The sequence below is a fragment of the Glycine soja genome, chromosome 18 (genome assembly GCF_004193775.1).
Source record: "Glycine soja cultivar W05 chromosome 18, ASM419377v2, whole genome shotgun sequence".
Taxonomy (NCBI): Eukaryota; Viridiplantae; Streptophyta; class Magnoliopsida; order Fabales; family Fabaceae; genus Glycine; species Glycine soja.
In genome coordinates this window covers 2,698,349-2,818,114 of record NC_041019.1, presented here as the reverse complement: position 1 = coordinate 2,818,114, position 119,766 = coordinate 2,698,349, and the positions used below count along the sequence as shown (strand labels likewise).

At 33.2% G+C, this 119,766-nt stretch overlaps 9 protein-coding genes and 1 pseudogene across 22 annotated transcripts; 5 read left to right on the top strand and 5 right to left on the bottom strand.

Moving 5' to 3' along the window:
• The first annotated feature begins 13,251 nt into the window (after positions 1–13,251).
• On the top strand, positions 13,252–15,231 carry LOC114396600 (protein phosphatase 2C 37-like). Its single transcript, XM_028358665.1, has 4 exons — positions 13,252–13,772; positions 13,867–14,181; positions 14,281–14,386; positions 14,507–15,231. Exons 1-4 carry the CDS (start codon positions 13,335–13,337, stop codon positions 14,848–14,850), a joined length of 1,203 nt encoding a protein of 400 aa, XP_028214466.1. The 5' UTR covers positions 13,252–13,334; the 3' UTR covers positions 14,851–15,231.
• A 10,023-nt stretch (positions 15,232–25,254) lies between these two features.
• On the bottom strand, positions 25,255–33,280 carry LOC114397631 (protein HESO1-like). 5 transcript variants are annotated; one of them, XM_028359767.1, is made up of 9 exons: positions 33,062–33,277; positions 30,279–30,561; positions 28,999–29,163; positions 27,882–28,060; positions 27,712–27,807; positions 27,364–27,433; positions 26,646–26,776; positions 26,211–26,321; positions 25,255–26,023 (listed from the first exon to the last, which is right to left on the bottom strand). In XM_028359767.1, the coding sequence occupies exons 2-9, from the start codon at positions 30,415–30,417 to the stop codon at positions 25,667–25,669; spliced, it is 1,248 nt and encodes a 415-aa protein (XP_028215568.1). In that variant the 5' UTR covers positions 30,418–30,561; positions 33,062–33,277; the 3' UTR covers positions 25,255–25,666. The 5 variants fall into 5 exon arrangements, with proteins under 5 accessions (XP_028215568.1, XP_028215570.1, XP_028215569.1 ...); XM_028359769.1 differs by having other exon boundaries at positions 30,279–30,435; XM_028359768.1 differs by having other exon boundaries at positions 33,124–33,276.
• A 2,705-nt stretch (positions 33,281–35,985) lies between these two features.
• On the bottom strand, positions 35,986–41,709 carry LOC114396503 (probable methyltransferase PMT11). Its single transcript, XM_028358514.1, has 9 exons — positions 40,825–41,709; positions 39,952–40,101; positions 39,577–39,847; positions 39,272–39,382; positions 38,617–38,776; positions 37,629–37,886; positions 37,411–37,533; positions 37,178–37,255; positions 35,986–36,497 (listed from the first exon to the last, which is right to left on the bottom strand). Exons 1-9 carry the CDS (start codon positions 41,455–41,457, stop codon positions 36,290–36,292), a joined length of 1,992 nt encoding a protein of 663 aa, XP_028214315.1. The 5' UTR covers positions 41,458–41,709; the 3' UTR covers positions 35,986–36,289.
• Positions 41,710–46,988: 5,279 nt separating this feature from the next.
• LOC114396006 (BTB/POZ and MATH domain-containing protein 3-like) lies at positions 46,989–52,842 on the top strand. Of its 6 annotated transcripts, none has more exons than XR_003663183.1 (6): positions 46,994–47,794; positions 48,939–49,284; positions 49,847–50,123; positions 51,649–51,938; positions 52,362–52,431; positions 52,543–52,842. XR_003663183.1 is itself a non-coding variant. In XM_028357900.1 (5 exons), the coding sequence occupies exons 1-4, from the start codon at positions 47,388–47,390 to the stop codon at positions 51,393–51,395; spliced, it is 1,035 nt and encodes a 344-aa protein (XP_028213701.1). In that variant the 5' UTR covers positions 46,989–47,387; the 3' UTR covers positions 51,396–51,433; positions 51,649–51,782. The 6 variants fall into 6 exon arrangements, 2 of the variants coding, with proteins under 2 accessions (XP_028213701.1, XP_028213699.1); XR_003663184.1 differs by having other exon boundaries at positions 52,540–52,842; XM_028357900.1 differs by lacking the exons at positions 52,362–52,431; positions 52,543–52,842 and adding an exon at positions 51,391–51,433 and having other exon boundaries at positions 46,989–47,794; positions 51,649–51,782.
• Positions 52,843–59,294: 6,452 nt separating this feature from the next.
• LOC114394657 (ultraviolet-B receptor UVR8-like) lies at positions 59,295–65,574 on the top strand. 2 transcript variants are annotated; one of them, XM_028356325.1, is made up of 11 exons: positions 59,295–59,683; positions 60,810–60,883; positions 60,973–61,057; positions 61,285–61,416; positions 61,652–61,876; positions 62,044–62,271; positions 62,702–62,745; positions 63,483–63,665; positions 63,872–63,965; positions 64,740–64,783; positions 64,962–65,574. In XM_028356325.1, the coding sequence occupies exons 1-11, from the start codon at positions 59,494–59,496 to the stop codon at positions 65,082–65,084; spliced, it is 1,422 nt and encodes a 473-aa protein (XP_028212126.1). In that variant the 5' UTR covers positions 59,295–59,493; the 3' UTR covers positions 65,085–65,574. The 2 variants fall into 2 exon arrangements, with proteins under 2 accessions (XP_028212126.1, XP_028212127.1); XM_028356326.1 differs by having other exon boundaries at positions 59,306–59,683; positions 63,875–63,965.
• A 187-nt stretch (positions 65,575–65,761) lies between these two features.
• Positions 65,762–74,365, top strand: LOC114396216 (annotated as a pseudogene).
• A 745-nt stretch (positions 74,366–75,110) lies between these two features.
• LOC114394843 (stellacyanin-like) lies at positions 75,111–76,121 on the bottom strand. Its single transcript, XM_028356516.1, has 2 exons — positions 75,881–76,121; positions 75,111–75,611 (listed from the first exon to the last, which is right to left on the bottom strand). Exons 1-2 carry the CDS (start codon positions 76,044–76,046, stop codon positions 75,307–75,309), a joined length of 471 nt encoding a protein of 156 aa, XP_028212317.1. The 5' UTR covers positions 76,047–76,121; the 3' UTR covers positions 75,111–75,306.
• A 12,731-nt stretch (positions 76,122–88,852) lies between these two features.
• On the top strand, positions 88,853–92,786 carry LOC114396551 (mannose-1-phosphate guanylyltransferase 1). Its single transcript, XM_028358583.1, has 6 exons — positions 88,853–89,192; positions 90,641–90,749; positions 90,920–91,055; positions 91,332–91,394; positions 91,504–91,743; positions 91,849–92,786. The coding sequence occupies exons 3-6, from the start codon at positions 90,945–90,947 to the stop codon at positions 92,518–92,520; spliced, it is 1,086 nt and encodes a 361-aa protein (XP_028214384.1). The 5' UTR covers positions 88,853–89,192; positions 90,641–90,749; positions 90,920–90,944; the 3' UTR covers positions 92,521–92,786.
• A 1,695-nt stretch (positions 92,787–94,481) lies between these two features.
• Positions 94,482–100,358, bottom strand: LOC114394645 (delta-1-pyrroline-5-carboxylate synthase-like). The gene is made up of 20 exons (XM_028356310.1): positions 100,200–100,358; positions 99,990–100,061; positions 99,780–99,883; positions 99,565–99,667; positions 99,218–99,379; positions 98,786–99,063; positions 98,107–98,257; positions 97,849–98,013; positions 97,662–97,739; positions 97,232–97,321; positions 96,797–96,883; positions 96,593–96,679; positions 96,394–96,490; positions 96,187–96,290; positions 96,036–96,111; positions 95,733–95,883; positions 95,540–95,608; positions 95,257–95,323; positions 95,095–95,165; positions 94,482–94,860 (listed from the first exon to the last, which is right to left on the bottom strand). Exons 1-20 carry the CDS (start codon positions 100,257–100,259, stop codon positions 94,785–94,787), a joined length of 2,148 nt encoding a protein of 715 aa, XP_028212111.1. The 5' UTR covers positions 100,260–100,358; the 3' UTR covers positions 94,482–94,784.
• A 4,090-nt stretch (positions 100,359–104,448) lies between these two features.
• Positions 104,449–112,154, bottom strand: LOC114396683 (folylpolyglutamate synthase-like). Of its 4 annotated transcripts, none has more exons than XM_028358782.1 (16): positions 111,997–112,154; positions 111,714–111,856; positions 111,540–111,605; positions 110,931–111,040; positions 110,182–110,242; positions 109,052–109,135; positions 108,888–108,944; positions 108,699–108,759; positions 108,546–108,592; positions 108,090–108,167; positions 107,299–107,463; positions 106,904–107,194; positions 106,462–106,540; positions 106,079–106,231; positions 105,476–105,624; positions 104,449–104,792 (listed from the first exon to the last, which is right to left on the bottom strand). In XM_028358782.1, exons 1-16 carry the CDS (start codon positions 112,004–112,006, stop codon positions 104,733–104,735), a joined length of 1,614 nt encoding a protein of 537 aa, XP_028214583.1. In that variant the 5' UTR covers positions 112,007–112,154; the 3' UTR covers positions 104,449–104,732. The 4 variants fall into 4 exon arrangements, with proteins under 4 accessions (XP_028214583.1, XP_028214581.1, XP_028214582.1 ...); XM_028358780.1 differs by having other exon boundaries at positions 104,452–104,792; positions 105,476–105,636; XM_028358781.1 differs by having other exon boundaries at positions 104,452–104,792; positions 105,476–105,636; positions 111,714–111,853; positions 111,997–112,152.
• Positions 112,155–119,766: the final 7,612 nt, after the last annotated feature.

Genomic DNA, 119,766 nt, shown 5'->3' with positions numbered 1-119,766 from the left:
ACAGAGCACAAACAGATAAGGGGAGAGATGATTCCCTTGTCTAAGACCCCGCTGTCCTTTGAAGTGATCATAAATGGATTCATTGACTGCCACACTAAAGGAAGTGGAAGAAACACATTCCATGATCCAAGTACAGAACTGGGCTAGGAAGTCAATGGACTTAAGCATCCAATCCAAGAATTTCCAGAAAATAGAATCATAACGGTAGCGTGGTACACGTTACAGAGTGTTGTGGGTTAAAACAAGTTTATATTTATTTTTTGGGATTATAGTATTAGATACAAAGTATTGACAAAAGGAAGCGCAAACATATTAAAGATGTGTATTTATTTTATATTTAGACTAAGATTTAAATCTTGGCCTATTTAATTAAGAGATACAAATTATTGTCACTTGTGTCAACTAATGTTAGTAGAACAAATTTATATTTGTTTCTATTTTACCAAGTCTTTTTTTAGGATCTTTTTTTTAAATTTGAATATGATTCTATTAAAATTTAAATACAGGGAATAATATATATTAAGGTTGGGGGATAACCTACCAACAAAAAAAAAAATTGATTTGTAATTAACTAGTATCTTAATTTTAAACTCATCCTATTAATAGTTTTTAACTGCGCTATTCTATCTCACTCCTCAGATTATTTTGTTTCAAATATTAACAATAATATATAACACAAAATTATGAGAGAGACACATATATGTTCATTAATTGTTTTCGACTGAAAATATTATTTTAAATACAATATCATTTTCATACTGAAATAAAATGAAAATTAAGTCAAAATCCTACATTATTTTTTACCTAATCTTTTTAGAAGAAAAAAAAATACTGAGCTAGGCCACGCACCTTGCAAGTTCATTTTATAACAAACAATTAACAAATAACTTTAATTAAACAAGAGTTAAGTTTCAAGGTGCGCTGCGTGTCAGAGAACCATGCATGTATATATGTGCATATATATAAATCTGGACACCAAATCGATCAATTCAAAATATATATTAACTCGGTTTTTATTTATAAGATGTAACTTTTGAAACTTATTAATTATTTTATATAAAACTCAATCTAGTATTATGTATTAATTATTTCTAAATTAAAAATATTTTTAATTAAATAAAAAGCTTATATTAGCATACATTTTTAAAAAATAAGCATTAATGATAATAATATTTTTGAAAAAATATCTAAATTTAAGATAAATTTATTATTATCAACTAAATTAATTAATTATTTTTTTAATCTTAATGAATTAGATTAATTATTTTTCTTAATCTTAATGAATTAGATAACCAGTGGTTTTATAAACAGCAACGAGGAGGAGATTGTATGGTTTGTTGAGCGATCGAAAACTATAGTACTGTGGAAGATGGCAGAGTCACAACAAAGTAGCAATAGTAAGAGAGGAGCAAGATAGTCTCTCAATGGAATGACGACTCTTGTCATTGGTGGCACTCGTGGAATCGGGTTTTCATCATTTTCTCATTCTCAATCCATTTTATATAATTGTTATTCATTTTGCTTTACTATGATTCTTCTTTCATTTCAAACTGTGTTATGTTATAGGCACGCCATAGTGAATGACTTGGCCGCATTTGGCATTGCAGTGCACACTTGTTCCAGGAACCAAACAGAGCTCAACAAGTGCTTACAAGAATGACAAAGTCAAGGCTTTCGGGTAACAGGGTCGATGCGTCCTCACCTCCTAAAAGAAGAAGACCATGATCCTAACCTAATCACAACATAATACAATATTTATCACATAATGCAACACCTATTTCTTTTGTGTTATACCTTAGGATATATGAGTTGTAAATAGTACAATAGTGCAAGAATATGCTTTCTCATTTTCTGTTATTCCTTCCTATCCTCTAGGTCATTCTTTGTATTCTTTTTCCTATATAAGTTGTAATCATTGTTCTGTCAATACACAGAAATATATACGAATCTTTTCCTCTTTATTCTTTTTGTTGATTTCTCTGTTATGGTATCAAGAGCCTTTTAAGGTTCCATGTCTATCAACTCTGACTCTGATCACGAGGAGACCCCTCCTCCTTTTATCGACCCCAGCCAGCAACCTTCTAGCCCATTTCACATCCATCCCAGTGAAAGTCGTACCTCTATTATTGTTACCCCACCACTTACAGGGAACAACTACCAATCATGGTCTAGATCCATTCGGATGGCCTTGATATCCAAAAACAAAATGAGCTTCCTCACTGGAACAATTTCCATGCCGACTAGCACTGACCCTCTATTTCCTCGTTGGGAGCGTTGCAATACGCTTCTTATGTCTTGGTTGATTCACTCTGTTTCTCCCTTTATCGCCCAGAGCATCATTTTCTTCGAAAATGCTGCTGCCATCTGGATTGATCTTCGCAAAAGGTTCTCTCAAGGCGATTTGTTGTGTGTTGCCAAGTTACAAGAAGAGATTTACTCTCTCAAGCAAGGTTCTGCTTCTGTCATCGACTACTACACTACTCTCAAATCTTTGTGGGAGGAATTAGACAATTTCCGTCCTTTGACTCCTTGCACTTGCTCAATCAAAGATTTTCATTATCAGGATTTCATTATCCGATTTCTCAAAGGACTCGATGAGCGCTTCACCATGGTCCGATCAAAGATTCTACTTCTTGATCCCCTACCTTCTGCCAACAAGGTTTTCTCCATGATTATTTAGCATGAATGACAACATTTCACCAATATCTCACCGTCGCTCAATGTTAACCCTTTTGCCAACGTCATCTATAGTAGAAGTCGCGGCATTCCACAGTCAGGGGGAGGCAAATCGAACTTTTTCAATTGCAAATATGACCACTGTGGTCGCCTTGGCCACACCAGCGATGTCTGCTATCAGAAACAAGGAAATACCATTCCTAAATGTGAACATTGCACGCGATACGGTCACACCATGGATATATGCTACACCAAATTTGGATATCCACCTGGCCACTCAAAATACCCGGGCCGACCTCGCCTTCCCAACAAGACTGGAGCTTCTGAAGGTGGCGCCGCTGGTGGTGCCGCTGTCAACAATACTACAAGAGAAGGAAACCGAACCCTACATGGAGAAGAAAATAAGGATGGGTCAACTACAATACCCGATCCCAACATCACACAGGCCTAATTCCAACAACTGATGGCTCTACTCCAGAAGACTCAAGTTGGTGGTGCGAATACAAGTGACGTACCCATTAGAGCAAACCTTATTCACCACAGCCCAAACTCTGTTTCTGATCTGTGTGGTACCTCATTTATTTTTTCTATCAACACCACCCACACACTTAACACAATTAACACACCCTGGATATAGATTCAGGGGCCACGGACCATATCGCTTGTTGCTTGCATTACTTTCACACTTATTCTAAAATAATACCAATAAAAATTAATCTACCCAATGGACAATTTGTTGAAGCCCACATTACTGGAACAATTTATTTTTCATCAAGTTTTGCCATTCATGATGTCTTGTATGTTCCTGGTTTTTCTTTTAATCTTTTGTCCATCTCTAAATTACTTTTCAATCTTAACTACTCCATAATCTTCTCCAATATGTCTTGTAAAATACAGGAAATGAACACGTTGAAGATGATTGGTTCAGCTAAATTAAAGAAAGGGTTGTATCACTTGGAAATCGGAGATAGAGGATCACCCTCACACTCACCTTCCATCATCAACAATGCAAACATCAACCATACCAATGACTCTACTCTTTGGCATTTTAGATTAGGACATTTATCTGGAAATCGTCTTAACATTTTACATCAAGAATACCCTTTCATTTCTAGCAATTTCAATGAAATTTGTGATGTTTTCCATTTAGCAAAACAAAGAAAGTTACCCTATTCTCTTAGTACTAAACGTAGTTTTAAAATTTTTGAATTAATTCATATGGACATTTGGGGTCTTTTTTCCAAACATTTTATTCACGGTCACAAATATTTTTTAGCTATCCTTGATGACTACAGTCCTTACACTTGGGTGGTTTTGTTAAAAACAAAAGTTGAAGTTAAAACACATATAGAAAATTTTGTTGCTTTGGTTGAAAACCAATTTGAAACAACCATCAAGTGCATACGCTCTAATAATGGACCGGAATTTTTGCTAAGAAATTTTTTTTCTTCAAAAGGCATACTTCATCAAACACGTTGCGTTTACACACCACAACAAAATGGGAGAGTTGAACGCAAACATCAACACATTCTTAATGTTGCTAGGACCCTCATGTTTCAATCCAAAATTCCTGATAATCTCTGGTCTTATGCTGTTAAACATGTTATCTTCTTAATTAATCGCATTCCTTCTCCTGTCATTTTAAACAAGACACCTTTTGAGCTTTTGTATAAACAAAAACTTGATTTTTCTATGCTCAAGGTTTTTGGTTGTTTATGTTTTGCTTCAAAACACACTCCACAACACAAATTTGATGCTAGATCTCGAAAGGGAGCCTTTTTGGGTTACGAAAATGGAACAAAAGGGTATGTTGTTCTTGATACAAGCAACAAAGAAATATTTATTTCCAGAAATGTTCTATTTCATGAAATGCAATTTCCTTTTCTCAAAGACAGCCCACACAATATAACTATAAGCCCACAAATAGATACCCTAACTGCACCATTCATGCTATAAAAGTATATTCATACTTTCAATTAATATTTTAGTTAGGTTTTTTTTTTGTGAGAGTAAAGCAGTTAGGTTAATATTTTTTCTATTCTTTAAATGTTATAAATGAGATATATAGTCTATAAAGAAAATTTTGTTAAATTATGTTGATAAATTATAATATTTAATATTTCTTTAATCATAATCTTAAGAAAAAAATTGACATTTAAAATGGTTAATTTCGATTAAAAAACAATATTTTAAAATATATTTTACAGTGAGTTGTTTATGATAAATATAAATTTGTTAGAAAAAAATAATTTTTTTATTTTTTCAAATTATAATTTAAATAAATATGTGCAACTGCATCTAGTTGTTGGTTGGATTTCTACACTCAAAGAACATGCCTACGTAGTTCTTAAAAGAAATTATATACTATTTTGATATGTTATAATGTGATTTTACTTTAATATATTAATTTGATCATCAAAGAGGTTTAACTAATTGAGCATTTTAATATCGGAATTCTTCCATTTTTTTTTAAAGAAAAAGTATATTAATTTGATCGAAACCAACGTTTAAAGGACACTTCACTTCGATTTTGGGCAAGGCCTTAAGCCTCGTATGTGTGCAAGTTCTATTCATTACCATGTTCATCAAGCAATGATCTAAAAGCAGTTTTTACGTAAATAATAAAAAGATAGAGCAATTTCTTACCTGAAAACATTTTCACATACACTTGGCTACGCCAAGTTACACATGACTTTAACATACTTACTTGGTATGCAAAACTTTCTTTTAAAGACTGTGACACGATGAATATATATGAAATTGCATTCAAACCCTACTTTTAATTCAAACCCTATTTTTAACTAGTAGTGCTCATGACTCAATTTGTTATCTCTCACCTAAAAGTTATCAAATCAACTGTAATAAAAAATATAGTTTGGTCTAGTTTAATTTTCATTTAAAATAAAATTCAAACCAATATTTTACAATTTTGTTCGATTTGATTTTTACGATTTTTATTAAAATATTATTTCATTAAAATTTATACACCTTCTTTTCAATTTTTAAATTAAATTACATTAAAAAAGTTATTAATAATAATTAACAAAATTTATTAATATCTTAAACCTTCTATAATAAAAATCTATTAAATCTTCGTTAATTTTAAACCAAACATAAATTATATGAAAAAGAAAGTAATATATATTATATAAATTTATATATATAATACTATAAAACTCAAATAATATAAAATAATATATTAATATAAGTGTTACGATTTGATTTAATTTCAAAAAATAACAAACAACAAATGAGGAATCGAACTAAGATTGAGAAAAAATCACCCAAAACCCCTATTTTTAACACCATAAGGCTATGTTAGGTCAACTAATTAAAAAACATACTTTGAAAACTTGTTGGATATTTTTTTTTGAAAACTTTATTAAATCAAATATGACACCGCTTAGATGAGATATGCTGCATTAAGGGCAACTTTGAAACTAGAGCCAATTGAATGACCTAACTGACACGATATCATAGATCCTAGGAAACAACATATGTTGTGTTCATCCCCTACAAAACTCTTGGCCTAGAAGACCTGGTTTTAGTAATTGTTGTAAGCTGTTTTACATGAGTGTCAACACTCTATGACTGCAGCGCAAATCCATCCAACTTTACAGAACAGAATGAGGAGGTGCCATTTGTTGAAGGAGTAGCTAATTCATGGTGCGGTTGTTGAATTCATATAAGGTATGGCGTCCTCGTGTCATGCATTGTTGAATTCTATGATAGCACTAGTGTTAACACAACACACCACATATTTTTTTGTCTTTATTTAATATTTTATGTCTTATTTGTATGTATTTAAATTGGTTTAACGAAACACTTTTGTTGCAAGTTGCAGCAACAATAACTATCTTTTCATTTCATTGCCTTTGCCTCGTGAGTCAAGTTTACTAGTCAGACACAAGTTTCAATCAACTGTGATAATGATATCCATATATATCTTTTTTTTTCTTTTTTTCTTTTCTTTTCTTGTAAGATGTTCAAGTTATATTTTATCTTTTCATGAAAAATAAATGTGCTTTTTTTTTCATTTGTTCTTATATAAATTAATAAGATCTTATCTAGGTAAGCCATTACTATATAATTGAGTCAGTCCAGAATATTTTATTTTATTTTTTTCTGAGTAAATCTCAAGTAGTGTTGTCAATATTTTAAAACACAACTACTTTTTGTATTGTTTTATTTTTTCTTAAATTAAACAACTCTATTTTTATTTTATTTTTCTCATATTTTCATTCATTTTATTTTTCTCTTCTTATTTTTATGCATTGTAGAAAAAAATTATCCATTTATAATTATACAAATTTAACCTTTTAGTTCTTATACTTAAATGTTTCATCTTGTTTGGTTTCTTTATAATCATTTTTAATCCTTTTTGTCTTTATTATTGAACAAATTTTACCTTTTAATCTTTGTGATTTTGTAACAATAAGGATTAAAAAAGATATAAAAGTATTTGTCTAGGGAATGATTTTTAAGTATATAGAATTAAAAAATAAAGCTTGTATAATTATAAAAATTAAATGAGTAATTTTTCTTTATTTTATATCTTGTTTATACCAAACACGTTATTAAAAACTAAATAAAATTACTAACAAATTATTGATCTAAGCGGGATTAAACTTAATTTTTTTAAGTAAAATATTAAATTTGAGTCTTGTAGATTAAAAATATAAATGAGAGAATTTTTTTACTAAAAATAACAAATATTAATTATTCATAAAGTTAATTATACTTTACACCAATGCCACAATAAAAAAAGTAAGTAAAATCAAAAGATTTACTAAAAGACGAAAATTATATTTTAGTTTTAGTTATATTTAAATTGGATTATATTTTTTAGATTAAATACAAAATCTTTAATCTCTAAATTTTGCAATGTTGAATTAGTTCTTAAAAATATAATTTATTATTAAATTAATCATTAAATATTATAATTTAATAATAAAATAATCTTATAAATTTAACTTAAAACCAATTTATCATTATATTTTTACATTCCAAAGCAAAATTTATATTTTTTGTTTAAAAAAATTAATTTATTGACGCATCAATTTGATTATTTATTGAAAGAGAACATTCCAAGGATAGCAAAACACTAAACATTAAACATTAGCTGGTAACAACCATGATGATAAATTTATAGTAATAAGCAAAACTTCACTGAAATTAGTAGATAAGGAATCAGCGTGACTTTTTAGTGAAAGACTGAAAAGGTCAGGTTCAGATGCAGATGCTGACTGAACCTCTCTGTGCCTCTGACAATGTTAATCACGTGGCACGTTTTTGTTCACGTCACCTGCAAACCTCAATTGCAGAGTTTGAGAAGTAGTAAATAAAGTGCTTCCGTGCATCATATTCACCTGCACCTTCCCTCACTCTATAATTCACCCTCTTCCCTACGCCTGTATCTCTTCTTGTTCTGCCAACATCAAACATTCAAACGGATCATTCAATACAAATTAATCAATTTTCCTATAAGCAACCTAGTTTCTTTTCTTTTTCTTCCATTTTCCTCTTTTATTGCACGTATTTTATAAAAACCCCTGCATGCATAAGATCAGAAAAATCAAAAGTGAAATTATTTGTGTACTCTTCCAAATTAATTCTTCACGTAATAGTGAAATTGATTAGGAATTGAAACTAAAAAAATCACTTCAATTTAACGTAATTAATCCTAGATTATGAGTCGATTTTTCCATTATTACTATACGCGTTATTGATTTGATGAGAAGAAAAGGATACTTGTGATTTGTGAGTTTTAGTTCGTTAAAAGCTTGAAAGTTTTATCAATCAAATTCAGTAGTGTAAGTAATTTCAATACGGTAAGCTTCATAGTCATGATAAATGTTGTATAACTAATTAATGCTTTAATTTATGAGAGAGAGAAAATTGTATACATCAAGTTTAAGGATTTTTTATACTACTATTATTCAATTAGACATAGTCATATGTAAGAGTAAATTATACAAATTTTTTTCTCGAATTTTTTGTTATTATATTCAATACATCCCCATTTTTAAATCCTTTTTTTTTATAGCTTTGGTTATATCAATTTCATTCTTACTTCTGAGTTGTAAATTGTTATAGTAGGTGTAAAAAGTGTTACACAAGTTCCTTTAGAAGACTCAAAATAATATAAAAAAAGAGAGTATCAGGTGTAATAAGAATAAATTTCAAGAATTTGTATAATTTACTTTATATTGACAATAATCGTACCTACTATATATCTATTAAATTGTTAATTTATTTGACAATGTCAAAAAAATAAATTATTATAAAGTAGTGTAAGTTCAACTCGTTTACGCCAGTAATCCATCTTCCATAACTGATTGTTATTCGATTGTAGTAGTAGCCCTACCCGATATCCGTTACGCCATATTTTAATTTCCCCTTCAACAACAATTGTACACATTGCAAGCAAGTGTGATTGTATTGCATCTTCCACATGTTGTGTTTCTGCACGTTGTTAGTGCTATCCTCATGCGTGTCTCTGTTTAATACTCAAATGACTTGTTACGTGTTACGCTAAATAGTTCTAGTTCAAGACGAGGAAAACAATACCAATACAATAATAAATAACTAAAAAACAAGCCAATAATAATATTAATTAGTAACTCATAACAAAATAATTTTACCTTTGATTACTACAACTAAGCAGAAAGAGAGAGACCAGTCAAAAAGAGATATCAAGCGAAATCATTCAAATTGGATAATACTTTTTTTCCACACCCAGATTAATGGAAGAATATAATATATATAAGTTTCTTTTGGTTTGAATTTAGACCTACCTCAAAAATGAACTTATAAGATAAAGATTATTGACTTATTCTATATTTTGGTTATATCATTAATTAACTTGAGGAATAATCATTTTGAATATGGAATTTGCAGAGAATTAGACATAGACCAATTAATAATATGTCGATAGTGGGCAATCTAATAGATCTAATAATATTAGTGCATGTTTGAGTAGTTGTTTTTGATGAAATTTGTATCATTTTGAAGCAAAAAAATCCAAGAGGAGCGCAAGTTTGTTATTTCTTTGTTTTATTCATTGAATTTCATGTGATAGTATTTACAACGAAACAAACATGTTCTTTGAATCTGATCGAGTTTGTACCAAACTCATTTCCAAAAAATCTGCTTATAAATTTACTATTTAAAATGGTACGTTTTTGATTTTATTGAAAAAAACAAACGAATTTCCGCTGGCATGAAGGACTAACTATGCATGCACAACAGATGTATGTAGTAGAGGTACATTGGAATTGAGTGTACAGGTGTAAAGGATATTAAGATAAGAATAAATGGTAAGCAACCTATTAAGACTAAGCATAAGTAAATAGAGAAAGATGAAAGATGTGTGTATCCAACAAACATGAGGAATGGGAAACTAAGTAGCTAGGAGGGGTGACAAGTGTGGTTTGTGAAAGGGATATAGCTAGCTTGGTGGTTTTGAATTGAAAAAGAAGGGTGACTTGGGGGCAGTTTAGGGATGGATGGATCCACGCGTCACACATTCAATAATGAGAACCTGAGATATTCTGCAAGCGTCAATCGCCTTTGACATGCGGTCCCACACGTGTCCAAATATCGCTTGTTACGTAGATCGCTTTCATTCCACAACTGGAATCGATCGCCACCATAAAGTGAACCTTCTCCCCACTCCAACAACCCTACTCCTCCCTCCATTCCACGCTCTCTTTTTCTATCTTCTCATTACTAATAAGTCAAATCTATGTACTCCTAAAAAAAGTGTTTTAATATATAATCATTTAAGTGTGTGTTTCTATAGATTCTATATTTATGATAAATCTTGCTGAGGTTAATTAATCTTAATTTTCACCAAATTTTATATCTTTAGATTGTTTTCTAAATTATGTTAGAATCATTTATCGTCCATAAAAATTATGATAGAATTGAAATAAGTAGGAGTAATTTATACTTTTACCAAAATTAATTCTATAATAATTATTTTTATAAAATTAATTTCATTTAAAATTAATTTTATCACCGTAAATTCAAACACGCACTTGCCTAGTATTGTGTGGTTCTTTTTTCTTATCTTTTGTACCCAAAGCATGGCTACTTTTTATGTTTTATTAATATTTTTCGAAAAAAATAAAGTATAAATGCTTATATATTTTAAAATTTAAATAAAAGTATAAATTGATAAAGAGACATATTAATTTTTTAACTATTTGCTTATTATAAATTTAAATAAAACGAAAAGGATACGTAAAGAATTAGATAAGAAGAAATTTAATTTTTTTAATGTTAAAGAAACTTTTTTTGCTACTAACATTAGATAAAAAAAATATTTTTTTATATTGATAAGAATATTTTATTTATTAATAATTCTTATTTAGTAGTTTAAAAGTAAATTAAAATGGAATATGATGCAGAGATTAAAAAAATAGTTGAAGCAAAGCATTTTTACTTTTCATAATTGTGGGTGGTCACACTCAAAGAAAAACAATAATAATAATAATAAACTAATTGTGAGTTAAAGATCATATGTTTAATATAGTTGATGATGTTAAAATAGTTGAAAAATGTTAATGTCTTATTAGATTCTTTGATGATTTGATGAGTTAATGAGTTGTTAATATTATTTAAGGATTGTATTTATATGTGTTGCATTGTTTTAGTGACGACATAACATATCGCTTCATAGATAATCCCTAATGACATCTTTAACATTGTATCTCATGTAAGTTAAAGTTAAGATTTGTTACTTAACAAATATTATTATTTCTCATATAAGTATCTTGCTTGTGCAAGATACATTGCTTAACTATTTTTATCAATAAGGTACTTTACAGATAAAGAATCAGTAAAAAAAATAATGAAGGAAACTAACGAAGTAACGATTAATAGTTTGCAACCATTGGTCACATAATCAAGCTTAGAGAGATCATTTTAGGACCACCATTGTCCAACCATAAAATTAAAATATATATATATATATTCAAACTCAAATCACTTTTAGGCACACAATACAACTCATAACTGAAAACAAAATCACGAAAACAATTCACACTTAAACTCGAACGCGTTGAGGAGAGTCATTCTGTTCCAAATAGCCCAGATCTATGTTGGAAAAGATGATATGTGTTAAAGAGACTTGGACGTGTTGCACCAAAGATCGTTCCGAGCCTGAGAGCATGAAATCATCATGGTAAAAATAAACAATAAGAAGAGAGAGGACTTGACAAACTGAAAAGGAGAATCGATATTTCTATTTTAATAAAATAAAAATTAAATTAAATTTCAATTTTCTTATTTGGTTGATCAACCATTTTAATTACCTATTTTGTCAAATACCTATTTCAATTTTAATTACCTTTTTGTAATACTTTAAATGAATATATTAGATGTATTATTCATTTGAATTAAAATAAAAAAATAAAACATAAACAAAACAAAAAATTTGGCTAAATTTATGAATTCAACAAAACAAGAAAGATTAAAATTATATTTAAACTTAATAAAGCAAGTGTCGCAAACACCAGTTGATAGATCAATGGTTTATATAGATAATGAGAAAAAAATATAAATAATAATATATTATTCCTTATTTAATTAAAATAAATAAAATAATTTTAAAACATAATTTTTTTATCTCAATTTTTTAGTGAGTTTGAATTTAAATTATTTTTAACGAAGGCGCGTGTTGGGTACATGGAGTGGAGCGATCGTGAATAGCAGAATCAAACAGAAATCTCGTATTCTACGATGAAGCCACGTGGTGACATCCCCTGGCCGAGTGTCATAGGAGACCGAAAAGTGGAATATAAAAGAAAAAAAGTGAAGGAAAAAAATACTAGAGTAAAAAGAACGCAATTAAGTTTTACATCCGTCTAACATACATAATTAAATATTACAAATACTCAACAATTGTCTTAATTTCTTATATGAAACTTACATATAGATAAAATATTTATATATTTAATGAGGTTAAGACAGCATATTGATTTGGAAAGATAATTTTCTGTTTCTAATTATAAGACTAGTTTTATAAGTCTGTATAATTTTTAAATATAATAATAATTTTTTTATATATCTTTATTTAGTTATTATTTTTTCTATATATTAATAAAAGATAATTAGGTGAATAAAAAATTAAGAAAATAATAATTTAAAAATTATAATATAAATAATTAAATCAATATTTTTTTAAGAAACATAAATGAGTTGAAAGAGTGTTAGGACATAAAAAGGAAGAGAGTAATAAATTTTTGCGGGTGAAAGGGAAAGCAAATGAGAGAAAAGAAGAGGTTTGAAATTGGAATGGAAGGTAGTAAGAGAGAGAGAGAGGACCACATGCGTGTCTGAAAAGGAAGAAGGGTTGGACCTAGCGTGGATGGAAATGATTGGTGCCACGTAGTCCTATGGAAAAGAGGATGCGCCACGTGTTGGGAAGGCAAAGCAGAGAGCGATGCGATGAAGGGTGGAGATAGCATACGGTGCCTCTGACGGTGACGGGCAGGCTGCCCGTGTGGCCCCCAGGCTGAACAATTCCCCTCACTCTCACTCTCACCGCCTAGAAAAGAAAACCTTTTCCCCCACCCCACCCCATTTCAATGGCTCCTTTCCCTCTCTAATAAGGGTTCCTCTTTCCTTCTCTAGCACAATTTACAATCTCAATGGCTGGAATTTGCTGTGGTGTTGTTGGAGAAGGTGACACTCCGGCTCCACTCGAGCCCACTCCTCGCCCCTCCAGGCGCCGGAGTTTGGACATCTTACCTTTAAAATATATCGCCGACATGCCCATGCCGCCGCCGGAGGGTTTACGGAAGCGTCCCAAGCTCAACCTCAGGGACTGCGATAACGCAATTGAAAATTGCGACGAATCCACTGGACACAAGGTGACGAAGAAGGAATCCAAAGTAGACTACGCCGACGACGTCGTTTCGGAAACTAAGAACGTAACTGTTTCGGAAGTTGAAGAAGAATCTCCCAAGTTCGGCGTGACGTCCGTTTGCGGCAGGAGAAGAGACATGGAAGATTCCGTCTCGGTGCGGCCTTGCTTCACCCAAGGCTTCCACTACTTCGGCGTCTTCGACGGTCACGGTTGCTCTCATGTTCGTATTCTCAAACTATTCCTCTGCTTAAATAGTAATGGATCTGGTTGTGGTTGTGATTCTTAGAGAAGTTGTATCGTTTTCGTTTCCACAGGTTGCGACTATGTGTAAGGAGCGGCTACACGAGATCGTGAATGAAGAAATTGAAAGCGCGCGCGAGAATTTGGAGTGGAAACTGACGATGGAGAACGGATTCGCTCGCATGGACGACGAGGTTCATCGCCGGAGCCAGAGCAACCAGACCTTCACCTGCAGGTGTGAGCTCCAGACTCCTCACTGCGACGCCGTCGGATCCACCGCCGTCGTCGCCGTCGTCACACCGGACAAAATCGTCGTCTCTAACTGCGGCGACTCCCGCGCCGTCCTCTGCCGCAACGGCGTCGCCATCCCTCTCTCCTCCGATCACAAGGTCATTCTCCTTTCCAATTCCAATTTTCCTTCATTTCATTTCCTGAGGAAAAAAAAAACGTTTTCCTAACGTAACCGTTTTTGGATCCGTTTTATGCAGCCGGATCGACCCGACGAATTACTCCGAGTCCAATCCAAGGGAGGGCGCGTGATTTACTGGGACGGTCCGAGAGTGCTTGGTGTGTTAGCAATGTCTCGAGCCATAGGTAAGTGAATGAAACAGAGCGCACGATAGCAGTTTTTGTTCGGGCATTTTAGCAAAGGCGGTTAATTTTTTTATTTATTTTTTTAAATTAACGGTTGTGTGTTACTTCCGTTTGTGTCAGGTGACAATTATCTGAAGCCGTACGTGATTTCAGAACCGGAGGTGATGGTGACGGAGAGGACGGAGGAGGACGAGTGTTTGATACTGGCGAGTGATGGGTTGTGGGATGTGGTGTCGAATGAGACCGCATGTGGGGTGGTGAGGATGTGCCTCAAGGCGCAGAAGCCGCCGGGGTCTCCGGGGAGTGACGTGGCGGCTGACGGTTCCGACCGTGCTTGCTCCGATGCGTCGATTCTGTTGACCAAGTTGGCGCTGGCAAGGCATAGTTCGGATAATGTGAGCGTGGTGGTGGTTGATTTGAGGAGGGATCAACGACAATCATCAAACTACAACGACGTTAATTAATTGATTGATTAACGGAGACGAGAAACCAAACCAAACTAAGGAATCACAAATGAATGAGATCGCCCTTTTAACCATAATGGGCACACCCTTTGTTTTCAGGACTTCGTTAAGGACGGGAAGACCAAATCAGAGGGAGGAGGGGCGTGTGGCTTTTGCTTAATCAAATGTTGATTGTAATGTAATGGGATTTTAGGTTTAAAAAAAAAAAAAAGAAAGAGGAAGGACATTGTTAACTTTGGAAAATGAAAAAAAAAATATAGGAAAATTTTACTGTAGGGAAAATTTGTGTCGACAAAGGTATCAATCGGCCGGTCGACACCCCTTTTCTTTTTGTCCATAATCGAATCTATAAATTGGATTTTCCTTTGGTTCGTGTCTCTACCAATTTCTATTTTAAGTTTATTCTTGGAAATATTGGATCAAAGTTCATCATTCAATTTGCAAGGGCTTTTGTCCAACTCTCCCAAGATTATTCCAGTTCGATAAATTTTTATATTTTTTGTTCTGTAGTTTTGCTTGCAGTACAACATTGGATATGGACAACATTAGTCATCTGCAGTTTTACCAGACGAGCAATGGAAAGCTTTGCTATTGTTACAAAATTTCAAAACCAACCATTGCATTAACTCATTCAAGAGCTGGCTCTTCTTTTATTCCTCCGAGCGGAGAAAAGTTTCCGCACACTAATTTTGCTTAGATGTTGAGTAAGTTAACAAACAATTGTCCTTTCCCCAACTCTTGTGTATCTAAATAAAGAATATGACAATTATCTAAAACAAAGCCATTATCACACCTAGTTTCATCCTTCACTCTCAAGTCTCAAGTATGCTTCTTACAATACGAGAGAAAAACTTTTTAATATTAAATAAATTACAGTTATTAACATTAATTTTTATATTCCCTAAAAAAACGTTAATCTTTATTAATGATATTTAGATGAAATTTTTTAATACGGGTAAAGAGATGCACTTTAGTACCTTCTCAGGAAGCTTGAATAAGCAAGTGTCATATGATTTTAAGTTGTTCGTCGATTTTTTTAATTTTTTTTTCATCAAAGTGTACTAACTGGACATCACAATAATAATATCAAGAAGGAACCGAGATTGAACAAGGCACTGAGCAAGTTGAGACATCAGAAAAATTATCAGAATATTAATCTGTAGCTAGAACCATTTACGACAATGATTAGTCTCATAGCAATAACAATGACAATGCTTTAGTCAAAATTAAAAAGGTGGCACTAACAAATGCATCTGTATCCCTCCAAATACATGCCTCCAATGATTTCGTATCTTTCTGAGGATTGAGCTGCATCATTATTTTAATAGCTAATTTAAGGAATGCTCTAATATTCATGTTTTTATTTATTTATTATAAATTGGTTAATGATGTGGATCCAGAACTCTTGCATCATGAAAAAGATAATGGGAAATTTTCATGTTTGGATAACCATTCTAATACTTTTGAGTGATAAATGTTTTTTTAGAGAAAGATAAAGCATGTTTGTTTGGATTCAAATTCGCAAACATATATAAGCTTGTATCAAATGTATATTGTAAACTCAAGTTTAGTAAAAGAATAAGTTTAATACAATATACACCAATGTAACACCCTAAATCGGACTATGTATATACACATAAGAACTTTCTTTGCTTATAAAATATTTCAATTAATTAAATTTAAAAAGAGTCTCGTAAATAAAATAAGTTATATCAACATTTGATGACAATTAATTTTTTTTAAAACAAATAGTTAAACTCCAATTTAACTTATTAAAACTCAATTATGCTTTTTAAAACATAACCTTATGTCTTATCTCACAAAAGCCATTTTCAAATGGAATATGTTTATAAAAGTGCTTTAAAAGAATAAGTTTACTTTAATATAATTTATATTTGGACATTTTTTTTTGTTTAAAAGCATATTAATAAAATGAATTTTATTTGAATAATTATATTAATTAAAAGTACTTTTAATTGATGCTGCTAGCACTCCTCATTGAATAAATACTATCAAATGAAAATGAACTTTCAAAAGCAACGTCACTAAAGTAAGTAGAAAAAAAAATACTTTTAGAGGCAATCAAACATAATAACAATTTTTTTATTAAAAAATATTATTTTAATAGAAAAATAATCAAACATACAATCTTTCTTAATTTCCTTCCATTCTCTCTTAATCATCTAACCCCACCTTATATTTTCACATAATAGCAAACTGTATTGAGTGAGACAAGAGTAGGTTTGAGCTCTCCAAATAGCTATCCAAACACAGCTTTTGTATTTTTTATTTATTTATTCTGACAGTACTTTTGAAAGGAGTGTAATGGTAATTCAAACATGGATAATTTGTTTGAAAAGAGTGTAATGATAATTAGTTTGCTCTCCAAATGTATATCAATTAATTTGTTTGATTTAATAAATTGCTATATATATTTTGTGGTAAACATGTAAGATAAATGGATATAGGCGTCGTTTTTTTAATGTAATGTTAACTGTTAAGGATAACAGGATTGTCTTTCTTTACAAATGATTCCCTACAAGCTCAAATACTTGATATTATAGAAGTCCTGTAATCACTAAATTGATTTTTTCAAAAAATAAATTTAATTTAATTTTGGTAAGATTTTAAAACGTATTTAATTTTACTTTATTTTAAAAAAAAATTGACATGATATTTTTTATTAATTTTAAAAATGTCAATTTTTAAAAAAATTATTAAGAAAGTCTAATTCAATTGATGAATATATGTGAGTTGTAAATCTTTAATTACTTGATTTCAATTCATATAAATAAAAAAAAGTAAAATATTATTCGACACTTATGATTTGTATTTTTTTGTATGGTATTAATTATTAAATAATTATCATTCTTCATAGCTTACTTTTTCATTTAGCTTATGCATATCTCTCTCTTTCTAGTTGCATTATTTATTAAGTTTCACTTTTATTTTTATTGTATCTCTTTTCTCTCAAATTTAAATACAGTTCTTCGATTGAGTGAAAAATATATTTTAGTTTAATTTTCATGCCCTGCTAGTGTAAATATTTTTACACTAAATCCATATTTTTGTTTTTAAAAAAAACTATCCTTACTTATTATTTGTTTAGTCTAATATTTTTATTAATATTAAAAAAAACTTTTGAATATAACCTCCATTATCATTTATCTCTTATTTATGATAAATATATAGAATATTTTAAGATTAAATGAAAATAAAGATATAAGTAAAATCATCTTAAGCTTTTACAAAATAGATCGATAAGAAATTTTGAACACTTGAAAAAAGAAAGATAATGTTATCAAATGTTTATTATTTATTATTTTAAAAATATTGAATTAATATTATTATTCCATCAAATGTTATGATGATGATGAAGCTGTGCTGGGTAGCAATAACTTCCACACGACACAGGAGTCACATATGAAACTCGACAATAGATGTAATTTGATGACAGTGCCCTTTATTTGGGACCCCATTTGTCGACTCGAGGATGGATAAAATGTTGTTCCTCTGCATAGTTATATTCCTGTAGTTCTTTTCCGTACACGGCTTAGGCAATTAAAGAAACAAATCAATAAATCAAAACTTTAAATCATTTTAAAAAGACATACTTTAATTGTACGTACGTATTTTATTCTTAAAAAAATGTGTATATAAGTAATTTCCAACTTTATAATTTTTTTGATATCTTTTCTTTTTACATATTTTTGTGATATGTTTTCTTCTAACCCAAAATTGAACAAATTTCAAAATAAATTTACGATCAATTCAATAAATTTTTAAAAAATAAATTGTCATGAAATTAATAATTTTGAAAACTAAATTATGTATTAAGTTGTCATTAATTCGATATATTTAGAGATTAGATTATACATACAGACAATTTTGAGATTCAAAGTAACATTAATTGTTGCTGAGAACGAAATTATATCAACTCATTTTATAATTAAATACTTTAATGATGATCTTATAGTTGTTGGTAGTATTTTTCTATTAAAAGGAAACACAATTCTTAAACAGAATGAAAGGAAAAAGATATTTGGGTTTTGGTTGTTAGCACATTACACCATTTTTCATGCAAATTTCACAGATAAACTAAACACGTGGGATCACTTACATACTTAATCAAAGATGGACACGTAGCATTTGATCCTTTTGTTGTGTCACCATCTCTTAGCTGGATGAGATTTGCTTGGATTTGATGCTGATCGCTTGCGTTCAAGCCTATCAGTTGGGCCATGGACTAGTTACATCTAAGAATCAATTTTCTTCTTCTTCACTAATTATTTCTGGAAAAACCATTGAATTTGATCTTAAACTAGTATATAGTCATTAGTCTTCTTTAAAAACGATTAGTTTACCTAATTTGGAAATTAGCTTAAGTGTTATGAAACCTTCTTGATATGGTCAAGGCTATTGGGCTTTCTTGATGCTATGCAATAATGTGCATTTTGACAAATTATTACATAGTACATATGACTATGAGGCTGCAACTACTACGGTAATAATGTGGGTGCGAGGGGTAAATTTTTTTGAAACACTATTAGAGGCTAGCAAAGAACAAAATCAGAGTTGGTTTTAGTAGGTTGCCACCCAAAATGTTACAATGAGATATTTTCAAACTCCTTGAAGGAGTGATCATCTATTTCATAACATAAACTATTTGCCAAGCTTCAACACTTCTGTAGGGTTTCAGGGCTTTCCATCAGCTCTGATAAATCTGCCATATACTCAGTCGGTATTAGGCCTCATGAGCTTTCTCATATTCAGCAGCTTACTGGATTTAGCTTGGGTGACTTCCCTTTCAGATACTTGGATGTTCCCCTTTTATCATCTAGATTAAATGTATGTCATTATGCTCCCTTGCTTTCCAAGATTACTGGCCTGATTCAGGGATGGAGCAAAAAGTCTTTATCTTATGCAGGTAAGTTAGAGTTGATCAGAGCAGTTATTCAAGGAATTGTGAATTTCTGGATGGGGATTTTTCCTTTGCTGCAAATTGTTCTGGACCGGATCAATGCTTCGTGCAGTAATTTTCTATGGGGCAAAGCGGATATCGGCAAAAACAAGCCCTTGGTTGCTTGGTCAGTAGTTTGTTCTCCGAAAAAAGAAGGGGGTTTAGGCTTTTTTAATCTCAAGGACTGGAACTTTGCGCTTCTTTCCCGTATCCTGTGGGACTTTCATTGTAAGAAAGATTCTCTATGGGTTCGGTGGCTTCACCATTACTATTTCAGAGGGAGCGATGTGTGGAATTACAATACTTCTTCATCAGATTCAGTTTTGATAAAGAAAATCATTCAAATAAGAGACTTTATTATCTCTAAAGAGCTAAGTACGGAAGAGGCCAAAAAGAGGATTCAATCTTGGAGCACCAATGAACAATTGCTTGTTGGCAAAGTCTATGAATACATTAGAGGTGTCAAGCCTACTGTTAGTTGGTGTTCTGTTATATGGAACCCAGCAATTCCCCCTAAGATGTCTTTCATTTTGTGGTTTGTTAAAAGGAATCGATTGCTTACTTTTGACAAAGTTGCTTTTTTGAACAAGGGTTCCCTCTGCCCTTTATGTTCAAATGAGTCTGAGTCAAATGCTCATTTGTTCTTTTCTTGCAGGAAATCTCTCCAAGTTTTGGCTCACATTCGTGATTTGGCTCCTTTCCGCAAGTGTTTCACTTCTTTACAGCGGATTACTGACTCTTTAATTAGGGGCATATCCACATCAGGTGTTCAAGGAAAATTTCGTTGTCTGACTATAGCAATTACAGTGTACTGCATTTGGCTGTCTAGGAACAAGCTGATTTTTGAAGATTATCAATTTCCTGTAATAGAAGTTATTAGCAAGATTAAGTTTCTTATGTATAGACAAGCGCACCTGTTGCATTTGTTTTAGCATCTTGATATAGGTCTTTTTGTATTAGGGAGACTTTTGATTTTCTTTAACTGCGGAGTATGTCCCGTTTATTATTGTATCATTTTGGATTTAATATAATTTACATTTTTCCAAAAAAAAAAAAAAAACTCAAGGATATTCAATGTAGAACTTCTATTAGTCATAAATGGGAGAGAATTTACTTACAAGGACTCATGATGTTCTATCCATCAAAATCTCATGTGTTGTATCCAAGGTTTAAATTGCTCCATTAACTTTCTTTTAAAGTTGTTTTGAATTTGCTATGAATATGATTTATTTATTTTCAAATGTTCAAAGATAATAATAAGTCTTATTTGATGGATAAATATGTTTTTATTAATTTATTAATAAAAGGAATTTCAACTCATAATTTTTCTTTTCTCCTTTCAATCACCAAGTCATCCCTATAAATTATAATTTTAATAACAAGTGGTCATTTGGTTTAAATGATTAGTTGGTATCATAAATGAGAAATAGATCTCCTCAATTTGTAAAAAACCGTCTAATTTCAATTTAAACAAATAATAATTAATGAATTAAAATTAATGATTAAGATGAGTTTTAATAAAATTCATTATTTAGTTTTAGAGTTTTACTTCAAATATTTTTTAATTTCCATGGAACATTTCTATCTCTGTTTTCTCGTGTCTCTCTCTTTCCACTTTCATCTCTACTGCCTCACCTGATGTTGCGCCTCAATCCCCCAGAAACAACACCTCATACCCATTTCATGCTTTTCCATTTTCGTCACTTCTTCTCTCTCTTCTTTTGTCCACGCTCATGAATATGGTCGCTGCTGGTCGAAGGTGTTTTGTTTTTTCTTTCTGTTGTTGTTTGGTCTGGTGGTGTTATTGAAAGGGCTATTTTCTGCTGCACAGATTTTGGCCTCTTGGACATCATCAGCTTCACTTGTTTTCCATTCTTTGCTGATGCGGATGCTTTCCTTTCAGCTCAAAGTGTTGGATTTGGCGTTTTGATTTGTGCAGCCACATGGATTCCAATGCTGGGGGTTTAGTCCTATTTGTTTGAGATTTGGTGTGACTTGAATCCTTCCATACTAAGTTGTTGAATTTGGAGAGCTTCTGCTGTGTGGAAGTTGGAGTTAGAAAGGACACTACCTTAATGCAGCAGAGATAAAAGTTGAAAGAGAGAAACCAAAAAACAGAGGCAGAAATATTCATGAGATACTTTTAACCGTGAGTTAAAAAATGTAAAGTAAAATTATAAAAGTAAAATAATAAATTTTGTTAAAATTTATCTTAATTATTAATTTTTATCCCACAATTATTATTTATTTAAATTAAGATTGTCTAATTTTTTTTTATAAATTGAGGAGATACATTCCCTCTAAATGTCCCATATCCCATTCATGGTAAAGGTACCGATACTAAGTTCACATAGGTACATAATTCGTCACTTTTTACGCCATTATTACAGGACTTCTTTTAAAGAAAATCCCAACATGCGTTAAGTGGTACAGTGAATTCGATATATAGTATAGAGGGTTGATATTGTCGTGTGCTTAATGTTAAGAGGCATGGTTGATGATTGGATCAACCTGCAACACAACTTACTTTTCGAAAAGCTAACATGGTTTGGAATTATGTGATTCTTATCAATCTCTATATAACATGTAAGCATATTTTTCAGTTTACAAACAAAAATATCAAATAGAGATTGGTTGTGATCACATTGTTCTAGACTATTTAATGATTTCTCTTACTTTCAAAATTTCTCTATTTTTAAAGATATTATTGTGTTCCCCGTATTCACAGTTGAAATCCTGTTTTTGAATTTGATCCAGTCCAATTTCTACGATGACAATGTAGAAAATATAAGATTAGCAGAGAAGATAAAAATCATATAATATTTTATGACTTAAATCTATATTAATTTTTTTGAAGAATTTCAGTAAGTGATTCCGCTCCAATTAAAATGGAGCCATTGTGCGTATCTGACTGCAATATTGTGCAAACAACATTATATGTCGTTTAAAACTTGAGCCAATAGAATATGAAATTCGCCCACTAGATACTATAAATCCATCTTATATTGTTTTTCAAGTGACTCGAGCACTTTTCTACAAGAATCAAGACCCCCTTGTCCTGACTTAGAACCCAAATAATCACCAAACTCATTTATCGTTCTGTGCTAGTTTCACCTAGCAGTTTTAGTTCCATGTCTCCTAATATGATAAGGTAGAAAAGGAGAACACAGGGGTAAGCATAGGGCATGTAGAAACCATAACATTTTCATTTTGCATTTGGCCTAGAATCGGATAAGATGTAACCTACAATAAGTCAATAATGTTATCCTATTTCGAACTTTGGCATATCATCAATTAATTATAATGCTTAATAATTTTCTTCAGCAGTTTACTACTGCCATATTTCCCAATCAACCTATCAAAATGGAAATTTAAATGTAAAAAAAAAGTAACATAATTCGTGGGTGTGGAAATTAACAAGAATCTGATACTATTTTGTAAGAAAAATATTTTTTTAAAAAAAATGCAGCGTCCACATGTTCTTCCTAGAAGAAACATGTACACGACTTCACACATTGTTAAGATTCAAAAGAAATAAATTTGGCAGAATCAGTGGACAAATTTTTATTCCCCGAACCAAAGCATGGCGTTACAAATTCAACCACTAATCTAAACATATGTGTGTGTGTGTGCTGCGCGCTGAGGTTGACTGTGAATGCTCCACTTTTGAGATTTCCTGAATATAATATCCACAACGAATAATGTCATAAGCATTACAAGTGTGAGGAATAACACTTGAGGCTTGAAAAAACATCCATCCATCCAAATTTATATAATAAACAAAAAAAATTTGGCGACCCATATTTGGTCACAAAACAAGTATGGAAGGTATCATATTCTGGTAGGAAGCATGTCAAAGACAAAGTGGAGGCCGTTTGCTGATTAATCGCTTCACTGACAAATTCTAGTGATTATTTGATTCTATTACATGTTTTTTTTTTGGGGGGTCAAGTGTTGTACGTAATGCTAATCAAATTGTCTTTCTCCTTTCTAAAGATTCAATTATAGTTACTTTCACTAACTGCAAAAATATAAAGGAATTGAAACTTTCAAGTTTATTAATGCTATTTTACATATATAAAAGATAGGATTAATTGACGCAAGTAGAAAATTTATATTCTAAATAATTTTTTATTTTTGTAAATGTAATTTTATCAATTCAATAATTGTAACATGATACTTATCTATTGATTATGTTTTCTTTTTGTTTACAGGCCACAATAGCTTTCACAAGAGACAATATGTTATAATTGGATAGGATAATTATAAGTAGTAAAATTCATCATTTAAATATTTAATACAATTACATATTTAAGATTTAAACTCAATATCACTAGTTAAATTAGAATAATTTTGTATCAATTGAGCTACATATTCAATTTATCTACACAGAATTTTAAATAATTTAGACATCTGTGGATAGTTAATCGAGTAGAGATTCTCTCGATTGAAAATTAACATGCATGAGAGTATCCATTGCATGCTTCTCATCCATTCAAGATTTTTAAACATCATGTTATAGTATTGTTAATAATAGATAATTTCAATGGCTAAGATCTCATCCAGTGAATGCGGGTGAGGATCTTAACCCTAAGTAATCTAATCTAATAACATAAAATTAGCTTATTTTAAAGATCATTATATGTTAAAACGAAATGGAATGATAAAGTATTAATTGTATAAAATTTTGTATACGCCATCTATTTCATGAAAATTTTCAATTCAATGATTGAATTGATATATTTAACATTTATAAAAAAGATGTCAAAAGTGTAAGTTTGTCACTGGAGAGCTGCCAGCCAGTCATGAACTCGTGGTTTCAGAGCATTTAATTGAGGCTTGCAAGCATGAGACAATAGCCCAAAGAAAAAGTGAGAATTTTGAGGCCATTGACTCCTGCACTTCCCAGTTGCTTCCTGTACTTCCTTTTTGTCTTCCAGAATGTAAAATTACATTCCGAGATACACTCCCTTTTTTGGCTTCTGGAATGACAAATTTGAAAGGTCAAAAAATATTCCAAAAAGAGTGCAGGAAGCAACAGCTGGATTTTGAGTGGGCGTACTTGAGATTTACGTTAGTTTTGTATGGCACTGTTGGGCCACTCGTGCTGGAGTCTTATGTGCACTTTGTCTCTATTTGAAGATAAAAAGAAAAAAGTACATTTAATCTTGAAAGTTGCTGGGCACGGCTTAATGTTTATTGATCCACACTTTTCATCATTTAATCTATGTTTAATATCTCATTGCTAGTGGGGAAATTGATCACCAATCCAATCCAAAATGTAGTTATGTAATTAGTTTATTTTATCTTAAAAAGAAGAATATTAAAAACACTTGACTCACTCCTCATAACACCATAACTAAATCACTTACACGTAGGTCTCAGTGTGCCCAGATTAAGTGAAGCTCCCATTATTTCACCTAATAAAAAATGAATGAAAAGTCTGTCAAAAGTGCGTTACGACATTTATAAGTCTCTATTACAACAACAACAACAACAACAACGCCTTATCTCTATTACCCTTATTAAATCTTTGTCGGTTACCAATACCACTATAATGCGACTTGGTAAAAGAGCAAAATAATTTGTGGTTCATATGCAAAGTTGCACATTTTAAACTCTTGCATGCTCCGAATATTACCACAAGTACATAAGAGTTGTAAAAACGTCAATATAATGCCCCACCAAAACCTCATGTAATATACACGGTTGATCACTTTTTGATCCACAAGGGCACAAAAAAAATCAAAATCCCATTCTTTCAATCACTTGTGTTAACAAGTAAACTGAAAGGCAATAGTAAAAACCTGTTCAAAGCTAAAACCATGGCATTTTCGGAGTAATAGAGATCCCCTTTTAACTCTTTGGCCTCCATATCTGTTGGCCTCTATGCACCAATGTATGTCCTTTTGAAGATGAACTGTTGGAGCTTGTTCCTTGACTGACATTTTGAAAATGACGTTGCGACTGCAGTTGTGGGCGTATGGCCCTCTGCACTTGTGGCTGAGTTGGGTGAAAGTAACCTCCACCATAAGGCCTTGTGATACATCTTATAACATGCGCAGGTGCCATGTTGGACAAAAGTGAAATTTGATTCTGATTTGTTGAGGTAAGCAAGTCATGCGTCCTTGCAAATGCCTCAGTTATCTTCTTCAGTTGTCCTGCGCTAACGGATCTTGCAGTATTTTGTGGCTGCTCAAAAGGATCCTCAACCTAACCAATCAAAAGTCAGATATAAATATCATTAGCAGAGCAAGAGAAAATATCTATGATAGAATCTAGCATTTGCCACTACGGCGTTGGAATCAAGCACTGTTCTCGCAATAACCAAACGTAGCTTATCCCCGAAACAAAACCATAATGTCACCAAAAAGTAAGAAGTACATAAGCAGGGTGTTACAAATATTGCATAAGTCTTGGGTAACCAAATCATATTGTCCTCTATTTGTTCCCATTTTCCAGAATAGGGGCAAATTCCCATCTTCACGGCCATTGAATCCATCTTAGCAAACTGCAGGAACATACAACATGCTGTAATCATTATTATATGTAAATAATGCCTAGAGGGAAGTCCTATAGATTGAGCAAATTCATTGCCAGAGAGCCTCAAGAACAGATACGCATAAAATGTTGTTATCTTTTCAATAAAAATACATGACATCCATCATCATGACATTCTCACTGGTATTACCAAGGGAAAAAAGGACAGTTTTAAAAATTATCATCTTTAAACTGTATGATCAAGCGCACAGAAAAATACCAGGTATTAAACACAGCATACAAACATCTTTTACCAATACCAATTGAAAGTCTAATCAACAAAATAACGATTTACCTTTCCTATGAATTCAACAAAAAGCTCAGCCACAGATTTTCTGTTAATTGACCTTGCCCTGTTTGATATGAACCGGTTTATGTTAGCATCACATGTTTGTGCAATAAGATTCTCTGCATCAGATCTAACGCCTGCATAAATTACATCAACATAAAGGTTACAAAATCCTGTATGCAAGTAAATTGACAACACATAAAGCATTTTGAACATTCCAAACTCATAATATTCAAAGCCCCCCCTCCCTAAATCCCGTTCTTCGAAGCCCTAAAAGTTTAAAAAGGAGAACAGAACAAAAAGCAATTAACAGCACTATACATGAGCCTGAAGCCCATCAATCTGTCATCTAGAGTTGATTGTTTGTCAACCCCAAACCTTCTAGCCACTATCCTTTTAGAAAATATTATCCAAAGGCCTCTGAAACTAAAATCAATCCCATCAAACTATGATACTGATCATGCCTTTCAAAAAGAGGATTAATTCTTCAAATGTAAAAAAGAAAACTACACAAGGAAAGTAATGCAGGGAGTAAAAGAAATAGCAAGGTGAATATGTTTGAAGTCTTGGCATTGAAATAGATTATAGGCATTTACAGAATTCTTAACAATGAAGCATGCACTCAACCTGAACAGAAAAAGAGCGAATATTTTAGCTTTCTATGAACGGGTTCAGAATGTTAGAATAAGGATATTTCATGCTCAAAATGAAAGACAAAATGTACCTATAAGATCATCAACCATGTTGCCAGGGTATATATCTTTAAGCGGTGGAAAAATTGCAGGAATACATGTCTGAAAAAGAAGGGAAACATTGGATGCATCAGAGGACGAAGATCCATCTATTATTTTCAGAGAGAAGACTACTAACAGTTAAAACATATTACAGAGGATGGCTGGAGGCACCCACTATTTTAGGGCCCGTTTGGTTTGAGAGAACATTTTTTGTTACTATTTCATGTTTTAAAATATAATTATAAAATTGTCACCTTACTTTCACTGTGTTTCCTCTTTTCAAATATTTATATAAGAAATTACTTGGGGAAAAAAGGTATATGAAAAAGGAGAAATACCTGAAAATAAAATATCACAAGCAAACTTAGTGAATAGGAGTTGAAAGTTCCAGCTTTCGAGTTATTGATTTTATGTGCTTTGGCCCATTCCTTGACCTACACAAACCAAAAAGAATTAATCAAACTTCAATTCCAATCACAGCAAACTTTCTTTAGACTCAAGAATGTACCAGTAAAACCATATGATGAAAACGGCCATCTATCTTGTTGATCCAAAGCAAAATCTTGGATTTCATTTGACCAGGCAGGTTATTAATTGAAATGTCACAAGATACACCCTGCCGGTAGCTTTTAAATTTTAAAATGGGCACTCGTGCATTGGAGATGAACTGCAAGTTGCTCCCTCCACCTGCAAATTAATGTTATTACTGAATGTATTAGGACATACTAAAGAAACTCACAAATTTCTTAAGTTTTGAAGGCAAAGAAAGCTATGAAAAGCTTAATAACCACTGCTAATGAAACTCTAAAATCTAAAGGAAAAATTTAGTCAAATAAAATAAACCTCTTATAATCAGGACCAAAAATTGACATGGGAGCAATAAAAAAATTAAAAATCATTATTAGATTGATTGGTTCAACAAGTAATTACATGATTTTATAGCGTATATGAAATTATCACGCAGTCTAGCATGACTCAATCTTAAATTTAAAATGGATATTAAATTATAGAGCAACTCAACCATATAAGATCATTCACCCTGTTTTTTTCCAGTCACTGAAGCGTAATTTTTGTCCAGATTTAAAGAAAATCAATAGAAAAGACCTATCTTTGACATCAATCCAGTCAAAATTTTGAAGGGAAGTCATCTCCCCATATCCTAATCTTCAACAGTAGTCATGTCAATACATTATCCAACCAATTTCAATTTTATTTGTAAAGTTACATGCAAATAACAATTTCAAGTGATATAAAATAAAAGTTGTACCCTGTACAAGCCACTAATAAGTGCTCCATAAAATAACCAAATAATATATTTACAGTAACCCAGTTGGTACTTATCCTAGTTGCATTAGTTTAGGAGAGTACACATTAATAATCATATGACAAATATACAGTGATTTGCACCCCTCACTACAATTTCTTGCATGGATATTTATTACACCTAATTGCACTTCAATGGGAAAAAAACAACTAAGCTTTACATCCTATTGCTTCAACTGTGTGAAGATAAAGAGAGAAAAATTGTCAAATTGGAAGAAAAATGAATCAGCTACTTGATTAACAAATACACAGATTTTATACTAACTTCCAAATCACAGAAGCTTCAAGTATAAGAATTTTACCTTTCATTCTCAAAGCTTTTAAAACATCCCCCAAGAAAGTTTGTTTTTGTTTTTTCCCAGCAGATGAAATATGCAAACCATTTGATAGCTCAATTGAAATATCCAAGTCACCCCATCGCGTGAAGAGATTAGATACAAATGATCCAAATGGCTCAACAGTTGCTCCTGTTCCAAAAGTGAAGTACAACTTTAAATACTTAAATTTCTTAACTAATGAACTAAAATTTGCTTATATCTATAAGATATAGGAGCCTAAATCATCTTATGACATGACTTCATATAGAGCGGAAAACTTCATGGTAAGTCAGTTGAATCCATCTGTTTCTACATCTGTGGTACTCAAGGTAAACAACAAAAATTAAATGCTGGAGAAGTTGTTATGCATAAAGCATAATAAAATTCATCTTAATTTCCATTATTTATTGGAGAAACCATCAAGTTAGTCTGAAAGCTTGCCCCACAAGTTGGCATCTTTTACTTTTCCCTTCTTTGGATGAGGAGAAAAAAACAACTTAGTACAACCATGTAATTGTAATAGTGATAAAACTGTAAGATAGTTTGAAACATGATTAAATACTTGAGTACTATAACATATAACGTAATAACAACAAAGATGAATGATATAACAATAAAATCTCCCTTAACAGAAAATTTCAGTTTATTTTTAACATTAATAAATGAATAAAAGACTAATGACTCAATCCATTTAAATTTGAAAAACTTTTCTCCATAAGATGTAGCACACAATATTTTGGCACACTAATCAAGAAAGATATGGAATTAAATTACTGGAGGGATACATATAATTGATTAAGGGGGCATTTAAGAAAAAACGAAACTTGTGGATTGGGCACATTATATATACAAAAACAAAAATAAAAACTTCAAAACTTTGGGAGGCCTGTGGCATTCCCTACAACATACTGAGATATGTCCACTCTGATGCTGGTTCATAGCAGTGTAAAGTAATTAATGAATCTGGTGTATTCTTCAATCATAAGCATAAAAAAACTATTCAATTATATGTATAGGAAGAACTAATGCTAATAAAAACAATTAGAAGAATGTAATTAGCCCCTTCTTGGATCTTCCTTCGTCATATACACTCATACCTTTAGATGGTCTACAACAAGCAACATTAGGTTCAGTGATATCCACTTCAAGCCAGCAAATATGATCATGCGTAGAAATTGTAAATAAATAAAGGAGAACCCTTATCAACACTAGCAATAAAAGGGGGAGGGGATAGAGAACATAAACAAAATTTCTAAAAAGTTCACCTCTCAGGCTTTCCACAGATTCAACAATACTTCGTAAATCATTAATAATTGCAAATCGTATCTCCCAATCTTCTTGTACTGGTGTGACCACTCGAAGTATATCATTTACAACAATATCCAACGTACTATGTGTACTCATTTTTGCCCCTCAATAACTCTGAGTAGCAGTCAATGTATCAATGAGACAGCTGCAATAATGTTTTGCAACACTAAATGGAAAAGATGAAGGCAAGAGGTTCACAATCTAAGAGCATATTGAAAGCCTTGGTGCAATATCCCTGACCTGATATAATTGTTCATAATGTTAGAGATTGCATTATGCGGATCTATCCCATTCAACTAATTAAACATAGACACGAGTCCTACCACACGTATATGTAAAGTGATAACCTAAGTCTGGAATCTGGATACATAATACAATAAAGATACAGGGATATGGAAAATTATAAAAAAAAAAAATCAAGATAGGATACGGCCAAGATACGTTAACAGGAACCAACTTTGAGCACAACTTGAAAGACACAAAACTAGCAGAGTAGTAAGAACCAATAGCAACTCTAGCGACTGCAGCAGATGGCTGCTCATTGGGGATTGTTCAGAGATTTGGTGGCAAGGCACAATGGTTTGTGGGTGGCTATGGTGGATGGTTAGAGGGACAAGAGAATTTAAAGGAAGATGCACTTTGTATTGGGCCCATCATTTGCAAGCCCTAGTGCTAGCAGTGGCAGCGGCTCCTTTTTGTGGTGCAATTTGGAACAAATTACACTATATAATGTGAATCATGTAGGTTTCAGGTTTTTGATGATGCTGAAAAAGATTTGCTTGATGATTATTCTCATCATCAAAAAGGGAGAGAATGTGAATAATGCAAGTTTTGATGATGTTGAGAAGAATTCACTTGCTAATGATTGTCATCATCAAAAAGGGAGAGATTGTGAATGTATGAATACATGATTTTGATAATGTCAAAGAATAATTAAACAAGGTTGCTTTCAAGATTACTTCAACAAACATTCTAAGGTTAAACATTGATTCAAGATTAATACAAGGTTGTTTCAACAAACAAGCATTGCTTCAAGATTCATTCAAGATCAGTTTTTGTCTCAAAACACATTGATTCCAATATATCAGAAGACAAGTTTGCAAATCAGCTTCTTAAAAGGATTTTAAATTTGAATTTTGAAAGTTGTAATCGATTACCATTGATGTGTAATCAATTACATTAACGTAACTCTTGAAATTCAATTTAAAAAGTGATGACCCTTTAAAATATAACTATGTAATCGATTACCAGAACCTGTAATCGATTACCAGTGAAGAATTTCAGAATTTTTTTTTTTGAAAAGACATATCTTCAAACCATTTTGAAAAGACACGAAAGACATATACATATATATATATGTGTGTGCGTCTGATTTCGAAAAGTAAGAGAGAGATATTCTAAGAGAACTTTATTGTCAAATGTTCTCTCAACAACTCTTGGACAAACACTGACAGTTCATCCAGGAACATCAAATTGTATTATCCACTCTAAAGGAGAGAAATCTTTCTGTTCATCTCAGAAAGTAAGTTGTAATCAAGAGACTGATTGTCTCTTGAATTGTGAGTTTCCTGAACACAAGGGAAAGAGATTCATTGGGTGTTCTTGTAAAAAGGTTTTTTACAAATTTAGTGAAAATCTCAAGTGGATTGCTTGAGGATTGGATGTAGGCACGGGAAGTGACTGAACCAGTATAAATCGAGTTTGCATTTCTCTCTTCCCTTATCTCATTTATGTTATTGCAATCAGTTTTGCATGTTTAAAAAAACATTGTTAAATTGATTGTTTCTTTTTCTTTTCCATTCTAAGTGTATCATTTACAAGGGGGTTAAAGTTTGTTAGTGAAAAAATTTTGAAACTTAATTCACCCCATCTTAAGTTATTGAGGTCATTTGTCCAACATATAAAAGACTAATAGGGTAAAGGTAAAAGAAACTTAACAATAATCCACTAGGATCGACCCAATGGTAGGGAGTTTGGGTAATTTGCATGAGGTCTTAGTTCTAATCTCATTGCCGCCATTGTATGCATCTATTTGAAATGGAGCCGTGTCTGGTAATTCTAAAAATCAGGTAAGTTTAAAAACAAATTAATTTCATACCTTTTAGATATGTGTCGCCGTATTGAATGATATCAATATTGGATACATGTTGGACACTAATTCTTTTACATTTTTGGAGTATCCAGGTGTGGTAACAATTACATTGTAAACATGGTAACATACCAGTCCTTCAGCTTATAAAGACTGATGATTAGATTGATGAGAAATTAAAATCATTTTTCTCAATTGATAGTTCATAAATTTCATTCAAGATCAAATCTTGTTGGTTTCCTCTCACGATTCTAACACCAAAAGGTATCCAAAATAGGATGTTCAAGAGACAAACAATTCAAATTCATAAGTTGGTTTGGCCTTGTTTAGTGCCAATTCACATTCATCAGAAACAAGCACAACTAGCTATCCATAAAAAATAAATAAAAAAATTGACAAACACGGTTACCATGCCTAACTTATCCAACACAACGCCACAGAAGCTCCATCTAACTCAAATCCACACCAAGCAGAAAAGAATGCACAGAAATTCCAAAAAAATTAATTCACATATTTCCCTTGTCCAATTCAACAACTACCCAATAGAAAGCAGCAATAGTGAAAAACAATAAATGAATACCCAGATAATAAAAATAGAAATTAAACAGCGAGGAAAGTAGAAAGAGACAAAGATGAATTAAAAAAACGCACCATCAAGAGAAACCATTCGGATTTGAGGGGGAAATAAATGAAGGCTGATTGCTGAAACTTACGTTGGCATTGCTTATATGTGAGAAAGGAGGAAACTTGGGAGTGAGTTGAAGCAGCAGTGCCAGTGAGCTAACTTACGAAGAGGGGTTTTCTACTTTGAAATATGGAAAACCTTTTTAAGATAATGAACTTTTATGAGGTGAAATGTCTCTCAGACTGAATATAAATCATTTTCATATCATTATTATTAGTTGAAAGCTATGAAGTAGAGATACTTACTCCTTTGTCGTATTTGGTGAATATCGACACAACATCGATGTCCGTGTCCAGATTTGATGTGTTTGATAGGTGTGTATGTGTTGTTAGTGTGGATGCTTCATAGATTAAAAATGTCTCTATCTATAATATAAAAAATAAAAAATAAAAACACTTTAAAAAAGTAGTAACAATAATTAATTTTAAAGATTTATGAATAAAATAAAAATAATTACATTTAAAGGATAATTTAATAATAAAAAATATATATGCCAAAATGAATAATTATCTTTATTAATGATTATAAATATATTATTATTATCAATTAATAGTTAAATTAAGTCACACATAATTAATTTAACTACGTGACAAACACTGATTAAATTAATTCTCACATTATTTATTTCTCTTCCCCTTTAAAATAAACAAAATAAAATATAAAATTATCATGAATTAAAATTACAATCGCATTTAATAAAAATCCATTAAAATCAATCAATCAAACAATATCATTATTATATTAGTACATTCACAATCTTTATTATTATATATTTTCGTAATTTTAAAAAAGGAAATACATATTTTAGTTCATAATATATTTTAGGTACGTGACTAAAAGAAAAAATATTTTCGAGACTAAAACAGGAAATATAATATTCTACAAAAGGAAATATATATTGCATGTGCTAATTTTAGTTCATTTGTTGACATAGTATTGATTTTAGATTAAGAAATTTGATTGATTGATGTTAGATTAGGAAATTTGAACACGTAAATATTGATATTGGATTAATTTGAGCTTAACAGTATATATCACAATAGATAATGATGTTTCTTTTTTATCTTTGTCCAAGAATTGCAATTGAGAATTTGTAGCACGGGATTCCAACGACCCTAAACTTGGTGGCACGATGATTGCTTCCGGTGAGACATGGTGGTTTACCGTAACTCTGCCTTCTTCTCTCCTTCAAAAAAAACCTTCTCTTTGATAACCCTAAACCTTAAAGTTTTTTTTTATTATTTAAGGTTTAAATTGCAGATGATTAATCCAAAGGACTCATTCATAGAAAAAGGTATGAATTCTTCTTATACAATTATGGCAGGCAGTATTTTTTTTTTATACTTTTCTAGAAAATTATTTCTTATATCATTGAGTGTATTCCTTTATTTTTTTTTATACTTTTCTAAAAAGCTTTGTTTCTACTTTTTATATATTTCTTTGAAAAAATTGGTTCTATATCATTGAGACTGTGAGACGATTCCTATTTTTTTTTTCATATTCATATTCTTTTTACTCCTATCATCTTTATATTTCTCTGAAAAAAATTGTCTCTAATTAAAATGATTGAGTGCATCCCTATAATCTTCAAATTCTCTAAAAAAAAACTTTCCTTCGTATATAAAAAAGTGGAACTCTTCTCGAATTCTCATACTATATTGTTTTAATTTATTGTCTGATAGGTTATTCTGTTATTATTCATTCATGTAACATATGAATTTGTGTCCAACTATTGTGTCTACAGGGTTTTGCGACAGAATGGTGAAAGTGAGAGTATAAATCCAAAAGTGACATGACGGTTGATGACAAGGCTAATGCGATTTATGACTAGACGAGGAGGGGCTTGGTGCTTAACTGCTTGGGTTGCAAGGTTTCAACGACTAAAAAAGTTTGTGGATATGGTAAATTAAGGATGTTCAAATCGATCTAAACCATTCTAAAATCACTAAAAAAAGTGATCAAATTAAAAAAAAATCATTTTTCTCATTTGATGTAAATCGGTTTGCAAATTTATTTTATAGACCCAATTGAACTACATCCTTGATATTATTATATTTTTATTGTTTTGTTCCCAAGTAAAAACTAAATAACTATAACTTGAATTAAGGAAGTTTAACTTAATTGATTCAATAAAATATTTGAGTTATTATAAACTAATTTTCTGACACCGTATTATTTAGATATTAAAAAAATCGAATCTCACCATTATTATCTATAACAAGCAACCTCCGGTTCTTAAAATCAACTATATTCATATATCTAGAGTAAACATCATTGAATAATATAACATACCCTTGACGTAGAGCTAATTATACTTAGTCTTTATAAGTATTATAGGATTTGCGCATCTATTTTTTTAAAATAAAAATTAAATAAACGAGGGAGAGAGAGAGGATAGAAATTAAATTAAATAGGAAACAAGAGTGTACAGTTGCTTTGAAATAGAATTTTAGATGTAGTTCAAGCGGTGATTTTTTTTACATGCAGTTAAAACATAATGATGTGATTTGGAGCGAATTTATTTAAACTTATTTGTTAAAATAAGTGTTTATTTTAATAAAATAAACAATTTTCTGCTTAAAAATATAAGTTATTTCCTTATTTTAAGAAATAAATCTTATTTGTTTCTTAAAAAAATACTTATATGAAAAACGCTTATTTTAAAGTTATTTTTTTAAAAGTTTAAACAAATTCACCATTAAAGAATTCATTAAGAGACAAAATACTGAAAATAGTCCAAAAATATAGAAACAAAAAGTGGATATCATCGTTACTGAAAATAGTTACTTATAGCTAGTTATAGATTTTGGTTCCTATATTTATTTATTTTTTCTGGTTGATTTGTATCCAGCTTGCTTGGTTCCAAAAGGAGCTTCTAAGAGATACAAACTGACCCAAAAAAATTATAAAGATCAACACTGAATGTGCTTATATTCATGGAAACAATATATTTAAGGCACGTAGCGCTTTGGAATATACAAATAAATTGAATTTTACAAATAGGTTTGATGATGCACCTGATCTATCCGGCTTTAGGGATAGTGGTATCGATGAATAAATGCTGAGCACCTCCTCACGTTTGTAAGGAAGTGCACTTCTCAAATGCCTAGTAGTACTTGCACTTGCATCTTCCTACACTTCTAAAATGACATGCAAGGTCATAGAAAATATCATGCAATATACCCCATTTAGCTTTAAGAGCGTAGCAAGTGCTTATCACAAACCAATACCCTATAACTTGCATGAGGCCCCTCCTCCGTGTCTCGCAACATCACGTACCAGCCTATTGCTTTTGCAATCTCTTGAAGTTCATCCATGATATCAAGAGAATCGCGGATGTATACACGTCCACCGGGTCGTAGTATCCGATCCATCTCAAGCATAATGGATGAGACATTGCATCTGATAGAGAGAAATGCAACAGATAGTACAGAATAGACATCATACAACATGTTTCTAATTTGCAATACGCGGTTATGAACTGATTGAATCATAATACATTGAATAATGAAATATTAATATAGTAACAAGTTTGTCCTTAATTTTTGTATCAATTATTTCCTAATTAATGCCTTGATTTGATATTGTAATAATCTGTTCAAAATCAAATTTGAATAAAATCTGAATTATGATCAGATCATAGGTGATAGGATATTTATTGCTTCCTTATTTTTTTCCTGATTGCGGCAGATTTGAATAATACAACACCTATGATCTGATAATACATGCTGTGAATGAAATATTTTCTTCTCTGTTCTAATAATACATGCTGTGAATGAACGATGAAATATGAAATTGCAAATATGAGTTGTTTCACTATGCATGAATATTGAGATGTAGTGCATATGCTTGTTAGTGACAGCATTAAAATTTAGAAACATTAATATATGCTTATTTAAAGTAGTATATAAGGCTAAGAAGGACAATAGATTGGATATCCAAAAACAAATCACTTTGCTAGAGAGACATGAAAGGCTAATATCTAAACCACAATGCAATACTCATTTTTATTTTTATAGGCACAAATATGATAATAATTGACAAGAAAGACATAAAATGCTGATAAGTGGAGAAAATAGTACCTTTTTTTCTCAACAGAAAGTAGGTTTGCAGCATGCAGTAAATCATAGGTTCTTGGGTAGGTGTCAAATGCCTCACACCTATATTATAAATCATGAAATTGTTACTACATGCTGACAAGTTGACAGTAATTTAGAGGGTTTGGTAAAGAGGAATTGTTCAGCATGTGGAATTAAGAAACCACACCAAAAAATCGAGAACACTTGTATTATCTTAACTAAGCTTAGTGAAATACCAGTCATGCATAACTCCAATCAATCCACGGTCATATATAACAGGCAAGGTGTTTGGGCCACTAACAGGAACCACATTCATAACCCAGCTGTCAAGATTCTGATTAATCAATGCTGCTGCAAATCTGCAAAACTCAATATATTGAAGATTGAAGATTCTCATAGGAAAATTCCTAAATGCAAATTTATAACAAGAAAGTAAATAAGACAAAAACAATACCCTCCAAAACCTGCTCGCATGTCCATAACATTTCTTAATCTGATTTCTTTCCAGTGTAAAACACGAACATAGCTTGCTATTATTTCATTCCAGTATTTTGATTCTGCCCTAAAAAGCTCTGATCTGGATGTGAAAGCATCAAGCTTTATGCTTTGAAGCCTATCAGGGGGGGTTTGCAAACGTGCAGGCCATTCAGTAACATTTGCTCCATATCCGTTCTTAGGCAATTCAGAGATGCATGCTTTTAGATCAACATACCTAGATTAATCAAGTAATTAACAAAATCACCAATAATGAGCCATTAAATTTTAATAATAACACTAAGATGTGTGAAAAGCTATCATGAGGCTTCACCCAAATTTATTTATACAACTCGCTCGTAGTTTTCTTTTTTATAAGCAGTATAGGTTTTAAGTGTGTAACCAGAAAAGACATTCTACAACATTGCAGATAGAAATCCAAAATAGACACATAAAAACTAGGGGGCAGCACAGCCAATTCTTTTGCTTCCTTAGTCTTTACGGAATTCCACATTTTATTAAGAAATAATATAATACAATATAATATTTAACAAATGGAAAATCATATTTACAGTGAAATAACCATTTTTTCATTGTTATAGACCACCATGTAATTTTCTTTTCATTTTTCTTCTTATGTTGTTTCTGTATCTTTCCCCAAGGAGGGTTGAGTGGAGAAGGATTAAGTTGTTTGTAACTTGGCATATGCTTCAGTAATCTGCCTAAAAAACATTATGTTTCACTTTCTTTTTGATGGAAAACATAGTTTAACATTTCAACAATATGAAGGAACAAACCTATATATTGACAAATTGCACCTGTTTTCTAGTCTCTGATTTTATCCGGGAAAGGTCTATCGTATACAAGAAGAACAACAGTAATTTTAAGCATCACTTTTGGCAGTAATCATCTGGATTGATGAAAATGTATATGATATCAACGTATAAGGAAAGGCCTGAACACAATACCAAACATTGTCTGGGTCATCACTTGGGTCACACATTGGAGGTTTAGTTCCTGCCTCGCGGTCTCGATAGCAACTATTGTCAGAAGGTTTCTGCCATACTGCAATGTACCCATCTTTTTTCAAAAAATTCCAGCAGAGACGAGTGGTAAGATTAAGCATCTCTGGAGATAACAAAATCAAATGTTACATTCGTCATAGGTTTAGACGGCATTGTTAGCAATAACAAGTTAGACAAACCCTAATAATATTGACTGTCCAATGAAAATCGCAGAATCAGTAACTTACGGATGAAAACAGTTTAAAATGATTCTCCTTGAGCATATTTTAAGTCATACTGTCATAGCATATAAGACAGAAATTGACAGATGAAATATAAAGTAACATTAGAAGGAAATGTGGAAAAGATCAAACTTTTGCTTTGAATAACAAACAAATCGTTAAGAGAGGTCTAGGTCAGAGTTTGATGATTAACTGGTTGAATGTTAATTGTGTGTCATCTGGAGACACTGACGGAAACCATTGTAAGAAACAATTTGGTATGTATAGCATTTCATACAATGCTAGTATTAATATTTAATACATGAAGGTACAAAATAGATCTATCCTTAAATACACTAACTCCATAGCTAAAAAGGGTTCAAAAAGTTTAATTATACCTTCCCATTGTTCTTCTAAAACTTCTTCATGCTTATAAACTGGCTGGGCAGCCCAGACAAAGTACCCTCCTGCTCTTAGCATCCTATTAACTTCAAGAAGCAGTATCCCATCTTCATCACAAGTAAGTTTAAGCATCAAAACACAAAAAAAATGATGTATACAAATCACTAGCAAAAAAAGTGGCAGTTCCAACATGCATTCTCGTTTCTATTGTTGATTAGCTGTTATAGACCTCTGCATATAATTTTTCTCCTCATTGTTACCAAGAACAATTGCACATCAAACAAGAGAGAAAAACGCATACCATCTCTAGTCCAATTAATTCTACATCGTGAACAATGTACCAAGTCAAAAGCTTGACTTGGATATAACAAGCGTCTAGTCGCAAATGCTGCAGCCATTGCTGGTACACCACGCTCAAGAGCAAACTGAATCTGATTTTCATGAACATCCTTGGGAGCAACAGACATGGTGACGACATTCCGTGACAGTAAGTACGCACCAAAACTAGCAACACCACAGCCAACATCAAGAACCACCCTTATATGCTTACCAAAAGTAATATCAGGAATCATCTACAATCACAAATGTCCAACATCAGATTCCTATAAGATGCACCTACATTCTCCTAACAAAAAGGTGAAACCAAAACCAAAGCATACAAAAACACCATAACAACCTTAGAAATATGGTCCAAGTATTCATTTGCCCCATGTATAAACTGCGTACCACCTCCCGGGAATTTAAACTTATCCTTGTCTCTAGAAATCCAGTTTTGGCCTCCTTTATCTTCAACAAGACGTGTATGAGGAACATTATTGTACCATACCTACACAAGAAACAAAAAACAAACCTCATGCTTATGAAATAACAACAACAAAGTCTTGTCCCACTGAAGTCGGCTATATAGATCACACCACGTCATTCAGTACCTGTTAGTTGTACTTATGAAAAACTTAAAAAGGAAAAATGAAGTTGTATAGGTGCTTTAGTATTGTTCCTTAATCAAAATTGAATATCACCTAGGTATTCTGCGTTGACATTTAATGAAAACCTTATCGAGTAGATTACTGAGGTGGAACTCTTTCCCATGGGGGAACAACACCAAAGCATCTATCAACTGCATCTAAGTTTTGTCTAATAAATAAAAGCTGATTCGAAATCCTCCAAATTGAAACAAGAAACACCCATTCGGAGTTATAAGGTTCGCTTGGTAGTTGGAGGAAGAAGGGAAAGGGAGAGATTGTGGATTCGAATCTCCCACTAACAAAAATCTGCCACTAACTAAAAAACTAACAAACTAACAACCTATGAAGCACAGACACTCCAACTCCTTGTTGTGTCCGGTGTCCGACACGCGTCGCTGACACCGACACGACACCCGTACTACGTTCTATATTTTGGACATTATAGGTTTCCACGTATCCGTGTCCGTGTCGTGTCCGGTGTCAGTATTAGTGCTTCTTAGATAACAACTAATATTTGCCAAATTAAAAAAAAAACACCTATTTGGCTAAATTGGAAGAGAGAGTCATAAAGGCAACATTTTGACCTCATCTCGGCTTCTGGGCCATGGAATAGGGGTACGGTACCCATTGGGTGCAGGAACCAAGCAATTCAAGCCTCGACCTTGCTCAGGGCAATGCCGCTCGAACCTCTCCCCTTTCTCCGTCGAAGGCAGCTTCCGAATCTCGTCCTCGTTATCCAAACACGGTATATACTCGCTCATCTCGCGGGGGCACAACCCGAACTTCTTGATCCCAAATCCCACATCAGAAGAAGAACCCTCGCTCTCATCAACCTGAGTCTCGTTCACCCACTGATCCACCATTCCCGGATCGAAATCCCCCACCTCGAACTTATCGGACATCGTGCCATTCTCGTTCACCACCCCAAGTTTCTCGATCGACCCCTCCTCCGGCGCTGGCGGCGGAGGGGCATTTTCCGGCGGTGCCGGTTGTGTGTTGTTCTCAATTAGGGCGGAGACGTTGAAGGACTTGGCGTTATTCGGGGACGTGGAAACAAACGGGTTCGAGTTCGAATCCGGGTCGGATCGCTGGGTGAAGAAGACGAGCTGCTGGTAGCCATCGGACCAGTGCTTGCCGAAGTAGAAGAAGGTGACTGCGATGAAGAAGAAAGCAGCGATCTTGAGTGTGAGGGGTGTCCGGAGAAAATGGCCGGTCATTGAAGATTTCGTTATTCAATCAATTTATGGATCCAAAAATAAAGGGTGGAGTCAAAATGCACTGCGTGTGCTTCACTAGTAGCCACTTCTGAGACTGTGTGTGTATCTGGGTACTGGTACAGGCTTTTATTGTTGTGGGGCAACAACACAGAAAACGGCATTTCTTATTTAATAATGGATGATGAACAACAATTTATTTATACAAGAGTTAACATATACATTGGGGGTGAGGTTAAGGTGGCAGAGCTATTCATCTTTTCCACTATTAGGATTAGGATTAGGATATCTGTGTATTAGGTTGAATCGGTTTTGAAAGAAAAAAATAATCTGATCTAATTATTTTGATTTTTTTATTCATCGTTTAACAGTTTTGTTTGAAACTTTAGTTCAATCTGATTTGATCTAATTTAAAATAATTTGAATTAGATCAATTTTTTATTTTAATCATATTTTTAATTTTTTGAAAAATATTAAATAAATGATAAAATATAATATATATATATATAATAAAAAAAATTAAAATATCAATTTTTTTTGTTTGATAACAATATCAAATATTTTATTCATATAGCATTGTATAATTAAAAATAGTATACTTTTAAATATATATTATATAAAAAATAAATTTATACAACTTAATAATAAATATATTTATGCATTAGTTAAAAATTATTTTTAAATAAAAATATTTTTATAAATAGGTATAATTTATGTGATAATTTTATAAATACACAAAGAAATAAAAATATAAACACGAAATGATATTATCACGCAAAAAAGAACTTGAAAGGACCTACATATGATGTAACTTGTTTTAAAAGAGGTAATTGATGTTGGAAGTTAAAATAAAACGTTGTGCTGATTATTTTCTTTATTATAATTATAGATGAATATGCATAAAAAAATCTGATTTTTTCAATTTTTTTAATCTATTTGCTTTTCAATCTTCATTTGATTAGATGGATTTATCAACACCCTTTCATGCCAACCAACTTTGGCATTGTTAGATTTATTCACTTTTAAATAAGTGGTCTTAGAAAATAGAAGAAGGGAGTAAGGGGAATCATTTACGGCGGCGACATATGGTGGTCTGCGGCGATGTTTCTAGCTCAAAGGAATTGTTGCTTCGACAGGGATAAGTAAGGGTATACTGGAAAAAAAAAAAAAGGTTGAAAAAAATTGAAAATCTAATGGTGCTAAAGGTGTTTTCCATGGTGGGAGACATGATAGGTTTCCCAATTTAGCCTCCACCAAATAGTAATTGATAAATTTATTATTAGTGGTATATGTGCCGAGAAAGAAGTGATAAAATGGTTCGTCTGGTTGGTTCAACGTACCAAGGTATGAAAAGTGAATTGAGATTTTAGACTAATTTAAATTTTTACGGGGTATAAATTTGTTGGTTTGACAACATTGACTTTCTTTTTTGTTTGAATTTGTGTGTGTATTACAATTTTTTAAAAAATAAATATCTAATTTCCAAACCTTATCCGATCAAATTCATCGAGTAAGATTAAGTTGACTCAGATTTTTTCGAACCTAAAAATTAAAGGTTTGGTCTAGCCTTATTTGCGAGTTGGTTAGATTAGGCTTATTTTGTAACCTTTAATTGAATAAAAGTTTCTTATGTGATGAAATTTTAGAGTGTGTTTATTTCACAAATTAAAAATGCATTTTCAAAAATATAAACATGTGAATGTAACATTTTTGTTACAAGTTTTGAAAAGTTTTATTTTTTCTTTAAAAAAATATATTTTTGGGTATTATTAGATGGACAAACTTCCATAAACATATGAAAATATAATTTTATCGAATACAATTTTGCATTCTCCTTAGTCTTTTATATTTTAAAATTATCGTTTTGGTCGTCATTTATGTTTTTAAAGTGAATTATTTTAGTTCTTTTCAGCAAGTGTCATTAACAAACTTTGAAAATGATGAGTTATTTGTTGAAATAATTAATTTTAACATAATAACAGTTACTGACCACCACAATCTTTTTTGTTAGATTTTTCAAAAACACAAACCTAGAATCTTCATTCAAACATTAATATTTTTTTTGTTATTCTCTTTTTAGGCATTGCTCTCTTTTCAAAAAAGTATATCTTGTTTTATTATTATCTTCTTCATGTCTTTTGTGACAGGGATCTGTATGAACCTGATTCAAATCTACAATTTATAATGGTTTGGATTAGATTTTTTATAGAACTAATGCTCGGAGGCTCAAATCTATGGTACAGAGGTGTGCGTTTCATGTCTGTCTTGTTTTTTGTGTGAAAATTGAGGTGTGCCATAACGTAAGGAGGTGTGCTTTGCACTTTTTTAAACAAATGTCAGAGAAAAAGCTTTCATCATCATTAGCTTAAGCACCTTTAAAGAAACTTTCCATATTACTTGCAATAATTGCAACTCTACTATATACACTCCTCCTTACGTTTGTTATTCTACTGCATTAATTGAAGCACACTTGCATTTAGTCACAAGTAGTTTTTTTTGTGTGTGTGTGTGAATATTTTAGTCACAAATAGTACTGTCGTGGGTTTGAAAAACCGTGGCGTTGATCATAGAGCATGGAACCACCTGCAGCTTTCATTGCTGTGCGCACATAAAGATGACATGTTATGGCACAGGTGGTGATAAAGCTTCATTTGGTACCAAAGTACCAATGTCCCTCCTTTAATTGATGGAGATTTATTCTTGCTTGTTGTTTCATGGAGTTTGGGGGTTTTGAATTTTTAGAATTGGGATTTGAAGATCGCGAGGATGAAGGTTCATTCGTGGCTTTTAAAAATAAAATTGAGGTTTTTAATCGCCAGTATATTTAAATTAATGATTTTAATTATAATAATTAATCAAAACATTGTGACAATTTTTAATCACAATTATATTAAAATTATTTAATTTAAAATAAGAGTTTAATGTTTATGCACTGTAAAATAATTTTATATCGTTATTTGATCATAATTTATAATTTATATTACTTTAAAATAAATATTTTAAAAATTAATGAGCATATCATTACATTATGGGTTGTGATTAAATGTTTATACCTATATAAAAAAAATTACTTTATCACTAAGTAACCTTTTTTCTCTTAAAATAAAGATGAATCATTTTTGAGTAACTTTGCAAACTTAAATGACTAAATTAAAAATTTTAAAATATAAAAGACCAAAATGAAAAAAAAAATAATGAAAAAAAATGATATTTTAGCCTAATATTAAGGTTTATTTTGTGAATGTGATTAAAAATTCTTGATTTCTAATCATACAATGAAATGCAAGAACATGAAACAAACTTGAGAATTATCATTTTTGTGTGTGTAATTATTCATAAATTTGAAAATGACAAAGCTTGCATGCAACATTATTATATAGACAAACTTTCATAAACATCTCAAACTAAACATTCTTTCAGAATATTAAAATACAGTAACATCAGAAGTTGTATTGAACATAAATATGATCAAAAGATAGTGAACAAAATATTATCAAAGGATAGAAAAATTAGAAGCCACGTGTGATTACAAATTGTATTAAAAGATGCAAACAAAATAAGGAATACATAAAAAACACAAGCAATGTTCCAATAGTAACATACTTACTACATATAAAGAGACACTAAAAAACAAGAAGTTAACTTTAATGATCGAGTACTAATGCAAACGAAGTAGCAAAATCAAAAGAAAACTAATATACATGTACTGTGAATATTCAGAAACATGCGGTCAGAATTTTGCATATTTTTATTTTTTCATAAGCTAGAATTATGACAGATCCCAAAAGTTGTCAAAGAATATTTTACTAGAAAAATTAAGCTCAAAACAACTTCAAAATTAAAAATTAACATTTTAAATTAAAAGAAATTATTATCTCGTTTAAATAGTTTTACAAGCCGTGGAAACAAACAAAAAGGACAATTAAGCACATTTGTAATGGAAGTGACATATCATACAACTTCTGAACAACTTTGTTTGGGTTTGAAACAATTATGAAGTACTGGTTTGGAGAGAAAAAAACACCTCATATAAAGGCCATTATTTGAATGGAATTTGATGAAATAAAGCAAAATAATAAGTTTAGGGATGAAATTGCGAAATATGTTATTTTGAAGACAGATTTTTAGCTTTTGGTATAAATATCTTATAGAAAGACTCTAGTTCTATTCTTTAGGTTTTATGTAGTACATTTTTTGTGTGACAAAAAGGGGTTAGGCCCCACTGAGAAAAGATGTAGAAGCAACACTACCCCTTTCTCCAAAGGAAATAAAGCAAGACCCAAAATAAAAAAAAAATATATATTTATGATTATCAAATTAACTCTTAACTCACTAGTTCTTGCGAGTTTATGAGGCTATTTACTCTATGTGAATTGACTCACAATCATCTTTCTTGTTAGTATACTCTATACAAATTTAGTAGGCTCTCTAATTTATTATCGAGTCAAAGAGTCAACAAATTAAATAAATTAGACAAAAACTCAAGTAATTTTGTGTTGTTTCTATACGTTTAGGGTTTAACATACCTCAATTTGACATGTTATTCTTATATCAAAGAACCCTCATTTCTAATAACATTAAATCCTCAATGAAAATATATACTCTACCACTATTATTATATCCACAAGTTATCATTTTGATGTATATTAAATTTGATTATTTAACTATTATGAAATTTATAGTTTATTATTTTGGTTTATTATGTTATTAAAATGTTTAATTGATATGTTATTTATATATGTTATTATTTTTATATGGAATGTATTTTTACGGGTTAAGTTTATAGATTCCCATGAGTTTACAAATTTGAAAACCTTGGTTATACTGATTATTCATGGATATAGCATGCTTCGCCATAGCATCTGCCATCTGATTTGATTCGTGTAATACATGCATCCAAGTTACGCTCCCTTCATCCTTGCAAATATTATGAATTGCTAGCACTAAAGCATAACAGGGATGAGTCCCAACACAACCCTTGGAAATCAAGTTAACAATCAACCATAGAATCAGAATACACCCTAGTTCTATCATTTAGGCTCTATGTAACGCATTATATCCACAATTTGAGCATTAAAAATAGAAAAAGTTAGAGTCAACTCCTTTCAAAGAAGCTAAAGACACTTTAATAGTTAACCAGCTGAATTAATGTCACTAAAGAGTTGGAACCAACATAATTGGGTTGATTGGTTGGGTAACAACTGATGAGCTATGGCTAAGCCCACGGAGGATTAGGAAACTAATGGTAGTTATTAGATTATGTGTTTCTACACCCGACAAAGTCCAATAAGTAATAAATAACAGAGTTTCTTAAATATATTATCAGAAATTTAATTCTTAATCATGTAAATGAAGAAAATTTTTGTAAGGAGTGATAAAATATATATTTTGGTGCTCGATAGAAATTACTAATATCTTACTAGTATTAATAAGAAGATATCCTTAATAAAAGAAAACTGGTGAGTCCCTTCTACTCCTCAGTTTGACTATTTACCCCTTTTTTTTAACAGGAGGCCAAGGCAAGTGAAGCACGGTGTGGTGTGAAAAGGAAAGTGAGGTGAGGTAGCGTGTTACAAGGTTTTACCGGTGGCTGGCAGTAGTAGAATCCTATAAATACGACAACGGGGTTTTGTTTCGTTATGTTGCCTTGTTGTGTTATGAAATAATGTTACCTCCCTCTCTCTAACCTCACTTTAACTCCTTCATTTCTTCTTTCTTTTCTAAAACCTCAAACCGCAACACAACACAACACAATACAAGTTTCGTATTCGTAACGTAACTTGTCTCTCCCTTCTTCCTCTCCTCTCTCCGTTTCCCGAATTCTGCCCTCACTTCACCCAATTCCAATTCCCCACACCCCCAGCTAGGGGAATTAGGGTTTCGCCGCCCCATTCATCGATGCGCCACCACCACCGTCGCTAGGGTTTGCTGCGATGGCGGAATTGGAAGAGGAGCGGATGGGGGATTTCAAGCCCTTCTCGGAAGGTTCTTCGTGCTCGCGTTCGATCAGCGAAACCGTGAACGGCTCGCACCAATTCACGATAAAGGGTTACTCTTTGGCCAAAGGGATGGGTGCTGGAAAGTACATCATGAGCGACACTTTCACCGTTGGTGGTTACGATTGGGCTATTTACTTCTACCCCGATGGGAAGAACCCTGAGGACAATTCCATGTACGTTTCGGTCTTTATTGCGCTCGCTAGCGACGGAACCGATGTTAGGGCTTTGTTCAAGTTGACGCTGGTGGATCAGAGTGAGAAGGGGAATGATAAAGTTCATAGCCATTTCGATCGCCCTCTCGAGAGTGGACCTTATACCTTGAAGTATAAAGGCAGCATGTGGTTGGTACCATCGATTCCCTCAATTCTGAAATTTGGAATAACGGGTTGGCTGTGGGGAATGGTGATATAGAGAAATTCTGGGGTTTAGGGTTTTCTGAATTGAGTGATGTTGGCATGTGAACTGATGATCAGAGTTTAATAACTTTATAATTTGTTGGGTATATATGTGCATTACTATATTTAATTAATTCTCTAAATTGTGGTTGCGACCATTGTGATCGCTGCGACGTGAAATTATTTTATATTTGCATTCAATGTAATTTTTTTTGTAATTGTTCTAACTATTGCTATATCTTTTATTTATAAGGTAGTACAACTTTTCATTCATTTTAAGATTTGATATCCCTCAACATCCTATATGGCCACACGCAGTTGACCATTGGCACTTAGAAGTTAGAATATAAGATTGAAATCTGAATATTTGTCTTTTTAAACAAAAAAGTGGAATAAAATGATGTTGAAGTTCCCTTGTGGCTCCATTCTGCTTCCATTGTGGCTGCATAGTGGCATTTTGTGTGATTGAAATTCACACCGCAATTGTGGGCTGCTGCGATTGTGGGCAGCTCCGCAACCGCAATATTATTGCTGTTGCGGACCGCAATTTAGAACCATGATTTTAAATGCACTTTATCATCTAAAGTTCCCTGCTCACTTCAAAGGAGTCAAATCCTGAGACAGGGCAACTTAGTCTCTTAATTTGTTTATGATTTTGGTTGTATTTCGCCTTTTTTTTTGGGCTGGCGGGCAGAAGGTTTTTATCTCTGGTCTTGGTGGTTCTTGTTATTAACATTTTGATCACCTTCTTAAGAATGGTCCTTGCATGTTGAAGTATACTGGCAGCTTGTGGTACCTTGAATTTTTTCAACATTTTTTTTTTGGTGGGCATTTTTTCATCATTCTTTGCTTATTTTTTTGTTATTGTCATTGACTTGATTGTAAATTTGGAATAATGGCTTATTTGGGGTTTAGGGTTTGAATTGTGTGCTATATGTATATAAAGTTAGAGAGGAGCAATGCATTTAAAAATAGTTATTGTAATTTTATTTATCTATATTTGACTTAATTTTTTGGGGATGGTGGACAGAATGCGGTTGTATCTGGTCTTGGGTGTTTCCTGCAATTAACTTTTCTTTGCTCATTGCAGGGGTTACAAACGCTTCTTCAGAAGAACACAACTGGAAACCTCAGAGTATCTAAAAAATGATTGCCTTGTCATGCATTGCACTGTTGGTGTTGTTAAAACTCGTTTTGAGGGATCTAAACAGGGTGTTATTGTGCCACAGTCAGACATGGGCCGGGATTTTAAGGACTTGTTGGAATCTGAGGTTGGTTGTGACATACTTTTCAAGGTCAAAAGTGAAAGCTTCAAAGCTCATAAGTTGATACTTGCAGCCCGATCTCCTGTGTTTAGAGCCCAGTTTTTTGGGCTTGTTGGGGATCCTACCTTAGAGGAAGTAGTGGTAGAGGATATTGAGCCCTTTATCTTCAAGGTAGCTTTCAACTCTTATTAACTCCCATTTGTAATATCTGAACTGTGAAATAATTGAGCTTGTTCTTACATCATGATAAATAGCCATCTTACTCTATTTGTGACATATGAACTGTGAAACTTTAATTATTTCTTTATTCTTAGTTTCAGAGTCTGACCTATTTGTGTTTGCTTTTGTTTCTGAAGCAGTCGGTTGGAACTAGGTGTATCTTGCCGAAATAGTTTTTTGTGGTGGAACAAAATAAGTTGTTTAATTAACAACTTCGCTTGTTAAATTGCAATCATTTAGTATGGAGAATGTTGTATGTGAAATAAATGGCTAAGCATGAGTATTTTGTTGAGTGATGACTAATGAGATCTGTTTATGTCAATTGTAATCTCATTCCATTCCAATACTCAGAAAATTGTGTTTGGTTTTTTAAGACATAGTCAGTTCCTGCAGCTGTAGTAGTATTCATCATGTTATATGCTTGCTGACAATTTCTAACTGAATTAATTATTCTTTCATATTATCTTGTTAATCAGATTGATTAAGTGAAAATCCTTTCATCTGTTTTTTCCAGGCAATGCTTCTCTTTGTTTACTCTGACAAACTTCCTGGCATATATGAGGTTATGGACTCAATGCCCTTGTGCTCATACACCGTCATGGTGCAGCATCTCTTGGCTGCTGCTGATCTCTATAATCTTGATCGGCTCAAACTGCTTTGCGAATCAAAATTGTGTGAAGAAATCAATACTGACAATGTGGCCACAACACTTGCGCTGGCAGAGCAACATCACTGTCCACAGCTTAAGGCAATCTGTTTAAAATATATTGCAAATCCTGCAAACTTGGGAGGTGCGTATCGTTTTAGAATATGAACGTAAAAATTCGTGGTTGTTTCAACTTAAGATTCTTTTGGAAATTAGCATAATGTGTATTGCAGTCTTGATGTTTCCTGACACTTTCCAAATTAAGTACATTTTCTTGTTTCTCTTAGTCTCTTTAAGTTGATAGGATAGATGTTTGATATGCTATATGGTCAAATAACATTATGAGCGACGGTATTCTGTTAAAACTTTTAAGTGGGTTATGGTTTAGGTTTCTAATAATAATTCGAGGAGTTTGTTACTGTGTTTTGGTAGTATAATGTGAATTTTCTACTTTCATTATTCATAATATATACAATGTCATTCAAAATAAATTATAACTTGAAATTCTTTTGAATCCCATTCCTTCCTTCTGTAAGCTTGGTTTTAAATTTCATTTTTATTTCTGTTCATTGTTTAGTAGATTTCTTCCCACATGCTCCCTAGTTATCTTTGTTTAAGAGGGAAAATGAAAAGATATTGATTTAAGGGAACAATAGAAGTAAACTTAAGTATCTACTTTGTGAGAAGGATGTGGTTCTCTATGTGTCTGTGTGCACCCACATGTGCATGCACATAAAATGCAACATTTATATAGGTTTCGTGCATGAATAATTTTATCCCTTGTTTTGTGAATAAGCTAACACTAATTATTGATGTGTTGAGCTTGCTTGAGCTAAAAATGTGTTTGGCTTAGATATATGTTGTCATCCAGTGTGGCATAAAGCCATAAACTTGTAACTTGACATAACAATCATCCAGAGATCTAGTTCTGTTATGCTTATGATGTTGCCATACGAGGCCCTTTTCTATGCTGTGTTAGTTACAAGATTACTGCATTGCTCATTCAAATAACAAGTTCTTCATCATCTATTCAGTTAGTAGGGTGTGTATAACTTTAATGTTCAAAGTTCAAGCGAAATTTTCTTACCCTTTGGTGCTCCCTTGTACTCTGTAGTTTGAGAAAGTAAGTTTGTTTATTTGTTGGAACCTGTTATTTTTGCAGCTTCTGTCAATTTACTTTTTACACTTAATTTAAACTTGTACCCCTCCTCCCTCTACATACAGAGGGATAATTTTATTTCTGTACCATGTCATTTATTCAACTGATGGTAGTTTTTTTTATAATTTTAATTTATATGACTTGTAACTTTTTTAACCACTTTTGTTATCTGTACTTTTTTTATATGGTATCCTATTCCTATCAACGACTAATGTCCTTACGTTTTTCTTCTTTATTAATTAATTGGTGTTAGGATAAAAGGAAATGGTGGTGTGTCAATTATCCAGATTTTAACAGTGAGTTACTGGCTTTATGTCTGTGGGTCTCTAGAAATAAATGTTTCGTGTATTGTTTTCAAAAACTCAAATACTTTCAGGTTTTTGTGTCTTGTCGCTTAAATTTGGCTCACTTCATACTCTTGGGGAGTTTATTTCCTTACTGTTAGTGCCTTTTGGGCCCCTTGAATTTCAAACTTTGAGTTTTCAGTGATATATTGTTACACCTTGTGCAGCTGTAATGCAGTCAGAAGCTTTTGTGCATTTGAAAGAGAGCTGCCCCTCAATGCTGTTGGAATTGCTGGAGACATTTGCATCAGTGGATGATAACTCAGGCCAGACATTGAGCAGAAAGAGAAGTGGCAGTAGCATATATGGGCAAGATTTAGCAGACGGGGCAGCTGCTGAATCAGTTAATCCAAATGGCAGGCGAGTAAGGAGGCGGACATAAGCATAGTTTACAATCTGAATCTGCAACCTTTAAAACTTAAAAGTGTGATATAGTTAACCCCCTAGTCCTGTCAATGTAAGTGATTCACCATTTTCATTTCCACCTGATCCCTGAGATTTTATATGTCAAGTTTTCTGGCCTTCGCACCTTGTCTCAAGGGGCTACTTTGGACAGCATTTTCAATGGTAGTTTGACATTAGAGCAGTTCTAATGTAGGGTATATCATGTTTGATGACGTTAATAAAAAGTAAATAGCTGATATATTTGTTTTTTATAATGTCGCCTTGGAAGAAAACACTCTTGTTAAGTGAAAAAATAGATGAATGATAGAACTTGTTTATCCTCGAGTGTCAGGATTTCCAGTGAAGGTTCCAATTTCCAAACTTGAACCACTGGGTTTATGATTCAATCTGTCGGTACTTCCTGCCATATAAAAAATTTTCAAATCCATCTCACCATTTTCTGATAAACAGCCTTGTCTATCTGTATCTGATTCAGAGACAAAGTAGCTGAAAAGTTTAAATAGAGGAGGGAGAAAAAATGACCAAGGATATGATGTGATTTCATGGTATATCCTACCTAGAACTCTTGAGTAACGTTATTATGCGTTAATTACTAATGGTAGTAATTTTAAATTACAACTATTTCTTGTTGTGTACTAATGTATTGCTTTCAGCAGTGAACGCAGTTGAGAGGGAACTTAGGCCGAAGACAAGGAACCGATAATGCAAACACTCGTATGCTTGCTAGGCATAGCTATCAAATTCGGCTTGGTCCATTGGCCTATTCTTTATATATTTTTTTCCTCTGATTTTCTCTAGTTTTTTTATTTTTATCAACGAATGTTAACTTGTTAATTTTGTTAGAAATGTAGGAGGATTTGAATCCGTGACTTCTCTTTTCCTTCTTTTTTCCTTCTTTCTTCATCTTTTTTTAACTACTGGGTCAATCTTATATATCCAACCACTGATTTTTATCAGTAATGTCATTGTTCGCGACAAAAAGCACTATTATTAACATTCTCCATTTTTTCCACATTTATTGGTAGGGAAGTTTATCTTAGTTACACACTTACTTCAAACATTTAGCAGGGAAGTCCATAATGGAGAACGTGATCGCTCGGCCAACGAATAACATGTAGGAAAATTTACAGAAAGAGCACTGGAACGTTCACCCTAAAATGATGAATGAAAAGAGAATAATACAGAGTGAGAGATAGATAGATAGATAGATAATGGATGGATAAATGTTTTATATTTTTCTCAGAGAAAACTTCAGACACTATGCATGTGGTGAATAATTTTAAATCTCATTTTTTTTCTTCTAATTTTCATACTTGTTAAATTTAGGATAAAATGTTTTGTGTTTTCAAAATGCTATATATATTATTTTTTATTTAATACTTTATAAAATATTATGAAAATTTCCATTAACATTTTCTTTGAGGAGTGTTCAAAGATTGATTTGGATCGATTTTAAATTAAAAAACTATTCGATTTTAAGATAAGAAATGCCAATTGCTAAAACCATAGAGAAATCTTAGTACTGATGAAAATATTAGACTATTTGATGCTTATAATAGTATAAATCTTTAAATATAAACCGTTAAAGAATAAATTTACATAACTAGATAATTACATTTATTAATTACATTTATACACATTTATTCAAATAGTTGTAAAAATAATTTTAATTAAATATATTTTTATAAATAAATATAAGTTATGTGATAATTTTATAAATATATAATAATAATATATATACATATGTATATGTATAAGTTCAGTTTGGATTCAATTGAATTGGCTTTTAAAATTAAATTTGAAATTTGATCAAATCCAATAATTTTTTTTAGTTTTCAAATTGTTTGGTTTTTCGTTCTTTTTATCAATTATTTAAATTTTTGTTGGAAAGGGTTGGTTTATGAACGCTTCTAGTTTTTTTTTTTATATAAAAATCTTTAAGAGTAACTCTACATCTTTCTACAGCACTATTTTAATAATATTCATACTTATTAAATAAAAAAGTATTAGTAAGATATTAACTATATAATTTATTGAATATTTTCTTTATAAATTTTAAAAAATTATAAAAATATTGCATTACTTTTGCTAAGATGCTTTGTCAGTGTCAGTTTGTCACACATGACACCAAAAGTCTAAAACCCTTCGTGAAATTGAAGTTAAATAATGGATCTCTATTCGTTGGCTACTTTCGCACATGAACCTTTAATCCTTGGTCCCAAACCCAATTAGAAGCCACTTTATAATGCTGAATGAAATGGACCTTTGAAACTCAATATACACCCGAAAGTCAATGATTAAGATAACTTGGTAAAGGAACACCAATTAAAAGTTATCAAGAATCTTTATTTCTTTTACAAATGCTATTGTGGAGTCAATTTTTTTATATTCATATAGTACTTTTTTATTTATTATTATGGAGTCAATGTAATTAAAATAAAATGTTTCGAATACATTTTTTCTCTTCTGTTAAAAGCAATTTAATGATTTCACATAACAAAAAATCACAAATCACATGTAATTTTGGTGTCATCAGGAGAAATACCTGAGACTCTTATGGAAGATTTAACTAATTTTTCTCTCATTAGATCGACCCATCTTGAAGTAAAATAATATTTCTAATTACGATATATCCAAATTACAAATTAAATTTTAAACTTTGATTGAGGGATTAATTGTCGAATATTTATACAAATGACTTCTAGTTTAAAGTTATAAAATTAAGTTTAATAAAGTTAGTTTTATAATATTTAATGTAGTTGAGATGCATGTCCAAATTAATTTTAATCACATATTTTACATTGAAATAAATTGATTCTTCAAGTTATCTAAAGAGAGACACATGCAGGTGGGGATAAATTATATTATGTTGGATCTTTGTATTAGAAATTTGAGTTTAATATTGTTGCATTGATGGTATAAAATAATTTTATATTATTATCTAATCATAAATTATTATTGGTATAACTTTTAAGATAATTTTATAAAAATCAACAAACTTATCATTGATTTGTGATTGAATGATAATATAAATTTTTTTTTACACAGTCAATTTATAACTTTTTTTTCTCTTGAATTTATTTTCTTAATAATAATAATAACAAGTTGAACCTCATCAAATTGTAATATTTATTAAGAATAAGATAAACATAGAATTTTCACATCATAAAATTATATAAAAACCTAACATACAAAAATCCATATAGAAAAAAATGTAACAATTATGTAAATGTTACTCTCATTATAAAATTCTTATTGCATATTTTGGTTAAAAGAGGAATACTAGTGACACTCTCTCCTTATTACACTCTTCACTATGATTGGTTAGAATTTATTAGAAATCATCAATTTTGATAGATTTTACTTCTCATTTAATATAAATTATGAGATAAAATTATTAAATGAGAAGTTAAACCTATAAGAAATAATCATTTTCAATCAATTCTAACCAATCATTAAGAGAGTCTTAAAAAGAGAATATCATTAATGTTTGTCTTGGTTGTAATAGTGTGTGGAAACTAAATTCCAAATAACATGTTTGAAAATATCACGTCTAAATTATATGAAAAAAAAATAGGCACCCAATTTTAGAAATCAAACCAAAATTTGAAAATATCATGGCTAAATTACATGCATATAAACACATAGGTTCCATGATTATTTTATTTAAAAGTCAGACATAGAATCTACCCACAATAAGTCACTGAATCATATACATTAGGGTTTCAGCTGTTATCTCTCATACTAATATCATGGGTCAACCCAAGCTTGGGTAGAATATATTGCTTAAACACCATTCATTCCGAGCTTGAGCTCCTCTAAAGGCTTACCACTGAAAATTAAGTCTGAACACAATAGCTTGATTAGAAGGGTTCGATGAGGAAGTGACATTTGGATCGTACATTGAAACATATGCGCACACACATAGTAAAAGAAAAAACCGGTGGAAGAGTAAAAGAAAATGGTGGTGCAGAATAGAGCAATGAAATATAGGAACCCAAAGAATACAAGCCATTTTGTAAAATTCATATATTATTTTTTGTTCATTATCATGTAGTCAAATTAATTAAAATACAATGTTTCGTATAGATTTTCTATCTTATGTTAAAAGCAATATAATGATTTCATATAAAATAATCATAAATCACATGTAACTTAAGTTTTGTGTGTAATTAGGAGATACCATAGGCTTATATTTCACATTTAACTAATCCTCTTCTCGTTAGATTGATCCTTCTTGAAATAAAATGACATCCCTAGTTGTGACTCTCCATACTTAATTGAATCTCATATTGAATTTCAACCTTAATTGAAAGATCTAAGTGTCGAATCACTTGTGCAAATGACTTTTGGTTTAAAGTTATGAAATTAAGTTTAATAAAGTTAGTTTTAGATTATTTAATATAATTGAAATGCATGTCCAAATTAATTTTAATCACATAATTTAACATTAAAATAAATTGATTCTTCAAGTTATCTAGAGAGGCACACATGCAGGTAGGGATAAATTATATTATGTTGGGTCTTTGCATTTGAAAATTGATTTTAATGGCAAGTTATTACACTATAAAATAATTTTACATTATGATTCAATCAGAAATTTTCGGAAATTTTCGTAGGTACAACTTTTAAGATAATTTTATAAAAGTCATCAAATTTATTATTGGTTTTTGATTGAATGATAATATAAAATAATTTTACGCTAATTAGTTTATAGCCTTTTTTTTCTCTTGAAAATTTTGTATTTTTTCTTAATAACAATAATAAGTTGAACCACATCAAAATTTGTAAATATTTATTAAGAATGAGATAAATATAGAATTTTCACATTATAAAATTATATAAAAATCTAACATAAGAAAATCTAAATAATAAAAAATGTAACAGTTATGTTACTCTCACTGTACAAAGTTCTTATTGCATGTTTTTGGTTGTAATAGTGTTTGGAACTAAATTCCAAATGCAAATATCATGTCTAAATTGCATGCATATAAACAGACACGCAATTTTATAATTTAAACCAAAATTTTGAAAATATCATGGATAAATTACATGCATAAAAACATTTCAAATTTTGATAAATAATTCCTAAAGAACGTTTTCTCGTCAAAAATAATTATTCTAATTTGTATATTATATTTAGGTCGAGTTCTTCTATATTATACTCAGTTGAGAGCATGTACAAAAAAAAAATGACTTTGAGAGTTTCCTCTCAAATTCGATGGCCATGATTTTTCAGGTAAGGATAAAGACTAGGACAATCAAAATAATTGATAACCAACAACCTATCATAAGATAACACCAACCTCTAATGATTGTCAATACAAACATCCAACGGTTCTATATAACTTTTTGTCTGTATAACTTGATTAACGATTAAGAAGCACTTGCCTATCACCTTACCCTGGGCCCAGCCACATTCAATTATTACCTATTTCTCAACCTAAGAACCCAGTCCGTACGGTTATTGGCGATGGCTTCGTAGCCACATAGATGAAAGAGGGCCCAAATTTACAAACTGTTATTGGGCATGGTGTTTTCTAATCGAGGTGGCTTGTTAATGCCCATGTGTTGAAATTAGTGTGAGAAGTGTTACAGTGCCACAAAACAAATTAGTGGAGAAGGAGCAGTGTGTGTGATTGAAGGTATCCAATAGAAAACCCTGTGGCTATGGGGTTCTGTGTATTTGCTTTTTACACTTTCCAATTCCATTGAACGCGTTTCTTCTTCTTGTCCTACTACTTCAGACTTTGGACGTGACTAATAAACGTTTGTTGAAGTTGATGTAAATGGAATGCTCAGGTGGGTCTAGGTCTAGACTTTTCGTTGCAAGCAGATGACGAATATGCCAAAAGTTTTGAAAATGGTGATTACTTAATTTCGTATTTTACCATTGTTACATTGGTTTGAATGAAATTAGACTCATCTAAAAGAGAAAATAAAAGCTCATGTAATACTTAAATTTACATCTAATATTTTTATACCATATTCACATTAGTATGCAATAAAAATCCCTGCTGTTTAATGCAATATATATATATATATATATTCACACGCACTAGCACGTTGACAATGATACCATATAGCATTGGAAAGTCTTTTCCAAAACCTTCGAAACATGCATGATGCTTTTCTTTTTGGTGTTGTTAACTCTCACATAGAAGCCCGAAATTGAAAATCACAGTCAGCCCCACCACTCACCAGTATTTAATTATATGCACATTAAAGTTGTAAGTGGTCGTAGTGCCGTGGTGGAGCACCAAAAACAAAAATAGAGGGGGGAGTAAGAAAACTAAGCATATGCTGAAAATAGCTCAATGCGTTTACAAGGGGAAAACGCCAAGAACAAAAAGAATGGCTTCTGCTGTTGTTATTAGGAAAATATTTTGTGTAAAATGAAAGCGAGGCAATTTTTTTTTCTTTAATCATAAACAATTGTTTTTGACATATATAATGTATAATTATAAAGGATATTAAATATAATACTGTTGGCTAGTGACAAATATTAAAACATAATGTATAACTATAATAATAGAACTTAGAAAAGCAAGAAAATATGAAACTAGTAGTTGAACAAAACTCGTATACGTAAAGTCCAATTTTCAAAATCAAATTTGTCGGACGAGTGACCTACGTAAGCTACACACCAATCAAATTAGCACAGTTGTTTTCTCCGTTAACAACTTGTCAATTTCGCTCCCCCCAAAAAATAAACAAAAGTCACGAGACTTTGGTCACGCAACATCGATTAGATTAGCACAAACACACACATTCATGTACTATTATAGTATATGATCCAAAATGGCGAAGGGAAGTTTATAATTAGAACAAGATTTATATAAAACTAATCTTAATGGTTCATAATCAAACACCACATGATTTCTTTTCCATAAAAAGAATATAACTGATAACTTAGAGCGATCATCCTCATAGTTGCTGTCTCCCCCAAGAAACCTAATACTAATATAGCTTTAGCCTTTAAGTAGCTAAACACACGGTGACACATCCAAGTTTTCAGGTGGGTATCGCTGATTCATATTTTTAGGTATTAATTAAGGAATTAAAAAAAATAATAAATAATATAATTTTAAGCATTCTAATAATTTTTTAATCAATAACTTAAAAATAATAGTTAGCGTTTTCTTTTGAGAATAATAGAAACGAGGAATCCATGGGCTGAAATGACGCTACCACATCACGTCACATCACAGCGTCACAACCATCGCTGACGTGTCGCACGGAGAGGTCGAAACGTGGCGATATGCAATCATTGGAGGGTACGGAGGGAGCAACACGTGGCGCGAGGAGGGAGCGAACACGGTAGCCGGTAACCCACACGGCCTCGGGGGGCGTTAGGAGAGAGGCTGAGAGACCTCCCAGAAAGTTGCGCCCAAAATAATGGCCAGAAATCGACGCAAGATATAGCGGCCAGAAAGGCGACACGTGGCAGAGGAACCACGTGAGCATCCGACGTGGCACCCGCCCTACGCCGAAAATGATACGCCCACCAGCACTGAAAAGGATTGGGGGCACTTTCCGCATTTTTTTAAAACGGAAACAACTGAAAATAAGGGGAAGAAGAGATTTTACTATTGGTGGGAATCGGCATGAATGGCGAGGGGAGTGAAGCAATGCAAGTGGAGAAGGAGAGCTTGGTGTACATGTGGGGTTACCTGCCCGGAGCTCTGCCGCAGAGGACGCCTCTGTTGACGCCGCTTCTTGTTAGGGTTCCGCCCTCTGGTTACTTTTGGAAGGATGTCTGCGGCGGTGGTTGTGGATTCGCCATGGCTATCTCTGGTACCTAACTCTTTTTAATTTCCATTTTTCTTTTTTAATTTGAGATTTTGGGGGAAAAATGTTTCTTCTTCTTCTTTTTTTTTTTTTTTGCTGTGGTAATGGAAGTGATTGCTTCTCCGTTATATCTGTGTTGTTTTGTTTCTTTATATGTTGTTGAGAAGCTTGAAATGAGAACTTGGGATTTTGCATCTGTTGTCTCTTTCCATTTTAATGGAGTGAGAATCTAACCTCACTGGACTCCGTTCAGTAGCCGGAGCTGCATACTGATGTTGTTCTCGGAATAGTCCTTTTTGGTGTGTGTATGGTTTTGTTTGGACAAAATCCTTTTCCTTTTTCGATGAAACTGTGTGTCTCTCTGTGGGCCTAAACAATTTCCCGTATATTTTGAAGTTAGGTAACATCGGTACTGCTAAAGTTAATTTTGAATGTAACCAGCAATAATGCACTGAATTCCCTCATAATTAAGTGTGTTCAAGCGACAGTAGTATTAGGATTGATAGGGAAGTTCTCGTATGGTGCCTCTTTTAAAAATGAATAATTTTTTTTGCACCATAAGATGCGTCCAAATTAATTTAAACCATAGGTTTTACTTTGGAACTTGTGCAACAGCGGGAAGAACTGATTCTAGTGTTTTGCCTAATAGCCACTTAGTTTTTTGTTTGATTAAATTATTCTGTTTGAGCTTTTGTTGTTAAATGCTCATCTCCACCACAGGCTATTCTTATTCTTTTTTTTGTTAAGTTGGTTAAATATAAGAAGATGGGAGAAATTCGAACCAACAACCTCTGGCGCTCCCCTTCTCCTTTTAACCACCAAGTCAACCTTATAACACTTGAAGTGGTTTTACTTATTTTCGTCAATCTTTTACACTCTCACTTTGTTGGAACTTCTTATTGTATGTTCTTCTAATATGCTGGTATTTATGTTTATTGTTTAATGTCTTCAGTATGAGTGTAATTCTTTTATTTATTTATTAAATGTTATTGTATTAGTAATTAAGGTCAGCCTTGTTCTTTTTTATTTTGTTTTCTTTTGAAGGGAGTTATCCCAATGCATATCTCTCTGTTCTTCCCTTTTCTTATAACGTAAAGGAATCATCATTACTTATACTTTCTTCCTTGATCAGAGCCTGGAAAGCTCATAACATGGGGTTCAACAGATGATTTAGGCCAAAGCTATGTTACATCTGGCAAACATGGGGTAATGCATATTGCATAACCATTTAGAGTGGTACTGTTTTCTCTCGTTTCTTTTTCACTCAACTAACATTTTATAATTTATTTGTAAAGGAAACTCCAGAGCCTTTCCCTCTTCCAACTGAAGTGACTATTGTTAAAGCTGCAGCTGGATGGGCACATTGTGTTTCTGTGACGGGTAAGGTTTATTTACTTATCTTGCCTTGCAACGAAGGAACATAATGTGATTGAAAGGGGAAGGGATAAAGTCTAATTGAATTGGTAGTATTGTCCTGCTGGATAAATTATCCAAATACTTGCAAAATTTCACAATTAATTAATCCAAAATGGATTCTGGAGATTGTATGTCCATCATGTTTTCTTACTTCTGCCATCCTACATACCTGTTTTGTTGTTCCTATGCAGATTGTGGAGAAGTTTACACATGGGGATGGAGGGAATGTGTACCCTCTGGGAAGGTGTTTGGTGAATCATTAACTGGGGTAAGCCCTGAAAAGGATGTACCCAGAAGGCAAAGTTCATTCTTGACGGAGCAAGGTATGTTTGACCTCTTTGTAATGACCATTTGTCTACAGCTACCTCTCCCTCCCAGGAGGTGATCTAAGGTAGCCAAAGTGTACTAAAAGGAGCAAGAGGGGAACTGTTATGATATTGGATAGGGTGTTTGAGAACCTAAAAGGAAAAAGAAGAGTTTTTCCCCTTTATGATGAATGATAAAAAAAAGATACTTAGCCTTTATCTATCTAACTGATGTGGAGTGGTTTTGTAACAGTGAGCCCTCGTTCTCAAGGTTCAAAATCTACTGGAGGAACTGCCTCTGGTACCAGTGGAGAAGAAAGTTCAAAGAGAAGAAGAGTATCTTCAGCAAAGCAAACAGCTGAAACCTCATCATCTAGTGATGATACTCAGACTGCATTGCCATGTCTTGTCACACTAAATCCTGGTGTAAGGATAGCAAGTGTAGCTGCTGGTGGTCGCCATACCTTAGCATTGTCAGGTATTGACTTTATTATGAACTATTTGTCAACCTAGGTCTAAAATTTTATCTGTTATTTTCGTATATGATGTGATAATCTTTTGGTTGAAGCAGAACTTTTTGTGTTATGGAAGATCAGTTATGCAATCTAAGACATGTCATTGATTGTAATTTTCTGTGAGTTTCAGATATAGGACAGGTGTGGGGTTGGGGCTATGGTGGTGAAGGGCAGCTTGGTTTGGGTTCTAGAATACGAATGGTGTCCTCTCCTCATCTAGTTCCTTGTATTAATTCCTCTTCTTATGGTAAAGATATGGCTCGAGTAAGCATAAGTTCAGATGGGCAAAATTTCAGAGTTCCTGGAAGTTATATTAAGGGAATTGCCTGCGGAGGTCGACACAGTGCAGTAATCACAGGTAAATGTGTATCATGTATTCTATTCTGTATCTCAAGTTAATATCTTTCTGGACAGTCTGCATTAGTTTCTTTCTGGAACCAAAAGTCAGAATATCCACGTTCATTCGTAATGCTATTTTCCTAACTGGTATTGGTGTTTAGAAAGAGAAAAATAGTTCTACATTAGATGGTACAATTAGATCAGGAATTGTATGATTTGATGATGAAAGGGAGAAACTATATCCTAATAAATATGTGAAATATCTATGAACACTGAGTCTTTTTAGATGCTAGATTAAGAGTTGAGTAGTTAAAAAATTTACAATATAGAAATTTGGTCACAACTTCCATAATTGCTTATTATTTCCTAAAATTCTGCTCATCTAGTTGTGGTGAATTTTACAATTCATAATATACTGATATCCCAATGTGTTCCTCTTGAACTGACAGATGCTGGAGCTGTTCTTACATTTGGTTGGGGACTTTATGGACAGGTAATTTAAGGTGAACTTGGGATATCTTTGGATCTTTTTCTCTTCTCAAATTACATATCCTATTTGGCGTGTAAACTTTGTCTAGTTACCACCCACTTATTCCCTTTTCTTTTGTGGCTACCTAACTACATATATTGTTAACAACACTACACATGTAGAGCTTTTCCTTCCCTCAAAATTTCATCAGTGTTACCTGTAAATAATTTCCTCTCTGATGTGTTCTAATCTGTGCTAGTTTGCTTGGGCCTTCATTAGAAAAGCATATTCTGCGCTGATGAATCATTCTAGAGGCAGACCATTAAGTTCCTTTTAGGTGTAAACTATTGCTTAAGTTTGCACATCACCACATGTTTATTCTTGCTAGCTAATACTTCCCTGGTACTGTGAATTAGTAAAATGCAGCTGATCAAAATTGTGACTCTGTGAGCTGATTAGCCTAAGATTGCTTGAGGCTTCATTGCATTAGAATTAACTAAATTATACTTAAGAGTTTGGTCAGTTGAAATATATTCACCTTCTATATCATCAACTGTTAACCATTGTTTAGGATCAACATGTAGGTAAAGTAGAATATGGTGGGCAAAAGCAATGTAGATGTTGAAGATGAGGTTCACTCTAACAAGGGATAATATCTATTCTGTTACTTTACAATATTTATATTTCTATTCGCTCTCTTTGTTGTTGCATGCTAATGCTTGTTAATTATTCTAAATTAATGTCATCTTGTGTTGGAAAAGTGTGGGCAAGGAAGTACAGATGATGAACTGAGCCCGAGTTGCGTATCTTCCTTATTGGGTATTCAAATAGAGGGAGTTGCTGCAGGACTGTGGCATACTGTGTGTACATCTGTGGATGGTGATGTATATGCATTTGGTGGAAACCAGTTTGGACAGCTGGGAACTGGTGGTGATCAAGCTGAGGTATGCCCTTGCCATCCCTTAGATTTTCCTCTCTTGTCATTAACTTAAAAAAATCAAACATAATGATGTGATTATATTATTCACCAGTGCACTGTAACTACCAATATCATTATTGTTGTCACCTAAAGCTCCATAATGCATGTCATGTTCTTAGGTAGTTGAATTGAAGCATTCTGTGATGTTAATTTTTATCTTGAATTTTGAAGCAGACTATACCGAGGCTCTTGGATTGTCCGAGCTTGGAAAATGTGAATGTAAAGAGGATATCTTGTGGGGCTCGTCACACTGCTCTAATAGCAGGTATACTTTAACACACCGAACTGCTTATGGCATTTGCATAACCATGTAGGGAAATCTATCCTTCCAAGACTAAAGTCACTTTAATGCATAGCTAAATACTGCTAGACTTGAATACCTGCTTGATTTCTCAACTTCATCTCTTTTCTATAATAGAATCTGGAAGGTTTTATTGTTCAAATATTGACGGTGAACACTTAACATTATCCTTTTTCTTTCATAATTTATTCTTTAGCGCCTTTGCCCAAAAGTTTTGAGATTGCTATTTGTCCTTTAGTTGCATTACCTTTTGCCAATATAACTGATTGGAACGATAGAAAATAATAGAACAGGTAGTCTTTTTTTCTCTTTAAAAAATGTTGGGTGATGATGCTACTGTGAAATGGTGGTTAATTGGTGAAACATTCTTTAATCTTGTGAAGTCCACAGTGACATAGGTGGAAACATTGAAACGGAATAATCTTTGGGGAGGATTGACTGCAAATTGTTAGTTAGATGTAGTCTCTATAATTTACTAAGCCCACCCAATGAAAATATTTCTACCATAATGTAACTGAATAAAATGGCAAAGCAGGACTTCAAATTCAGACTGTGCATTACTGTTTTCTGCTTTCACAAGTCACAAACGATCTTCTTTTTGGCATTAGTCTTGGATACTTACGAGGCTAGTTACTAATCATGTTGAGCTCATCGATGCTGTATTTTGTTAGATGGAAATTTGCGTGTCTATTATTAATAGATTCTTATTAGCTCTCCCTTTTTTTTTCCCTTTTCAAGATAATGGAAAAGTCTTCTGCTGGGGATGGAACAAGTATGGACAGGTGCTTATATTGCATTACCATTTTTATGTGTCTCCTTTTAATTTCATATTTTAAACAATCAATATTGTTGAAATTTCTATCTGACCATTGCATATTTTAGCTGATACTTGTTTTTTGAATTGTTGGCATTCTTGGTACTGAACATACTATTCTAAGTTTTAATTTCTGAATGTGACAGCTTGGCCTTGGGGACGTGATAGACCGTAACATCCCTTCTGAAGTTACCATCGAAGGTTGTGTAGCTAAAAACGTTGCATGCGGCTGGTGGCATACTCTTCTTCTGGCGGAATCACCCACTTGATGTCATGTGGCTTTTCTCGAGACTCATGACCCAATTTTGTTAGTTAGCTGTTCTTTTGTTTGGTAAAAATCATATGAAAGTCCATATGCATATGTATATGTACATACATTAGTGGTATACATATGACATATGTATATATGCTTGTATTCTTTCATGGTGTGAATCATCATGACTGGCTCTAGCATTTAAACAACATCCAATAGAGATTTCTGGTTTGCATGGGAAGGAAAGTATTGGGTCCTTTTCATTCATGTAACATTATTCATCATAGTGTATATTTTCTTTTAATTGTATTAACTAACCAGTGTAATTAGATACCCTACAAGTTAGGTACTGTCCCCTGGCATGTAGTTGTATTTTAGGGGGTATTATGGGGTGGTTCTTTAGCTTTAGTATATATATCCATGCAAGTTCGTCTTTGAGGTCCATTTTAAATATGTATGGGCATTGATAAAAAAATTTCAAATGCAAACTCCAGTGTTTTTCTCAATTCTTCTATTCTGTTTTCGACCGACAATAGAAACTCAGCATAATATTATGATTTCAGGTAAGAAAAATGTTACATGAACATCCAATGCTGTTTAATACCTAGAGAGAGGGAGAAAAAAGAGAGAAAAGAGTAAGTATAATAGGATTTATGATGTAATAGGTAGTGGCGGATCCAAGACCTTAAGTCAATGGGTATAAATTATAAAAAATAAAATCAGCGGGTTCAATTATATAAATATAAATAAAATAAAATATAAAAATATAAGATTTTATTTACAAATTTAGTGAATTTAAAAAAATGAGGGGGTACAAGTGCACACCTTCACAACCATGTAGGTCTGCCACCGGTAATAGGAAGAGATAGATGGAGAAAAATGAGAGATGTTTTAGATGTATTTAAATTGATGAGATGATTGTGTATTCTTCTTCTTTTTCTAGGAGATATGAAATGTTCATCTATGACGCAAAGTTTGAAAATGAATTACCCACCGTCCACAGATTTGAAACACTATTTTTTCCTAATTATATATAAACTAGTAGTTATCCATGCATATGCATGGGTCGTTCCACTATTTTTTTGTCTTTAATATTGAAATTGTGCTTAAATTAAAAAGTAAAATACTTCAAAAAGTATGAAAATGGTAAGAAAAAGTATAAAAAACCATTTGTATTTTTTTTGAAATTATTTTTTGTTGAATAAAAAGAGTTGGATTCTTTCCGTTACTTAAAAAAATAGATATATCCATCTTTACTATCCTTCACATAACACGCGATACTACAAATTAAAGGCTAAGATCTTTTTCTCACTTGTTGGCTGTTACGCGTATACATCCCGTCCCATATGTATTTCTCAAAATTCTTATTTTGTCCTTATTTAAACGAGGTGTCAATCATATAGGATGTTCATTTTGGACTTTTTGATGGCTTATTTTACAAAATTTCCATTTTGCTCTTGTTCAAGCGACGTGCAATAATATAAATAGATATAGATTACCCATGCGTATGAACGGGTTGCTTGATTTTTAACATTCAATAATAATTTTTTCAAAATTTTCATTTTGCCTTTGTTTAAGCACGCATCAACAATATAAGATGTTTATTTTGAACTTTTTGACGGTCTATTTCACAAAATTCTCATTTTGTTCCTGTTCACGCGACGTGTCAACAATATAGAATGTTCATTTTAAACTTTCAAACGATCTATTCTTTTATATAGTTTTATATAGATATAGATATAGATTACTCATGCATACACATGGGTCATTCCGCTTAGATTAAAAAGTATAAAAATTGTAAAAAAAAGTATAAAAATCATTTGTATTTTTTTTTTCAAACTACTTTTTGGTGAATAAAAGGAGTTAGATCCTCTCTATTACTAAAAAAAGATAGACATCTCCATCTTTACTCTCATTCTTATAACACGTGGCATTATAAATCAAAGGCTAAGATCCTTCCATCACCTATGACTGCTACGCGGACACGGTAAGCCCTGCCCTATGTAAAAGTCATGTTTGATACAAAGTGTTCTCTTTCTCCCGCCGTTCTCTTTCTCTTTCCAGTTTTTGCAAAAATCCCATTTTACCCCTACTTATACTTATACCAAGAGTCAACAATATAGAATGTCCATTTTAGATTTTTTATTTAATTTTGAATGCTTCCATTTTATATATTGTTATGATTATTTTACACTAAATTATTATTATTATTATTATTATTATTATTATTATTATTATATTGATACAAAGTATTTATTGTAGGAAGTAGTGACTAATCTTTATTGATAATTATAAATACACAAGCTGAATATTTATTTTTAACATGATTCATTCCTTGTGGTAGCATAGTCCCAACGAAGATTAATTATTGCTTGCGGAGGGATAATTTCTTATTAATATCATTGTGAGAAAAAAATGTAATAATAAGTTAATAACCATTATAGGCCTAATATCGATGAATTTGGATGATTTATAGTTTATACCGGTCTTAATTCAAATTATTTATTTGTTGCCAAAAATAAATTCAAATTATTTATTGTTTTCGTCCTATGTTAAAAAAAGAGGCAAATGTTAATGAATTTGTTAAGGATACTATCCGGTATAAATTATTTTTAATATAGGCTTACATCAATAATTATTATTATTATTATTATTATTATTATTTCACAATAAATGGCCATTACTATGACAGTTTATTTGAAATTAAAAATGTCCATAAATGACATTTATTTAGACAATAAAAAGTCACATCCTCATCTCAGCTCAAAGTTAACGTTAACGAATTATTTCAACTGGATCCAGTGTTTAATAGTATTTTTTAAGAGTCACATCACATGAAGTGTTGATCAAGATTACTTGACTTCCTATTAATGATTCGTATAACTGGCCAGCATTTTATTCTCTTCCAAATTACACATAATGATCAAAACACCCTCATTCTCTCCAGGTGTAAGATATTACAATGTTCAATTTTATCTTTTCGACGGATATAGATGTGAAGTGATAGAGATATACTAGTATTTCTTTTGTAATCCTTGCGTTATCTATGGAGTCTAAGTCAAATAACAGAAGCTGCTTTCCGAGGGTTTTAGGCATCGCCATGCCTGTCATCCAAGTAATATATTCTCTCGTGACGGCGTAGGGAGGTGGACTAGCATTGAAACTTAAATACAGGTCAAAGGAATCATCTACCTACCCAAGCCTTGAGTTAATTATAAGAGATAGAGTTTTAATTTATATAAAAAGAACTTAATAAATGTGCACATTTTTATGTGAACTTGGAGTTGATAAATTGCTCATATATTTCATCCATTGAGGAAAAAAAAAAGTCTTCTCAATAACCTTGTTGAATGAAAATTGGATGGCTATTCTGAACACTGGTTTCTTGTGGCTTCTTTTATTTTTTTAAACTTTGATGGCAACAATGTGCAGGTTCAGTATGTGGGGCTGGAGCTGCACTCATCCTTGCCATCATTGCCTTTCTACTCTACAAACGCCACAGGCGCATCAAAGAAGCACAAGCACGGATAGCCAAAGAGCGTGAAGGGATTCTGAATGCCAGTAATGGGGACAGAGCAGCTAAACTTTTCAATGGCAAAGAGATAAAGAAAGCCACAAACGACTTCTCCTGTGATCGGCTTCTCGGTGTTGGAGGCTATGGTGAAGTCTACAAGGGGATTCTTCAAGATGGCACTGTTGTGGCTGTCAAGTGTGCCAAGCTTGGCAACCCCAAAGGCACTGACCAAGTCCTCAATGAGGTTGGCATATTATGCCAAGTTAACCACCGCAACCTTGTTGGTCTACTTGGTTGCTGCGTGGAACTAGAACAGCCTATTATGGTTTATGAGTTCACAGAAAATGGGACCCTTCTTGATCACTTGCAAGGTCAAATGCCTAAGGGCCGTGACTGGCTTACATGGACTCATCGCCTTCAAGTTGCACGACACCGCTGAGGGTCTCGCTTACCTTCACTTCATGGCTGTGCCTCCTATCTACCATAGAGATGTGAAGTCCAGCAACATCCTGCTAGATATCAAGCTGAATGCCAAGGTTTCAGATTTTGGTTTGTCTAGGTTGGCTCGGACAAATATGAGTCATATCTCTACTTGTGCTCAGGGGACCCTTGGGTACCTTGATCTTGAGTATTATAGGAACTACCAATTGATTGATAAGAGTGATGTTTACAGTTTTGGAGTGGTGCTACTTGAGGTTTTGACAGCTCAGAAGGCACTAGATTTTAATAGGGCTGTTGATGATGTGAACTTGGCGGTTTACGTGCATCGGATGGTGACCAAGGAAAAGTTGTTGGATGTCATTGATCCAGTGTTGAAGATGTTGGAGAAAAGGAGAGACAACACGAAATCACACACACTCAAAATGATGAGATGAATATTATTGAAAAAAAACTGAATTACACATTAGACCATTTATATAGTCTAAGTACAAATTTCTTAACACGTCAACTAATAGACTTAACAAACTCACACATATATTATATCTAATATATTCTGAATTACAATTATCACACCCCCTTTATTCAGAATCTCTATGGATGACACTCAAAGCTTGTCTCTCAATACTATGAATCTCTTCACTTTCAAGCCTTTTGTGAGAATATCAGCAAGTTGCATTTCAGTATTGCAGTACTTCAAGTCAAGTTGTTTTTTGCTCACCTTTTCACAAATAAAGTGAAATCTTGTCTCTATGTGTTTTGATCTTTCGTGTGCTACTGGATTCATGGCCAAGCTGATAGTGGATTTGTTGTCCACATACAATTCGACTGACCTCTAAATTTCTATCTTCAATTCTTCAAGTAAAGAGTCTAGCCATAGTGTTTGGCATGCAACATAGCATGCTGCAATGTACTCAGCCTGGTAGGAAGATAATGCCACTATAGGTTGTTTCTTTGAACACCAACTTATTGGTGCACCTAGGAACTTGAAGAGATATCCCGTAGTGCTCTTCCTTTCCACCTTGTCTCTACACCAGTTTGAGTCTGAGAAACCCATCAACATAGTTATAGATTCTAAAATTTCAACCAAGCCTGTGAGAGCAATTTGATCAGAATCCTTAGAAAATAGAACACCATAACTGAGTGTTCCTCTTAGATATCTCATAATTCTCTTAGCAACAACCCAATGAGAGGCTTTAGGATTATCCATAAACCTACTAATTAAACCAACTGCAAAAGAAATGTCTGGTCTTGTGTTGCAGAGGTATCTTAATGACCCTACGACCTGCTTGAATAGGGTACTATCCACCGACTTTTCTGACTCATCTTTCACTAATCCCAAGCCTGGATCAACTGGAGTGGATGCTAGGTTGCAGCTCATCATCTTAAATCTCTTCAACAAGTTTGTTGCATACTTCTGTTAGTGCATAATCAGAAGTCCTTTGACTTCCTTGAAATCAATTCCAAGGAAATAAGACAATATCCCCAGGTCTGTCATCTCAAAATCAAATTTCAAACTCCTCTTGAATCTCTCTATATGAATTTGATTACTCCTTGTGATCAATAGATCATCAACATACAAGCACAAGATTATCAGATCATCTTTGCCATTCTTCTTTACATAAACTCCATATTCCTTCTCACACTTATGGAAACCTTGTTTGACAAGAAAGGAATCTATTCTCTTGTTCCAGGCCCTTGGAGCCTATACTTTAGGCCATACAAAGCCTTGTATAACCTGAACACCTTGTCTTCTTCACCCTTGATCTCAAACCCAGGAGGTTGTTTCACAAAGACCTCTTCTTCCAAAGTACCATTGAGGAATGTCGACTTTACATCAAGCTGGTATAGGGGCAATCTCTACTGTGGGCTAGAGCTATCACCAACCTTATGGTTTCTAGCCTAGCTATTGGAGCAAACACTTCTGAATAATCCAAACCAGCTCTTTGGAGGAATCCTCTTGCAATTAGCCTTGCTTTATGCTTGGCAACAATTCCATAAGGCTTTAATTTCACCTTAAACACCCACTTCACATCTATTGAAGACTTGTTTGGAGGCAAGTCAACAAGTTTCCAGATCTGATTTCTTTCAATTGCTCTCAATTCCTCTTCCATTGCAGCTTTCCAATGATCTTGTTGTAGTGCATCTTTGTGATCAATTGGTTCAGTGTCTGCCAAAAAGGCAAAATGCACAAACTCACTTGTTTTCCTCTTTGCTTCTTCCTTCTCTTCTTCATCTGCCACTACAGCATGCCCAAGAATGTTAGGCATATCAACATGATAATCTTTATACTTCAAAGGCAGGTGCTTGTCTCTTTGTGGTCTCTGATGCACATCAGCAGGTTTCTCATGATCAGCTCCTATTTCTTCTACTTCACTGAGTCTAGTCTCATTGTTCTCATCTCCAAACAAGGTGCTGATAGTGCACTTCCTCTTCCAATCCCAAGAGCCATCTTCATCAATCACAACATCTATGCTGATGAAGATCTTGTGAGTTAACGGATCATACAACCTATAGGCATCAGTTGGATGATATCCAACCAGTATCATAGGTACACTCTTGTCCTGAAGCTTTTTCCTCCTTTCATCAGGCATATGCTTGAAACATAGTGACCCAAACACTCTCAAATGCTTCATTGTAGGCTTCCTTCGTGTCCATGCTTCTTCAGGAACTCTATTTTTTATCTTCTTTGTGGGACACTTATTCAAAATACATGTTGTAGTGGACACTGCTTCTCCCCATAAAGTTGATGGAAAATGCTTCTCTTTCAACATACACCTTGCCATGTTCATCATTGTCCTGTTCCTCCTCTCAGCCAAACCATTATGCTGAGGAGTATAGGAAGCAGTGATCTCGTGCATTATACCATGATTAGTACAGAAAGATTCAAAATCATTAGATGTGTACTCTCCTCCACCATCAGTTCTAATGATTTTGATTGACTTTCCACTGTGATTTTCATTCAACACTTTGAACTCTTTGAAAACAAAGGGCACTTCACTTTTGGCTTTAATTAGGTATACCACATCATTCTACTAAACTCATCAAAAAAGGTTACAAAATATTTGTTACCTCCCATTGAAAACACTTCCAGTGGGCCATACACATTAGAGTGAACAACTCCTAGCACTTCAGTTGCTCTTGCATGTGATTCTGATTTGTAAAAGTTCCTGGGTTGCTTGCTTGTCAAGCATCTCTCACAAATCTTATTAGAAACTATGATCCTGGGCAAGCCCTCAACTAACTTTTGTTATTGAAGTTTATTCAGTCCCTTGAAATTCAAATGCCCAAGTCTTGAATGCCAAAGCCAGCTCTCATCTTCATTGACGGTTGATGCCAGACATTGCACATCAGCATTATTCATGTTCACTTGAAAAGTTCTATTTCTGGACAATGGGACTTTAAACACTCTCACATCACTTAGATCTAGCAAATCTAGAAACTTGTTTTTCAAGGATGCTGAAAATTCTTTCTCAAGAAGCTGGCCGTAGCTCATCAGCTTACACCCCATATCTGGCACATACATCACCTCTTCTATTACTACAAGGCTTTCATTACTCCTTCTGAAAGCAACATTCCCAATTCCCACACTTCTTATAGTATTTTGACCTGCAAACTTTATAGTGCATTTGTTACTATCATCAAGACTCACTAGCCAACTCAAATTACAAGTCATGTGATTTGAGAAACTAGTGTCCAAATACCATGTTTCTGAATCTCCATTACTGGTAAAGTTGCAGGTGGTTGTCATTAATACAACTGCTTCTTCGTCTGAATCACTTTCACTATCATCATGTTGCTTTGCTTGTGCCATATGAGCCTCATTTTTACTGTATTTCTCCTTCTTCTCTTTTACATCTGCACTTCCACATTCATTTGCAAAGTGTCCCCAGCCTTGACAATTGTAGCATCTGATCTTACTCTTGTCAAACTTTCCTTTTCCACCCTTATTACTTGATCCTGGTTCCCTTTTTCTCCCATATGATTCTGATTGATCCTGATCAGAATCAGTATGATCATGTTTTCCTTGAAATGAAAAGCTCTTTCCTTCCTGCTTATTGCTCTGCCTCTTAAAATTTCCTTTCCACTTCTTGTTCTTTCCTCCTTGCTTCTGTTTTGAAGCATATAAAGCCTGATCTTGAAATTTTACTGGGCTTCTCTCATTCATTTTCAACTTATGTGCCTCTAGTAGGCTTGCAACTCTTTAATTTTCATCTCAGATAAGTCCCTGGCCTCCTCAATTGCAACAACTCTCCCATCAAATCTTGATCTTTGAATTTTTCACCACATTCTTGCATTTTGTTCACAATTCTAAACAATCTTGTGAAATAATCACAGACCCTCTCATTGTCTTCCATTTGAAGGAGCTCATATTGTCTCTTCAAGGTGTTTTACTTCACCTTCTTTAACTTGTCATCACCGGAACAAGCCTTTGCAAGAATGTTCCATGCTTCTTTCAAAGTTGTGGCAGTAGCGATCTTCTCAAAATGTGCGGAATCAATGCATTGATGCAAGAAAAAAAGTGCCTTACAATCCTTTTTCTTCAAATCCTTCAACGCTTGTCTTTAAGCATCTGATGTGGTGGCTGTAGGTTCTTCAACTCTATTCTGAATAACCTTATACACATCCTAAAATCCAAATAGGGCCCTCATTTGCACGTTCCATTTGGACCAATTTTTCCCATCAAGAACTGGTAAGTTTCCAGGTATATGACCATTCATGATGCTGTCTCATCAATCTTCACAAAAACTCTTCAAGAATTTGCCAAGAATCTCGCACAGGATCTGAAATCACGTGAATCTTGAAAATTAACACTCAACAAGATCACTTCACTCACAATCTCACAACCCTCAACAGTTTATACTTGAAGGATCCTCACAGTGTTTGAATCTCACAATTCTCTCACACTGATTACAGTCACACTCAGATAAGAACCCACTTCTCTCGTCCCTCTTGGTCCCTAGAACATGGAGCTCGCGATACCATTTCTATTGGAGAAAGGAGAGAAATCAGGGAATCACACACACTCAAAATGGTGAGATGAATATTATTGAAAAAAACTGAATTACACATTAGACCATTTATATAGTCTAAGTACGGATTCCTTGACATGTCAACTAATAGATTTAACAAACTCACACTTATATTATATCTAATATATTCTGAATTACAACTATCAGAAGAATGGAGCTACCACTACAGAGATCTAGACGATGAAGGCAGTGGCATTTTTGGCATTGGGTTGCTTGGAGGAAAAAAGACAGAATCGACCTTCAATGAAAGAGGTAGCCGAGGAGATTGAGTATATCATTAATATTGCCTCGGCAAAGGTAGTGGAGAACTAGTTTCTTTTGATGTGAATGATGTTGTCGAGTTGTCTGATGTTTTTTTTTTTGGATTTTGTAACTTATGCTTGTGTTTGTTGTTGCCAGGCTAAATTTTGAGTTCCAGACTTTAGGCTCCTGTTTTGCACATGTATTATGTATATGTAAAATGTTTTATTACCTTCGCTGAATAAAAAGAAGTTCTGCTGTAAAACACAATTTACGAAAGCTGTTTTAAATCCTTGCCTTGCTAAGCTGAAGCATCAAATATTCAAGGTTTTGTAATTGCTTTTATTAAATACACACAAGTACCAATTTTTGATTGCATAACTGCAATGAGACTGAAGTTCAATACATTGTCCGAAATCCTATCTTGGAGGATTTGTGTCTTCAAGTTTTCTTGGGTTTGGCTTTTTATATGGATTAACAAGTCCATGAGTCCATAACAAAAGGTAGTTTCAATCTGTGAGAAATAAATTCAAGTTTATTTGGCCTAGTAGGTTCTGTTAGCTTGTAATTCTTGAACTGAACAGACAGATATACGTTATGGATCATTGACTTTTTCAATATGAGCCTCCTCGATCGTCCAGCCTACTAGGAGAATGTAACGAGAGCGATTTTCCTCTATCTAGTTTCCTTTTTTTCACAGAAATACAAAAAATAACAAAAGTAAGTTGATAAAATCCTAGAGACTGTTAAAATGGATAAAATTATAATGAAAACTACAAGAGTGATGATCTCAAGGAATAGGAAGATTAGAGAAGAATCAAATGTAAATTTGCAATTTTATTTAAATGGTAGATGGAATGAGCTAGTAAGCACAATCACAAACTTCCAATTTGAACTTTGAAATAGAAACAATAATTTATTCTGAGGACTAATATCACTCTCTCAAAAGCAGATAAAAGTATAAAACTTAAAAATATCACTCTCAAAACATAGGTTAAACCAACAAATGACGTTTAATGAAAAATATTAGGCACCCATCGACCAAAATGAGGACGATGTTGACGAGGCGAAGGTGCAGGAGTAGGTGATGGTGGTAGAGTTGGAGGCAGTGTTTGGGGTTGAACTGTGATAACAAGCTTTTGGCCAGCACTGCAGTGATCTTCAACACCACATATGTACCATTTTCTGCCAGGAATTGCCAATACAATACGGTCATTTCCAGTAGACAATGCTTCACTTGCTGGAGGAATCGTGCAGCTCTGGAATGCAGTTCCATTCACTTTGAACACATTGTGTTCTCCAACAGCATAATTGAATACTACAAATTACAAAACGAATCGGGTTTTATTATGAAGCACTTTACTCTATTATCAATAATATGACATAAGAGTTTAAATTTAATCGAACCATTGAAGGTAAGAGTTTAATTTGGATATATTATCAGTATAAAAATTTAATCAATAATATTATAATACATGATCATTTATGATTAGATGCATGAAACTATTTAAAACTTTACATTTAAATTCTTGAACGAAATTAGCAGAAGCGAGCAAACTATAAAATAATTTGATGAGTTGAACTTACCAAGTACATCCCCAACTTGGAAGGTCTTATCTGCAGCCCAAGCTGCATAATCAAAGCCTATTGTCCATCCATGACCATCACCAACTACGAATTCCTTGGCCACAGCAACGGATGGGAGGAAGATGGTGGCAATGACCACAAGCATGCTGAGTGGTGAAAGAGCCATTAAAGACAACTTAACTTCTCTGTTATGACTGTGTTGTTAATAAATCTCTATGTTACTCGTGTCTGGTGGCAGTGTGTATGTTTGAACTCGTATATATAGAGCTTGGAAGAAGAGAATTCCAATGCTGTGATGTGAGTGATTCTATGTTGGAGACTGCAGACACGGACGGCTATGGACGGCATGCAGAAAAAAGAATTAACTTGATTAGCAAACTGTCGTGTGTGTTGAATGTCAATACTCCAAAAAGTGCTATGTTATATATATATATATATATATATATATATATATATATATATATATATATATATATATATATATATATATATATAAAAGCGGTTGAAAAAACCATGTTAACTGTTTTTGAAATTGAATTATCCTCAAACCTAAATTTAAAGATGGTGTTTGAATCTACTATTTTATATTAACTGGTCCTCAAATGCAAGACTATTTTAATTAATTTACATCATTTGAAAAAGTTAATTATTTTAATTGATAATATTAAATTTGTTAACAATTTATATTATTTTTAAAATTATTGGGATTTATCATCTTATTTTTCCATTTAATTAATTTTTACCTAAATAATTAATGTGTGTTTGTTATCATCTCCCATTCTCATTGGAGAGAGAATGAATTTATCTTATTAATTTTAGTATCTATTGTAAAGTAATTAAGATGTTTTGGTAGGAAAAAAATTAATATAAGAGAAAATTCAAAAATAGTCTTATAAACCAATATAAGGGACAAACAAATTTGAATAAAAGATTTTATATTAAAGAGCCAAAGGTAGTATTTTTTATTGGGTCACTTATCTTTTGAATTATCCACTGCTTATCAAGCCTATTGAGTGTGAGAAGACATACCGAGGAAAAGTGAAAAACTTAAGTGGTGCATTAATTAGATGTAAAATATTTGGAGTTGAATAAGTCTAAGGAAGCCTTATAGAAATTACTAACTAATTTGGTAATTCATTTATTTTTCTGTTCACTTAATTAATTAATAAGACTTCTTCTATTATCCCATCCTAATAAGTGAGAGTGTAACTAAACATATTTAATCATTATAAACATTAGAAGAATTAATAATATTATAATCATTACTTTTTTTTATCTCCTAAACAAATATTCTTTTCACTTAGTTCTTAGTTAAATAATGATATGAAATTCTTTCTTTATTCCTTTGGGAGACAACTTGAATGATAATTCAATTACTACATCATGATAGGATTACACTTGATCTATAAGTTGAATCTAACGTAAAATAAAATATTAACACACATGTAAGGTTTCTTAATAATATGTAATTGTCTCACTTTTTGGGTTGCATGGATCTAGACTTTTCATTACGGACTGAGCAACCTACTTCTCTTAAAGATACAAGTTCCTTTAGAGAATGGAAGTACTTTGAGAAATGAGATCACTCAAATCGAATGAGTCTAATCATCATTAAGCATGACATTCCAGAAGTCTTTAGGGGTGTAGTGCTAAAAACACACACAGTTTAAGTTTCAAAAACATCATAATTGAACCAAATGGCATAGTCAATTAAGGCATTTCCTTCTTTTCAACACTTACAGGGAGAAACCACAAATCACCGAACCATGATGCAATTTCTTGTCATCGTCAGCTTTAGGTTGTGTATAGTACCAAATACAATGATAGAAGAATTAAGCATCATATCTATCCATGAGTTGAAAATGACTTAACAAAACAAAATACTTAACACGATCATATCTATCCATGAATTGAAAATGATTTAACAAAACAAAATACTTAACACAAGTATTTGAAGAAGAAGAATTCCATGAATCTTCCAAGACTGTAGCAGAAAAAGATAAACTAGATTATGATAAAAATCATACATGAACTTTTATGTTAAATTGTCAAGAATATAAAAAACAAGACTCTAGCATAAGCATATAAGTATTCATGGATAATTATAAGAGAAAGAAACAATTGGACCCAATGATCTTTCAAGTTTCTATGCACAATCCATCTTGATTTTCTTTAGAGATGAGATGTTAGAAAAGAAAATTGATACGTCTGACTTGGGAATCATAACCTTTTTTATAATAATTAAGTAGTCTTTTAATATTATATGTAGATTCACATATTAAAAATATCTAGCCATTACCTAATATAAAATCTTATCACAATAAAAAAATTTCTACGAAAATCATATTCTTATCTTCTAAAAATTATCCTGAAATATGAGAATTCAAAGAAAGACCATAATATCTTATGACTTATGTTTTCCTTAAAATTTTAGTTTTAGTCTTCAAAAAATAGAAAAAATAGCTAATAATTAGTAAATATAAAAGTTTAATAAAATTAATTATGTAATATACATAATATAAACTAAGGGTAATTTAGGAGTTATATTATTGGGTACGGTATGGATAGGTATATACGGATATCCGTCCCCGTCCTCGTTTTAAAAAAATTGGATATTACCCATACCTGCGCTTGATCAAAGTGCAGATTTCCCATCAAAGTCAAAGTGGATGCCCCGATATACTCGGATATAGGAGTTTGTTTATCATGTCTAAGTTGAGTCACTCGCATTGCTGGCCCCTTGACTCTTGCCAAGGATCTTTTGTTAGATGGTTCTTAGGGACCTTTTTTCATTCTAAATGCAGATATCATTTGATACTATCCACTGAAAGAGACTTTCATATAGAACGTGGTTGAGAGGCTTTTATGTTGGTGACTATATATATATATATATATGCATGTTAGATTTTTCTTTTTCATCTACTTCATAAGGCTGTTGAACCTTCTAAATACGACGTAGCTGTTATGAACCATATCACTGGACTGGTTCAGAGTTTTCAAGAGAAACCGTAACAATTGTTGGTAACAAAGTGGAGTTGATAACAGTAACCAGGAAGATACCAAGATTGAGCCCACAACTACAAAGACAAAGCCCAAACGTACCACATCAAGACCCTGCTACTTGAATGACTACGAGACATGACTCAAGGAAGAAGGCTCAAACAATTAGTTACCAAAGTAGTTAGGGTAGTTACCAAATTAGTTAAGACCGTTATTCGGTTGAAAAGGCATCATGTAACCACCCTCGCAGTGTATAAATACTTGAATAAATAATAAAGAAGGCATGCAAAAGGTTTACGTAACTCTCTCTCTCTCTCTCTATATTTTCTTTAGGAGGCTGCCTTCCCTCGAAGTAGGGCCCATTCTCTTCCCTTCCCCGTCTTCCCACTCCCCTCTGCTCTTATCACTGGTCCGACCTGCCGTTACGTTTGCCATGGCCGACCACGCGACTAGGAAAACCACTACCGATAGGCTCGAGGAGGCCATTAATCGTCTCTCCAACAGCCAAGCCACTCTTCTAGATAAACATGCCGACCTCTTTGATAAATACTCAGAACTCTCCGGCAAGGTTGACACGCTCCTCGATCATCTCCACCTACGGTCTCCAGCAAGGGAACACCATGGGTCTTCCTCTCATTTCCACCAGCGCAACTCTGTCAAGCTGGACGTTCCTAGGTTCGATGGCCGGGATCCTATGGGGTGGATCTTCAAGATCTCTCAGCTTTTCGAGTACCAAAACACTCCAGAAGAAGAACGAATAACAGTTGCCTTCTTTTACCTTGATGGTGCCGCGTTGAGCTGGTACCAATGGATGTTCCGGAATGGTTTTATTACTTCATGGTCCGGCTTCCTACAGGCCCTCGAGTCCAGGTTCGCACCCTCCTATTATGATGACCCAAAAGGAGCCTTATTCAAGCTTACGCAACGAGGCACAGTCAATGAATACTTAACGGAGTTTGAACGGTTAGCTAACCGTGTTATTGGCTTACCACCACCTTTCCTGTTAAGTTGTTTTGTTTCAGGCTTAACACAGGATATACGGAGAGAGGTTCTGGCTCTCCAACCCATTTCACTCCCACAAGCAATGGCTTTAGCCAAATTGCAGGAAGATAAGATCCGTGATCGCCGCCAAGCTCCACCACGAAACCACAATACTCCGTCAGCATCATACGCTCCTCCTACCCGAAAACCACACTCTACGTATGTTCAGAGAACCCCAGATGAAATGGCTCTCCGTCGGGAAAAGGGTCTCTGTTACAATTGTGAGGAAAAATGGAGCTCCACCCACAGATGTAAAGGACGTGTCCTTCTGTTCATCGCCGATAACCCTTCTCCGACATCAGATGAACCCATATCTGAACCCCCCTTACTCCCACTCCCAGAACCAACACCAGCATGTCCCCCTGACCTTGACTCAACCTCAGAATTAACTTCTCCTCACGTGAGCCTTCACGCCCTCTCCGGCCTTCCCTCTTCCGAGACTTTTCGGCTTGTCGGAATCATCAACCACTCTCCCCTCACCATTCTCATAGATAGCGGAAGTACTCATAACTTCCTTCAGCCCCGACTTGCCCAGTTCCTTCGACTAAAGACTCAACCAACAAACCCACTAAATGTCCTAGTAGGTAATGGATCGGTCCTCAAGTGTGACCAAGTTTGCCATGATATTTCACTCCTCTTACAGGACCATCACTTTCTGGTCACGTTCCATTTGCTGCCTATCAGTGGGGCCGATGCCGTATTGGGCATAGAGTGGTTAAAGCAGTTTGGGCCTATCATTACTGATTACACCGCGTTTTCCATGAAGTTCACCCATATGGGCCAGCCCATTGAGTTACACGCTGATGTCTCTACTGGGCCAACACCAATCTCGGCCCCTCAAGTAAAACGGTTACTACAAACCGGAGCAGCTTCAGCACTCTTTCATTTAAAGGTGATACCCAACCCACAACCCGACCCACTACTTCATCTTCCCCACCCGATACCAGCAGTCCAGGCTCTTCTCACCCAGTTCCATACCCTTTTCCAGCAACCCTCCTCCCTCCCTCCCCCGCGATCAATCGTCCACCGCATAACACTTCTCCCTAACACCGCCCCAATCAATGTACGGCCCTATCGTTACCCACAGTTCCAGAAATCGGAGATCGAAAAGCAAGTCTCGGAGCTCCTCGAATCCGGCTTAATCCAACCCAGCATGAGTCCCTACTCCTCACCGGTACTACTAGTTAAAAAAAAAGACGGAACCTGGAGAATGTGTGTCGATTACCGAGCTTTAAACGCAGCTACAGTTCGTGATCGTTTTCCGTTTCCCACGATCGACGAGCTTCTAGACGAGTTAGGAAGTGCGAATTGGTTTTCTAAACTCGACCTCCGGCAAGGGTTTCATCAAATACTTATGCATGGTCCAGATGTGGAAAAAACTGCGTTCCGGACACACCAAGGGCACTACGAATATCGTGTGATGCCCTTTGGATTGTGTAATGCACCGTCCACCTTTCAGGCAGCAATGAATACCTTACTAAAGCCATTTTTGCGAAAATTTGCAGCTGTATTTTTTGATGATATATTAATATATAGCAGAACGTTAGCCTTACATCTACACCATCTCGAGCTCATCTTCCGAACGCTGCTACAGGGCCAGTATTACCTCAAAAAGACGAAATGCCTCTTTGCTCAAAAGCACATAGAGTATCTAGGGCACATCGTATCGGGCCAAGGAGTCAAGCCGGAACCGTCCAAAGTCCAAACCATGGTGCAGTGGCCTACACCGTCATCAGCCAAGGAACTCCGGTCCTTCCTAGGACTTACAGGTTTTTATAGAAAATTCATTCAAAACTATGCTATGATCGCGGCCCCTCTCACTTCTCTCTTCACCAAAGATGTTTTCGAATGGTCTCTGGACGCTCAATCGGCATTTGAGAAACTGAAGACAGCAATGACATCTGCCCCCGTCCTCGCATTACCCGATTTCGATGAACCATTTACGATAGAAACCGACGCTTCCGGTACCGGCATGGGGGCAGTTCTAATGCAGAAGGGCCATCCTCTTGCATTCTTCAGTAAACAATTTGGTCCACGAATGATTCATGCCTCCGCTTACGTCAGAGAACTTCATGCGATAGTGGCAGCAGTCCGCAAATGGCGCCAGTACCTTCTGGGCCATCCCTTCACCATTTTTACCGATCATCAGAGCCTCCGCGAGCTCATGTCTCAGGTGATCCAAACACCTGAGCAACACTACTATCTTTCTAAGCTCCTAGGCTTCGACTACACGATACAGTACAAGAAAGGATCTTCAAACGCAGTCGCGGATGCCCTATCCCGGTCATCTCCCTCCGGCCAGTTCCTCCTATTATCAGTCCCTCACCTTGACTTCATGTATGACTTACGCAACACTCTCCTTTCCAGCAACGCATTCCAGGAACTGCTCACTAAGATCCGGGACACACCTCATGACTATCCTGACTATCGTATTCACCAGGGACTCATCCTCTTCAAGAATCGCATTTGGCTCAATAATGATCACCCATCAATACCCAACCTCATGCTCGAGTTTCACTCTACTCCGTTAGGCGGACATCTTGGGGTGACTAAAACCACTCACCGATTAGAGTCCAACTTCTTCTGGCCCTCACTACGAAAGGATGTTAAGCGCTTCGTTAAGGAATGCACTATTTGTCAACAAACAAAGCCCACCACACAACGCCCCGCCGGACTTCTTCAACCTCTTCCACCACCCACCGGAGTCTGGGAAGACATCTCGATGGATTTCATAACCCAACTACCCTCCTCTCATGGTTATACTGTTATTCTGGTTGTTGTAGACAGATATTCGAAGGGGGTCCACCTTGGTGCTCTCCCGACAAACCATTCTGCCTTCAAGGTTGCTTCCTTGTTCATAGATATCGTCTGTAAGCACCACGGGTTCCCAAAGAGTATTGTTTCCGATAGGGACCCGATCTTCCTCAGCTCCTTCTGGCGTGAGCTTTTTCGACTCAGTGGAACACGACTCCGCATGAGTACGGCTTACCATCCCCAATCCGATGGTCAAACCGAGGTAATGAATCGAGTTCTTGAGCAATACCTGAGGTCATTCGTTCACAATCAACCCGCTACCTGGTATCGCTACCTAACAATGGCGGAATGGTGTTATAACACCTCCATTCACTCCAGCTCCGGAATGACACCATTCGAGGTCATATACGGGAAACCACCCACCACACTTCCTCAGTACCTTCCAGGAGCTTCTACCAACGACGCTGTCGACTCCATGCTCCACTCACGACAAGAAATCCACCGAAAGCTGCAACACCGTCTTCAGAAAGCACAGGATTCCATGAAGAAGGCGGCAGACAAACACCGCCGTGACGTCAACTACAATGTCGGCCAATGGGTCTATGTTAAATTACGGCCCCTCAGGCAGCGTTCCGTCGCAGGTCCCATACACCCAAAACTATCTAAGAGGTACTTTGGGCCATTTCAGATAATTGAACGCGTAGGGCACGTCTCGTATAAGCTGGAATTACCTGAGGCGGCAAGGATCCACCCCGTCTTCCACTGTTCGTTACTACGCGAGCATCACGGCCCTCCACCACCCCGACAAGATACTTGGCCATTGGAATTCATAACCCATCAGCCTGTCCCACGTCCCTTGTGTATTCTGGACTCTAAACTCGACCTCTCATCATCTCCGCCAAACAAACTCGTCCTCGTACAGTGGACGGGCCAACCCCCTGAGGATACTACCTGGGAGCCATGGTCAGAAATACGTGACCTTTACCACCTCGAGGACGAGGTGGTCCTCGCGGGCGACGGTATTGATAACAGTAACCAGGAAGATACCAAGATTGAGCCCACAACTACAAAGACAAAGCCCAAACGTACCACATCAAGACCCTGCTACTTGAATGACTACGAGACATGACTCAAGGAAGAAGGCTCAAACAATTAGTTACCAAAGTAGTTAGGGTAGTTACCAAATTAGTTAAGACCGTTATTCGGTTGAAAAGGCATCATGTAACCACCCTCGCAGTGTATAAATACTTGAATAAATAATAAAGAAGGCATGCAAAAGGTTTACGTAACTCTCTCTCTCTCTCTCTATATTTTCTTTAGGAGGCTGCCTTCCCTCGAAGTAGGGCCCATTCTCTTCCCTTCCCCGTCTTTCCACTCCCCTCTGCTCTTATCAGGAGTCTACTTGATGAACCCCTCGGTATTGGATAGAATTGAGTTGACACCCACTTCTTTGAAGACAGAGGTGTTTCCAAATATTGTTTCTGATAGAAAGCTGTATGCAATGGTCTTTCCACAGGAAGGATTTTAGATGGAAATTGGACAAAGGGACTATATTTCTGGAATGAGACTCTACCTGAACTGGCTGAGGAATAATTCTCTTAGTGAACTGGCCAATGACCCTCATACATACTGTGGGAAATGTGGTTGTGCATGAGACTGCCAAATTGGTGATGCATGTCAAATTGGTCCATCCTGGATGTATCATTGAGAAAGGAGTTGGGCTCAAATCTTACACTGTTATGTGAAGCACTCGTGTTAAAAAGCATTTTGTTATATCTGACAATGTGATTTGTGTTTGATTCTTGTCTACTCTTTGTTATTTGCATTGTTGATCAGATAGACTCGCTCTCTAGATTTTCTCTCAGGCGAGTTTAGATTCTTGATTTTGGTTTTATCTTTTTCTTTGGTATTCTCAAGTTCTACACGGATTGCGTAAGTTATCTGAGACAATGTGATTTGCGTCTAATTCTTGTTTACTCTTTGTTGGATGCATTGTTGATCCCATGGCATATCAAACACTTTCTTTTTGTATGTTCCAAACGCGCGCACCACCTTTTTTTTTCTTTCTTTATAGCGAATGTATAAATATTTATATATTCCATTTATTGTTTCCATAAAAATTAACCAAATAATAATGAAAAAGGGTTTAGGATCCTATGGAGTTTTAAAAAAAGAATTGCAACCACATGCAGTATTAATCCAATTTCCTGTTTGAAGCTTACGCTTTTTTGTTTCCGCTTTATATGAGTTTTATGTGTTGTTCTTTAATCTGGTTCAGGGTTAAATTGTCTACAATGAAGGCAATTCACAATGAAGGCATTGATTCTGAGTGGAGAGCGTCAAACACCCTTTAATATATTGATATATATGCAAGCTTCCCAGGTGTCTTCTTGATTTTGCTTACATCAATAAATTAGGGATGAATTTTGTTTTTGAATGCATGCGTTAGTGAAGTACCACTTCAAATTCATGTTTATGATTCTCGTAATTTCACCAATCTTAATTTGTAGAGACCTTATAAGTTCTAGCTTGTAGGTACCCATTTCACATTTTGCCTTCAGAACAATTTTGTCTTGTTTGTTTTCTTTTTTAAAGTACTAGCTTTGTTTCAAAATAATTATTGTCTATTTTATACCTATAAAAAATTAATAAATAAATAAAAAAGTGATAATTTTACAATTTAACCTTATATCATGATTAATTCATGATTTAATTATATAATTGATCTTTTATTAAAAATTTAATTGAGTCTCTTAATTATTGAAAAGTTTAATTAAATCATCAATTATTAAAAAAAATCAACCATATCCTTTATTGTTTAAAACATTATAATTATGCTCTTTCAACCAACTCTGTTAGTTTAATTGATAGAAGTTTTGTAAATAGATATTTTTACATAATATAAATAATCTTTTTACATATATTGCAGCCAATGTAAAATATTATCTTTTTACATTCATTGCTTTTGATGTAAAAAATTATTGTTTTACATATGTTGTATTGACAATAAATATAAAAATATTTATTTTTGTCAATTAGATTAATGAAACTGATGATGAAAAAGATATAATTATAATATTTTTAATAATTAGAGAATTTGATTGAACTTTTTAATAATTAAAAAATTAAATGAATTTTTAATTATAATTAAAGGATTAATTATATATATAAGCTTTAATGTATTTATAATTTTTGGTGTCCATCATTAATATTATAAAGGATGTAAGTAAAAAATAATAATTAATATTACATAAACAAAATAAAATGACAAATATTATTTAGGTGATATTATTATTAATATTTTAACAAATTTGCGGCGGAGTTAAACTAAGCTGTCCAATGGCCAGATTTATAATGACTTGCTTGCTATTCTACAAAAGGATAAAACCAAAAGTCAACGTCTAGTTTGGTTAATTACATGAACCTCCTGATGGCTTTGACTGCAATTTAAAGAAAACAGAAAAGAAACTTGTCTATATGACCACCATTTCTTATTTTCACACAGCATTGGTATTTTTTATGTCTAAATCCACAAACTTTTGTTTAGTTTGTGCAGTAAATCCAGACATAAATAAAATACAACTTACTTTTAGTTATTTATGTGAATTTCTGAATTAAGGTCATTATACCCCGGATATTAAGTCAAACTTTAATGGTTCGGTGCATGTTTGTTTGTAAAAGTTAGTTTCAGCTTATAGGGATATTCTCATATGTAAGGGATGAATGTGAACAATAGCTGGAATCTAAACGGACTTTATACCATGGATGCTTGCTACCTTTTAGGGATCTTTCGGTTGAAGCAAAATTGAAGTCTTTTGCTCATTTTTATCAAATTCTTTAATGAAAAGTTAATTACATAAAATATTTTAGTAGAAGCAATTTTACACAGTTATTATTTAAAAAAATTACACAGTTATTCAATAACAAATTACAATATATTATAAGGTTATAATAAATATTTTAAAATTCATATAAAAGATGACTTATTAATAAGTTGATAATGTAAATTTTTTACACTATTAAACTCATTTTACGTAATCTTAGCGACAACATACTATTTTTTTCATGAAATTTACAAAAAGCTTTCAAAAATAAAATTATTAGTTGTACCCCCAAAATATAAAATTATTAGCTATGTTAAAAATTTGTGAATTTCATAAAAGAAAAAAATATTACAGTATTATATATTAAAATTAAATCTCACAATAAAAACACGTAAAGTAATCGTTTTGAATTATTAGTTAAAGTTCCTTCGTCTCGTATTTTTCTCAACTCTACCGACAGCATAAACAGGTTGTCTTCTTTCTTAATAACAGTCGTGGCTTGGAATCAAGAAATCGTTTTTTTAAGAGGAATCCAGAAATCGTTATTTGACTGTAGCGTTTTTAAAAAGACCTATCCAAATAAATCTATCTTTTAATAAACACATGAATTTACTCAAATTCGTACACAAACGGTTTTTTTGTTGCGTAATTATAAAAAAAAGGTAAAATTTAAATAAAATAGCAATTGGTTTTGCATTTAAACCAAGAAAAAAAACATCTAGTTTTTCATCCTCACACAAATGTTTTAAATTTATCCTTTTTCATCTTCAAAATAATTAAAATATATTATTTTTTGACTCAAAATAAATTATATTTATGACTTTTTTACATTAATTATATATATAATTGTCACATTTGATATCAGTTATAGGTATCATTGATATAAAAAACTTGATGTTTATATCAGTTATATGTATAACCGATATAAAATGTCATATTAGGTTCAAATTTATTTAAACTTTTGAACAAAAAAAAATGATACATTTCAATTTTGTGAGAAGGAAAGATGCTTTGAAAAAAAAATTAGGAACGAATTTTAAATATTTTCATATTTATGAGGACAAAAAATATATTTTAGGAAAAAAAATTATAAATAGCTAGACTCGTCTTTGAAAATGTGAAACGTTAATAAGTTAGTATTGAAGGATGAAAAATTAAATTTAATTCCTGAATATACAAAAAATATGATAAATTAGTCCTACAAATAATTTAATAATAAATAAGTCCCTAAATTTTGCAACTTATATAAAAAATTGATCCTCGAAAAAATTTATTGTCAAATTAGTCATTGAATGTTACAATTTGATGATAAAATTGTTTCACAAATTTAATGGTAAGCCTAATTTATCATAATTTTTGTAAACTTAGAGACTAAATTTATATTTTTCATTTTTGAAAACCAATTTGTTATCCCGTCATATTTTAAATGATAAATTTAACTATTTACTAAAAAAATTATTAAAATAACGATAATACATGATGACTTATTTTCTAGTATCTTTCCCTAATTTAACTTTGGATAAATTATCAAAGTTATCTTTGAAAGTGTGATTCAATTTAGTAAAAATACAAATTTAATTATTAAATATGTAAAAAAATACAACAAATTAGTCTTGTTCTTAAATTTGTGAAATTATTTTCATTAAATTATAATATTTAAGAACCAATTTGAAAATACATTTTATTTTTTGAGATTCAATTTAATATTAAGTTACAAATTTTAGAGATTAATTAATTATTAAATTATCTATAAGACTAATTTATCATATTTTCTATCCATTAAAAAATTAAATTTAAATTTTTTATCTTTTAAAAACAATTGGTTAACTTCTCACACTTTGAACAAATTTAGTTATTTACCATTTAATAGAGAATCTTAACTGACTAAAGTAATTTATCAGAGAATTTAAATTTTTGTAATTTGGAATTCATTGTTTGGATGCTTTTTATGAAGAATTTAAAATTTTAGAATTTTAAAACAGAATTTTAAACAACTAAAAATCTAGAATTTTAATTTTCTTCTAAAAATTATGAAATTGAAATTTTTTTCTTACCGTCTTCCGGCTCCTAAAGTATGGATCTGGTGTGAGTAGAGGAACATAAACACGTATAACTAGCACATCAACCATATTTTTTTATTCATTTTTTTCATTCTCATAATTTTAATTTTTTTTTATCCAAACACAAAATTTTAAAAATAAAAGAATTTCAATTAAAATATTTAAAATTTTTAAAATTTAAAATTTCTTGAAATTTTAAATTTTCCCATCCAAACATATTTTGTGCATAAAAAGAAGAAAGAGTTAAGGAAGAAAATGAAACATGAACCCGTAAAACAAAATCAAAGCTGAAGAGGGAAAGCTAAACTGCCATTAGTGGGCGAAATCGCAAAAGCCGTACCCACCGACGCTTTCACCAAACAAGGCCTAAGGTTCCTTGACAGACTGAAAAGGGAATCCAATTAATTATGAATTAATTATAATAATTAGAAAAAAAAGCGTGCATGGTTATAGAATGTATAGTTGGCGCGTATATAAACAAGGATGATGACGAGCGGTGGCCAACACCATCGTAACACCTCACGTACTGGACCGTTGGGTTGTTCTTCGAGACCCTCTCTGACTCGCCGGGTTGACTCGCTCGAGTTTGGGGGTTTCTGATTCACCCGGGGACGGATCTCAATTTTGTCTCAGGTGAATTCTGCTCTCTTCATCTTTGGATTATTTTTATTTTTTATTTTTTATTTTTATGTTAGCATTCTGCATGAATTAAGTTGAGGTGAATGAGTTATCAGACAATGTAATTTGCGTATGTTATGATTTCGAATTCACCGTTTCTGTTTGAATTCGTGTTTACTCTGTTTTGTTGTTTCTTCACATGGTGTTTGTATAATTGTATTGTGCTTTAGTCTCATTCTATGTTAAATTATATGAAAACAATTTTGTATGTATCAGATCTGTTCTGGTATTAATGCTTCATTTATGTACCTTTCTTTATGTGTTTTATTTTTGGTTTATATGCTATGTAATTTGATTTCCATTTTCATGGATTTGTGTCCTTCCCTGCTTTGCTTCAATTCAAGCTTTTGTGGTGTATTGTATGCAAATTATTAAAAATATAAATAAAACTGAACTTTCTGATGCCGTGCACGAGATAAGAGTAAATTGTATAGGGTTCTCATATGCAATGCAAAATTGGGCTGGCTTTATTGAACTTGGGTCCAATGGATCTAGGAGATCCATACAGCACAAGTTACTTGTAAAAGTTAGCTTCAGCTAGATAGAGACCAACAAGAAAGCTTCAGCTAGATAAATAATCCCCTCCTGTATTTTCTCCAAGATGTGCTCTTTTTGAGAAATTTATTCCTGATAATAATACAAAGAAGGAGCTTTTTATCCGTGTTGATGTAAACTCAATTCTATTTGCTCTAATGCTATACTCAATCTTTTGCTTGATGTATATATATAATTATATACAGGAGGCGAGTAAGTGTGAGAGGAAGCCTGAAAAGAACTAATTTTGACAATATAACTATACACAAATAGTCAACATTGATTATCCTTAAATCCAATATCAACCATCTATATATGGTTATATGGTGAGGATTAACTGCTTTATGAGAGTACGCTCAATGTTATACACCATTTTGTGCATTTTCTTTTAGCTCAATTCTTTGACAGAGCAAGCAATGTAGCAAAAGATGACTGTTTGTAATTAATAATATATCAATGTTTCACATATCCGTATCTGTAGAATATTTGTTTCTCTAAGCAATGCACTTTACTCTGAAGGCTTCTTATGTGAAGATCTTTTTATCCAAAAGTTAAGCAGGAAATCTTCTTAATTTGAAAGAAGGAAACAGCCTCGTTATGAAATTATCAGCAGAATGCAAAAGTTTACAATGTACCACAATTCTGGTTTATACATAGCACCGCTTATGGATAAACCTTTTGCTGGATTGAACCGTTTTTGTCGTTCTCATTAAAAGCTAGTGCCATTGTATAGCTGGATTTTGTCTTTGTTTTCACATCACGCTAAACCTTACGTGTCATTTTACTTTCCTTTGTAGATCTATGATTCTTGTAATGACACATAATCTGATCTTCTTGTTTCTTCTTTTGGAATTTGGACGAGTGTAAAGTTAACAGGGTCTTACATCTTAAGCTTCTTTGACAGACTGTTCTTTCTAATTTAAGTTACCATCTTTAGCTGCATTCGTGTCACGCTCCTTTGAATGCCCGTCACCTCAGGTGCAAATTCTTTGCCAGTTGTTTAATTTTTACAAATGTCAGTGACGAGTTCCATGCAAGTTCTTTCCTGGAATGCATATTTATAATAGAGCAGAGTGAAATTTATTTCTCATATTTGAGTTTGTGTTCTCTGTTACTCCTTGATCTGGTTCTAAAGTTATAATTTACAGGAAAAGCAAAGGGCATCATATTACTATGAAGGCACTAATTCTTGTTGGAGGGTTTGGAACAAGGTTGAGGCCATTGACACTCAGTGTTCCCAAGCCTCTTGTTGATTTTGCTAACAAGCCCATGATTCTGCATCAGGTAAGGCATTTTTTATGTCTCTTTTCTTGAAGTCTTACATCTGTGTGTTACATGAGTAAATTAGAGATGAGCTTTTAGGGAAATTCTACATAGCCAGAATTATTTTTGCTAGAATTTTCTACTTGTTTTGTATTTGTTCTCCTTGCCATCCTATTGATGTCTGTGTATGCACAGATGCATACTTGAATATGTGTGTGCCTTATATGTATATTTGTCATAAGTATTTCTTAGTATACCACCCTGCTGATTTATCTTTTAATTATACTTGATTTACAGATAGAAGCTCTCAAGGCCATTGGCGTCAATGAAGTGGTACTAGCTATCAATTACCAACCAGAGGTAAGGATTTCATATCCCCTCACCACGCTATGCTGTTTTTTTTTTCTTTACACGAGATTAATGTAAATAAAGTTTCTTTATTTGACTTTTGCAAAATTTCCTCTTGCAGGTCATGTTGAATTTCTTGAAGGAGTTTGAGGCAAAACTTGGTATCAAAATCACTTGTTCTCAAGAAACTGAACCGCTAGGTACTGCAGGCCCCTTGGCTCTTGCGAGGGATAAGCTAATAGATGACTCTGGAGAGCCATTTTTTGTTCTCAACAGTGATGTTATCAGTGAGTACCCACTTAAAGAAATGATTGAATTCCACAAAACCCATGGAGGAGAGGCTACCATAATGGTGACAAAGGTAACAAAATTGAAATGAATATATATATATATATAGTGCATATTATATATTATATATAGTACAGATTGGAGCTTTCAATATTTATTTTTTCATTTATTTACACAGGTCGATGAGCCATCAAAATATGGTGTGGTTGTGATGGAGGAGACTACCGGGCAGGTTGAGAGATTTGTAGAGAAACCAAAGTTGTTTGTTGGCAACAAAATCAATGCTGGAATCTACCTATTGAACCCCTCAGTTTTGGATCGAATTGAACTGAGGCCCACTTCTATCGAGAAAGAGGTGTTTCCAAAGATTGCAGCAGAGAAAAAGCTATATGCAATGGTCCTGCCAGGATTCTGGATGGACATTGGACAACCAAAGGACTATATTTCTGGCCTGACACTTTACCTGGACTCGCTGAGGAAAAAGTCTCCTTCTAAACTGGCCAGTGGTCCTCACTTTGTGGGGAATGTCATTGTGCATGAAACTGCCACTATTGGCGAGGGATGTCTCGTTGGACCTGATGTTGCAATCGGTCCTGGCTGTGTTGTTGAGTCAGGTGTCAGGCTTTCACGCTGCACAGTTATGCGAGGAGTTCGGATTAAAAAGCATACTTGCATATCCAACAGTATCATTGGGTGGCATTCCACTGTTGGGCAATGGGCCCGTGTGGAGAATATGACTATCCTTGGAGAAGATGTCCATGTTTGTGATGAAGTTTATAGCAATGGTGGTGTAGTTTTGCCCCACAAGGAGATCAAGTCAAACATTCTAAAGCCAGAGATTGTCATGTGAGGTTACTGTCTTAAATTCATAGCATGTGATTAGGAAGATCTAAGTTTGTGTCTGAAATGTGTTTGTTTGTTTCATTTGTTTTTCCTTTTTTTCCGCATCCCAATCCGTTTCTCTTTGTTACGTATTGTACAAGTCAATTTCGTTTAGTTTAGAATGAGTGATGCCATAATTTACAATGTTGAAAGGTCTGTGTCTTTGTAAAGGGTATAAAGTTGGTTTACTGTTCCTAAGTTGTGTAATATATTCAGTGTTGTTTATCTCTTTTTTTTTTGCCAAGATTTCTCTGTAATTATTTGAGATTAATTCCGCCAACAACCAGATAATGGTGGGCCTTTGTCATGAAACAGAATTTTCCTAGTCTTAGGTATATTTCCATATTACGGATCCTGATGGGTGTGCATATGTGTTCTGCACTTTGCATTCTGTGTTGGATCCACCCGGGACCATGAGAGACCCAATTTGGATCTTATTCAGCAAATTTCTTTCAAGCCTTTCTTGAGTCAAAATTCTAATCTTATATTTACAATCCAAAAGTCTACATAAATAAAACTAATAGGATTAAAAAAAAAAACTAATAAAGCAATATATGATTAATCTAGTTCTTGCAGTAATATGATTGTGAAATTAGTAATTCACGGGACGAACGTGACATTAGTTAATGATAACCATGGTTAAATTTTCAGATATGACAATCATTTAGCACATCTAGAATGTACGGATCATAACCTTTTGTGCCGGTGAGGAGGCAACACCAGTATCTGCCATTAGAAAGCTCATGAAAAATTATCTACCTAAAAAGCATTTGAGAGTATATTAGGCAACAGGAGATTCGAATTTTCACCTTTTCCATGGGTGCGGTGCGGATTTGAATCTCCTATTGTCACTTTTCTCGCTTAGTAAACAATCAGGAAGCTTTTTTAACCGAATACTAAATGTAAATTGATTGATGTCTATGTCCTAGAATACGTTATTGGTAGGAAACATGGCTACTGAGCATCTTTCCAGTCGTCTAATACCCCTTGTTCTTCTTGTTGGTGGTAATTTCCACCTATTTTAGATTTTTCAGTGTTGTATAATGTATATTCCTATTTTACTTAAACTTTAATTGAAGCTGTAGTATTTTTTTATTTTTTTTACTTACACCTGTCATATAGGTGTAACTCCTATTTTGTTGTTGTCTAACGATTTTACCATTATCCTGAGAGCACTAGATGATGACTAAGTCGGGTGTATTAGATTTGTTGACATTAAGTAATAGTTAGACCCTTGAAACCAATTTTGACTTTCAACATGTTATAATTTTTTTTGTTGAATGAAAATAGTAGAACGGGAAGACACTCCCAATACTATGGAGAGCGCCAATAACATGTTGGGACGGCTAGCAAAGGTTCACCTAAAAGAATTATGCTCGAATTACAAGTAGTTCCACCCAATTGCTGCTACTCAATTAGTCCTTCAACATTAAGGGTAAAATTGTCAAAATTAATATTTAATTATTAAAATTATATATATAAATAATATTAATGTCAACAACTTAATTCTTCACTAAATACAGTTAAAAACATTAGATTCATTTGAATCCAACAAATATTATAAAGTTAAATGATCGATCTAACGATTAGAAAAAATTGAAGTGAAATTTATTTTTATATATATGCACTCGAGAGAAATATAACAATGAATAATCATGAATTCCTTTTTTCACTCAAATATTCAATCAATTTGTTGTTTCCAAAAATAGGTCTTACCCAAGTCATCCAAAGGATATTTCAAATTTTTTTTTTTGAAGAAATTTGCTTCAAAAGTTCATTTTGCAACGTCTGCTGAAAAAGAAATGACACAATATGCCTACTTAGCCAAAAAAAAAAATCCTCGTATCCTTTGCATTTCTCTATATTCTTAATTGCATTGTATTTTAAAATTTAATATTGATATTATTTATTTATGAATAACTACAATTCTAACGTTGGGGAGAAAAAACATTCATACTGATTTTATAATAAATATTTATACTGACGTTTAAATTTATAGCAAAAAAAAAAAACTCACACAATGAACATCAATTTTCTAACGTTGGGGAGAATAGCAATTCCCTTGTATAACATCTTGAACGTAAAAGCAGCAGCACCAGATAGCATAAATATCCCTCCTCCACTGAATTGTACAACTTTAGCCCCACTCTAGAGAAAATAAAGCACAGCCTAGCAACCCTCCTTTTCTCCCATCCCTCCAATCCATGAATTTTTACTTGCAACAATCATGAATCATATAGAAAGGTCTCTGTGAGTGTAGTTAACTGCTTTGTCACCATCCACTATTTGTCCACTTCCTTTGAGAATCCTGCACACAAGGAAATGAATGGTTGTAGTGTCAGTTATTATCCTTTTATAAGCCTATTGGTATGTTAGTTTGTATATGATATAACTATTCACATATCTTTTGTACCTTGTGTGATTCTAATAGATCATGTCAACTAAATAAGAGACAGAATGAAATGGCTAGTTGTACAGGAAACTAAAATGTTTGTACTGTTTCTAAAGTATTATAATGAATTAATGACCATCAAGCTCATACCATCTGGTTGTTAACAATCCATCAACTCCTACTGGACCCCGAGCATGAATCCTGCTTGTACTTATTCCAACCTATAAAAGCCAATGACATGAGAATTATGAATTAAATCAATGACTTTAGCATAAGAGAATGATTATTAAAAGAATGTAAAGAATATCATACCTCTGCACCTAGTCCAAATCGTGCCCCATCACTGAATCTTGTACTAGCATTGTGGAAAACAGCAGCACTGCCAATACAGCAAACATTATTTGCATAGCTATCATTGTACAATGTGCTGATATCTCAAAAAGGGTTGATTGCTTACAAGAAAAAGGGTTGTTGTGTTTATTAAATACATAACTCAGTCATAAAAGGCAATTAAATTACACAATAATGAAATGCTGCAAAGTAGATAATGTGATTAGTAACACAAGATAATAAGACATTATATTTCAAATATTACCTGTCTACTTGGCGTAGAAACACATTGGCTACTTCATGATCTTCTGCAACAACGGAATCAGTATGTGCACTGCCACAAAGGAGAAAATGTGAAAAATTTCAATCTAAGCCTACAGCACGGCTACAGATCTAATTAGATGGATGAAAGGAAAATATGCTTCCAACACATTATCAAGAAATAAAGAGTGGCATGCCTTCCATAAAGATTTATATGATCAATAGCTGCATAAACATCATCCACAATTTCAACTGTGCATGCCAACGAATTGTACTCATGATGTAACATACGAGCCATTGGAATATTTAACAAAGGACTTGCCTTGGGTCCTCCATACAATGTAACACCTGCATAAATTTTAAACCATTTCAGCATTCCAGAAACCTTACAAACTACACTTAACAGTGTATTTGACTTCAAGAAACCATTCTTCAATCAGGGAAAAGATGTCAGTCAGATAATTCACCAGTCTAATAGAAATGTTAGCCAGAAGTCATACCTTCTGTCCGTAGGTCAATAATAATACTATTGAGCCAACCTTTCTCTACCAAGTCCTTGTGAACAAGAAGAGTTTCCTAAAAATTGAAATTTGAAGAGTAAGAAAAAATAGCCAGCAAACAAAGCACTGCCATCCAGTACATAGAAATTACCATGGCATTGCAGCCTGCTGGATAGTCTATTTTTGCATCTAGTACAATCCGCCTTGCCATCTCCAGATCAGCAGATTTATCAACATAGACATGACAAATTCCATCTGGTTGGACAATAATGTGGCCTTGTTATGGCAAATTCTTTTGACAAAAGGATTTACCATATCACATTAAGCATTTCTTGCATGTTAAGCAGAAAGGTCTTACCTGCATGACCCAGGACAGGAATTTTAGTGGAACTCTTGATCTGAGAGACAAGTTTGTTGCTGCCTCTTGGAATCACTAGATCAATTACATCATCCAACTGAAAGAAAAGTAGAATGCAAACTCTAGCTTTTGTTAAAGGTACCAATGTTCAAAGTGAGCAGGACTATAAATCATAAATGAATATCTACTTTGTATTCACCTTAAGTAGCTCAGGAATTTCAGCTCTTGATGTCACAAGTCCAATAAGTTTTGAGCCAACAATATCTGGTATGGCTTCAGTAATTACCTGATATTCCAGCAATGACAAATTGCCCAGAAAAATGTTTATTAATGAGCCTGCAAAAATCAAATCTAATTTAAAAAGAAAAAGGTTCACAAATTATCATTTAATTTGAAACTATACTTTGTGCAAAATTGCATTTGATCGCTTAGCCTCCTTGCCTCCTTTCAAGAGAAGCCCATTCCCACTTCGGATTGCCAAAGAAGCTATCTGTTCAGATTACATGAAGCTACTGGCTTAGGATGCAGATAAACATAAAATTAAAAGATATTCAATCTAGACTTTTAGTTTTCTGAACTGCAACTTAGACATCTTTTTTAATCTAAAAAAAAAGATTAATCTTTTTATGTGATATGAGAAGAATGCATATTATTATTTTAAAGTAAGGCCTGATCCACGGCATAGTAGGTAATATAAGTTGTCCAAGCATGTCATCTAGACAGCAAATTGAAAAAGAATCATAAATAAAGGCAAGAGGAAAGGTAAAAGCGAGAAATTGAGAATAATTAACCAGGTATTAACAGAAGGTGAAAAAGAAAAATGAAAATGTTAATTTACCTGTACTAGTGCATCAGGGCGAGACTCAAAAACAATTAAAAGAACTCCTAAAGAAGATGATGTTTTCTCCAAAATCAGCCCCTCTGCAAGCTAAATAAAAAGGTAGCTGTCAGAAATATTATAGATCAATAACTATTATTAAAAATTAAAAATTCAGTACAATCAAATGTCCTTGAAAAGCTTCTTCAAAACATCATAAACTATGTATTATATGAACAATGACTAAGCAACAATTGCAGTCCCATACTGGGGAGTTCTGACAACTTATACAATATTTAAATAACACAACTCATTTCGTTGTTTTTGACAGGCGTAATGTAAAACTAGAATATGTAATAAATACAATAAATAAAATGGAAAACAATTCAACTTAGCATAATGTAAAACTACCATGACCTGTAATATATAGCTATAGCAAAGTTTTTATTACCTCAGTTCGTTTTAACACTCGACCAATTGGATCTTCCATGTTTGCAATAATTCGAATGTTGTTAGCAAGGCTTGCAAGCTGTCAGTTATCATGATTTATTATCACAAATTTTACAGTTTGTTGAAATTTAAATCATTATGTACAGTTAGGTAAAATTTAAACAATTTCTTTAGGTGAACTTTCTTGCCTTCTCATTCTTTAAAACCAGTCTAGCAACCAAGGATTTTTCATATCCTGCTTCTTTTGCATCAGCAACATCAGCTTCATTTTCAATCCTGATCTCATTTTGATGTGCTTCCAGGGCATCAGCTATTTTTAGCAAAATTTGTTTCCTCTCTTCTGAAGATAAGGCCTGTAATGGAGAATAAGGAGATCAGAAGGCTAAAGTAGGAATGTATACTGGCAGCTCAGTAGTATTTGTTTAGTGTTAAGACATAAGGAAGACCTGAAGCCGTCTGGAACAGTCCCTAGCTGCAACTGCCATCTCACGAGCATCAACCTCTTTTACCGGGGCCCATTTATGTGCATCTTTATGGAAGAGGGTTCCAATCCGTTGTCCTTGGAGAACTTTAATGATATTTTCAGCTGCATAACCACTAAAATGTGGCAGAACCAAGGAAAAACCAATTTGCAAGATGAAAATCAGATAAAGTGGGTAGCATAAATAATGGATTTCATAGTGTTCTTGGAATTAAAATTTCTGTTTTAATATATCAAAAATTGAAAGGGGAAATTTTCAAGAGTGATCTTTCCCATCCTTGCGCATGCAATGCACACATGTCTCATTTAAATTTAATGACTAAACATGTGGTCAACAAAAAGTCATCCAAAGAGAAAAACAAATAGAACAAATCAAGAGATAACTGTATACAATATTAAATAGATAAGAGCCTTTTTATTTCCATTTCTCGAAATAGCCTGTGGTTTAGTGAAAGTTGTGATTAGTGATTTCACAAGTCATGTCCTAAATAAAATATTTCTAATTGAAACCAGAGCCACTTAAAAATGATTTAAATAAAACCTAAAGAAGGGATACAAATATGCTGTCAATAGCAGTGCTTTTGAAAAATGAAAAACCAAGTTTCAGTTTTAATTTTTATAGGTAACATCGTATAATAGAGCACCTAGTAATGATAACAGGAATGCCAGCTTCAGCTGCATGAATAGAAGCCTTTACTTTAGCAGTCATTCCACCTCTTCCCACTCTAGACTTGTCTCCAAAAGTAATTTCACTTTGATGCTTTTCCTTAATGTATGTATGAATAAGTTTTGAACGTGGATCACTTGGAGGGCCACTATAGAGACCCTCTACATCACTCAACAAAATAAGAAGATCAGCTTTTAATTCCAATGCCAATAAAGCTGATAAACTGTCATTATCCCAAAATATGCCAGAAGAATCCTGCATAAAATGATTTAGTGACACTTTAAGTATTCTCTAGTCTAGTCTCATACGTCACCTGTTTTTTTTTTTTATAAAGGTGCATAGCTTGAAGCAATCAGCTCTAAGATTAAGTTCTGCTCTGATAACAAACCAGACAAGTAGAATAACAAACCTCATATGGAGCTTTCCTAGTACTAACTGCATCGTTCTCGTTGAATATGGGAATAACTTTTAATGCTAACAATGATTTCATAGTTTCGCTGAGCTGCATTCTGAAATCTTTGTCTCTAAAATCATTGTCCGTCACAAGAAGCTGAGCAGATGTCACATCCAGCTGCAAGACAGGTAGAGAAAGGAGTTAACACATCACTGTCAGCTATCCTAAAATAAGGCAACAAATTATAAGGAAAATGAAATGGCATTAAGGATAAACAAAACAAAATCTTGATGACATTTGGAATTAGAGCGAGCAAGCATAAGATGATAGTTCAGTCATGAACATCAATCAACAACAATTACCTGACTAAACAAAACATCATAAAGAGCCATAAGGCTGTTTTGTCCAACAGCAGCACAAGCCTTGCCATCAAGTTCAACTTGCGGCTTCTGAAGGTCAGCAAAGCTGTGACATGTCCCATGAAAGACCCAAGTAAATTACAATTTCAACCAACCTCACATGTGCATGCTGAGAGAAACAAAACAAAACAAAAACAAAGGTGTTACAACTTTATTACCTGCTGTTAATTAATTTTCTGTATCTAAGCCTTTGGCGACCAAGGCCAACAGCACCTGATGACACCAAAATAATCTCATAACCAAGAGAATTCAGCTCCTTAATCTGCCATTGATTTTCAAATGGGTCACACATGCCAAACTCAAAATCCAATTTTTATTCCTTGAACAAACAAAAAAAAAAACTCAACACAAAAATATACAAAAGCAACCTGCTCACAGAGTGCCCCTAATTTTCCAACAGCTAACCTTCCATCTTGGCGAGTGACCACAGCAGTCCCAACCTTAAAAAACCAAACAAAACATCCTTAACCATTTGCATAATCCTATGGTTCAAGCATTGCACGCCAACCATTTGTTACACAAAAAAAAAAAAAAACGAAACAGCATAGTGATAGTAGTTTTTGGAGAGTGAAGAGAACCTTGATTATGATGCGCTTAACATCCTTGAGAAAATGTCTACAAGGATCTGTGTTCTCCATATTCTGACCAAACAGACTGTGTTTGTTGTTCAGTGTGGTTGGCAGAGAAGAAAGAGAGTGTAGCCGTGAACAGTTCTTACTTCTTAATCTTAATGTCACGTGTTGATAAAAAGGTTAACACTTTACACTATCCTATCACCACATATATTTTTACATTTTCTTTTATTTATTCTTAATTATTACAGCCTATGGTTAGAGAAATTATTCCAGATAAATCCTAATTACTGTATACTCTTTTGGTCTCGAATCATACTTGAATTTGTCTTAATAATGACAATCGTCTTATGGAGTAGTTTTTTATTCTTTTTCTATCATTTTCCCTCGCTTAGTTTTAATTTTTTATAATTGGATTATTATATATATTATTCACGTTTTTTATCAGCTTTTTCTGTATTGTCAAAATATTTTTTATTTATAAAAATCAAATTCAGATATAAAAAATTATAACAACTCATGCATTCTCATTAAAACTTATCTAGTTATATAAAGAGTGAAAATTCTTAAAGGATTTATTTAGTTACAAGTTGATAATAAGAAAAAATTGTGTCCAGAAAATAGATTACAGTGGAGTACGTTTTGATTTTATAAATACAACTTTCTATATAAAAACAAAATAAATGATTATACACTCTAAAAAAATGAAGAATAAGACTGGCCTAAAGTAAAACCAAAACGGAAGTAGTGTAATTGTTAATTAGTGTTACCAATGCCTCACATTAATTGATATTTATTGTTGCTCTTCTTTTCCTAACGAAAAAGGTTGCAGAGAATTGCAGGCAATCTCATTTTAAACCTAAGTCCACACGGTTGAATGTTTTTGAGCCAACTGTCATATAAGCCACTAGAAATATTAAATGTGGGTATAATATTTTACTATTTCTTTTCCAAAAATATTATGACAGATTGAACCAACAAGCATATATTTTACAGCTTTAAAGAATATCTTATTTAATGTGACTGTATATATTTTTTTTACAGGAATATGTGACTGTATATTAAAAATGATTAATATATGTATAAAACAATTTAAATTTTAAAAATTCAAAGTACAAGATTAATTTTTTAAAAGTTTATGCATCGGAAATGAAAATTTTAGAGAGAGAGAAATTGTATAAATAAGAAATTTAAAATTTCAAAAATATAAAATATAACATTAAAAATCCAATTAAAAATCATATCATATGACTCCGATTTATTACTCTTGTCCCTGTCAAAAACTAAAGTAACAAATCCATATGTGCAAAGTACATGTCTCTTAATGGTGCCCTTCTTCCTCATCCGCATGCAGTGTAAATTGGATACTTTTGAAATAGTTTTTTTTAGAGGCTTTTGAAAGAATTTAATTTAGGAACAGATGATACACTTTTTTTTAACAAATACGAGTAAATTATACATCTTAATTATATATCAAAAGAACGTTATAAATTAATTGAATATTTATTATAGAACAACAAAAACCGCATATTATAAAATTATAAATCACGTATTATAAACCTAAGAACATAAATGAGATCAATTTGTGATACATAGATAAGAACAATTTTTTATGGATAAATTAGTTTATTTTTTTCATGTTCTTGCAATTTGTGGCATGGTTAAGCATTAGTTCATTGACAAATTTTAAGAAAGAATTCGATTGAAACAAGAATTAATTTTCTATTGTATATGATTCTTTTGATTTTTTCAAAATACGAATATATATATATATATATATATATATATATATATATAATTCAAATCTTTGTTTGGTTGAAAGTTGTTACAAATTAATCCTTTTAAAAATATCTTCATTCATGCAATTTCTGGATGTTTTTATTTGTTAAAAAATTAACCATAATAAAATAAATAAAAAACTAATAATACATCATCACTTAATGACTGAAATAGCTCAAACAAAATATTGGATGGAAAAAAATTCAAAGACGTTAATCAATTTTTACAAAAGGACCAAAATCATAAATATCAAAAAATTTAAAGTGAAATAACATAGTTTACCAAAATAAAAAAATATTGATTTTCACCATTTTGTAGTATTTTTGGATCGATTTGAATTTAACATATCTATAAAATATACCATAAAAATGTATTTTCATTGTATAAGAGAAATAAAAAATACACAATAGAAATATATTTTCGTTGTTTATATATTTTATTGAAACATTTTTATTTTGTAGTCTTTTGTACTCTCTCTTAGATTACAAGCAAAAAAAAAAATTAAAAAAATAGAATATATATTTATCTATAAGCTCTATGACTTACATTAGAGCTTATGCTTACATAAAGGTTATTATTATACAACAGAAATTATTATAGGATACCATGTAAACAAATAGTTTTAGAGTATGCATTATAAAATCTGTAAGATAATTTAAAAATGACAAAAAAAAGAGAATAACAACACAAATACCAAAAATATATTTCTATTTTATATTTTTTTCATATTTCCCACTATGTATAACAATATCATGATTTTATAAGACATATACATAATAAAATTATTTGAGGTGAAAAATAGATACGAGCAAAAACATGATCCTATTGTATAATTTACATAAAGGAATCATGTTTTGGTGATAAAAGCATTTTTAGAATCACAAAAACTCACCCACATGAATGGTGAGAATAGCAATTGTGGGGATGAAAATATGAAATCCAACGGAGAGGGAGTTTTGGGATAGATCTAGGGTGGTTAATGCAGAGGCACAATTGGTATGGGTGGCGGGGCATTAGTAGGATGAAGAAGCACTCACTCGACTTGGCTTGTGTTGTAAAAGAAAAGGACGCTTGGAAGTACTCATTCTTATTTGTACAAATGGTACTTCGAACTTGGAAGAGTATGAAGAAATTAACGATACTTTTTTTATCTTTTGAGTTGTTCTGTCGGATCGGTCGCTCAAGACTTTTGGTCTCTACTCGAATCTGATGAAAAAAATGGGATCACGTCTTATAGACGTATTCTCATACCTAATATGTCTCTTTATAGCTAAGTATTTTTAGCCTATTATTTACTCTATTTTATTTCTTATCAAATGAATAAATAAAATATTTTTTTTATTTTCCTTCAAACTATTATTTTAATTAATAAAGTTATTTCTCCTTATTTATTTAATTATAAAAATCTCATCATTTTTTTAAAACTCTATTTATTTATAAATAAAACACCTTTTTAATTTATTTATAAAAATATAGTATTACACATCATCCCATCAAGATTGAACCGATGTCGTGACAGATGGTGGGATGATTAAATCTATGTTGTTTGTCAATGGATCTAGGATGGTGGGCTTGGGATGTTGGAAATGGTGGTGAGGACACAACCAAGGGAGGAAACGGGAGGGGGGCAATGGAGGGATGAGAGAGTGGGGATTAAATTTAATTATTCATATATTTTCTATTTTTGTGTTAATTTATATATATAATTAGTTATAATTATTTTAAAATAAATTGTAAATAAATATTAGAAGGTGAATCTATTGTGAGACTTAAAAAGTGATTCAAAATTATAAAACTTAATCTTTTATTAGAGCAAAAAATTGTAAAAATTTCACGAGTGATGTGACACTACAAAATTCATAAAAAAAAAATTGATTAAAATCACAAAATTTAATCTTTTATTGAAGATGCTCTAACATGTCATTAACATACAATGGAGGGATGAGAGGGTGGGGATTAAATTTAGTCATTCATATGTTTTCTATTTTTGTGTTAATTTATATATATATATATATATATATATATATATATATAATTAGTTATAATTATTTTAAAATAAAATGTAAATAAATATTAAAAGGTAAATCTATTGTGAGACTTAGAAAAGTATTTCAAAATTATAAAATTTAATCTTTTATTAGAGCAAAAAATTATAAAAATCTCCCGAGTGATGTGAAACTACAAGATTCATCAAAAAAATTGATTAAAATCACAAAATTTGATCTCCTATTGAAAATGCTCTAACATGTCATTGATACCCTATATGATATTATTGAAAGTGTTTCCATTTTTTCCTTTTGTTATCTAAAAAAAGAAAAGAAAGTGTCTCCACTTTATCACTTTTTGCTACAGAAAAGTTAACATGAGTACTGTTTTATAGCACGACAATTTTACTAACGAATTTGTATGAGTGTAAAAAAGTGATTTTCTATTGATTAATTAATAAGTTAAATGATTAAAAAAATTTAAAGAATGATGCTAAGAAAATTGATAGATGTTATTCTTTATTCATGTCCCTTAATCCACCTTTATTTTCAATTACAGTGAAATGAAAGTTGAAAGACCCACGAAGTAGCCAGAGTGATGCTGATTTAAACCAATGTAATGGATGCATCAATGTCTACAATCAAGAATGTAGTTATTATATTGATAACCTTCTGTCAACAGCTTTTGAACCAAGTGTAACAGCACTTTCATGGACTCAAATAGTGGTACTTAAAAAATCTGAATGAAAGCCAATCTTTCAAGTAGCCCAACGAATCACTTCTTGACTAATTTCAACATGTCACCAATAAGATGTATAGAACCAGTAACAAGGACCTGATGCATCAACCAGACAAATTTTGCAGTCAGATCCTATACATGGCATATAATAAACAGAACAAAGGAGCAACTAATCTTAATCATCCGTGTAACATTAAATGGAGCTAATCTTGACCATTCATGAATGATTGAATGGTCAAGATTATCTTCTTTCACTTTATATGTCTCTCAACACATGCATTCCTTAAACTGAATCTTTCATATTATTTATACAATTTTTTTGCAAGTTCCTGAATTTCTTATCTTGGTAAGAACATAGGGATTAAAATGAGAGAGATGAACCAATGGTTTGTACCAAAATGGTCCGAGGAGTGCTACTTGCATTGATTTTTTTTACTGCTTATATACAGGAGTTCTTCAGGGCATGATAGGGACTATCACTGTTACTAGCCTACTGGAGTTGCTTTACTTGCAGAGTTGTGTGTTTCACAGACCTCAGAGTTCAAAGGAGACCCATTTATGAGGGAGAAAAAAAAAGGGGGGGATCATAGAGATGACAGTTTTGTGAGTCTGTTGAAGAAACTTATTCTATGCAATTGTGCAAATGACAAACCCCGTCACTTAAGCAAAGTTACAACATACTCAAACTAACGCACTTTAAAAAAAAAAGGAATCAATATCTAACATATCACCATATCAGATATTCACAATTCTCCAGTGTAACCATGAATTAATGTTACCTGAAAACGAGTTGACTGGTTTTGTTGCACCGTGTCCCTAAGCCATTTGAGAACCAGTGGCAATGAGGAAAACACGGCACTGTGTTCACAATTGCTGGCACTCATTTCCATGTTTAATTCTTCAGGAGCAGAATTATTACTCTTGCCTTCTAGCCAAGTGACTCAAAACAGACTAAAGTCAGAGAATTGTCCATTTCTCTAAATTAAATAAATAATATGAAGGAGAAATAAATGAGTAAGGAAAAAGACTCTCCTATGATGCAGTAAATCTCAATGAAATTCTAAAGTAGGCTCTGTTAGTCATAAGTACATAATGATCAATAACATTTATAAATATGTTTCTCTAAAGAATGATTTTACATATGTAAACTGTTAACTAGGTGTAAGTAATGCCAGCCTAAGAATTTCTCATGTTGAGTTTAAATTGATCATGGACAGGGATCCAACAGAGACAGAAAAAATCCAAAAATAATCTTAGAGGGCCTAGCTTTATTTTATATGCCTACTGGATCAAATTTTGGTGACCACTCTATGGCAAGAGTAGGGCCTAATTATTGAAGAACTTGAAAAGAAACATATAATTTGTATGTGATCAAACAATACCTTTGTTCCCTTGCATGAGATTTTCCCACACTCTTTGTAGAGTAAGCTGCCACGACAGGTCAACATCAGAATCTGTCGCTGGTAAAGCATGGGATCCAACTTTGTGATACACTGATAAACCAGGTACAAAGAGTGCCTTCTTGAAGTAGACACCTACAGATTCAATATAGTTGTTTATTTCTTCAGAAAAAATTGTCAGTTGGAAAAATGTTTGGCATTTTTTTTTCTCCCAATAGACCTAAACTATCACAGAATTAATTGAGGACATGGACACAAAGGCATTCATTTGCTAAACATTTATTAATCCATGGATTTTTTTAATCCTTATTGGACTAAGCCATTACAGAGTAACCACGTTCTAGCAAAGTCCATATATTACTCACCATGATCAGCACATGTTTTCATCAAGTGGGGAAGAAGCAACTGAGGGTTTCGCTCAGACATACAATTGAACAGCAAAATCTGCAAAAAAATTCAATGATTTCAGCTAAATATATTTATGAAAAATAATGAAGATTGAAATAAACATTAGCATTACCATCCTATCTCACCAGATTTTAATTGTTTTTTAAAATCATTCTGTACATGAGCCATGCAAACCACTTCCAAGAACTTATATTTATGATTTCCATTCAACAAAGCAATTTGCCATACTACTGACTACCTAAAAAATATTAGTTACTCTTATTTTGTTTTCTTCACAGGTAGTGACATTCTTCTAATTTCAGTCCACGTAACATGCTCAACAGAAATTAGACATTCAACTTTACTGTTAATTTGTCAGGTTATATTTGTTGAATATTCAACAACAGCTTATTCTTCTACCTGTGTGGATTTCTTCTGTACAGTTTCACCATTGCGCATCTTCACTACTTGGTTTGAGAAGTTAGAATTATCAAGTTTCTGATGAAACAAAATCTGGTCTTGATCTTTAATAGCAAGAGAAAACCACCTGGCACATGCTTCCATGCTTTCAGGACTATGAGCCCCATCTAAAAAGAAGACAAGTTCATTTGGTATTTCATCATTGATGAACTGATCAGGAACAATCTGAGCCCTTCCTTGCAAACTTGCAGTTGTTAACCCTTTTATGAACTTCTCTGGTAAAGTATGTTGCTTCATACAGGCAGATGAGTCACTTCAGAAGCATGACAAAAACAAGACATAAACACGAAAGGGTAAGGTCATAAAAGAACTATTTTTTCACATCTAGAACTTACTATATGTTTCAAGTACGAGTCTTCAAGATGCCCATTCATTTTCAGCCACGTAGAGCATAATGCAATAGCAAGACCAGCATTTATATATTGGTGTTCACCTCCAAGCGCTAGTCTTGAACCATTTAGCAATTTGGCATCTAATGGGGTTACCACTTGAAGAGGTACCTACAGTCAGGAAAATCACCTCAATTGATTGAATGTGAAAACCAAAGAGCTACTCCAACTAGGTAAGTGAGGAAGGCTATCTACATTTGAAGTTAGGAGTCCCCAAACTTTCAAAAGATGATTGACCAATGTAACATGCAGAGAGTACGGAGACACGACTTGATAACATGCAGCATTAGTATGGCCAAACATGCTAAATCTTATTGAAGCAATTATTTTTCTTTGCAAGGCAATGAAAAAATTACCATCGATTAAGTTCTTATGATATATCATCCTTATGACACAATAAACAGACATACTTATAGAATCATGGGACAGAACTTTGGGCAAAGCGACTAAGTAATGCATATATAGGCAAATAGTCAAACATTCAAGTACAAAGAATAAAACATCAGTGAAAATGTGAAATTTGTTGACAAATTTTGCATTGTTTGACAAGTTTTACATCAAATACAATGCAGCTAAGCTATAACCATGATATATTTAAAATTTTGTTGCAAGAAAAACAAGCACCAGCTAGTACTTTCTTTTTGGACTTTGACATAACAATTTTATACTATTATGCCAAGTTAAGAGTTGTTTGTGCAAGTTCTGGAGGATGTAAGGACATGAAAGAATGTACTTACATTTAACTGAGAAGCCTTCTCTCTGAGTACATGCATTGCTTCATCAGGTTGAGGCACAGTAAATGCTGGAATCCGATGCTACACCAAATCAAAATATAAAATAAATACATAAAAGGAATAAAAGGAAATATTTAGGAAGAAAGGATAGAAAATGGTGTTGGGTGTTGCAACTTACAAGGGAGGACATGAAACTGCAAGAGAAAAGATACATAAAATTGCAGCACATGAAAGTGCACATTGTTGATACAAACTTCAAAAGGAGTTTTTCTTTTGTTTCAAAAATAAAAAATAAAATGAAACAGGAGTGTGACTACATTATTGGTTGGCTCATGGTTGTAAGACACAGAACTCCCGTTTAAAGTTGAGGCTATCTCCTCTTAACAGTCTGGCTTTAAGTACTGGGCTGTTCTCTACATCAGAATAGAGAGAGAAAATATACTCTACTCCAAAAATTACCTTGAAGATACCAGCTTTCTCACCAGCAATTTCTCCAAGAGTATTCCCTATTAGTAGAATCCAGCAAATGGAGGTAAACCCGACTGGTTAAATAAATCAACTAGATATGCATTAAATTAGTAGTTACCCAGAACACAGAAAAAGAGAACTAACCAAGAATCTCCATGTGGTCATACCCAAGGGAGGTTATACCACACACAATAGGTGTTGGGACCTGAAAAATCAAAACATCATCAGCTTGTTCCAATATTAACTTCACAGAAAATATCAATATTCAAGCAGTTTTATAGTGGTAGTCTGCTAAAGAACAAACATTTCTTCTGAAATGATAATTATGCATACCACATTCGTTGCATCATATTTTCCACCTAATCCAACCTCCATTATAGAAACATCTACCTGCATAAAAGAAATAAAGTTGCTTCTATTCATTGGTAGTAAAATATACAAGAAGTGGTATCAGAATGGAACGACTCAATGTAGGTATTTAAGCACATGGATCAAACCTGCTCTGCTGCAAATATCTTGAAGGCAAGTAAAGCAAGGAAGTGAAAAAATGTAGGCATTGGAACATTGTCATCAGTATTTTCCTGTGAAACCATATATTAGCAAGCATATCAGACCATGAAAGCTTTTTAAAATTCTGCAAACATCAATTCGAAGAGATCACTGTGATGATTAGTCATGCATGAATTTAATATGGCTTTACTGTTATACAACACCAAAGTCTAATTATTAAGACAGCATCTTGTTGGAGCACAGAATAGAAGTTGATTGTGCTAAAAGCACCATAGTGACAATAAAAACCATTTTTTCTTACTTTCTTTCTACTGTTCTGGATGATGCTCAGATTGATAAAACATTTACAATAATACTTTGAGTGATTTCGGTATTTTCTCCATCAGTTGTCTCCTGACTTGAGAGCCATTGCCACGCAACAACTCAAAAAGGAAGAAAAATGAAATAGCTTCAAAACATCAGCACAATTGGCAGGAAATATCCATCTTGTCACTCTTAACTGTAACTGGTAAACTCATTTATGGACTGATAAGAATCTTGGGAGAACTACACAAAAGCTAGCCATTGTAGTTAGAGATCCCAAGGCCTTATAAACCTCACACTAGAATCTCATATTTATATGTGGGACTCAGGTTTCATACCTTACAATTGGATCCTAACATACCACCATACTCTGCAGTCACGGCATTCACAGAGCCTGGCTGTGCACTAGGCCACTAGCCCTTGACTATTCTCAAGTAAGCACTGCAAAGCTGTTGTCATGACCTGTGTTGCTCATTTGCAGCCAAGAGACATGGTGAAAAGTTCTGATACCAATTGATACAAAAGTTAAGAGATTCACACCCCAAAAGCTAGTCATTGTAGTTAGAGAGTCCAAGGCCTTATAAACCCTACACTAGAATCTCATACATCTAACATGGGACTCAAGTCTCATACCTAGCAATCAGATCCTAACATGGACCTGTATAACTAAGTTGAAAGAAAGTTTCCACCAGCTCAAAAATGTAGGAATAAGATTTGGTTCGAGTTCAGATTAAAAATAGGGAAAAATGATAATCTGCTTTTATAAGTTCTGCTTGTAAAAATTATAATGAAGTAATTATCCACAGAAATATACCTTTAGTCTATCATAACACCACCAAAAATAAACTAAAAATTTCTCTTCAGAGATTTCCACACTGCAGAAGCAACGAGAATAATGTTAATAGATCAGAGCACAGTAGCTAAGTAGCTATGCAGCAAAGATGAATTAAAAAGAAGCATATAATACATTTTAGTACATTTGTGAAATTTGGTACTCCCTTTGGACTCGTATATAAGAAAAAATAACTAATTTCACATTAATTAAGAAAGTTAGTTCACATCATTTAATTTTACTAATCTCAAATAAAAAATAAGGTTATTTCTAAAATGTCCTTCATTGGAACTTGTTATCATGAATAAAAAAGAGTTATTGGAAATAGAATTAGAATTAAATGAAGGGTGTTTTAGGAATGAAAGTATTAAATAGGACAAAATTAGTTAGATTTGCTTATATTTAAGTCCGACATACAAGACCACTCTTTTGCTTATATATGAGTCCAAAGGGAGTATGACTTAAAAGTTAAAAGTACAAGATGATATTACAGTAGCTACCAACATAAAAAGATCCATTTGTTACAAAACCGCTCCAGTATGAAGAAAGTAATCAGAATTCATGTTTAACTAATATGCAACCTTAAAAAAGTAAATAACAGACACAATGAAGATTAAAAATGAATACAATGGCCAATTCAAAAAAGAGAATGAACCCAATATGCAAAATAACACAAGCTGACTACTATAGTAAATAGAAATAAAATCAATCTATGCATCTGAAATACTCACCCATCTAAACGAAACCTTTCTCGGATATCAATTAGGTGAGGAGAAGTGAAAAGCCCAGTGCGAAATCCACAGTTGCGTAATATAGATTCTGTGAAGGTGCATGTAGATCCCTGTGGAAGCAAAGTCAAGAGGAAAATGTTTATCGTTACAAATGCACGAGTAGAAATACATATGGCAACCTATCTATGTATTTATCTGTCTATATATACATGAAAGTAGAAATCCATAGCTACTCCTCTAAGGCACCACCAACCACCAACCACCAACCACCAACCACATCGATCATTGCAAAAACTTTGAATTTCCTCAGGCTTAGCTAGTTAAAGTGTTTAACTATACAATAAAAAAAACTCCATGTGAACAGCAAACCAAATACTCTAGAGCTCTTAATGGAAATGAAATCCATGCATTCACAGATTCATAGCTCTTGGATGAAGATCGGATTGTTTGTATTTTAAATGTGTATTTTAAGTGGGATTTACCGACATGATATATGAACTGTCCAATCTTCATCCACTGTTCTGATTAACCATCTGTGTGAATGCATGTATTCTCTAACTGCTAACATGGCTTCATTTCCAAGCAACCATTGAAGTTGAATGAAAGTACCTTCCCTTTGGTGCCAGCAACATGGATAATCTTCATATTTGAAATCGCCTCCTCCAAATCAAGCATCTATGGAATGAATCACCAAACAACTAGACTTCATTATTATTATTACTACTGTTATTCCAACAATGTGAGCAAATATGTATATTAAAACCCAATTCACAAAAATAGCACCTTTAGGTACTTATAAAGCACGTTGAATCGTTCCTCCATATTGACATCACCGACACGAGTGCGTTTAGTGATCAGAGATGACAAGGCATCCAATGCTTCTTCATACGGAGTCACTGACGAAGATTTGGAGGACCCATTATCTCCTTTTGCAAAATCGACAGAAAAAAGGGCATGAAAATTTAAAGCTGAGTAAAGCAGAATGCATTCAAGTTGAAAAGAAACACTAGGATTGAAACAACCCAAATCTGGAAATTAACAATACACGTGAGATGAAAGGAAATACCTTGAGCCATGGGGGTGTTGTGAGAAAACTGAAGGTTGGATCGAAAGATGGAAAGAGAAGAGTAGTGTTTTGTCTTGAGTTAGAACTTAGAATGTCAATGACATTCTCTTCTGAACGATGCTGACCAAACATTAGCGGAATTGCCACGTCATAGAGTCTTTCTTGTTACGGAAGAACCCAGAGCTGCCTAAAAATTTTCTTTTTACCGCTCGTGCTTAGTTAGGTGTGGTTTTGGACTATTGCTACCTGCACCTCCAAATATTTCTTTCGGCACTCCACTCCATTGCCTTCTGGATTGGGTTTTGGGAATGTAATGGAATGGTAGAAGTCAGCGAAATTGCTGGTACACCTAGTAATTTTTCAGGTAATTAGTATAACGCTCTAATAAAAACTAATAGGCCAATTAGTTTTAAAATAAATGATATTTATATACATAATATTAAAATTTCTAATGTATATTTATATTTAATACAACAACAACAACAACGCCTTATCCCACTAGGTGGGGTCGGCTACATGGATCAACTTCCGCCATAATGTTCTATCAAGTACCATACTTCTATCCAAACCATTAATTTCGAGATCCTTTTTTATAACCTCTCTTATAGTCTTTTTGGGTCTTCCTCTGCCTCGAATTGTTTGTCTTCTCTCCATCTGGTCTACTCTCCTCACTACAGAGTCTACCGGTCTTCTCTCTACATGCCCAAACCACCTAAGTCTATTTTCCACCATCTTCTCTACAATAGGCGCTACTCCAACCCTCTCTCTAATAGCTTCGTTTCTAATTTTATCCTGTCGAGTCTTACCACACATCCACCGCAACATCCTCATCTCCGCTACACCGACTTTATTCTCATGTTGGCTCTTGACCGCCCAACATTCTGTTCCGTACAAAATCGCCGGTCTTACCGCAGTCCGATAAAACTTTCCCTTTAGCTTGATCGGTACCTTTGCATCACATAACACCCCCGATGCTTTTCTCCATTTCATCCATCCTGCTTGAATGCGATGATTCACATCCCCTTCAATTTCCCCATCATCCTGTATTACAGACCCAAGATATTTAAACCGTGTGACTTGAGGGATAATATGATCTCCTATTTTCACCTCTGAGTTAGAAACCCTCCTTCTTTTGTTGAACTTACATTCCATATACTCCGATTTGCTTCTGCTTAGGCGAAAGCCATGTGTTTCTAGAGCTCGTCTCCAAGTTTCCAACCTCTCATTCAATTCCTCCCTCAACTCTCCAAGGAGGACTATGTCATCTGCAAAAAGCATGCATCTCGGCGCTATCTCTTGGATTTGTTCCGTGAGGACATCCAAAATTAAGGTAAAAAGGTAGGGGCTAAGGGTTGACCCTTGATGTAAACCAATTGTGATGGGAAAATCGTCTGACTCTCCACCCTGTGTCCTAACACTAGTCGATACCCTATCATACATATCTTGGATAGCTCGAATATATGCAACCCTAACCCCTTTCTTCTCTAGAGCTTTCCACAAAATCTCTCTAGGCACTCTATCATACGCTTTCTCCAAGTCAATAAAAATCAAGTGCAAGTCTTGTTGGGCCATGCGATATTGCTCCATCACCCGCCGTAATAAATAAATCGCTTCCATGGTCGACCTTCCCGGCATGAAACCAAATTGATTCTCAGTAACTTGAGTCTCCTTTCTTAATCTTCGTTCGATCACTCTTTCCCATAATTTCATGGTATGACTCATGAGCTTGATTCCCCTATAATTTGCACAATTTTGTATATCCCCCTTGTTTTTATAGATTGGCACTAACGTGCTTCTCCTCCATTCCTCCGGCATGCGTTTTGACCTCATAATTTCGTTAAAGAGTTCGGTGAGCCACTCAAGACCTCTATCTCCAAGAGTTTTCCACACTTCAATAGGTATGTTGTCTGGCCCCACCGCCTTACCATTACTCATTCTTTTCAACGCTTCCTTTACTTCCTGTTTCTGAATCCTACGATAGTACTTATAGTTCCGGTCCTCTTCTCTTGTGTCTAGACTGCTAGAGTCATATCCATATCCATCATTAAATAAGTTGTGGAAATACGCCTTCCACCTTTCCTTGATATCTTTTTCATGCACTAAGACTTTGCCTTCTTCATCCTTAACACACTTTACTTGATCCAAATCTCTAGTCTTCCTCTCTCTACCCTTAGCAAGCCTATATATAGATCTTTCTCCGTCCCTGGTTCCTAGAGCTTGGTATAGTCCGTCAAAAGCTTGGGCTCTTGCCTCACTCACCGCCTTCTTGGTTTCATTTCTAGCTATCTTATACTTATCCCAAGTTTCAGAATTTCTACACCTAGACCACTCCTTGAAACACTCCTTTTTTACTCTAACTTTGCTCTGAACATTTTCATTCCACCACCACGATTCTTTACCCCTAGGTCCAAAACCTCTAGATTCACCCAACGTCTCTTTAGCCACTTTAATAATCTCTTGGGACATCTTGTTCCACATATCATTTGCACTTCCTTGTGATTGTCCACACCAACCCTCCCATATCTTTTGTTGGAAGATTCCTTGTTTCTCACCCTTCAAGTGCCACCATTTGATCCTTGGTGCTACCAGAGGACTTCTTCTCTTTGCCCTATCTCTAATTCTTACATCCATAACCAAAACTTTATGTTGGGTAGTCAAGCTCTCTCCCGGGATAACTTTACAGTTCAAGCAATACTTCCTATCAGACTTCCTGATAAGGAAGAAATCTATCTGAGAACATGTCCCTCCACTTTTGTAAGTGATAAGATGTTCCTCTCTTTTCTTAAACCATGTATTGGCTATAGAAAGATCCAAAGCCTCCGAAAACTCCAAGATGGATTTACCCTCCCCATTCATCTCCCCTAGGCCAAAACCCCCATGCACCCCCTCAAAACCTCTAGCCACGCTACCTACATGTCCATTGAGATCCCCTCCTAGGAAAACTTTCTCTCCTTGGGGTATATCCTGAAGTACCCCTTCTAGATCCTCCCAAAATTTTACCTTAAAGTGTTCTGCTAACCCAACCTGAGGTGCGTACCCACTAATAACATTAAAGGTGTCCTGTCCCACTACCAATTTTAAGACTATGATACGATCTCCTACTCTTCTTACATCCACGACATCCTTCTTCCACTCCTTGTCCACAATAATCCCTACCCCATTTCTTGATCTGATTTTTCCCGTATACCACAGCTTAAATCCCGAGTTGTCTAATTCTTTCGCTTTTTCACCTGTCCACTTAGTTTCTTGTAGGCACATAAAATTGATCTTCCTCCTCACCATAACATCCACTATTTCCATAGATTTTCCAGTAAGTGTGCCTATATTCCATGTACCAAAGCGAATCCTCCTGTCATGAACTAGCTTCTTTACCCACACCCGTTCACGAAAATGTGGGAACCCTTGCTTACTTTTCACTACATCCGGGCGGCGATGCAGCGGCTCTTGCTCTTTTGACACTGTACTCGAGCCATACAGCGCGTTGCTTCCGGGCAACGACCTAGCATTCACATTATTACGTAATTGATCCATGTCATAGAGATTCGACAAAGTTTAACGTTAACTGTCGAAAGCCTAACACAACCCTCTCCTTTTATCCGGGCTTGGGACCGGCTAAGAATAGCAAAGCTACCCTAGGCAGGATTAATTAATTTTGTAATAATTAAATAATTAATTTTGTAATAATTAAACTGTTTTTGATATAACAGTTTTTATAACAGTTTAATATACATATAAATTTAAATAATTAATTTTGATATAAATCATACAAATTATTTAATCTGTATATTTTTTTATAAATAAAAAATATTTACTATTAAAAAAATAATTTATTAATAAATTAAAAAACACATCATCCTTATGATTTAACTCATTCAACTTATTTACGTGATTATGATTCATATGAATTAATTCATACCTATTAGTGTTCAACCATAAGTTTGAACCCAATTGGTTTAGAACCCAATTGAATTGAATTGGTTTATAGTCCAACCAATTTATCAAAATTGAATCAAACTGTTATAAAAACAGTTAAATGCACTGATAATTGATTTGCCCTCTATTATCTTCATAGCCGTATAATAAAACAAAAACTTTTAATTCAGTTCGGTTTGAAAATTAGTTTGATTTGTAAAATCAATTCTAAACCAATTTAGTTTAAAAAACTGATTCTTCAAAAAATAGTTTAGTTCAGAAGCAGTTCTCTAGTACTGTTTGCAAGTTTGGATTAAGAATCAAACCGTTTTAAATAGTCTGGTTTAGAAAAATGAATTTTGCACAACCCTAAAGTTATAGGCTAACTGCTCAATCGGTATTTTAAATTTTGGATCGGACCGTCTGGTTCGGTTTAATTAGAAACTGAATTTGTTATCAATACGGTCATGTTTCCAAATCAGAAATAAGTTACAGATGAAAATATGGAAGTAACATTACGGATTAATGAAAGCTTTCCTTCAGAAGATAAAAAGACCCTCATTTTTATCAATATATAATATATAATTATATATTAGTTAACTCTGATTGCATGCACGTGATATGTTTCCCCTTGCCTTCATCATCTGAACTCTGTACCTCACGGCAAGCATATTTAGGGTCGTTTGTTTAATTAGTTTATTTTGTAAAAAAAGTATTTTTTTTAATAAAATAAGTAAATTTTATATTTTAATGTTTATACTTAAACTATTTTTTATAAAAAAAAAAGTAATTTTCTATTTTTTTAAGAACCAAATCCTATTTTTTAAAAAATAAAATCAATTTTTTAAAAATACTAATATAAAATTAATTTTTAAATTTAAACAAATTGACCGATTATGGTAAATATAAATTTGTTCGCCCTAATGTTGCTACTTCGATTTCTGCTATGATAAATAATTTTGTCATGACAATGTAATATTAATGGAAAATTGATTTAGATTTATTCAAAATTGCAAAATTATTTCCAGTTTGTTAGAGGAAGCCACAAGGTTTTGCAAGCTTGTTTGCTTATTTTTATAGATCATATAAAAACGGGAGATATAAGATAAGATTGGTTGGGTGATTAAAAAAAAAAGTCACATGTTCAATCCTATTTACTAATAAAATTAATAATTAATATTTATGGATAAAAAAATACATTATATAAAAACTTGGAACATGTTTATATTTTTGATTGAAATGATCTTATTTTAGACAAGAGGAAGCAAAATTATGGAGCTAAGAACAAAGGATACATATTATTGCTAGTTACTAAATTGCAATTAGTTAGTAATTGGTGCTTAGATACAAATCCTGCATTTGTACCGCAATTTCTTCTGATTTCGTGACCAACATATGGCTATGTCAATTACTTGAAATTTAAAGATTCTACGCCCGTGTTTTACATGTAAGAGAAAATTAGTATCTACAAGGTTACCCTAACATGTGGTCGGAGTCATAAATAATGGCTTTTCTCGTAAAGAAAATTTAAAGAGATTTGAGGATGATGGCTTTCCTTCTTCCCTTGTTTTCATTATAAAATATGTATCTTAACTTCTATATATAGATAGCTACTAGTACTGGATAAAGCTCAAAGCTGCCAAAGCAGAAACACATGCTTAAAGGCGACGTACATATCCACTTTGGAGAATGAAGACAGACATCCACTTTATCCAGATGAAACATGTGCTTCAGCTTAATTCTAAGAGTTTTTTCCTCCAAGAATCATGTGAAATTAAGAAAAAAGAACTAGGTTAACTTTTTCTTCTTCTTTATTGATAACATAAAGCGGTAAAATGGAGAGACACTCCAAACTAGCCATAGGGCGTTAATGACATGCATGATGACGTTACTAGTAAAAACCTACCTAAAGAATTATTACATATGCTCCAACCGCTCGTAAACAGTACGTTCCACCTGAATACAACTACACAAGTAATAGAACTAATCTCTAGGTGTTGGGAAATCTCTTTGGGAAATTTACCCGCAAGGGAGAAAAGTGGCATCAGAAAATTTGAACTCAGACCCTGAGAAGGTGGGAGTTCATATCAAATTTTTAACTATTTGTGCTAACTCGCATTGGTAGTAGTACTAGTTTAACTAGTCCGAACTTCCATTAATTAACCATTTTGCAGCAAAGTAAATTAATTCTTTGATTTGTAGAGAAATGTTACCAAGACTAAAAGGTTAATACTACCCAATTGTTTGGTAAACGGATCCATATATATATGCATCGGATATAGCTGCAAAGCCAGGTAAAGGAAGACGGCATGGTTGTAAGATGCTTTTCTTTACTGTTTACTTTTGAAACTCCTAGTTTTCAGTGCCCCTTCTATAAATTTACAATGATATCATCTTTCTAATAGGTGATAAGGCTTTTTCAGTTTTCTTTTATTTTTTCTTTCGTACTTTTTCTTTTTAATTATCTCATACAAATACTATAACATGAAGCTAGTAAAAGGCAAAGATTCTTTTCCAAAAAACTGGAAAATATTAATAAAGCTGCATCTGAGTATTAGAAATTATTATTTCTCTGTTTTGTTTCCAACATTTGACATTTCCTTTGAAGCAATGTATTTGGAAGTCGAAACGTTGCAAGTATGCAATTACAACACCTTGGACAATAATACCATCACGCATACACATATTTCTTAGCCTTCCAAATTGAAGAATAATATAATTTTCAATTCCCAACAAAAATTAGTTTAGCTGATAAAAATCATAAAGATCGCTATTAATGTGAAAACCTTGATAATTACACTTGTAAACACTGTATGAGTCTTGATTGAGACTTGTCGTACCCTAATAAATCCCCATATTGAACTCATCATTTTTTTTAATAAAATGATAAATATATTTTTAAATAATAAATGTAATTTTCGGTCACCCCCTACAAGGACATTTCCATTCGAACGTTTTCGAGGGTTTGTTTCAAGCTTTATTAATTTATTCTTGAGAATCTTGCAAAAATTGATTCTTATATTTGGTTTAAGTTTTGAAAGATTATTTTAAGGAAAGTTCCATTTATATTCCTATGAGAAAATGAGTTGTATTTGCTATTTCCACGCCGTTGTTATTATTCCTCTTGTGCAGGAATATGAAAATTAATTCCGATTTTTGACGTTCACCATTAGCTTCGTATTATTTACCATCAGCATGAGCAATGTTTCCCTTGGGTAACTTTCACTCGTTAGTTCAATATCTTTCTGTTTTGAGTAAATAACTTTAGTTAATGATATTATAAGTGACTGTAAAAAAATGATATTATAATTTATAAGCGATATAACCCTCTCGCTTTCTATTTCATATGTTATGGTTGGTCCATAAACTAAAAGAAAAAGCTAGCGTATCATGAGCTCATTTACAAAACAGCATCACAATAACAACAAAATATACGACTACGAATCTACGATCCTCGTCCCATTTATGTATTTATTTATTAATTTTTTAATTTGTTAACGAAGGCAGGATTAATTTTCTTTCCTTCCAATAAATGATACATACCTAATTAAGTGCACGTAGATTCCCTTTGTGTGTGAACTCATGAGCATGATGAAGAAACTTTTTGCTTGTTGCTTGTCATGTCAAATAGAAGATATACAGAAGAAAAGGGTTTGTTTTGATATGAGGAATAATAGGATAACGATTTATATTCGTAGCTAAGGATCAACGGAATTTGAAAAAGATAAAGAGAGTGCAGTTGTCAAAACGCTATTACTATTTACTATATATAGATATTAATGTCCATTAATATTCTAAATTTGTTCTTTGAGCACCATTAATTTACAAACTATAGCTTTATAGTGAATACTTCATAGG

Bases quoted from the DNA above. Each gene is read 5' to 3' on its own strand.
- LOC114396600 (XM_028358665.1), top strand. From the start codon at position 13,335: ATGGCTGGAATTTGCTGTGGTGTTGTTGGAGAAGGTGACACTCCGGCT. The intron at 13,773-13,866 runs GTTCGTATTCTC...TCGTTTCCACAG, and splicing joins ACGGTCACGGTTGCTCTCAT to GTTGCGACTATGTGTAAGGA. The intron at 14,182-14,280 runs GTCATTCTCCTT...CGTTTTATGCAG, and splicing joins CTCTCTCCTCCGATCACAAG to CCGGATCGACCCGACGAATT.
- LOC114397631 (XM_028359767.1), bottom strand. From the start codon at position 30,417: ATGAGTACACATAGTACGTTGGATATTGTTGTAAATGATATACTTCGA. The intron at 28,061-28,998 runs GTAAAATTCTTA...ATTAATTTGCAG, and splicing joins AAAAGCTTTGAGAATGAAAG to GTGGAGGGAGCAACTTGCAG. The intron at 26,322-26,645 runs GTAAATCGTTAT...ATGTTCCTGCAG, and splicing joins TTGTTGAATTCATAGGAAAG to TTTGCTAAGATGGATTCAAT.
- LOC114396503 (XM_028358514.1), bottom strand. From the start codon at position 41,457: ATGACCGGCCATTTTCTCCGGACACCCCTCACACTCAAGATCGCTGCT. The intron at 37,256-37,410 runs GTATTTCACTAA...TTTATAATATAG, and splicing joins ATTGGAGTTATGCATGACTG to GTGTGAGGCATTTGACACCT. The intron at 36,498-37,177 runs GTACTATTTTCT...TCTCTCTATCAG, and splicing joins CTTTCTGTTGAGAAAAAAAG to ATGCAATGTCTCATCCATTA.
- LOC114396006 (XM_028357898.1), top strand. From the start codon at position 47,388: ATGGCGGAATTGGAAGAGGAGCGGATGGGGGATTTCAAGCCCTTCTCG. The intron at 49,285-49,846 runs GTAGCTTTCAAC...TGTTTTTTCCAG, and splicing joins TTGAGCCCTTTATCTTCAAG to GCAATGCTTCTCTTTGTTTA. The intron at 50,124-51,648 runs GTGCGTATCGTT...CACCTTGTGCAG, and splicing joins AAATCCTGCAAACTTGGGAG to CTGTAATGCAGTCAGAAGCT.
- LOC114394657 (XM_028356325.1), top strand. From the start codon at position 59,494: ATGAATGGCGAGGGGAGTGAAGCAATGCAAGTGGAGAAGGAGAGCTTG. The intron at 62,272-62,701 runs GTAAATGTGTAT...TTGAACTGACAG, and splicing joins ACACAGTGCAGTAATCACAG to ATGCTGGAGCTGTTCTTACA. The intron at 64,784-64,961 runs GTGCTTATATTG...TGAATGTGACAG, and splicing joins GATGGAACAAGTATGGACAG to CTTGGCCTTGGGGACGTGAT.
- LOC114394843 (XM_028356516.1), bottom strand. From the start codon at position 76,046: ATGGCTCTTTCACCACTCAGCATGCTTGTGGTCATTGCCACCATCTTC. The intron at 75,612-75,880 runs GTAAGTTCAACT...TGTAATTTGTAG, and splicing joins CCAAGTTGGGGATGTACTTG to TATTCAATTATGCTGTTGGA.
- LOC114396551 (XM_028358583.1), top strand. From the start codon at position 90,945: ATGAAGGCACTAATTCTTGTTGGAGGGTTTGGAACAAGGTTGAGGCCA. The intron at 91,056-91,331 runs GTAAGGCATTTT...CTTGATTTACAG, and splicing joins AGCCCATGATTCTGCATCAG to ATAGAAGCTCTCAAGGCCAT. The intron at 91,395-91,503 runs GTAAGGATTTCA...TTCCTCTTGCAG, and splicing joins CTATCAATTACCAACCAGAG to GTCATGTTGAATTTCTTGAA.
- LOC114394645 (XM_028356310.1), bottom strand. From the start codon at position 100,259: ATGGAGAACACAGATCCTTGTAGACATTTTCTCAAGGATGTTAAGCGC. The intron at 98,258-98,785 runs GTGCTCTATTAT...GCCACATTTTAG, and splicing joins ATTCCTGTTATCATTACTAG to TGGTTATGCAGCTGAAAATA. The intron at 95,609-95,732 runs GCATGCCACTCT...CCTTTGTGGCAG, and splicing joins CATATAAATCTTTATGGAAG to TGCACATACTGATTCCGTTG.
- LOC114396683 (XM_028358780.1), bottom strand. The intron at 110,243-110,930 runs GTGAGTATTTCA...TTGCTTCTGCAG, and splicing joins GAAAGGTTTCGTTTAGATGG to TGTGGAAATCTCTGAAGAGA. The intron at 108,945-109,051 runs GTTTGATCCATG...TCTTTTATGCAG, and splicing joins AGATATTTGCAGCAGAGCAG to GTAGATGTTTCTATAATGGA.